The sequence below is a fragment of the Aegilops tauschii genome, chromosome 7, assembly GCF_002575655.3.
Source record: "Aegilops tauschii subsp. strangulata cultivar AL8/78 chromosome 7, Aet v6.0, whole genome shotgun sequence".
In the NCBI taxonomy this organism is placed as follows: Eukaryota; Viridiplantae; Streptophyta; class Magnoliopsida; order Poales; family Poaceae; genus Aegilops; species Aegilops tauschii.
Window position 1 is genome coordinate 46664151 of NC_053041.3, and position 143221 is coordinate 46807371.

At 46.1% G+C, this 143221-nt stretch overlaps 6 protein-coding genes, 8 non-coding genes and 1 pseudogene across 15 annotated transcripts; 6 read left to right on the plus strand and 9 right to left on the minus strand.

Annotated features, from left to right (window-relative positions):
* Window positions 1-20640: 20640 nt before the first annotated feature.
* Window positions 20641-20713, minus strand: TRNAA-AGC (transfer RNA alanine (anticodon AGC)). Its single transcript has one exon. It is a non-coding gene; the product is annotated as a tRNA-Ala (tRNA).
* A 3425-nt stretch (window positions 20714-24138) lies between these two features.
* Window positions 24139-24211, minus strand: TRNAA-AGC (transfer RNA alanine (anticodon AGC)). Its single transcript has one exon. It is a non-coding gene; the product is annotated as a tRNA-Ala (tRNA).
* Window positions 24212-24469: 258 nt separating this feature from the next.
* On the minus strand, window positions 24470-27061 carry LOC109737289 (phenylcoumaran benzylic ether reductase Pyrc5-like; annotated as a pseudogene).
* LOC109737281 (mediator of RNA polymerase II transcription subunit 17) lies at window positions 26849-30646 on the minus strand. The gene is made up of 8 exons (XM_020296454.4): window positions 30290-30646; window positions 30011-30209; window positions 29802-29915; window positions 29507-29592; window positions 29036-29420; window positions 28417-28878; window positions 27997-28320; window positions 26849-27431 (listed from the first exon to the last, which is right to left on the minus strand). Exons 1-8 carry the CDS (start codon window positions 30385-30387, stop codon window positions 27102-27104), a joined length of 1998 nt encoding a protein of 665 aa, XP_020152043.1. The 5' UTR covers window positions 30388-30646; the 3' UTR covers window positions 26849-27101.
* Window positions 30647-33521: 2875 nt separating this feature from the next.
* On the plus strand, window positions 33522-35991 carry LOC109737280 (F-box protein At5g49610). Of its 2 annotated transcripts, XM_020296452.4 has the most exons (3): window positions 33536-33726; window positions 33818-33861; window positions 34522-35991. In XM_020296452.4, the coding sequence occupies exons 1-3, from the start codon at window positions 33594-33596 to the stop codon at window positions 35731-35733; spliced, it is 1389 nt and encodes a 462-aa protein (XP_020152041.1). In that variant the 5' UTR covers window positions 33536-33593; the 3' UTR covers window positions 35734-35991. The 2 variants fall into 2 exon arrangements, with proteins under 2 accessions (XP_020152042.1, XP_020152041.1); XM_020296453.3 differs by lacking the exon at window positions 33818-33861 and having other exon boundaries at window positions 33522-33766.
* Window positions 35992-36843: 852 nt separating this feature from the next.
* TRNAA-AGC (transfer RNA alanine (anticodon AGC)) lies at window positions 36844-36916 on the minus strand. Its single transcript has one exon. It is a non-coding gene; the product is annotated as a tRNA-Ala (tRNA).
* Window positions 36917-38929: 2013 nt separating this feature from the next.
* On the plus strand, window positions 38930-43710 carry LOC120968918 (F-box protein At5g49610-like). The gene is made up of 3 exons (XM_045231227.2): window positions 38930-39080; window positions 41634-41776; window positions 42319-43710. The coding sequence occupies exons 1-3, from the start codon at window positions 38930-38932 to the stop codon at window positions 43474-43476; spliced, it is 1452 nt and encodes a 483-aa protein (XP_045087162.2). The 3' UTR covers window positions 43477-43710.
* Window positions 43711-52051: 8341 nt separating this feature from the next.
* TRNAG-CCC (transfer RNA glycine (anticodon CCC)) lies at window positions 52052-52122 on the minus strand. Its single transcript has one exon. It is a non-coding gene; the product is annotated as a tRNA-Gly (tRNA).
* A 90-nt stretch (window positions 52123-52212) lies between these two features.
* On the minus strand, window positions 52213-52285 carry TRNAA-AGC (transfer RNA alanine (anticodon AGC)). The gene has a single exon. It is a non-coding gene; the product is annotated as a tRNA-Ala (tRNA).
* A 3442-nt stretch (window positions 52286-55727) lies between these two features.
* TRNAA-AGC (transfer RNA alanine (anticodon AGC)) lies at window positions 55728-55800 on the plus strand. The gene has a single exon. It is a non-coding gene; the product is annotated as a tRNA-Ala (tRNA).
* A 7413-nt stretch (window positions 55801-63213) lies between these two features.
* TRNAA-AGC (transfer RNA alanine (anticodon AGC)) lies at window positions 63214-63286 on the plus strand. Its single transcript has one exon. It is a non-coding gene; the product is annotated as a tRNA-Ala (tRNA).
* Window positions 63287-63373: 87 nt separating this feature from the next.
* On the plus strand, window positions 63374-63444 carry TRNAG-CCC (transfer RNA glycine (anticodon CCC)). Its single transcript has one exon. It is a non-coding gene; the product is annotated as a tRNA-Gly (tRNA).
* A 35194-nt stretch (window positions 63445-98638) lies between these two features.
* On the plus strand, window positions 98639-99265 carry LOC141026759 (uncharacterized). The gene has a single exon (XM_073503607.1). The coding sequence runs from the start codon at window positions 98639-98641 to the stop codon at window positions 99263-99265; it is 627 nt and encodes a 208-aa protein (XP_073359708.1).
* Window positions 99266-116351: 17086 nt separating this feature from the next.
* LOC120968640 (uncharacterized) lies at window positions 116352-118195 on the minus strand. The gene is made up of 3 exons (XM_040395553.3): window positions 117923-118195; window positions 117191-117271; window positions 116352-116633 (listed from the first exon to the last, which is right to left on the minus strand). The coding sequence occupies exons 1-3, from the start codon at window positions 118193-118195 to the stop codon at window positions 116373-116375; spliced, it is 615 nt and encodes a 204-aa protein (XP_040251487.1). The 3' UTR covers window positions 116352-116372.
* Window positions 118196-132948: 14753 nt separating this feature from the next.
* LOC109737287 (F-box protein At5g49610-like) lies at window positions 132949-136391 on the minus strand. The gene is made up of 2 exons (XM_040394249.3): window positions 136056-136391; window positions 132949-135910 (listed from the first exon to the last, which is right to left on the minus strand). Exon 2 carries the CDS (start codon window positions 135890-135892, stop codon window positions 134762-134764), a length of 1131 nt encoding a protein of 376 aa, XP_040250183.3. The 5' UTR covers window positions 135893-135910; window positions 136056-136391; the 3' UTR covers window positions 132949-134761.
* Between the last annotated feature and the right edge of the window lie 6830 nt (window positions 136392-143221).

Consider the following 143221-nt stretch of genomic DNA (forward strand, 5'->3'; position numbering starts at 1 on the left):
TTCGATGGCGATCGGTATTATGAGTTTATGTGTTTTGCTGTACCGGAGGTAGTTCGGAGTCCCGGATGAGATCACGGACATGACGAGGAGTCTCGAAATGGTCGAGAAATAAAGATTGATATATTGGACCATGTTGTTCGGACACCGGAAGTGTTCCTGAGAGTTTCGGATAAAACCGGAGTGCAGGAGGGTTACGGGAACCCCCCCCCCCCCGGAAGTTAATGGGCCACCATGGGCCTTAGAGGAGAGAGGGCCGGCCAGGAGGTGGCGCCCCCCAGTCCGAATTGGACAAGGGGTGGGGGCGGCACCCCCTCCTTCCTTCTCTCCCCTTCCTCCTTCCTTCCCCTCCTTGTTGGACTAGGAAAGGGGGGAACCTACTCCTAGTAGGAGTAGGATCCCCCCTTGGGCGCACCCCTTGAGGCCGTTTGGCCCCCTCCTCCCCTCTTTTATATACGGGTGAGGGGGGCACCCCATAGACACAAGTTGATCTTTAGCCGTGTGCGGTGCCCCCCTCCACAGTTTTCCACCTCGGTCATATCGTCGTAGTGCTTAGGCGAAGCCCTGCGCCGGTAACTTCATCATCACCGTCACCACGCCGTCGTGCTGACGGAACTCTCCCTCAGCCTCAGCTGGATCTAGAGTTCGAGGGACATCACCGAGCTGAACGTGTGCAGATCGCGGAGGTGTCGTGCGTTCTGTACTTGATCGGTTGGATCGCCAAGACGTTCGACTACATCAACCACGTTACTTAACGCTTCCGCTTTCGGTCTACAAGGGTACGTGGACACACTCTCCCCGCTCGTTGCTATGCTTCTCCTAGATAGATCTTGCGTGTTCGTAGGAATTTTTTTGAAATACTACGTTCCCCAACAGTGGCATCCGAGCCAGGTCTATGCGTAGATGTTATATGCACGAGTAGAACACAAAGAGTTGTGGGCGATAATAGTCATACTGCTTACCAGCATGTCATACTTTGATTCGGCTGTATTGTTGGATGAAGCGGCCCAGACCGACATTACATGACCGCGTTCATGAGACTGGTTCTACCGACGTGCTTCGCACACAGGTGGCTAGTGGGTGTCTGTTTCTCCAGCTTTAGTTGAATCGAGTGTGACTACGCCCGGTCCTTGTTGAAGGTTAAAACAGCACACTTGATGAAAAATCGTTGTGGTTTTGATGCGTAGGTAAGAACAGTTCTTGCTAAGCCCGTAGCAGCCACGTAAAACTTGCAACAACAAAGTAGAGGACGTCTAACTTGTTTTTGCAGGGCATGTTGTGATGTGATACGGTCAAGACGTGATGATATATAAATTATTGTATGAGATGATCATGTTTTGTAAAAGTTGTCGGCAACTGGCAGGAGCCTTATGGTTGTCGCTTTATTGTATGAAATGCAATCGCCATGTAATTGCTTTACTTTATCACTAAGCGGTAGCGGTAGCGATAGTCGTAGAAGCAATAGTTGGCGAGACGACAACGATGCTTCGATGGAGATCAAGGTGTCAAGCCGGTGATGATGGTGATCATGACGGTGCTTTGGAGATGGAGATCAAAGGCACAAGATGATGATGGCCATATCATATCACTTATATTGATTGCATGTGATGTTTATCCTTTATGCATCTTATTTTGCTTAGTACGGCGGTAGCATTATAAGATGATCCCTCACTAAATTTCAAGGTATAAGTGTTCTCCCTGAGTATGCTCCGTTGCTATAGTTCTTCGTGCTGAGACACCACGTGATGATCGGGTGTGATAAGTTCTACGTTCACATACAACGGGTGCAAGACAGTTTTGCACACGCAAAATACTCGGGTTAAACTTGACGAGCCTAGCATATGCAGATATGGCCTCGGAACACTGAGACCGAAAGGTCGAACGTGAATCATATAGTAGATATGATCAACATAGTGATGTTCACCATTGAAAGCTACTCCATCTCACGTGATGATCGGACATGGTTTAGTTGATTTGGATCATGTGATCATTTAGATGACTAGAGGGATGTCTATCTAAGTGGGAGTTCTTAAGTAATATGATTAATTGAACCTTAATTTATCATGAACTTAGTCCTGATAGTATTTGCATATCTGTGTTGTAGATCAATAACTCGCGTATAGCTCCCCTGTTTTATTTTTTATATGTTCCTAGAGAAAACTAAGTTGAAAGATGATAGTAGCAATGATGCAGACTAGGTCCGTGATCTGAGGATTATCCTCATTGCTGCATAGAAGAATTATGTCCTTGATGCACCGCTAGGTGACAGACCTATTGCAGGAGTATATGCAAACGTTATGAACGTTTGGCAAGCTCGATATGATGACTACTTGATAGTTTAGTGCACCATGCTTTACGGCTTAAAACCGGGACTTCAAAAAATGTTTTGAATGTCATGGAGCATATAAGAAGTTCCAAGAGTTAAAATTAGTATTCCAGACTCATGCCCGTGTCAAGAGGTATGAGACCTCTGACAGTACTTTGCCTACAAGATGGAGGAGAATAGCTCAACCAGTAAGCATGTGCTCAGATTGTCTGGGTACTACAATCGCTTGAATCAAGTGGGAGTTAATCTTCCAGATAATATAGTGATTGATAGTGTTCTCTAGTCACTGTCACCAAGCTACTAGAACTTCGTGATGAACTATAATATGCAAGGGATGACGAAAACGATTCCCGAGCTCTTTGCGACGCTGAAATCGGCGAAGGTAGAAATCAAGAAAAAGCATCAAGTGTTGATGGTTGACAAGACCACTAGTTTCAAGTAAAAGGGCAAAGGAATAGAAAGGGAACTTCAAGAAGAATGGCAAGCAAGTTTCCACTCCCATGAAGAAGCCCAAAGGTAGACCCAAGCCTGAAACTAAGTGCTTCTACTGCAAAGGAAATGGTCACTGGAAGTGGAACTGCCCTAGATACTTGGCGGATAAGAAGGATGGCATAGTGAACAAAAGGTATATTTGATATACATGTTATTGATGTGTACTTTACTAGTGTTTATAGCAACCCCTTGGTATTTGATATTGGTTCAGTTGCTAAGAGTAGTAACTCGAAACGGGAGTTGCAAAATAAACAAATGACTAGTTAAGGGAGAGGTGATGATGTGAGTTGGAAGTGATTCCAAGGTTGATAAGATCACCATCGCACACTCCCTTTACCTTCGAGATTAGTGTTGAACCTAAAATAAATGTTATTTGGTGTTTGCGTTGAGCATGAATATGATTGGATCATGTTCATTGCAATATGGTTATTCATTTATCAAAGAATAATTGTCGTACTGTTTACATGAATAAAACCTTCTATGGTCATACACTTAATATAAATGATTTATTGAATCTCGATCGTAGTGATACACATATTCATACTATTGAAGCCAAAATATGCAAAGTTAATAATGATAGTGCAACTTATTTGTGGCACTGCCGTTTAGGTCATATTAGTGTAAAGCGCATGAAGAAACTCCATGCTGATGGGCTTTTGGAATCACTTGATTATGAATCACTTGATGCTTGCGAACCATGCCTCATGGGCAAGATGACTAAGACTCCGTTCTCTGGAACAATGGAGCGAGCAACTGACTTATTGGAAATAATACATACTGATGTATGCGGTCCGATGAGTGTTGAGGCTCGCGGCGGGTATCGTTATTTTGTGACCTTCACAGATGATTTGAGCAGATATGGGTATATCTAATTAATGAAACATAAGTCTGAAACATTTGAAAAGTTCAAAGAATTTCAGAGTGAAGTGGAAAATCATCGTAACAAGAAAATAAAGTTTCTACGATCTGATCGTGGAGGAGAATATTTGAGTTATGAGTTTGGTCTTCATTTGAAACAATGTGGAATAGTTTCGCAACTCACGCCACCTGTAACACCACAGCGTGATGGTGTGTCCGAACATCGTAACCGTACTTTATTAGATATGGTGCGATCTATGATGTCTCTTATTGATTTACCGCTATCGTTTTTGGGGTTATGCATTAGAGACAGATGCATTCATGTTAAATAGGGCACCATCTAAATTCGTTGAGACGACACCTTATGAACTTTGGTTTGGCAAGAAACCCAAGTTGTCGTTTCTTAAAGTTTGGGGTGCGATGCTTATGTGAAAAAGCTTCAACCTGATAAGCTCGAACCCAAATCGGAGAAATGTGTCTTCATAGGATACACAAAGGAGACTGTTGGGTACACCTTCTATTACAGATCCGAAGGCAAGATATTCGCTGCTAAGAATGGATCCTTTCTAGAGAAGGAGTTTCTCTCGAAAGAAGTGAGTGGGAGGAAAGTAGAACTTGATGAGGTAATTGTACCTTCTCCTGAATTGGAAAGTAGTTCATCACAAAAATCAGTTCCAGTGATTCCTACACCAATTAGTGAGGAAGCTAATGATGATGATCCCGACACTTCAGATCAAGTTACTACCAAACCTCGAAGGTCAACCAGAGTACGATCCGCACCAGAGTGGTACGGTAATCCTATTCTGGAAGTCATGTTACTAGACCATGACGAACCTACGAACTATGAGGAAGCGATGATGAGCCCAGATTCCACAAAATGGCTTGAGGCCATGAAATCTGAGATGAGATCCATGTATGAGAACAAAGTGTGGACTTTGATTGACTTGCCCGATGATCGGCGAGCCATTGAGAATAAATGGATCTTCAAGAGGAAGACGGACGCTGATAGTAGTGTTACTATCTACAAAGCTCGAATTGTCGCAAAAGATTTTCGACAAGTTCAAGGTGTTTACTACGATGAGATTTTCTCACTCGTATCGATGCTTAAGTTTGTCCGAATCATGTTAGCAATTGCCACATTTTATGAAATCTGGCAGATGGATAACAAAACTGCATTACTTAATGGATTTATTAAAGAAGAGTTGTATATGATGCAACCAGAAGGTTTTGTCAATCCTAAAGGTGCTAACAAAATATGCAAGCTCCAGCAATCCATCTATGGACTGGTGCAAGCATCTCGGAGTTGGAATATACGCTTTGATGAGTTGATCAAAGCATATAGTTTTATACAGACTTGCGGTGAAGCCTGTATTTACAAGAAAGTGAGTGGGAGCACTACAGCCTTTCTAATAAGTATATGTGAATGACATATTGATGATCGGAAATGATGTAGAATTTTCTGGAAAGCATAAAGGAGAGTTTGAAAGGAGTTTTTAAAAGAAAGACCTCGGTAAAGTTGCTTACATATTGAGCATCAAGATCTATAGAGATAGATCAAGACGCTTGATAAGACTTTCAACAAAGTATATACCTTGACAAGATTTTGAAGTAGTTCAAAATGGAACAGTCAAAGAAGGAGTTCTTGCCTGTATTGCAAGGTGTGAAATTGAGTAAAGACTCAAAACCCGACCACGGTAGAAAATAGAAAGAGAATGAAAAGTCATTCCCTATGACACAGTCATAGGTTCTATAAAGTATGATATGCTGTGTACCAGACCTATTGTGTACCTCACCATGAGTTTGGCAAGAGGGTACAATAGTGATCCAGGACTGGATCACTGGACAGCGGTCAAAATTATCCTTAGTGGAATAAGGATATGTTTCTCGGTTATGGAAGTGAAAAAAAGGTTCGTCGTAAAGGGTTACGTCGATGCAAGCTTTGACACTGATCCAGATGACTCTAAGTCTCAATCTGGATACATATTGAAAGTGGGAGCAATTAGCTAGAGTAGCTCTGTGCAGAGCATTGTAGACATAGAAATTTGCAAAATACATACGGATCTGAATATGGCAGACCCGTTGACTATAATTCTCTCACAAGCAAAACATGATCACACCTAAGTACTCTTTGGGTGTTAATCACATAGCGATGTGAACTAGATTATTGACTCTAGTAAACCCTATGGGTGTTGGTCACATGGCGATGTGAACTATGGGTGTTAATCACATGGTGATGTGAACTATTGGTGTTAATCACATGATGATGTGATCTAGATTATTGACTCTAGTGCATGTGGCAGACTGAAGGAAATATGCCCTAGAGGCAATAATAAAGTTATTATTTATTTTCTTATTTCATGATAATGTTTATTATTCATGCTAGAATTGTATTAACCGGAAACTTAGTACATGTGTGAATACATAGACAAACCAAAAGTGTCCCTAGTATGCCTCTACTTGACTAGCTCGTTTATCAAAGATGATTACGTTTCCTAACCATAGACATGTGTTGTCATTTGATAAACGGTATCACATCATTAGGAGAATGATGTGATGGACAAGACCCATCTGTTAGCTTAGCACTATGATCGGTTAGTTTATTGCTATTGCTTTCTTCGTAACTTATAGATGTTCCTATGACTATGAGATTATGCAACTCCCGAATACCGGAGGAACACTTAGTGTGCTATCAAACATCACAACGTGACTGGGTGATTATAAAGATGCTCTACACGTGTCTCCGATGGTGTTTGTTGGGTTGGCATAGATCGAGATTAGGATTTGTCACTCCGTGTTTCGGAGAGGTATCTCTGGGCCCTCTCGGTAATGCTCATCACTATAAGCCTTGCAAGCAATGTGACTAATGAGTTAGTCACGGGATGATGCATTACGGAACGAGTAAAGAGACTTGCCGGTAACGAGACTGAACTAGGTATGGTGATATCGACGATCGAATCTCGGGCATGCAAGTAACATACCGATGACAAAGGGAACAACGTATGTTGTTGTGCGGTTTGACCGATAAGGATCTTCGTAGAATATGTAGGAGCCAATATGAGCATCCAGGTTCCGCTATTGGTTATTGACCGGAGAGGTGTCTCGGTCATGTCTACATAGTTCTCGAACCTGTAGGGTCCGCACGCTTAACGTCCGATGACGATCGGTATTATGAGTTTATGTGTTTTGATGTAATGAAGGTAGTTTGGAGTCTCGGATGAGATCACGGACACGACGAGGAGTCTCGAAATGGTCGAGACATAAAGATTGATATATTGGACCATGTTGTTCGGACACCGGAAGTGTTCCGGAGAGTTTCGGATAAAACCGGAGTGCCGGAGGGTTACCGGAACCCCCCCCCCCCCCGGGAAGTTAATGGGCCACCACGGGCCTTAGAGGAGAGAGGGCCGGCCAGGAGGTGGCGCCCCCCCCCCAGTCTGAATTGGACAAGGGGTGGGGGCGGGGCCCCCCTCCTTCCTTCTCTCCCCTTCCTCCTTCCTTCCCCTCCTTGTTGGACTACAAAAGGGGGGAACCTACTCCTAGTAGGAGTAGGATTCCCCCCCCCTTGGGCGCACCCCTTGAGGCCGGCCGGCACCCTCGTCCCCTCCTTTATATACGGGGGAGGGGGGCACCCCATAGACACAAGTTGATCTTTAGCCGTGTGCGGTGCCCCCCTCCACAGTTTCCACCTCGGTCATATCGTCGTAGTGCTTAGGCGAAGCCCTGCGCCAGTAACTTCATCATCACCGTCACCACGCCGTCGTGCTAACAGAACTCTCCCTCGGCCTCAGATGGATCTAGAGTTTGAGGGACGTCACCGAGCTGGATGTGTGCAGATCGCGGAGGTGCCGTGCGTTCGGTACTTGATCGGTTGGATCGCGAAGACGTTCGACTACATCAACCGCGTTACCTAACGCTTCCGCTTTCGGTCTACGAGGGTACATGGACACACTCTCCTCGCTCGTTGTTATGCTTCTCCTAGATAGATCTTGTGTGTTCGTAGGAATTTTTTTGAAATACTACGTCCCCCAACAGGTCGTAGGGCAAGGCAGGAGCCCTAGGGGCCGGCGGCCAGCCCTAGGGCGCGCCTGGCTGCCTCTCATCCCCTCCCACCTATATATATATATGTCGGGAGGGGGCACCACACAAGGACACACAACATTGTCTTAGCCGTGTGCGGCGCCCCCGTCCACCGTTTACTCCCTTAGTCATATTTTCGTAGTGCTTAGGCAAAGCCATGCAGAGATTATTGCACCATCACTGTCACCACGTCGGCGTGCTGCCAGAACTCATCTACTACCTCGCTGTCTTGCTGGATCAAGAAGGTGGAGGACGTTACCGAGCTAAACATGTGTAGAATGCGGAGGTGCCGTGCGTTTGGTACTAGATCGGTTGGAGCACGAAGAAAGTTCGACTACATCAACCGCGTTGTGAAACGCTTTCGCTTAGGGTCTACGAGGGTACATAGACACACTCTCCCCTCGTTGCTATGCATCTTCATCGATAGATCATTGCGTGTACCTAGAATTTTTTTTGTTTTCCATGCAACGATTCCAACACACGGTTCCCCTATTGATCATTGAACGAAAGGAGTATTGTTCATGTATATGTTCTACCAAACCTACAAGGTCACAAGCTTAAGGGAATCACAATTTGTTGAGTTTTATTGGTGTAAGAGTTATGAGAAAATATTTATGAAATAGTTTCATCAATATTAGAAATAGTTTCGAGAGAAACTGGAAGCGTCTCAGAGTTACCGGAAGAGTTTCAGGGTTTATCGGGAATTAATATATAGATTGAAAATGATTCCGGAGATGTTAAATTAATAATAAAAGACTATAATATTGATTATGGGGCTTTTAAATTTATTAAATATCAACGAGCCAAGGAAAATATAAAAAGGCCAAGTGGTGGGAAAATATAAAAACTCCTCCCCCCTTATGTCCCAAGGATGGCTGTGATCAACGAGCATGAGCTGTTGATCGAGCAGTGTCTTGTCTGTCTGTTGCATTGTGAAATTGTTGGTGTGTTTTTAGGAAATGTGGAAAACGAAGAGCGTGAGAGCCACTTGATACTTACCAGGCATCACCTCAAAGAGAACATGATTTAAGTCCCATTGTGTGAGGCACAAGAAGATGTTGTGAACAAGGAGCCTCCATTCCACATATTGGTATAAGATGCCCCTTGTGGTTCCGCCTAGCACCCTTGCTAGTGTCAACAAGATTGAGCGGGCTTTCCTTTGGTCCCGCTCCGACAAGACTACCGGCGCGAAGTGCAAAGTTAACTGGGAGACCGTTTGTCGTCCCCTTGAGTATGGTGGCCTAGGGGTTCTCAACACGGACAAGTTCACGAGGGCTTTGCGGCTCTGGTGGCCTTGGTATGAATGGAAAGAACTGACCAAACTATGGGTGGGGCTAGGAAACCCATGTGACGAGGAGGATCTCGATTTCTTCTATGCCTCCACCACCATCACCATCGGGGATGGCGCGAAAACACCTTTCTGGGGCTCCCAGTGGCTTCTTGGGCGTAAGCCCAGGATATCGCCCCTCCCATCTTTGAGGCCTCCAAGAGAAAAAATTGGGAAGTTCGTGAAGCTATCAAGGACAACACTTGGATCCTAAAGATCAACTCGTCCACCATCGTCACCGTTCATCATATTCGAGAGTTCTTCACCCTTTGGATGCTCTTGCATGATTTTCATCTCGACATGCAAAATGAGGACGACATTGTTTGGAAGCATGCTAATGATGGGATCTATTCAACGACTTCCGCATACAAGGCCTGTAGGATCGAAAGTATGTAGAGGGGGGTGATTAGACTACTTGACCAAATAAAAATCTAGCCTTTTCCCAATTTTAGTTCTTGGCAGATTTTAGCAACTTAACACAAGTCAAGCAATCAACCTACACATGCAATTCTAAGAGTATAGCAACGGAATGTAAAACAATTGCATATGAAGGTAAACATGGGGAGTTTGAGGGAGCAAACACAATGTTGACACGGAGATTTTTTAGCCGTGGTTCCGATAGGTGGTGCTATCGTACATCCATGTTGATGGAGACTTCAACCCACGAAGGGTAACGGTTGCGCGAGTCCACGGAGGGCTCCACCCACAAAGGGTCCACGAAGAAGCAACCTTGTCTATCCCACCATGGCCGTCGCCCACGAAGGACTTGCCTCACTAGGGTAGATCTTCACGAAGTAGGCGATCTCCTTGCCCTTAAAAACTCCTTGGTTCAACTCCACAATCTTGACGGAGGCTCCCAAGTGACACCTAGCCAATCTAGGAGACACCACTCTCCAAGAAGTAACAAATGGTGTGTTGATGATGAACTCCTTGCTCTTGTGCTTCAAATGATAGTCTCCCCAACACTCAACTCTCTCTCACAGGATTTGGATTTGGTGGAAAGAAGATTTGAGTGGAAAGCAACTTGGGGAAGGCTGGAGATCAAGATTATCTTGACCTCAACACAAGTGTAGCTGGTTCTCTCTCAGAAAATATATGTTGGAAGTGTAGGCATGTTCTGATGGCTTTCTCCATGAATGAAGAGTGGGTGGAGGGGTATATATAGCCTCCACACAAAATCTAACCGTTACACACAACTTACCAAACTCTGTGGGACCGAATAGTAAAACTCGGTCGGACCGATTTAGTAAACAATGTGACCGTTAGGATTTTCGGTGGGACTGACATGTCAACTCGGTGGGACCGATATGGTTAGGGTTAGGGCATAACGTAATCTCGGTGAGACCGATTACACAAACTCGGTGAGACCGATTTTGGCAATAGACACACAGAGGGTTGGTCAGGCAAACTCGGTGGGACCGATTCGCTCATCTCGGTTAGACCGAAACGTTACGAAAGGGAAACAGTGAGTTTGCATTGCAATCTCGGTGGGACCGATCGCTCATCTCGGTTTGACCGAAACGTTACGAAGGGAAACAGAGAGATTGCAATCCCATCTCGGTGAGACCGAGATCCCTATCGGTGAGACCGAAAAGACTAGGGTTTGTGGCTGTGGCTATGACATCTGAACTCGGTGGCGCCGGATAGATGGTTTCGGTGGGGCCGACTTTGACTTTTGGTTTGGGTCATATGTGGATGTGAGAAAGTAGTAGAGGGCTTTGGAGCATATCACTAAGCACTTTGAGCAAGAAACTCATTAAGCAACACCTCATCCCTCCTTGATAGTATTGGCTTTTCCTATAGACTCAATGTGATCTTGGATCACTAAAATAGAAAATGTAGAGTCTTGTGCTTTGAGCTTGAGCCAATCCTTTTTTCCTTAGAATTTTGAGGGATCCACTTTTCTCATCCATGCCATGCCAATCATTGAGCTTTCCTAAAATATTTATCTTGAAATAGTATTAGCTCAATGAGCTATATGTTGTTAGGAATTACCAAAACCACGCAGGGATAGTTGCACTTTCAATCTCCCCCTTTTTGGTAATTGATAACAACATATAGATCAAAGCCTCGACAAATGATAATAAGATTGAAAGACATCGTCGCTTTGAGAAGTATGTGATAAGCAAGAGCTCCCCCTAAATTTGTGCACTATTTAAAAATTTGCTTTGGACTGCAAATGCACAATGAGTTAGGATCATGGGTCACTCTTCCATGTCACATACATCTTGGTGGAGCGCCCAAAATGATAATAATTAAACACATGCACTCATCACCAAGCAAAGTGAATGATCATATAAGGATATAAAAGATAATGTCATCCAACAAGCATTAAGGTAGCATATGATCAAACACATGATCATCCAAGTATCTCACAAAAGGCATAATGTATCAAGCAAACACACAATAAAGAAGTTCAACCACCAAAAGCAAGAGAGATAAAAAGCAACACTCTCTCTCGAAGCCCATGATCTATACATTTTTCTCCCCCTTTGGCAACAAGTTACCAAAAAGTTAAAAAATGCATAGTGCTAATCGACTCTCAGGCTTGGTCTTCATGAGGTGGTATAGAGATGACTCCAAGGACGAAAGCATCAGTTGATGTAGCTGGAGCTGGTGGAGTGGGTGCTTGGGCTGGTGACAGCTGGTGCAGAAGATGTAGCTCTGGTGTCTGGAATAGGCACTACAGCAGATCTCTGTCCTCTGGGCACTCTAGCAAATGCATCTGTAGTAGACTTGCCCTTCTTCTCCTCCACATCCTCCTGAAGTTGCTCAACTGCAGTTTGGATTTCTGTGACCTTCACATCAAGTGCATAAAACTTCTGCTCTATGATTCTCTCCAAGCTCTCCTGGTTTTGAGTGAGGGTGGCCAAGCCCTTCTCAATCCTCAAGGTGGAGGCAATCAAGTAGCCAAGCTGGTCTTGCTTGCTCTTCAGAAGCACTTGAGATGCCTCTTCAACAGTTGGCATCTTTGCAGCTTTCTCTTCCCTTGCTTTCTCTCTCTTTTCATGTGCTTGCACAGATGATGGTTCCTCCTCATTCATCTCAACAGTGTTATCTTCAAATTCAGGGTATAAGGGTAGATGCTCCTTATCCAACAGATATGTGCCTGTGCCCATCTTTGAGTTGATGAGCTCCTGAATGTGTGGAGCATACCCACAACTCCTCTTCTGATCAGCTGCTGTTCTCTTGATTGTTTCCACAATCAGGCTCATGACTTTGAATTTCTGAGGTATATAAAACAAGTGCAGCAAGTTGATAGCATGACCTCTGATCATCTTGTGATCTCCTGACTTGGGAAGCAATGTGTGCCTAAGTATCCAGTTGATTGTAGGCAGACCAGATAGCAGGAAGTGTACAAATCCAAGCTTGTGAGTTTCCAAAGCTTTATCTGGGATCTCTCTATACATGTGTGACATAGAGTTGTGGTCTTTCTTCTTCTCTGCGTATACATCCAAGTCATCTTCAGATTCCTTAGGGGCATTGATCAACTCAGCCCATTCTTCAATTGTGTATTGGTACCTAGTACCTTCAGACATCCAGACAATCTTCCCATCTGGGTAGAAGTGAGTTGTGGAGTAAAACTGCATGATGAGCTCATCATTCCACTTGGTGAGCTTCTGGGCAACAAAGTCATCTACTCCACAAGACTTGAAGTTGTCATATACTCCTGGATAGTGAGCCTCATTCTTCTTGATGTACTCCCAGTTGATCCATCTCATGTCATACACAATGGGCTTCTTGTCAAGCAAAATTGTTTCATAAAAGTCCTGTTGCTCCTTTGTGTGGAATCTGTAGTCAACTGCTGTCCTTCTCCTCACAGCATAAGGATCTGACTGTCTCCACAATCTTAGTCCAGCATCTTTTCTGATATGCATGTCTTCAGCAACTGGATGAGCATCATTGTGTTCAGGAATCTTGGGCTTCAACTTTCTCAGAACAAGAGAATCATCTTCTTCTTCAGCAGCTTCAGGCACTGGGGCCTTGTTCTTCTCTGATGCAGGTATACTTCTTGTGTTCCTCTTGGGTTTAGGCTTTGGTGCTGGAGCAGTAGCCTTGGGAGCAGCTTTGGGCTTAGATGGAGCAGCCCCTGACTTGATTGCAGCTCCCATTAGCTTCTGAGCTTTAGGAGCTGGTGCAGCATCCTCTTCCTCTTCTTCTTCTTCACAGAGTCTCTCCTCATGTAGGGCTTGCCAAGGACTTTGGCAGTAGTAGTTCTGACTCTCTTCTTCTTCTTATCTTGGCCAGCAGCTTCTTCATCGGACTCAATGGTGAACTTCATGGTTTCACCAGTGGCAACCTTCCTAGGTTTGGATGTGGGCACTCTCTTGGCAGGTGCCTTTCTGTTCATGCCTGGCTTTGTGGTAGCAGCTGTGCCATACTCCTTTTTCAGCACCTTCTTCTTTGAAGTGGCCTCATCTTCAACAGCAATATAGTCCTCATCTTCAGAGTCTGAGGTTTTCTTCTTCCTTGTCCTGGTGGCTGCTTTTGACAAATTGCTGGGTGTGCTCCTGCTACCCTCATCGTAGATGCTTGAGGGACTAGTGCCCTCACTCATCTGAGCTTGCTCCTCTGACTTGTTCTAGCTGTCACTTGATCAGACATTTTCAGGCAAACTTACTGACAGCAGACCCTGTGAATAGATATAGATGAGGTAGAGTGGATGAGCATCACAAAGCACAGAGGTTTTTGCAAAATAATTGAATCAAAAACATAGTTTTAGTTTTCCACAGAAAGCATTTTGGAGCTACCGATTTGTAAACTCGGTGATACCGAAGCAGCTTTTGGAACCTAAACTAGTGAACTCGGTCAGACCGAGTCACAGTTCGGTGGCACCGAGACTGCTAGGGTTTCACAAAGAATCGACCTCGGTCACACAGATTTGCAATTCTCGGTCAGACCGAGAATCACATGTGCAATGGCCTAAGCCAAATCGGCGAGACCGATTTCTACAACTCGGTCGGTCCGAGATGAATTCGGCGGAAACCTAACCCTAAATTTTCAAATCAAATCTAATCTACGGAGTGCTTTCGCTGGATAGAGTGATTTCAAACGTGGCAAGATTCATGGCAAAGCAATGTGCTAGGAATCAGAGTTAAGGATAGCACAAATTTTCAAGTCCATACCCTAGTTCGGTGATGAACTTGCTACGGCGGCAACGGCGGGGCAGAATGCCGTTGACGGCGGCGGAGACCAGCGGCGGGAGGTCGCTAGCGACGAGGAGGACGATCCGGAGACCCTTGAAGGCAGATCAGGCTATGCGCGGGCGAAGGGGTTTCCAAAAAATTTCCAAAATTTGACCCGGGGGTATATATAGCCTGACCCTGTCGGTGTGACCGAGTGGAACAACTCGGTGGCACCGAGATGCAAAACTGCAAGCAGTTACTGCAACTCGGTGTGATCGAAAAGTTCTAATCGGTTGCACCGAGGTTGAAAACCTAGATCAACTTAGTGATCTCGTTGTGACCGAAAATGGTGAATCGGTCAGACCGAAATGCACAAAGAGGTTTTGGAAGTTTAACTCTATGACGAATCGGGGACTCTGAGTGCTCCTCACACAGAGTGGTTCGAACCTGACTTGATCAAACTTTGTGATGTAGCATGAATAGAGTTTGAGACAAGAAAAGCATAGATAGCTAGAGAAGGTTCTTAGGCATTCTTGTCCATCCACTTGGCAAAAGAAAAGAAACCAAACAATCAAAACAACAAGTGGATGTCCTTGAATGAGTAAAATATGCAACCAACATGCTCACACAATAAAATGGCAAATGAAATATGTGGCAAAGCATGCACGACCAACTCTAACATCTATCAAACAATTGGCGATGACTATGTCATCTATATATGAGTATATTGACTTAGGAGTCAAATGAGAACATTTGATCATAGGTCATACTCATCGTTTAAGCACAAGTGGGGTTACCACTTTTACATAAAGTATTGTTGTTTTCACACCATTAGAGTTGCTTTAGCTCAATACTTAGAGTAAATCTCCCCCTAGATGTGAGATCCCCCCTAAGAGGGATGAACTAACCTTGGGTTTTGTCGATGATGACTTCATGTAGGTGTTGAAGATGTGGATGCTCAATGTTGATGTAGATCATTTGGAGCAATCCATTGGAGTGAGTTGCACTTTCAATACCTACACGGGTTAGTCCCACAAGGAACAAACAAGGATATCCATAGACATAGAGTGATGCATACACATGATGATGTCCATGAAAGCATTAGGTTACCTTGTCCCTTGTCTTACCAACAAGAGGGTTTGTGACTCCTTGAACTAGTGCAAGATGTGGAAGTTGATTGCACTTGTCCTTGCCAAAATGATATGAGTGAAGTATGTTGGCGGAGTCACCCTCAAGAACTCTCTAGTTCTTCTTCTTTGGGATCCACATCATCTTGATGGGAATCCTTGTAGTTGTAGTTGTACTCGATGAAGTAGAACTTGATGTAGTCTTGGGAACCCACTTGACCAAGGCCTTAGGAGCTTCTTCAAATGCATCAATCTCCTCTTGAAGCTTGTCCTTGCCTTTTTGCTTATGGTCTTGTGGTGGAAGATCATCTTGAGCTTGTGTCCCTTTGAAAGAAGTAGGATCATACTTCTCTTGTTGAGGAACAAACTTCGTCTTGGGGTATTGATCTTCTTCCCACTCAAATCCATTGGCATTGAACTTTCGTTCAAAACCAACACCTTGATTCTTCCGGTGCCTTCCTTGCTTGCGTACAATTTCCTCAAATTGCTTACTTCCGGCAAGACTCTTGTAAACACCTTTCTCTATAATTCGCTTCAATAAGCTATTTTCTTGCTCAAGTGTAACTTGGCTAAGAGAATCATTAGTGGAATCAAGAGAACTACTAGAAGCAACATTTTGGATTTAGCATGATTATTGTTACTACTAGAAGAGGAATCTTTCTTGTTCTTGTTACTAGACTTGACTTGTGGCATGTAAGTAGATAACAGTAAACGCTTGGCAATGTAAGAAGAACTTTTCTTGTGAAGATCATCATTGATTGCCTTTAAAACTCATGCTCTTACTCAAGGTTGAGCTTTTCAAAGCGTAACTTCTCATGAGTCTTTAGAAGTTCTCGATGATCTTCCAAGATAGTTTCATGAGCTAACTTAAGAGTGTTTAGTTCTTTAGTTAGGCGCTCAATCTTCTCCTTATTATTGTCATTCGTTTTATCTTGATTAGCATGATTATTTGGCGTTTCATCATATTCATCACTAGAGTTGTCAACAAGTAAATCATCATCACCTAGCAAGTCATCTTCATCACTATTGAAATCAACATACTCGGGATGTGATACATTTGGGCCTTTAGCCATGAAGCATCTTCCAAGTCCTTCATTTGGTGAGTCAAATATGTCGTAGGAGTTGGTTGACACAAGTGCTAGACCGGCAACACCTTCGTCTTGAGTATATTCGGAGTCGGAGTGATAGCTTCTCTCGGAGTGATTGTCGGAGTCGAAGCCGGATACCCATTCACCAACATGAGCTTGATGTCTTCGTTTTGTGTAGCTCCTTGATGACTTGTCCTTCCTTTCTTAATCCTTGCTTCTCCGGGATGTTCTTTGTTCATAACGATCATCTCTACTCCTTCTTTCTCTTGATGGTGATTCTTCTCTTCTACTCCTTCTTTTTGGAGAATCTTTTGTTCTTTTGTAGGGAGTGTACACTCATTGGAATAGTGTCCGGGTCTTCCACAATTGTAGCAATTACGCTCACGACTAGAAGATCTTTTGTCTTGTAGGACCTTGACTTGAAACTTCTTTCCTTGCTTCTATTCTTGTAGAACTTGTTGAAGTTCTTCACCATTAGGCTCAATTCTTCATTGAAGGTTTGTTTCTCACTTGATGATATGGGAGCTTCACATGAGGCTTTGTAAGCACCACTTGACTTGTTGTGGAGCTCCTCCTTATCCTTGAGTGACATCTCATGAGCAACAATTCTTCCAATGACTTCCGTTGGCTTGAGATCTTTGTAATTGGGCATCATTTGGATCAAAGTGCACACGGTATCATATTTTCCATCCAAGGCTCTTGGGATCTTCTTGATGATGAATTTGCCGGTCATCTCTTCACTTCCTAAGCCGGCAATCTCATTTGTGATGAGAGCAAGCCTAGAGTACATTTCAGCGACACCTTCACCATCCTTCATTTTGAACTTGTCAAGTTGACTTTGAAGCACATCCAATTTGGATTCCTTGACAGAGTCGGTACCTTCGTGCATGTCAATTAAAGTATCCCAAATTTCCTTTGCATTCTCAAGATGGCTGATTTTGTTGAATTCTTCGGGGCACAATCCGTTGAAGAGGATATCACAAGCTTGAGCATTGTATTGCAGCATCTTCAATTCTTCCGCGGTAGCTTCACGGCGGTTCTCTCCCATCAAAGAATTCACCTTGCAAGCCAATACACACAATAGCCCAAACGGCGGGGTTATGTCCAAGAATATGCATTTTCATCTTATGCTTCCAACTAGCAAAATTAGTACCATCAAAGTAAGGACCTCTACGGTGGTAATTTCCCTCGCTAGAAGCCATACTCTCCTAGGTTGTGAAACCAAGGCTATGACTACCAAAAGCTATGGAAATCAAAGCAAATGGAGACCAAAGCTCTAATACCACTTGTAGGATCGAAAGTATGTCTATAGGGGGGTGATATATTAGACTACTTGACCAAATAAAAATCTAGCCTTTTCCCAATTTTAGTTCTTGGCAGATTTTAGCAACTTAACACAAGTCAAGCAATCAACCTACACATGCAATTCTAAGAGTATAGCAGCGGAATGTAAAACAATTGCATATGAAGGTAAACAGGGGGGAGTTTGAGGGAGCAAACGCAATGTTGACACGGAGATTTTTTAGCCGTGGTTCCGATAGGTGGTGCTATCGTACATCCACGTTGATGGATACTTCAACCCACGAAGGGTAACGGTTGCGCGAGTCCACGGAGGGCTCCACCCACGAAGGGTCCATGAAGAAGCAACCTTGTCTATCCCACCATGGCTGTCGCCCACGAAGGACTTACCTCACTAGGGTAGATCTTCACGAAGTAGGCGATCTCCTTGCCCTTACAAACTCCTTGGTTCAACTCCACAATCTTGACGGAGGCTCCCAAGTGACACCTAGCCAATCTAGGAGACACCACTCTCCAAGAAGTAACAAATGGTGTGTTGATGATGAACTCCTTGCTCTTGTGCTTCAAATGATAGTCTCCCCAACACTCAACTCTCACTCACAGGATTTGGATTTGGTGGAAAGAAGATTTGAGTGGAAAGTAACTTGAGGAAGGCTAGAGATCAAGATTTATGTGGTAGGAATGGATTATCTTGACCTCAATACAAGTGTAGGTGGTTCTCTCTCAGAAAATGTATGTTGGGAGTGTAGGCATGTTCTGATGGCTTTCTCCACGAATGAAGAGTGGGTGGAGGGGTATATATAGCCTCCACACAAAATCTAACCGTTACACACAACTTACCAAACTCGGTGGGACCGAATAGTAAAACTCGGTCGGACCGATTTAGTAAACAATGTGACCGTTAGGATTTTCGGTGGGACTGACATGCCAACTCGGTGGGACCGATATGGTTAGGGTTAGGGCATAACGTAATCTCGGTGAGACCGATTACACAAATTCGGTGAGACCGATTTTGGCAATAGACACACAGAGGGTTGGTCAGGCAAACTCGGTGGGACCCATTCGCTCATCTCGGTTAGACCGAAATGTTACGAAAGGAAAACAGTGAGTTTGCATTGCAATCTCGGTGGGACCGATCGCTCATCTCGGTTTGACCGAAACGTTATGAAGGGAAACAGAGAGATTGCAATCCCATCTCGGTGAGACCGAGATCCCTATTGGTGAGACCGAAAAGACTAGGGTTTGTGGCTGTGGCTATGACATCTGAACTCGGTAGCGCTGGATAGATGGTTTCGGTGGGGCCGACTTTGACTTTTGGTTTGGGTCATATGTGGATGTGAGAAAGTAGTAGAGGGATTTGGAGCATTTCACTAAGCACTTTGAGCAAGAAACTCATTAAGCAACACCTCATCCCTCCTTGATAGTATTGGCTTTTCCTATAGACTCAATGTGATCTTGGATCACTAAAATAGAAAATGTAGAGTCTTGTGCTTTGAGCTTGAGCCAATTCTTTTGTCCTTAGCATTTTGAGGGATCCACTTTTCTCATCCATGCCATGCCAACCATTGAGCTTTCCTGAAATATTTATCTTGAAATAGTATTAGCTCAATGAGCTATATGTTGTTAGGAATTACCAAAACCACCCAGGGATAGTTGCACTTTCAAGGCCCAATTCTTGGGCATGGTTCTTTCACCTTTGGATCACATGGTTTGGAAGGCTTGGGCGCCGCCAAAGGTCAAGTTCTTTGCTTGGTTGGCCTTACAGGACAGGATTTGGACCTCCAATAGACTGGCCAAGCGAGGTTGGGCGAACTGCGGGCTTTGCCCTCTCTGCAAGAGGGAGCAGGAAACCGGGGCACAGCTCTTCTTCAGGTGTCGCTACACCATTAGGCTCTGGAAACTAATCAATGACAAGCTTGGCCTTGTGCACTTGGACCCTTACACATGGCATCTTCAGGACTCCATCACTGCATGGTGGGATTGCGAACCGACGCAAGCAACCCGGACAGGAAAACATTGGCCTCCCTGACCATGCTAGTCTCTTGGGCTGTCTGGAATGAGGAACTCGCGCGTTTCCGTTACAAGAGTGTCCCTCCGCCAATCTTGCCCCGCACCATTTTAGAGGAGGGTAAGCTTTGGGTCACTACAGGAGCAAAAGAAACCAGGAAACATTGTTGTACGCGAGTAATTGTCATGTCGTGTATTCGGGATAACTGTAAAACTCTCTTCACTCCTTAATTAATATATGAGGCAGATCTTTTGCCTCAGTTTCAAAAAATAAAATAGAATAAATAAGATGCCATGCTCCATCTTAATGATTTGGAGTAGTTGTTTGCTGCACCCATGGAGCAACTATCCTGTATGAACCTCGCCTTCTGTTCTATGTTCTTACTTTTAGTACTGGTAGAACTGAACACTTGGCAGCTTCCTGCTACTATCATTTGCTGCTTATTATGCTATCTTGATTGACTTTCACTAGTTATAATCTTGTAAGTGTTGCTAGCTGGGGTCTTTCTTTACTGCTGCTTCTATGACCAGGATTTGTGTTGGCCGGCGTTATTTTTCATGTCTTTGTGTTTTTGTTCATCATAGTGGAACCTGGTTTGTTCCTTTTACCCCCCAAAAAGGACCAGAAAAATGTGCTAATTCCCAGTACATCTTTATCTAAAATTTGGTGATAATTTGGCCGATTCAAATGGCGGCAGGTCCCAGAGCAACACCTCTAATCTAGTACTCCCTCCGTTTCAAAATAGATGACCCAACTTTGTACGAACTTAAACTTACAAAAAATTAAAAGTTCAGAAAATGCGAGGGTACTATGATACCACTACACCAGATGCGCTTTGGTGGTGTTTTCCTTTGGTAGGTTAATTTGGATTCTAGAGCACTCAGATCTGCAAAGAAATAAAAAAACCAAAAAGAATGGAGAAGTGGGGTATCGATCCCCATACCTCTCGCATGCTAAGCGAGCGCTCTACCATCTGAGCTACATCCCCATTACGTTGTTGGTTATGGTGATTAAAAGCTGTATCCATTAGTAAGGCACGTGTCTTGTTGGCGCAATTGCTACACGCGACCACCTGTTCAAAGGCATGGTGGTTGCGGTTTGAAATGCTAATTCCTTGGCGAGAAGTTATTCAAAGTTCTGTTGTTGAAATGGTTAGTTACATGCTCCCCCTCTGTAGCTTAATATTTTAATCTTTTATACTCAGTGCACACTTTGGTCCAATTGCTTTTTTCACCTCGTCGCTCCCGCTCTTTGTATGGAGATGCTTTTCATCAAGCATATATCTGGGAATCTGATTGTTACTGGTGGCAAGTAATTTGGTCTTTCTTTCGTCCTAATTTTGTGACCAGGATTTGTGGTGCCATCTTGATCAGCATGTTATGGTCTGCTGAAAGGTTAGTGTTGGCCAGTGTTATTTTTGTGTAAGTCTGTTGTTCCCTCTATCAACCGATTTTCTTCGGGCACTCGACGCTGCTGTTAGGATGCTATGGTCTGACCTGATCAGAGCTGAAACTGTTGTTAGGATGCTCGGGTGAAGCATAAGATGATCTAAAAAAATACCCTTTTTTTTAGAAAAGGAGGACGACCCTCGGCCTCTGCATCTGGACGATGCATACGGCCATTTTATTAACTATTGACACAAGATCTTACAGAGTCATACAACAATAAGCCTAAAGCCACCAAACTAAGCAACACCTGTCGCTATCCCTATCCAGTTGATGTAGGGGCGCTGAAAGTCTTGGCCTAATACCAAACAGACCTCGCAGCCAAACCTAACATCTAAGACTTGAAGTCCCAACCAGGACGCCTGCCGGGTATGGGCACCTATCAGTCTGACGTGCTTCTCAACCAGGACGCCTGCCGGGTATGAGGCCGCCGCAGCCACCTGCCACCAATCCATCTTCAGAGCTGTACTGCTGCATCAACCTTGCCCGGTCTAACTGACGCCGACGCCACCACGACGCCAGGCAGCGTCACCCTCCTGCGCGAGTCCTTCTCCGCTCATCAGGCGCCGAGTCTCCACTGCGCCACGCCGCCGAGATCCGCCGTCATCAATGGAGCAGAGGAAACACCGCTCCTCCTCTTGTCCCCTCCAACCAGCACTTGCTCCAAAACGATGCCCCATGAGGGAGAACGATACCGAAGGCACCGTCATCGTCCGATCCGGTATACCCAGATCTAGGGTTCCCCCCGGAACTTCCCGATCGGGTTGATGTGAACTGCAACGACGATGCCTCCAAAAGGGAACGACGTCTGAGACGCCGCCATCGTCCGCCAAGACCGCAGTCAGGCGCGATTTTCACCGGAAGCCACGTCTTCCCGACCTCGTGGCTGGCTGGAACCGAGCGGAACCTCGCCACGAAGGCGTATGTCGCCGTCGGTACTCCGGCGGAGATCTGGCATCTCCTCACCGGTCCCTCCACGCGCCGCCGGTCGGCGGAAGGCCTCCCCGCGACGGATCCAAACGGGGCGTTGGATCCGCAGTGACCGCCATCACCATCACGACCAGGACAGCCCACCCCGCCGGATGGGGCGCTGCCACCGCCGCCGTCCATGCAGGGCCACCGCTCCGCTGGCGATGGTGCTCCGGCCCCCGCCGCACAGCCCGGATTCGCCGTCCTAGCTGCTGCCGTTGGATCGCACGAGAGGAGCCGCCCCCACCGCCTCAGATGGGATCCGCCGCATCCACCCGCCCAGAAACCTTCGGCACCGGGCCCGCCGCCACCGCGGCCCATGCCGGCGGCAGCGGCGGCAAGAAGGGGCGGCAAGAAGGTGCTGGCGGCGCTAGGGTTTCGGGGCCCCTGGCGCCGCCTGGGAGGAGGCGACATGAGGGGGAGGGGGCGGCCTCATAGGCTCCTGCTATCATGGAGCGGCATGCTATCCGCCTAAAAAAATACCGTGGCTGCAGATCAACATTTCAGGCACTAAATTTTTTGATAGGGCACCGTAATCAGGGGCCTACAGTGTGGATATATAAGAGCTGTTTTTTCTCCTGGAATGTTTTTTCTCCTGGAATGTTGTAGGTGTCTCTTGATGTGGATGTCGAATTGGCGAGATTGATTGACAGAATAAATTTAGTTAGTTGCAGGGCAGAACATATGGACGAGTTTTCTTCTTCTTCTGGAATGCTGAAACTGTGTCTCCAGGTATCATTTTGCTCTTTCTTTTTTCTACAGAAGGATAGTTAACAAAATCATGATGGTGACATTTTGCTCTTGGCATGTAATTATTACTAGAAGGGTTGGGCGCGCTTTGCTGCGCCATTGGTGTCGTTGAGATTCTTAAAAAAAATACTCATTTTGTTTTAAAATATAAGGTGTATTGCTTTTTTTGAAAAGTCCAACCTCTTTAAGTTTGATCAAATTTATGAAGAGATATATCAAAATTCGTAATATCAAATTGGTGTTATTAGATTCATCATGAATTTCCATAATTTTCTGGCTTAATATTATGGATGTCGATATTTTTGGCTCTAAACTTTGTCAAAGTTAAAGAAATTTGACTTTTCAAAGAACTAGTACCCCTTGTATTTTGGACCTGATGGAATATTTAGTTTGGCAGATGGGGGAAACGATGGTGTGTGTTTTATGTTTTATAATGCGGTTATTTGTGGTTTATGCGCTAATCACATACTTTTGTGGGTAAATTTCTGCGTCGGTGGCTACATGTACTATATTGGTGCTATAGTATCATCACATGGTGGCGCTTCTTTTTTCTAGGTGGTAAGAGGGTGCACGGGGTTGACATGTTTTTCTAGCCGGTTGGTGTTGATTGATTTGAAAAATTGTTGGCCCGATCAAAATCGTAAACCAAATTCAAAATCAAATATCTCAATCAAATAAAAGAGCTTCAAAATTAGGGAATATGGTGAATTAAAATAATTAAATGATAGATCTCCTTGAGAAATTATTGACCCAGTCAAAATCAGGTGACCAAGTTCTAAACTGAAGACCTCAATTAATTATGAGAACTTAAAAATTAGGAAGCATAGTTATAGTATATAAAAGAATTGAATGAGAGCTTTGAGAAATTGTTGACTTGGTCAAAATCGGGTGACCAAGTTCTAAACTGAAGACCTCAATTAATTATGAGAACTTAAAAATTAGGAAGCATAGTTATAGTATATAAAAGAATTGAATGAGAGCTTTGAGAAATTGTTGACTTGGTCAAAATCGGGTGACCCAATTTCAGTTGGACACCTCAATATATTGAGGGGCCTTTTACCCCTAGAGAGCTTAGTGATATACTCCCTCCGTTCCTAAATATAAGTCCTTAGAGATTCCACTATGAACTAGTAGTAGATTGCACCGTTACGATTTGCAGCACAGAATGTATGCATGTTTCTTATTTTTCCTTTTGTGTCTAGAGGGATTGTGTGCATGTTTGGGAGATTTGGAGTTTGCAAAAGTGAAATGGAGAAGTGGGGTATCGATCCCCATACCTCTCGCATGCTAAGCGAGCGCTCTACCATCTGAGCTACATCCCCTTGTTGGATAATTATAATTAGGATATTTATTATCTTTAAACACCTTCTCAACGTGCCAAGATTCGATTTTGGGCCAAGCAATGTTGCAACAGCGTCCTGATACCTTTGGTGGGGCGAGCCAGTTCAATCACAATCCCAGTTTTTATTAAATTTTTTGCTGTTTCATTCGGTCTGCCACAGAATTCTTATTGATTAAGAAGAGAGTGAGAGTTGCCTGGTAAATTTGCAGAAAAACAGGCTAAAACCGACACAGAATGCTTTTTAATCAGTCTCCAAATTGCTTTTCACAATTAGTTAGTTGGGTGCCACAAAGATAGCAACACACCACCAGCCATTGTTTCTTGGTGCATCAGAAGCAAGCAAAATGATCAAGTCTGGTGTACTTGGAAGATAAAAGAAAATCAACCAAACGAAATGCCCCACCGCTTATTCAAGCCAAGATCAGTCTCTCCTGAAAAGTAAGCAATCAGGTATAACTGCTGGATTTGCTTTTTAGCAAGGCCAGAGACTTCTTCTTTCTGGTGTGCAACTGCGTTAGGGGCTGCCAGGCATTCCAGCCGGCCAAAGAACTGTCAGAGGAGGCGGCCGAGGTACTTGTCGACGGTGGTGTACTTGTCGACGGCGGCCGAGGTACAGCTCGGTGGCCTCGACGCCAAAGGACGGCTCAATGTCGAGGTTGGCTTGGTACGTCGCCCCTCACCAAGACGGAGAGCGAGAGGGACAGCAGTATGTTCAGAGGGAACGCCGCTTCTGCATGCATGAGTACATGTCAAGAGAGGTCAGAGGTGCAGCTGTGGCTCCATGTACACAAGACCACCATATGTGTGCCCGGGAGGTGCACGATGATGCATGTACCCTCCTACCATTGATCAACTTGAGGAGATCCGCCTCCGGGACACGCTCGATCTGGAAAGTCCTGCCCGTCTTCCTCTCCCACATGGCGATGAGCTCGTTGTGGGACACCATGTTCGCCAGCAGCCTCATGTAGAGGATCTTGTCCAGGGTTCTCGGGTCGTCGACCGCCCTCACCGTGTAGGCGGCTATGTCTTCTTCCACCACAAACACCGCTGCGTGCATCAATACAGATTACAGATCAGCGCAGGATGTAACGCTTTGCGAACTTACTCACAGTGGCAGCAACACGATGTGTGCTTTACCCTTTGCATCTCCATCGACTAGGACAGTGATCTTGTCGGACGGAGGACTGGCGCCAACGGCTGTAACATCGCCGATGCTCGGAAGGCAGGTTTCGGCGAACCCGTTGCAGCAGACATATGTATGATGTATACCCTCCGCCTCGATCAGACGGCGAAGGCCGACTTTACCAGCATACAATGTGGCCGCTGGATCCACGGTGTGAACCCGCTCTATGTTAGAGCCAAACTCGGATGGCAGGAGCCTCTGTGCATCAACTATCGAGTGATCGATCCGCAGCCATCGTTCCATCAACAAAGAAGACAGGTTGATATAATCTGACCTTGATGACATTGCCGGCCTACTTCATTCCCATGACAATTCTCGTCTGCTCGGCGAGCTGACGGGCCCCACAGCCGAGATCACGACATCCGCACCCTTGATGGCATTCACGAGGCTCCTGTGGTCAAATAAATCTCCCTGGTCATCAGACAGAAAAAGAATCAGAATCCACACACAGAAAACTATCAAAAGAAAAAAAAATGAACGGCTGCAAGACTCTTTTTCTTTTTCCAGCTCAGAGCTGGCTCATGATTTAAACGGCAACTTACTGAAGCCATTAGCATTTGTGATGCACTATTTTTCACACAACTGGTTTGCAGAATGACAGCAGTGCTGCATTAGGAACTTGAGTCACATGTATTCTTTCATATAACTATTTCTTTGCATCACCACTTGTATCAATATACAGCAACGGTACAATTTCAAATGCTAATTCGAAGGTAAGAAGCCTTATGTACAGGACCAGCGGTCTCCAATAAATAGATTGATTTCACTACAAAGACCCTATATACCCATAAGCAATTAACAGTAGAGGATGATAAAATTGTAAATTCCATTTAACTTGGGAAACTATTATCATTTGTGATACATGATTTCATACAGCTGGTTCGCAAAATGACACACTTGATTAGAGGGCATGTGTACAGACAGGTAGCAGGACGATAATGAAGCATTAAGCACCTCAGTTAAATATCACTACTTGTATCAATATACATCAATAGTATAATTTCAAATGCTAATTTCAAGATAAGAAGTCTTGCCTATAGTAGGACCAGCAATAGTATATTTCACTTCACCTCTCATAAACACGGATATAAGTTAGTAGCCATTGACAGTAGAGTAAGCATGATATGAAACTGAGGCATCTAGGGACAATAAAAAATATTCATTGCAACAATAACATGGCATAAGTATCGGGTGTCACAAAACAGAACTGTTTTCGTCTACCAGATTGGTCAGAACGCCACAGCCAAAATAAAAACAATAGCAGCTTTCGTCCCGGTGCAGTGGTGCTTCTAGAGAACGGAGCCAGGAGAAAATGCCATGGATCAAGCCCAGCTGGCCGCCGAGGTGGTCCGGCAACTGGTGGCATCACCACTCCATGATTCTGTTTCGGTCCAAACCAAGGATCCGAATTAAAGCCAATAAAAACATGTCAGATACCAGAAATCACGTCGTCTTCCGTAATAGTAATACATGGCTTATCCGAATTAAAACCAAGGATTCTGTTTCGGTCCAAACCAAGGATCCGAATTAATACATGGCTTATGCTTGTAACTACACGCCCAGCATCAGCGCACCTAAGCAAGGCACCGAAGGGCAGCACAAGCAACAGACTGCCACCAGCAGCAAAGGCAGCCAGCGCTTACCCATCGCACGACACACAATCCAGCACTGCAGCACACTTCTATCATCATCTCAGCGGGCGGGCGCCGGTGCCGCAGAGGTTGATGAGGTCCAGGAGGGTGGAGTAGAGCACCTCCAGGGACAGGTACCCCAGGAACCTGCGCTTCTCAGCCCAGGGGTCGTCCGCCGCTGGTGCCTTCCCGTCATCCTCCGCCGGGTGGTCGACAGTCAGGTACCATGAGATGCACCCGTATTCATCGTCCGGGTCCACGTGCGCCACCAGGCCCAGCGTATCACCGTGCTCCAGGTCGAAGTAGAGGCACAGGAAATCCCGAGTCACGCTCATCCCCAGGACCAAAGCCTCCTCGTGGAGCCAGTTTATTATCTGGCTCGCAACCTGCAGATATATGTGCAGACAATGTGCTCAGCACCTTACAGTAAAGTAGGCCGCGAAGAGATGCGCGTAAAGACACCAGTCAGTTGAGTAAATCTCAGCCTCTGGACTTTTCTTATATGCATGTGTACATATATAGTGGGGATGGTATTAACTTTTGAAATATGGAGCCCTGGCAATGATCCTAAGACGTATCATTGTACCTATTCTCTGAACTGAAGTCAGGCTGAACTCAACATTCCGACTAGCCAAACAAACTATTCGCGTACGTCGATGGACACATACATTCAGTGCAAGGCTTTCCCAAGGTACATACAGGAAAGAAGTGCAAAGGATGAAAGGACTGAACAACGACCGTTGCAGTCAATCATAGGACAACAATGGATTTAGTAAGTCTTGATTATAAAATATGGTCAAGTGGTTCATGCGGTATCCTAGCACAATTGATGCTTCAACCTTCTGAATCATAAATACTCCCGACAGACAGTAGTAAAGTTAATAAATGAACCCAGTGCATATCAGCGATAAAGGATAATGACTTAAAAGATTTTATTTATCACAAGTTTACCTGCTGCAGAACCATCGTTGGGAGGTCCTCCAAGTCACAATTGTAACTGTTTATTAGATAACCGTCAGAGGGCTTCCTAGTCAACGACCCAGCGATGCTCGGGGAACCCTCACCCAATAAACTTATCTGGCCGTCCTTCAAGACAATCTTCGTGTTGAACCGTGTCCTGGAAGATTTGTACTTGGGCTCGCCATTGTCTGAAGGCTTCGTGGGCCGATCAGCAGCCAAAATGGGTTGCGGGACTCTTAAGCAGAGAGACCAGGAAGAAGTTCGAGAGTGCCACGTAGGAAGGGACCGCAGCTGGAGATACGGAACCCTGCTAACCTGCATGCATTAGTGAAAAGGAAGTTACAACACCAATCTACTACACCCATGGTATGTATACTGCATTAATGAATGGGGAAATAATAGTAGTTATACCACACTCTCTAGCTCCAGCTGCACTTTTTTTGAATATGTTTTATGGGCCACTGTCATGCAGAAATGACTTAGCAAGCCAGAATCTTCACCTGCAGACTCTGCGGTCTGAGCAGGACTCTGGTAGCGAACAATATTACGATATTTCTCCCTGACTTTTCTGAGAATGTTCTCGTGGAACAGGTGTAGCAAGTAAATCTCCAGACTTTTCGGGTTAAGAAACCCTGAGGTATCCCTTTTTAAAGGCTCCTGCTTCCCATTGGTGGTGGCTAGCACAAGATTCGCCTCTGAATTATTATGCTCATGGCCTGCCATTTCTGAGTCACTATCCTGTCCAGAATCCACAAGCGAAAGGCACAACAAACTCTCCTCGCCAATTGCTAGTTGGAGAAAATCCTCACGCATTCCAGTTACGTTGACACCTTGAGTTTGGACAAACGTCTCACGGATCACCATATCCAATACCTACAAAGGCATACACTAAGCTAAGCATGAGGTGGTATGATAGACAAAAAATGACAAAAGGAGACAGCATATTTTGTCACATGAATAATTTTTCATGGATCTCTAGCTGGTCAAAAGGACAGGTTTGCAATAATTCATAAGCATTTAGACAACCTACCTGCTCCTCAAATATTGACTTGTGGATATTGCGAAGAATGGAATGTGCCTGTTTGACAGACTTATTGACATCATCCTCCTCCAACGCATCATCTTCCGCTGCAGAAGAAGTGGTGCTTGAGACACCTTTTGTTCTGCAAGCATAGCTTTCCGGGCCGTTGGCACTGTCCCGGCGGAACTGAAGGCTCAAGAAACGGCACGCCTTTTGGGGGACTTGCACAGACAAAGTGCCCGACGAGTCCTGGTCAATCTGAACCAGTGACAACGACGACATCCGTGGCATCGCTGCCGTGTCCAACTGAGAAGTGTCAACCACATCAAACATGAAGCTGTTGATTCCTGGAGCATTCCCACGCTGCCTCTTGACTTTCCAGTTCTGCTGCAACCTGCCAGATCCAACAACACTGGTCATGGCACAAGCATCACTACTTAGATGATACCTGGAATCCGCAACCCCTGCGACAAGACGAACCTGATCAACGAGCCGTAGAACCTAGCCTCCTTCTGGAACTGCTGCTGCATCGTCTTTGCCGATTGTTTGAAGTACCGTCCCAGATGCTGAGATTGCGGAATGGAGCATAATAATTAGGGCCTGTGGTGTAGGTTCAAGCATGAACTACTCACAACATTTTGTTCTGCAGTTTATTTCACTCCCCTCCTCTTACTGGTAAGTTACACAAATCCCATGGGTCTCATTCCATGCCTCTTCAACTAATTGGCTGCAGATGCTCTTACTAGTTTCTACTATACAGGGGACAGGGGCATACCCGAAGCCGCTGGAGCTTGGTGGCGGCGGAGACGGCCATGTCGACGAGGACTTCGTCCGGCAGCGGCCTGGGCTTGGAAATGGTGGCGACGGCCACGGTGTCATTCGCCTCGACCTGCATTGTTTGTTAATTGTTATCCACCCATCATAACCAGGAAATCATCACACACACGAGGGCGTCGGGCTCGAGATGTGGAGGGAGGGACGGACCGTGGAGATGAGGTCGAGGACGACGGTGAGCTCCTGCTGCGCGAGCTGCAGGCTCTCGTGGAGGCCCTGCCAGGGCCAGGCCTTCTGGGCGGCGTCCTCGGCCGCCGCCTTCTTGGCCTTCTTGGCGTCCCGCTCGACGACCCAGGAGAAGTCGACCCGGCGGATGGCCGCCAGCCGCTGCTCCTCGCTGCTGGTGTCCCTGTTGCGCCGGGCGGGTCTGGATCAGGAGCGAGGCCAAGGGAAGGGGGGAAGGGGAGGGGGGAAAAGCTGCCGGCTTACGGCGGGTAGTGCTCGTTGCCGGCCTCGTCGATGGCCTCGAGGCGCTTGATGGGGAGCTTGTCCAGGTCCAGCCGGAGGTCGTCGCCCATGGCCGCCATCTGCTGCCCCTGCTCCTTGATTGATGGGGAAGGGGCGAGGGGCGAGATCGATTGGCCTGGATGCTGGCGACGCGAGGCGGGCGCGGGGGCAAAGAGCGGCGGGTGGGTAGGTGGTTGCCGCCGGTGAGCGGCGGCCGGCGGGATCGGGCGGCGAGCGGACCGGAGGCAGGGGAGATAGGGCAAGGGCTTGGACCTTGGGAGTTGCAGTGGTGGTGGTGCGGACTAAACCGGGCCGGGCCGGGCCGAATCGTCGAAGAAAGCAAGCCTGGTGGACGAACCATTTTTATACTACATTATTAAAAAAAACCTAAAAAACATGATTAGAAACAAACATTGTGGAGTCTTTTTTCCAGCAGAATATTGTGCAGTCTCATGAAATTATATCGTCTTCTAAAAAAGATTATATCGAACATATACTGTGTACTACTATACTTGAATTCTTTTCATTAAATGTTTGCTTGGTTTTGAACCATCTCATACCGTCAGACATAACAGTTTCAAACTAATTATTAAAGATAACTCAAAATATAAATTTCTAAGAAAAAAACCTATGTGAATTTATAGCAACAATTTTTTTTTGCGAAAATAGTTCTTGTATTACTCAACGATTAAGGAATACAATCTCATCTAACAATGTTCAGGACTTCTTCTAGGCCAGAGCCTAACCAGATCGCAGACGGTCATTCAACCTATCAAAGTTAGCCATGAAATGACCGGCATTATTACAGCTCCGACGAATATGAGTAATACAAGAATCGTGTTCCCTCGTACTAGTTTTGATCTCTCTGGTCATAAATGCATACTTGGACCTATGAATTTATTGCAACAGGCAAGCCACAAGTTTCTTTTAGTTGGGACAAGACACAAGTTAATGTGTAACGACACATGACTTCAAGCTACAACATTTTAGCTTTCACAATTCTAATACTCTAAAAAGAACAAATGTGAACTTAATTAGTTCTATTACTTCAAAAAATAACTAAAATACTGATCGATACCTTTCAAAAAATAAATATGAAACAAGATAATTCTCCCATGAGAATAGAAATTTGTTCTGGACGTTTACATTAGAATTTTGAGCAAAATAATCAACATCAAATACTTCTATATTAAATTTCAATGTAATTGGAATTTACATTTGGAAATTAACCATTAATAGTATGATCACAATTCCATAGATTAAGAGAAATAAATATTTGTACAGAACCAATATTGTATTATTGATAATTATTTGAAAATTTATGTAATGTTTATATTGCATATGCATGTGACTTTTTCATATCGTTAATGTTTGTAAATAATAAATATGTGCATAGTTGTACTTTTAGTGCTTTCATGTGTTTTTAGTTCTTCTATTTTATAGGAGGCAAGCCATATCACAAAAAAACTATTTTAGATTTTCATACCATATAAAAGTTGTATTGCAAGCTAAGCCGTGCGAATGAACGGGTTGGCGACTAGTTATGCTAATTCAAGGAATTTTCATGATCCCCTCTGCTGCAAAATTATGTCTCTTTTAAGAAATTTAGATTTCACTACTGATTATATGAGTCAGTTGAAGCGTAGCTGAAGATGTTCGCTTAGTTTGGTTGTCTAGGTATGCACTGTAAGTTAGCTGATGCTTGTGCTGTTTACTCAGCTTACTGACCATTACTCATGTTTTTATTTTCTTCTTATTTTAGCTATGTCATTACCAAGTTCCATGTATGCTACACATTGGCAACCAAATTATGAATATTAATGGAGTAAACTAGGATATATCCATCAATGTTCTACACGTTCAATGTCTGTCTTCAAAAAGAAAGTGTCCTTCTGCTCCCAAGCTCAAATGAGCTCGGGTGAATAGTAAAATCAAACAAAATTCTAAAAATTCTAGGTTTTTTTGGTGTCAAGCATTGACAAAACTTTCAAATGCCTGCAAAAATTCATCATGTAATCACATCGCTCTAAGGCGTGGAAAGAAAACAAATCAGTGCTCCAAAATGCTTTTGAAAGTAGCATTTTCAGAGTATCGTTTTTTTTTGTCACGCCTTTTAGAAATGTGATTCCATGACGAAATGTTTGCAAGCATGTGAAATTTTTATCTTATTTTACTGTTCACCCGAGTTCATTTGAGTTTGGGCTGAGAAACTCTGCATCCTCCTCAAAGCCCACCTCTACCTACATGCATTTATCTGCACTTTGGCTTCGTCCACACACATCTTCTAGTATTTTTCTTCTACAACTCCTACACCCCATTCACCAATCTCTGCTCCACTTTTTTCATGTTGTGTCAAACGTGGATGTGGGAAGAAAGCCAGGTGGAAGACTATGTCGTCGATGGCAAAATAAATCAAGGTAACCATCTTCCAACCTTGTTGCGTTGCCTCCGTGACCAGTGGCATCGTGTCCACCCTAGCCACCTACAACACATCATGCTTATCACGGCTAGTGACAAACGTGTGGTAGAAATCCATGAGAAATAATATGTCGTTGATGGTGAGAAAATCGAGGTAGCCGCCATCTCATCTGAGCCTGCCTTATCCTCCACGGACATGCATAGCAACACCAGTCCGCCCCTAGCCCCCAACACCATGTCATGCATTCCGGCGGCCAGGGACCACCATTGCCAACGACACCATGTCAGGAACAACGTTAGCCGACTACTTCCTCCATGTCCGTGTATGGCATCCTGATCATGGTCGTCCCCCGCCAACCTGGGCTCGACATGGATGTGCTCCGCCTCAGCAGCCACGGCATGCACTTCGTGTTGATTGGCGCAGGTTCCCATATTGAGGTTATGGATGAAATACCCAATTGTCCAAATAGAACCAATTCTATTATTATTGCAATGCTTTGGTTTAGTTTGTGGTCATGTTTTTGTTTTCCCCTTTATGTCTAATATATATAGTCCCTCCGTCCGAAACGGAGGGAGTAAAAAGGATTACGCCCGTGCTTGTAAGATTTGGAGTTTGCAAAAGTAAAATCAAGATAGTATCTCTTCACGCTCAGAACTGAATTAGTTTGAACCTAAAAAAAGAACTGAATTACTTTGGATTTTTACTGTATTCATTGTGAAAAATAAAGAGGAAAAAATGGAGAAGTGGGGTATCGATCCCCATACCTCTCGCATGCTAAGCGCTCCATCTGAGCTACTTCCCCTTGTTGAAAGATGTTAATTAACAAGCCTAATTAACATCGTGGTACCTACATCGCCAGCAGACATCATGGGCAAGGCTGTATCGCACCGCCCATCCTCCTCCGCCGCCGCCGAGAAGACTCCACCCTCCCCCTCGTTTCCGCTCATTTGCCTTCTTCCCCGGGAAGCTTTCTTTCAACCAAGATTTCAGCCGTGGCGTGGTGAGCCTCTCCGTTCTCCGGTGCCTGGTTGGGTTGTTGGGTGAGTTCTAATTCCTTATTTTCCTCAGTCCACCCTTTGCTCTGCCCTCAGATCGTCCAGTCCAGAGACGCCGCCGCCGGAAATCCGCCACCAGAGTAAGATCCCCTCGGCTCGCCGAAGCGGTTACTGTTTCTTGCCCCAAATCCGCCGTCCGATCTGCCTTTCTCCTTCCCTTTTCCATGCGTCGAGTGATTTCTTGTTTCCTTCCGCTTTAGCTCTAGGCCGAGATCTACATTTTCTCCTTCTTCTGGTCGCCGAGCACGGACGAGAACGGATTTGGCGCTCGGTCCTACTGCTGGGCTTTGAGCTCATTATATCATAATGTTCCTTTCTAGACTATTAAGTGATATTAAAATTATGTAAATTTTGCAACAAAAATTATTGATAGTAAATTGTGCATTTTAGAAATATATTTAGATATATCTGTAGATGTCACAGTAAAAATTGTAGATAGTTGAATTTACATTTGATTGTGTAACCATGCTGCAATAAACAAATGTAAAAAAGGGTGCCCCATTGCTCGCATATCATATCCCGATTATGACCATGCCTACAGATTAATAGCTCCATGGCAGCAAATGCAAATGAATTATACTTCTAATACTTTCGAAAGAAATTGAAAATTTTGTTTCCTCAGAAATAACAGGTAATTTGTTCACAGAATCTCACACCGAGTGTTTTTATTAGCAAATCCCTTTTCTTCTATTTCACGCGGCATCGTAATGTTTCCTTCTTGTTCTTTTTCTTCTTATCAGGGAGCAATCAGCATGGCAGACAGCAGCGGCACAACCGTCTTTGACAACCTGCCGGAGTGGCTCGTCGTCGATGAGATCCTTGTCCGGTTGCCGCCCAAAGACATACTCCGCTGCCGCGCCGTCCGCAAGTCGTGGCTCAGCGGTACTTCCACCAACACATTCATCCTTGACCATCACCGCCGTCAGCCCTCGCTCCCCATCATCAAACACCATAAGGGCATCTGCCGCCTCACCGGAGCCTCCAATGAACGAAAGATACGGCCCGTCCTCCAGTATGCACGCCATTTTTCAAGCAACAACGTTACACTCCACGCCGCCTGTGATGGCTTCCTCATCATGTCGCAGCAGCGATCCGATTTCCGCATCTGCAACCCGGCCACCCGCAAGTGTGCTTCCCTGCCACATCCTCCGTCACGACCAGGCTCCAGGTTTGTCGACGTAGTCGGCTTCTACCAGCACACCACATCTGGAGAACACCGGGTGCTCTGGGTGTCAGTCCCAATACCCGTCATTAGAGCAATTAGAGCGACTGGTCCTCAGGGGGCAGACATGGCAATTGAGTTGCCTGATTACTTCGTCCTCACCGTGGGATCGGACCAGCCAAGATGCATCCAGTGGCCGACTATTTCAAAACAAGAGTTTCCTGATATCCGGTCCTCCAGAAATCCACCAGTCCACCATCGTGGTAGCCTGCACTGGGAAATGGGTATCAATATAACTGTATTTGACACCATAGCTGAGACGTTTCGACGGATGAGCTGCCCGGCACGGTTGGAGAACACCCATATGTGGTCGCCTGACTCATTGTCGGATATGGGCGGGGCCCTTGCTTTGTGCCGCTCCGCCCCTGACTGCCTCACTTTTGATATTTGGGTGTTGCAGGACTATGATGCCGAGACCTGGGGCTTTCAATATCAGATTAACTTGTTAGCAATGGAGGTATCGCCACCGATTGATTTGGGCATCATGCTCATCCCTATGACCACCCTGATCAATGAGCATGAGCTGTTGATCCAGCAGTGTCCTAGCCGTTTGTTGCATTGTGAAATTGACGGTGTGTCTTTAAGAGATGTGGAAAGCGGAGAGCATGAATACCACCTGCTGCCACTTACTACCCATCGCCTCCAAGAGAGCATGATTTCACTTCCATTGTTTGAGGCGCAGGAAGAAGATGCTGTGAACAAGGAGGCTCCATTCGTCATAGTGCTATAAAGATACCTTGCTCCATCTCAATGCTTTGGACTTGTTGTCTGCTGTGCCCTTGGGGTATCTATCCCTTACGAGCCATGTGTTTTTTTTCTTACCTTTTAGTACTACTAATAGAACTGAACACTTTGTACGTCTGAAGTAGCACTTCTACTATCATCAATTCGTGATTGTTATGCTGTCCTGAGCACCATGTTGATGTTCTAACTTCTAAACAATTGAGTATCTATGCTATGGAAGTGTTCTGCTGTTCCCCCCTGTTTACTTTAAGTTTGCACTGTTAACTATCACGAAAGGCATGATTGCTAATTCCTTCATGGGAAGTTATGATATTTTAGTTGTTGAAATGGTTAGTTCAGATGCCCCCTTCTGTAGCTTAATATTTCGACCTCTCATGTTCTCTGGCATATTTAGGAAGCTGGTTGTGTGTCTGATTGTTGCTTAACTGTTGTTAAAATATTGGCAAGTGCTTGTTTCATTGACTTTCACCATTTGACAGAAAAGAGCTTGACTGTTGGTTATTGTATCCAAATTTTTTTTTGGTAGTAACAAGTTACGAAACGGTCGGAGAAAATAGATTGGTACTTTCTGTCCTGCTTGCTGCTTTTGTGGTGCTATGTTGATCAGCATGTTACGGTCTGCTGGGGGCCTGGCGTGTTATTTTTCTGCGAGGCTGCTCTTGCATTTCTCTTGCGTTTTTGTTTGTGTAACCAGTTTCAGCCTCTTGCATTTCTCTTGCGTTTTTGTTTGTATAACCAGTTTGCTGCCGGCGCCCGGCGCTACTGTTAGCTTGTTATGGTTTGACCTGCTGAGAGCTGAAAGTGGTGTATCCACCTTCAGGAATCGATGAAAACAATCTACATTTACATGATTTCAAGATGGTAAAAGATATAAAGTGAAAGTGCTAAGGAACCCATGGTGAACAACCAGCAGGAGCACAGGAACTCAGGCAGAAGTACTGCCTCCTTGATTGATATTGTTCAACACTGATCATTTGTTCGGGAATGTCAGTCAAGTCAATACTTCAGGAACTGAATTTGTTGATAGATGCTGTAATCTTGGATTTTTTACAGTATTCAGATATATCCATAAAATTAATAAAAAAAAAAAGCAGAATGGAGAAGTGGGGTATCGATCCCCATACCTCTCGCATGCTAAGCGAGCGCTCTACCATCTGAGCTACATCCCCTTGTTGACCACAAATTAGATTTAACCTACTTAGTGGATGGTGCACTGCAGAGTGTACACTACATCTAGAGGCCAGTTTATGCAGTGCTCAAAACCTAAGGGATGATTACCTGATTTTAAAGCCTTTAGATTTATGTGTGTTGTGATTAATATTAGAGAGAAATGACAAATAAGATCAAGTGTGATCTTTATCGATGATGATAATTACTTGTCTGTATCAAAATATAAGACGTTTTTGCGGTTCAATTTTAATACCTAGGTAGTACTGTTTATACCATGGCAACAAGAGTATGTGGAGAGATGCGAGTGAATGTCGCTTCCTAGTTCCTTTGTAAAGTTCTAACAGCTTGACATTTCCGCCCATGTCGCTTCCATTATAATATTATATCGACCTTTTTCTTATTTTTTGAGTATGACATATTCGATTTGACTGTAGTTAAATTAATAATAATAATAATAATAATCTGTGAAAAAACACTAAAATATGTTAACCAAACAAATAGTGCAAACACCACTAGAAAATAGAGAAATGACATTGAAGCCCTTGGGGACCATCGTCTTCATCCCCTTGAATAGGCCAATCGCACAACACCGCCCACCGCTCCAATGCAGAAGTCAACCAGCCCGTCGTCGTTGAGTGCAGACAGAAGTCATAAAATCCACAATCCTATAGGAGCGGCACCCTCGAGAAGAAGTTGTCATTGCGGAAGAGCCACATATCCATGAATCAAACCTTCAGTATTTCTTACACGCCTCATGCTAGCTCCGGAGGCCACACTGACGCTTGCGGGCGTCGTTATCTTCTTGAAGACGTCGTCATGGTGTTCCTCTTCGTGTCCGGGTTCCGAGTGAAAACCTATGACTAATGTGGACTTGGCAACGACGACGCATAGCGCCGTTTCCCCTCGTGAGGGCGTTGTCGTGGAGTTTAGGCGCTATAGGGCTCCTTGTGGTGTTGTACTCAGTTCCCCAGTAATCTTTTTCGGTAGCGTAGTCGCATGCTATGTGTTCCGATTATCCTGGGATCGAGATTGTATGAGGGCCACCCCATCTCTTTGCATCGTTTGGCCTTGTACTCTATTTGGTTGTTGCTTTATATATAAAGTGGAGCGAAAGCCTGTTTTGAGATTAGGTCGTAGAACCAAACTACAAAGAGAAACCGCCACAACCTCCCTCGTGCCAACAAATCCTGCAAACTATAACCTCACCATTGGTAATGTTCGGTGAGAAAATACGCTATTGCCGCCGCAGGCAACACCGTCGCCTAGACCGGAGACTCAAGGATACCTCGTTCACCATAGCCGAAAATCTTATTATTGGTCATGTTCCAATTAGTTGCAATGGAACAACTTCCATGGGAACTCCATGCCGTATGAATCATGTTTTTTCCTGTATATTTTTAATTCTGAAATCATACCCCTAAAAAAAATCATAATTTCTTTTTTTTTGGTGAATGTTCATGAGGTATGTATCTACAACCCCTACAAAAATCAGATCCAAATTCAGAAGTACACATTGAGAAACAAAAAAAGATAAATCTAGCACGAATAGAGTCACAAAAAGACAAAAACAAAATTGATGCTATTCACATTTGTATTTGTCTTTTTTTTCTTCTCAGTGTGCATTTCGAATTTGAACAAGAAAATTTTAGAAAAAGATATATTCCTTGTGAACATTCAATCTTTTTCAAAAAAAAGTTAAAACATTTAAAATTGTTTTTTTAAATGAGAGCATGCATGTACGTGGAAGTTGGTATGACACTCTATGTTTCCCACCACCACCGCCACCGTCTATGTTGCACGGATACTTCAGAAAGCGTGTGTATCCAGCCGAATACTGCCTTGATACAGCCCGATATGTATCTCGTATGTATCCTTTGATTTTTTAAATTTTAAAAAGTAAATAATGTTTGATACTCCTGGGATACTGTTGCAATGCGGTTTGGATACGTGAAACCCTTCGTGCGAGTGAAATCCCCTCGAGAGTAAAGGCACACCTTTTGAAGATTCCCAACATGGGCATGAGTTCATGTCAAAAGATAACTATCGATGTTTTCATTCAGTTGAAAGATGAGCAAGAGAGAGCTGATGCACTGATTGACGGCAGCAAACCTATAAAAATCTCACTGCCAACTGATGGAAGTGGACCAAATGCAAGAAAAAAGGGTAATCCTATTGAGGCATGCTTTGCCATGGAAGCTTCTTTTTTTTCTTTTTTTTAATAATTATAATATATATAACAGTTTTGCTAAGTCTTAGTCGACTAAGACTTTGTTATGTCCCAGTCGATGCTATGCTCCTTTGATCTTGCATGGAAATCGGTATATTTTTTAGTTGTTTTCTTTTTTCTTCTTATACTATATGTCACAGTCTCAGTCGACTGAGACCTAACCACACCTTATATATAAGGACGTGGCTAGGGAGCGGTCGGGCGCTCGTTCGTTTGGTCGAGCACATCTCCCTTTTTAGGAAGGAAATTCCCTGATCTCCTGCGTGACCACGTGACCCTGTAACAAACAGAGATCTAAAAGGAAAATCATCCAAGATCTTTGTCATGTGCATTTATTTGGGGTTCAATTTTTTTAAAAGCCATAACTTTTGATTCGGTTATCAGAATTCAAATCTATTTTCACCGTTGGGTTTCTCATGACGAGTTCTTCAAAAGTAGATCCCATATGGATAGGTTTCATCGAATTTTTTTGTGAGCAACTTTGGATGCAATGGAGCATCTTTAGTGCCATAGGGAAGCAACTTCTTCTTATTGGCCTAATAGGACTGCCAATTAGCTTGGTTTGCGTAAAAATGAGAAACATCACACAAAACATGAGGCACCTTTAGTGCCATATAGAAGCAACTTCATTGCACTATGTGTATCTGTGAATTTTGCTACCATTATTTGCTCAGTTCCCTATTGTTGATGGTTAGTTGCCTACGGTTGATGCTTAGTTGCCTATAAATCTATAAATTGATTACCATTGATGCCCAGTTGTCTGCTATTTGGTAATTAGCTGCTTATGGTTGCTTCTTAGTTGGCTAAATTTGCAAAACAAAAAAATAGTTGCCTACAATATTGTGAAGTTGCTTATCAATGTATTTCTAAGTTGCTTAGAATCACTCTGAAGTTACCCAGATTCACCATCAAGTTTCCTACCATAACACTGCTTTCAGAAAAATTGCATGTCATAATTAGTAGTAGCAGACAACATGGCATCAATGATAGATGACCTTATAGTATTATAGGCAATTTAGAAATAACGACATATGAGTATGAACAATAGACAACTTAGAAGTATCGGTGAGGAAGTTAGGAGAATGTTAGAAAAAATTAACTAGGACACAAAATATAGTGAAGTTGCCTAGTTTTGAAATTGTTTATGATGGTGATATGATGTTATCTCTATTTTGAAATTGTCACTATTACTGGTTAGTTGTTTATTGTTGCTTAATTAGTTACTTTTAATAGTGTGAAGTTGCTTTTGTTTAGTGCTAAAGTTGCCTCATCTAGTATTAAAGTTGCTTTAAAAAATCATCGAAACCTATCCATGTGCGGTTTAGTTATGAAGAGTTCGTTGCGACCTGGCTAGCCAACACCCGCACGCTTAGTGGCGTTGGCGGGCATACTCCCCCCGAAAGGAGAAGCACAAGGGTCTCATACCATCCATCCCCACATGGTTTTGAAATTTGAAATTCATGATAGATAACTTAGATCCCACAAAAACTTTGCGATATTGTTGGCAACTTAGGTCCTTTGATGGACAACTTCATAGTATTGTATACAATTGAGGATCACTACTTCGTAGTGATGTTGGCAACTTGGTTTATAAGGTAGACAACTTAAAATCCATGTTAGACAACTTTTCACTCTATGATAAAAAAACTTTCATAGTATGGTAGACAACTAAACTATCGACGACTTAGTTTTCTATGTATGCAACTTAGAAATCATGATAACTACCTATTTCACTATAATACCCAACTAATTATGATGCTAATATGCGAATTCACTGATACACACAGTGCAATTCATCTAGTATCAAAGTTGCTTTTGTTTATCACTAAAGTTGTCTCTTCTAGCATAAAAGTTGCTTTTGTTTATCACTAAAGTTGCCTCATCTAGCATAAAAGTTGCTTTTAAAAAAAAATCATCAAAACATATCCATATGAGATCTAGTTTTGAAAATCTCATTGCAAGGAACCCAACGGTAAAAACGGTTCTTCATTCTGACACCCGGTTAAAAAGTTGTAGCTTTTTGAAACAAATTGAAATGGAATAAATGTGTTACTTTAGCACATGCATGCACACAAGTGATGTCTATCCACATGCACACGGCGAATTCCCTGCACACTGCCACCATCTGGTTTGTTAATAGTCACTTGCATCATACCCACGCTGACTCTTTTCATATGAAGGTGGACGACGTGTATGTTAATTTATCTGTAGCGCGTGCGCTCGCCATGACAAGAAAGCGCAGCTGCACTTTCTAGCATTTAGGTATATATAAACATAACCCGTATCCTAGTTTTTAGAAAATTGGCATATCGGATGTATCCCCCATATCACGTACGTACATGGACTACGCTAGCGTCGTCAAGAAGACTCCACTCTCGCCGCCATTTTTCCTCGGGATTTCCACTCCCAAAACCGCCCGCTCGATCAGTGCCTTCTTCCCCGGGAAGCTTTTGGCCGTGACTGTGTGGTGACTCTATCCTCCCGTGCAGAGGAAGGGTTTCTATTAATTGCTGGTCTAATTTCTCCGCCCTACCCAGATCGTCCGTGTCTTCCCGTCAAGAGCCGCCGCCGCCGCCGTGAACAGAGCACCGTCGCGACGCCGCCGGAAATCGCCGCCAGAGCCCGCTCCAGAGTAAATCCCATCTGCTCTTTCCGCCCATTCTCTCCTTTGGTTTAAGCCGATACATCAGTAGATCACCGGAGCAGTTGTTTCTTCTTGCGCCAAATCCGTCGCCCCATCTGCGTTTTTCTCCGGAATCACTGGAGCGTTTTTTTTTTGGTTCCCCACCGCACCTTCTACTGCTGAGCTTTGAGCTCATCAGGATGGTGCTTTTTCATATTTTTAGCGAATTTTCCATATTAGGTTTGTGTAGATTGTACAATGAAAATGGTTATACTACTATCTTTTACGTACGTACATTTTAAATACGTGTAAATGTTAGGAGTAGAGGCGTGTACAACATGAATGCAAATAGTACAGTTCACATTTTTCATAGCGTCAAGGGCGCAACAATTTGTTAGTGCAAAGATAGGGGGGAACAGCACCGACGATCTTTGTCACAGAGGAACATAACACAAAATACCACCCGGAGTGATTTCTTAGCAGATCCCTTTTCTTCTTTTTCGAGCGCTAGCTGTACTAATGTTTGATTCTTCTTGTTTTTTTCCTGTCAGCGAGCAATCAGCATGCCGGGCAGCAGCGGCGTGACCGCCTTCGACGACCTGCCCGAGTGGCTCGTCGTCGACGAGATCCTTGTCCGCTTGCCGCCCAAGGACGTACTCCGCTGCCGTGCCGTTCGCAAGTCGTGGCGCAGCGGCACATCCACCGACGCGTTCATCCTCGGACACCACCGTCGCCAGCCCTCGCTCCCCATCATCCAACACAAATTAGGCATCTGCCGCGTCGTCGGAGGCTCCAATGATCTAAAGATACGGCCTGTCATCCGGTATGATGGCTCCTTTACAAAATTCCAACTCCAAGCCGCCTGTGATGGCCTCCTCATCGTGTCGCAGCAAGCCAATTTCTTCATCTGCAATCCAGCCACCCTCAAGTGTGCTTCCCTGCCACGTCCTCCACTACGGCCACGCTTCAGTTTCATCGACGTAGTCGGCTTCTACCGGCACCCCACATCTGGAGAACACCGGATACTCTGGGTGTCATACACGAAACCCATTAGGATTTACGAGACATTTCAGTTGCCTGATTACTTTATCCTTGCGGTGGGATCGAGCCAGCCAAGATGCATCCAATGGCCGACTGTTTCAAAACAAAAGTATTTTCCTGCTACCCGGTCTACCGATTGTCCGCCAGTCCACCATCGTGGTAGCCTGCACTGGCTAATGGGCCTCAACATAGTAGTATTTGACACCGTAGCCGAGACATTCCGGCAGATGAGCCGCCCAACACAGTTGGGCGATATGGTGTCATTGTTGGATATGGGCGAGGCCCTTGCTTTGTGCCACGTCGCCCCTGACTGCGCTACATTAGATGTTTGGGTGTTGCAGGACTATGATGCCGGGACCTGGGGCTTTCACTACCGGATTGACCTGTTAGGGATGGAGGCATCACCACCGATTAATTGGATGTTCCAATCTATCCCTAGGATGGCTCTGATCAATGAGCGTGAGCTGTTGATCCAGAGGCATATTCACCATCTATTGCATTGTGACATTGATGGTGTGTTTTTAGGTAATGTGGAAAGCGAAGAGCGTTTATCGTGCTGGACACTTACTCGGCATTGCCTCCAAGAGAGCATGATTTCACTTCCATTGTTTGAGACGCAAGAAGAAGAAGCTGTGAACCAGGAGCCTCCATTCTCCATTGTGTTATAAAGATGCCATGCTCCATGTTAATGCTTTGGACTAGTTGTTTGCGGTGCCCTTAGAGTATCTGTCCCATATGGGCCATGCTTGTATTCTTACCATTCAGTACTTTGATGTTGTAACTTGTAACTTCTAAACAATGGAGTATCTACAGAATCGTTTACTGTTCTCCCCTCCCATGTTTACTTTCAGCTTGCAATGTTAAAAACAACGAATGGCGTGGTTGCAGTTTGGAATGGCCGATTCCTCCATGAGATGTTATGGCATTTTTGTTGTTGAATTGGAAACTATAGTTATTCCTTTCTGTAGCTTAATTTTTTGATGTTTCATGTTCAGTCCACACATATCTGGTCGCGTGACACTTTGTGTAGAGATGTCCTTTTTCAGGTATATTTGAGAAGCTGGCTGTGATTTTGTGCTCACCATGGTTTTGTCTCTGATTGTTACTACAGCAATAAGTAATTTGTTCACCACTACTGTTTTGTGTCTGATTGCTGCTTCAATACAGCTATTGTTAAAAAGAAACCGACAAGTACTTTCTTTCATTGACTAACCATTCGGAGAAAGGAGCTTTGCTGTTGCTTTTGTGTCCAGGGTTTCCTTTCTTTTGAAAGGCATAAGTTACAAGATATGTCTTCGTAATCATCATCTTGTAGTCTGCTGGAAGGCTATTGATAGTGGTGCCTTGAGGATCCGTGGTGCAGGTAAAACTGTCCATTCAGGCCACCAAACGCATCAAAGCTGCATCCGCGCTCATGCTGTGCAGACCCATCCATGGTTTTGTGTTTGATTGTTAATCCAGTACATGCATTGTCATTTTCTTTTTGTTATGAACCATTATTAGTTGACTTTCACCTGTTGGGGGAAAATGCTTTTGGTGATATCCTGGAAGCTTTGCCGGGGTCTTTTCTTTCCTGCTTGCTGCTTTTGGGTCTAGGATTTCGTGCTATCTTGATCAGCATGTTATGGTTTGCTGGAAGGCACTGCCGTTAGATTGTTTTGGTTTGAAGCCTGTGTATTGGTTCCATTTTCATAACCAACATCAATTTCAGTGATTCCCTCAACAGAAAAAACATCAATTTCAGTGATTTTCAGTGATATTTAATTTGGTGAAGCACATATAAAGATGAACATCGATCAATCGTTCAGAAATGTATGATGGTGCATGGTGGTGTATCTGCAGTTCTTTTTCCAGATTGAACAATTAGCACCGGAGAATTACTAAGTGTCCAAGTTGATGGTAAGTTTTATCTCTGATATTTTTTTATCCTCTCACGTCCTTTAGCGAGACGTGAATATGTTAACGTCCGCTGTACATTACTAATGTTTGCCTTTTCTTTTCTAATTATCAGCATGCCGAACAGCAGCGGCGCGGCTGTGCTCAACGGCCTACCCAAGTGGCTCGTCGTTGGCGAGATCCACATCCGGCTACCGTCTAGAAACGTACTTCGCTGCAGCGTCGTCTGCAAGTCGTGGCGCAGCTGTACTTCCACTGACGTGTTCATCCTCGACCACCATTTGCCGTCAGGCCTTGCTTCCCATCGTCAAACATGGAGAGGGCATCTACCTCTTTCTTTGCCACCGCGGACAGTGGCTGATTTGAACAAGATACTTCGTGGCTTCTTGTGGTGCGGTAAGACCGAGGCCCACGGAGGCAACTGTGAGCACCGTTTGCATGCCCAAATGGGCAGGTGGCCTAGGTATCCCAGACATACGGTGGCTCAATATCGCTATGCAAGATCGTTGGCCATGGTTGCACAGCTCAGATATGTCGAGACCGTGGACGGAATTCTCTATTATGGTGCCAAAGGAATCGATGGCGCTATTCCAAGCAGCCACGAGGAGTGTTATTGGCAACGGAGAGGGCACTTTGTTTTCGGAAGATCGGTGACTAGGTGGGCTATGCGTGAAGGAGCTGGCGGCGACCCTACAACCTAGGATTCCGCCACGGGAACAGGCATAAAGGATTGTTCAAGAGGCTCCGTCGAGCAATGTGTGGGCCAATGACATTGGCTTAGACATGGATGCCGGTGCACTGGATGAGTATCTTAGGTTGTGGCCACGGATCTCTGATGCTCAACTTCACGAGGATGCTATGGATGCGGTGAGAAGGTCCTGGGAGGGGATGGCCATTTCTCGGTTAGATCGACTTACGCGGCCAAGTTTGCGGGACGAGAGATCACCCCTATGGTTGACTTCACCTAGAAGTCTAAAGCACCCCTTCAATGCAGATTTTACACGTGGCTGGCGATTAAGAATCGCTGTTGGACGTCCGACCTTCGAGCGCGGAGGGGTTTACCACACCAGGATACATGCCCACCATGCACGCAACATGATTAATCAATGAACCCTCTAATGCCCGGGTGTGTCTTCTTGCGGACGTTTTGGTCGATGATTGCGTGGCATTGGGAGTGCCTCATCGGACTCCAGATGTGGATGCCACGATGACGGATTGGAGTCTTGACAAATCAATCACGGTTGGAACCCGAAAGATCTCAGAGGGTTGCTGGTTTTGGGATTTTGGCTACTTTGGAAACACAGGAACACCATTGTGTTTGATGGCGAGACACCGGTGGTTGGGTCTCTACTAGAGCAGTATGACAAGGAGTGCATGGCGTGGAAGCAGGCCGGTCTCCTCAAAGGAGACATTCAACCTCTTTTGGTAGCTATAGGTAGGTGGGTTAGCCGCGAGTAATCTGTTGTCGTGGTAAACGGTGGTGTGTGGGTGTCAAAGTTTGTTGTAACACCCACGGTGGACTTGGCTCTATCCCATTTTCTATCTATAATATATGATACACATGGTGTGCATATTCGAGAAAAAAAACATATGCAACCCAACCACATGCAAATGTGTGTCCCTGCCACATCCTGTACGATGGCCAGGCATGAGCGGCGTCAACATAGTCGGGTTCTACCGGCACCACACATCTGGAGAACATCGGGTGCTCTAGGTATCATACTCGATAACCACCAGGAGTGACATCACAGTTGATTTGCCTGATTACTTCGCGCTCACGGTTGTATCGGACCAGCCAAGATGCATTAAATGACGGATAGTTTCAGAAGAAGACTTCACCACTACCTGGTCGTCTCACTATCTACCAGTCCACCATATGGGAGCGTGCATTGGGCAACGAACCTCAACATATTGGTATTTGACACCGTAGTCGAGACATCCCGAAAGACGAGCTGTCCAGGACAGTTGGGCGATCTGGGGTCATTGTTGGATGTGGGCACTGCCCTTCCTTCCCGCCACGCCATCCTTAACTACATCACTTTAGATGTTTTGGTATTGCAGGACTATGATGTCGAGACATGAGGCTTTCAATACCAGATTACCTTGTTAGAGACGGAGGCATCACCACCGATTAATTCGGGGATGGGGTATTACCTTAGTCTGGCTGTGATCAATGAGCATGAGCTGTTAATTGAGAAGGATCATCACTTGTTGCATTGTGCATTGATGGTGTGTGTAGAATTGTATTGAATAATTGTTGATGCAATATTGTGCCGATACAAGAAGTATATATAAGAGCCAAGCCGCACCTAACCTAGCCCTGTTACAAACCGAGTAGGAGTCCTAATCCTATTACAAGTTGTATTCTAACATCCCCCCGCAGTGTCAACGGTAGGCTCGACGACGTTGAGACTGAAGCGAATGTCTTGAAACGGAGTAGTCGCCAGACCTTTAGTAAAGATATCAGCGAACTGAGCAGAAGTAGGCACATGGAGAACACGAACTTGACAAAGAGCCACCTTCTCTCGAACAAAATGAATGTCGATCTCAATATGCTTGGTTCGACGGTGTTGAACCGGATTCCCTGACATGTAGACAACTGAAATATTATCACAGTAAACACTGGTAGCTTGCTCAATAGAACGGTGTAGCTCCGACAGCAATTGGCGCAACCAAACCGTATCAGCAACCGCATGAGCCACAACGCGGTACTCAGCTTCAGCATATGAGCGGGAGACCGTAACCTGCCTTTTTGAAGACCAAGAAACCAAATTTTTACCAAGATAAACACAAAATCCGGATGTGGACCTACGAGTATCTGGACAACCAGCCCATTCTGTATCAGAGTAAGCTATCAAGGAGGTGGGAGAGGATTTGTTGATATGAAGACCTAAGTCTAGTGTGCCTTTGAGATATCGAAGAATACGTTTGACATGATTGTAGTGTGGAATACGAGGATCATGCATGTATAAACAAGCTTGTTGAACAGCAAAGAAATTTCAGGACGAGTGAGAGTGAGATACTGAAGTGCACCGGTAAGACTACGATAAAGAGAAGGATCACCGTCGGCAGAGAGTTTGGAATCTGTATCAACAGGGGTACGGGAAGTTTGACAATCAAGCATACCAGCACGAGAAAGAAGATCCAGAGTGTACTGCCATTGAGACAAGAAAAGACCGGAGGAGTCACGGATAACAACAATACCTAAGAAGTGGTGAAGAAGACCTAAATCTGTCATAGAAAATTCGTGGCGAAGAAGAGAAATAATATGATCTAAAAATTGTTGTGAGGAAGCTGTGAGGATAATATCATCAACATATAAAAGAAGGTACGCAGTGTTGGTGTTGTGATGAAAGGTGAAGAGAGAAGTGTCAGAACGGGAAGGGGTAAAACCGATGGTTTGAGCATAAGTAGAAAAGCGTTGAAACCAGGCACGTGGTGCTTGTTTAAGACCATAAAGAGATTTTTGAAGAAGACAAACATGATTAGGATAGGACGAATGTTCGAAGCCAAAAGGTTGTTGACAATAGACTGTTTCTTGAAGACAGCCATGAAGAAAAGCATTTTTGACATCTAGTTGATGAATTGGCCAGGAAGATAAGACGGCGATGCTAAGGACAGTGCGAATAGTGCTGGGCTTGACAACTGGAGAGAAAGTCTCATCATAATCGATGCCGTGTTGCTGAGAGTAATCACGGAATACCCATCGAGCCTTATAACGTGCAAGACTCCCATCCGAATTAAATTTATGGCGAAAAACCCATTTGCCCGAAATGACATTTGTATTGGAAGGACGAGGAACTAACTGCCACGTGTTATTCTGCAGAAGGGCATCATATTCATCTTTCATAGCGGCGGCCCAATTAGGATCTAGGAGAGCGGATTTGTAAGATTTGGATAGAGAGGAAGGAGATAAAGATGCATGAAGATTGAGACGATCTTTTGCAGGTAAACGAAACCCGGACATGGCACGTGTGCGCATGGTATGATCGTTAGTAGGAGCTGGAACAGGAATAGCATGAGCAGGAGGGGTGGGGAAAGATGTGGTGGACGCGTCCGGCGCAGCGGAGGAAGCGGACGCGGGAGATGGCGGTGAAGACTTTGGCGGCAGGAGGTCTGCCGCGTCAGAGTGTAATGTGTTTTCCTCTGCCGGGACAGAGGTGATGACAGAAGTGGTGGTGGCAGGATCCGCTACTGCGGCTGGTTTCGCTGGACTGGTCGGCGGGTGAAAGAAGGGAAGATGATTGCGACGAGAGGGACTAGTGGGCGGCGTGGGTGAGTTGGGATCTAATTGTTGACGCTCGAAAAAGGGAAAAATATTTTCAGCGAATGTTACATGACGAGACACATGAACCCGACCACTAACAAGGTCTAGACAACGATAACCCTTGTGCTTGTCGGAAAAACCTAGATGGACACACGGGATAGAGCACGAGAAAAGTTTGTTAGGAGAAGTGGAGTAGGAGTTTGGGAAACAAAGACAACCGAAGACGCGAACGTCAGAGTTATTTGGATGAGAGAGAAATAAAGAGAAGTAAGGAGTAGTTTGTGGGTTAACTTTAGATGGACGAATATTGAGTAAATATGTGACCATGTGGAGGGCCTCAGCCCAGAATGTCGGAGGCAGAGAAGAGTGAACAAGCAGAGTGCGAATGATGTCATTAAGAGTACGAAGAGAACGCTCGGCTTTGCCGTTTTGAGGGGAGGTATAAGGACATGAAAAACGCAAGAGAATTCCATATTGTAGAAAGAAATTTTGATTTTTAAAGTTGTCAAATTCACGACCATTATCACATTGGATGAATCTTATAGGGAAGAAAAAGTGGACCGAGACATAGCGCTGAAATTTAATGAATATATTATGAACGTCGGATTTGTTGCGTAAAGGAAAAGTTCAAACATAATGAGTAAAATCATCAAGAATCACGAGATAATACTTAAAACCAGATACACTTTCTATTGGTGATGTCCAGAGATCACAATGAAGTAATTCAAAAGGAAAAGTACTAGAGGATTGAGAGGAACTAAAGGGAAGGCGAACATGTTTGCCCAATTGACATGACTGACACATAGAAGAATTATGAGAGTTTCTATTATGAGGTATTGAAAATTCACTAAGAAGTGTGGATAACATATTTTTATTGGGATGGCCGAAACATTGGTGCCACAGATCAACAGAGGCCGCCATAGATGTTGGAGGAGCAGCGGCCGGAACACCATGGAGAGAATATAAATCACCGGAGCTATTAAATCGAGCGATCTCGGCCTTGGTCCGGTAGTCTTTCACAGACAAACCAAAGGGGTCAAACTCAATAAAACAAGATTATCAGTGGTGATTTGGCGAACAGAAATCAGATTTTTAATAAGGGCAGGAGCTACAAGAACATCATGAAGAAGCAAGGGCTTAGTTGGGGATTGGATTTGAGTCTGACCGACATAGTAAATAGGAATAGAAAATCCATCACCGAAAGTAATAGAGGGAAAAGATGAAGTCGTGCAAGAAGAAAGCAAATTACTCGATGCAGACATATGACGAGAAGCACCAGAATCGAAAATCCAATCCGTACCTGAGTTCCCTTGTGCAGCAAAGTTGTTCATGGCTTGTAGAAAAGCAGCTTGGTCCCAGCTCGGAGTCGAAGTAGAGTCCGGTGTAGTCATGGGAGCTTGCGGGTGTGGTGGCGTCGGCACTAGGGCCGGCATCAGCGTAAAGAGAGAGACACCATCATTGTACTGCTGCATGTAGGGGGACGATGGAGCACCATAGGATGCATAAGGACTGGTGTTGTAGATCGGTGGCGCGGAGGAGGGAGCAGCGTGGTATGCGGCCGTAGGCTGTCGGGGCGCGAGGATGGACGCGCCGGTGTGAGGGCGAGCACCGGGCTACCAGCCACCGGTATAGGCAGGCGGGGCACCACATGGCATAGGGGCGGACCAGGGCATGGGCCACGCCTGGACTAGCCTTGTCCATGGATCAGGAGATGGGCGCCATCCGGATGGCGGTGGTGGTGCAGTTGATGAAGCCGGGGGCGAAGCAGGAGCATCGTAGTACAATGCGATCGGAGGAGCCGGCTGGTAGCCGTCGTAGATTGCCGGTGTGCTGTATGGCGCCGCAGGTGTGTTGCAGAGAGCCGCGGACGATGTACTGGACGAAGTCACAGGCGCGGCTGCGTAGTGCCCCATAGATGACGCAGAGTAGTGCCCGGCTGCGGCTCCTGCAGGCGACGCGCCGTGTTGCATGGCGCCGTAGACGTGTGGCCCGTAGCCATGCGCGGGAGGCGGGGTAAAGGAGATGGATTCAGGGACGATCGGTCCGGCGGCGGCGGTGCCAGATGCAATCATCCCGATCGGAACAGAGGCGGAAGTCATCGATCGAAGACCGAGTAGGAGTCCTAATCCTATTACAAGTTGTATTCTAACAGTGTGTTTACAGAAATTGTGGGATTCAAAGAGTATGGGTACAACTTGACTCTTGCTGGGCATCGCCTCCAAGAGAGCATGATTTGACATCCATTGTTTGAGATGCGAGAAGATGTTGTACCTCCATACCTCATGGTGCTATAAGAAGTCGTGCTCCATCTTAATGTTTTGGACTACTTGCTCACTTGCTGCGCCTTTGGAGCATCTATCTCACATGAACTTAACAATTTGTATGGCGGAGCAGCACTTCTTCTGCTATCACCATTTGGTGCTTGTTATGCTATCTTTAGCATGATGCTAATATAATGTTCTAAACAATGGATTATCTATGCCATAGAACTGTTGTACTGTTCTCCCCTGATCATTTTCAGCTTGCATTGTTAAAAAGCACGAATGACACGGTTGCAGTATGAAATGCTGGTTCCTTGGCGAGAAGTTATGTCACTGTAGCTGTTGAAATGGAGAGTTTAGATACTTCCGTCTGTAGCTTAATACTCCGTATCTGGATCTTGTATGTTCAGTGCACACTTCGGTCCTGCTGATTTTGGAAGCTGCACGTGATTTGGTGCTCAGCAGCATAGTTTTGTTTTTGATCCTTACTATGGCAGCAAGTGATTTGATCACTACTTCAATAAGATTATTGTTTTTGTTTTCTGGCAAGTACGGACTTTGTTGCAAGTGGGGTCTTTCTTTGCTGCTGCTTCTGTGACCAGGATTAGTATTGGATTAGTATTGGCTAGCGCTTTTGTTCATCATAGTGGAACCTGGTCTTGTTCCTTTTATTTCACCTGAAACAATGGACCAGGTGAATGTACTAGTTCTTTATCTGGATGAAGATTCAGACGGTGACAGTTTCCACAACACCACCTCTAGATTTATTACTGTATAAAAGAACTTAAACTTACAAAAAATTAAAATTGAGAAAAGAAATGCGCATCCAGGGAATCGAACCCTGGTCAGTACCGTGGGAGGGTACTATGATACCACTACACCAGATGCGCTCCGACGAGTGTTTTTCTTTGGTAGATTAATTTGTATTCTAGAGCACTCAGATCTGCAAAGAAATAAAAAAAAAACAAGAAAAAGCAGAATGGAGAAGTGGGGTATCGATCCCCATACCTCTCGCATGCTAAGCGAGCGCTCTACCATCTGAGCTACATCCCCTTTTCTTTCTTTTTACAAATCCTTCCATAAATGTACTTGCACAGTTGCAATGCAAGGTCCGTACAGCTACATCCCCTGATTTGGCAATGGTAATTAACAAAGACACTTAATACCTGTTCAAGATTCTCTGCGTGTGTATGAAATTCTAGCGGTGTAACTCGAACGGCATAGTTCACGGAGGCGAAGGGGGTCAATTTTGTTCATGTGTTTCAAAAATTGTTCATGTTTTCCAAATTTCATTCACATTTTGAAAATTTGTTCACAACTAAAACACATTGTTCGGAACCAAGGTTTTCCTATTTTGTTTACAATTATAAAAAAGGAATTCGAAACCTGTTCACAATGCAAAAAAGTATTTAGAATTTGAAATTTGTTTGCAATTTTGAAAAATGTTCACGCTTTTTTTCAATTTTTGTTTGCTTTTAAAATAAACTTTTCAGAATTCAAAAACCAATAACAATTTTATAAAATGTTGACATTTTTTGAAAAACGTTGTTCATGTTTCAGCTTCTCAAACCGGTGTTTTGGGGGTGAAAACCCCGACTAAAACCTAAGGAAGAAAAATAGAAATTTGGTCGGCGGAGCGCCAACAAACCAAGAACCCATCCTCCCCCTCACCTCCCTCTCCCCATCCTCCCCACGACCGATGGAGCAGTTCGTCGGCGGCCACCACGTGCGTCTGCGGAGCACCGTGCTCGGCAGGTACCTCCACGCCGACGACGACGGGGATAGCGTATCCCTCCAGGACCGCCGGGCATAAGTGAAATCGGCTTGGGCGGTCGAGTTGCACAACCGGGATGATTATGGCCCGCACGTGCTCCTCTACAGCGCCGCCTACGGACGCGCGGGCGCCGGTCGGCCGCGGGCTCCGCGTCGAGCAGCGCGACCACGACCATCCGGAGATGGATTCCATTCTCTGGCGCGTATTCCGGATGCGCGGCAGGGAGGGAGTTCACCTCCGCAACGTCAACGGCGGCTGTCTGCTTGCCACTCGCGTGCTCGGCCACTACCGTGGCAACGGGGTGAGCGCGGAGGACACGCAGTTCATCCCTATGATGATGAACTGGGTCGTGGAGCCCATCCCCGCCATGCATATTCCGCCTGCACTTCCGGCAGAGGTGACTCCCCCATGCCCGCTTCTTGATTCTTCCCGAATTTGCTCTTGCGCGAATTGGGTTCTTGGATGTTGTTAACATGCATCGGAATTTGACCGCAAAGATTGCAAATCGTGTAAATTTCATTCGATCGCTTGGGTGCGAGCGATTCTTTGATCTGATGATTCTTCTTTGCGACCCAACTGCAGGTTCCCCTCCCCGACGCCATGTTGACGTGGCGGGCGATCGAGTACGTGTGGCTGAACGCCGACGGGGACATCATCACCAAAGGCTGGTACCCATTCGCTGGGAGGTCCTTGCTCCGCCTCAGCACCAAGCTGGCCGTGTGTCTGTCCATGGAGTGGGGCATGGAGGGCGTCCCCGACATCGTCATATGCCTCCCTGCCCGCGGTGGCCGCCTTCTCCCACTCGTCGTCGACCTGCCCAGCAGCGAGCACAACCTCCTCCGCGTCATCGTCGTCTACGCCGGCTCGCCTGGTGAGAAGCCATAAACTTCTCCTGTGGCTTCAGTTGTTCGGATATTTTGAGTCTCAATTCAGTTGACTGCCAATCTGCCTCTGCTCTGCTGGAGTACTCTGCTAGTCTGAAAATTATGAGAATCTACTGAAACTTTTGCTAATCTGTTTCAGTTCATTAGGAGTTCAGACTTGGTAATGGTCTCAAGACACTGAAACTTGATATGGAGAGTATTGGTTTCCATTCTGCTCTGCTTTGATTCAGATGATCCAATTCATCAGTTTAATACCATATATGTGCCGGTCTGGTAGCTACCTAGTGGAATACTTTGGAACTTGAAAACCCAAACCAGTTCAGTCTGCCTAGTTCAGCTCCTTCACAGAGAAGATAAATATTTCTGTTTTTTAGCCTACTGTAATTGTTTCGAGTAACGCGTGGACAAAATTCAGGTTCTGTTCCACAGCACATCCTCTACATTGTTTTGAAGTTTAGTACGTCATCTTTCTTTTTGATCTTGTTATTATCTGAACTTGTTGCAGTACCTGTGAGGCTGTGACCCATGATGCCTAACTGCTCATCTAATTTTCTACTAATTCAGCCCACGCAGTGCTGCGGTACCCGGATGTCGATGCAGAGTAGAGAGAAACCAGAGCCAGGACCCCTTCAGGTCGCCTTCCTGTCCACCTCTTCAGAAGCATCGCCGCCTCTGACACACGATGACATTAGAACCCAGTTCCTTTCGTTGAGATGTGTGTTCATGAAAACCCAGCAGTTCTTGTGTTTCTGCTAGCTAAACTTGCTTTCCTCAACTGACAGTAGGGCACCTATTTGCTCTGGCATCGCGGTTCTAAAATCCTGAAACTGTTCGAAAAATGGTGCAGTGACATATATTTGTCTGTAATGAGTTGACAATGGCCAGTACTTCAACGTTGCTAGCAGCATTTTTTTTCTTAGATGAAGCATCTGGTGTCAGCACAGATGTGGTGCTCCTTGCAGCGAGTTGAGCACTTGAGTTTTGTTGTTCTGCTTAGAGTTTTAGTTCATCAGCAGAGACTGAATTTTCTGTTTTGACAGAGATCGAATTCTGAACATTTTGTGTTTTAACCTTGAGTTTTGTGTTTTTCTTTTTTGTATTCTTATCTAAACTCGTTGCAGCACCTGTTACCCATGAAAACCCAAACCAGTCCAAGATTTTCTGCTAATTCAGCCCACAGGGCGCTGCGGTATGCGGATGTCGATGCAGAGTAGAGAGACGCCGCCCTAGCAGTCGCCTTCCTGTCCACCTCTTCAGAAGTGTCGCCGCCTCAGGCACGATGGCATTCTGTTGTTCTGCTTAAAGTTTCAGTCTATCAGCAGGGAATAAATATATATTTTTAGAACAGCAGAAACTGAATTTTTTGACAGATATCGAATTCTGAACATGGCGATGCTAATGTGCCCGGACACGACTTGCTGCATTTTGCTGGGATATTTCTTGAAAAAAAATTCAGGTTTTATCCCACAATGCTGTAAGAATACTAGTTTCTGCACATTCACACGACGACATTTTGCTTCTCTTGTTACATTGACGGACACTGAAAATGTTGCAGGGTCAGTAAAATGTATGTTTTCGGATTACTATGTTTCTTATTGTGAAAGGGAGGCAAACCCCGGTGTTTGAAATGTATATCTCGCGTACAAGACGAATTCAACTAATTGGACACGAAAATGAGAGAAGAAGAGAAAGTTGGAATTACTCATTGTCACGATTTCATCCAAATTGAACAGTCTTCACTGAAAATGGATGTCCATTTGCAGTTCTGCACCTGCTTTGGGTAACATTGTCTTTTTGTGAACCTTGCTTCTGGGAGGATTTGTACAGTGAACCAAAAGGGGATGTAGCTCAGATGGTAGAGCGCTCGCTTAGCATGCGAGAGGTATGGGGATCGATACCCCACTTCTCCATTCTGCTTTTGTTTACATCTCGATTTTTCTTTCTTTGTTTTTTTTCTGCAATTCTCTGTAGAGAAAAACTATCTTGATTCTTGACTTCACTTTTGCAAACTCCAAATCTCCCAAACACGCGAAAAATCACATAAAAGGGAAAACAAATAAATGCGCACAAATAGATTTTTTCTGCAAGCCAAAGCAGTGCAACAATAATCACATGCCAAGAGCAAAATGTCACCATCATAACTCCATAAACAGCTCTTATCAGGATCTGAATATATACTTTGAAAAAGCACTCTTTGTTTTACTTTCGCAGACTCATAAACAGCTCTTATCAGTAGTGAACTTCTCCATTTGTTGTTATTTTGCATACTCATAAACAGCTCTTTCGCAGACTCATAAACGTTGACAATGGCCACTACTTGAACGTTGCTAGCTGCATCTCTGTGGTGGTTCTTGCAGTGAGCTGGGAACTTCTTGAGTTTTGTTCTTCTGCTTGAAGTTTCAGTCTATCAGCAGGGGATGAATTTGTGTTTTCAGTTCATCATGTTCGACTGCGCGTACTCTCCAGTCATCAGGTGGCTGAACCACCTGAACGGGTCTGCTGCTGGGCTAAACGGCCAGCCCCTCTCTCTCGCTCAACGTGCGCCTGCACGTCCTGCATGCTAGGCATGCCGATGTAACCTCTCACCCCACCTCTCTGTACTCTACTGATGTACCCTATATAAGCCCATCGAGGCCATGTAGTACGATGTGTGAGAGCAATACAATTCAACTCATCACTGAGATCGAGTTCTGAACATGGCTGCGTGCTTTGTATGCTCGATTTAGCATATCCCGTGCCTGGTGTGCCTTTCCTTGAGCAATAATCAGGTTGTGTCCCCATAATACCGTAAGAATCATAGTTTCTGTGCTTCTCCAATTTTTGTTTTCTGTTTTGTTTTGTTTTTGCACATGTGTACAAATCCAAATTCTTCTGCATTTGGTTTATTCAGTCGCCAAATCTCGGCAATGCAGTATCAACATCAGGACACAATTACAGCATTCCAGTAAAAAGACCGGCTGTTATCTACACCAGCGGGCTTCTGCTACCGTATCCATCAGTAAATTCAGTTCCTCAGATGCTGGGCTCAAGGGATCAAACGTGAGATATAGCCATGAGGAATCGAGAAAGAGGAGGTGCTCCTCTGTTTCTCACATTTTTCTGTTACCTAGTGCCCGCCAGCAGTAGCTCATGCCGCTCGGGTTCTGGTCACTTGACCAAAACTTCGTAATCTCCTTCTGCTAAATCAATGAAAAGCCAGTGAACGCTGGATCTTTCAAAAGAAAAAAAGAGAGCGAGTGGCAGCGCCCAAATCTTAACACGGCCCGCTTTGCAATGTGTGAGCCCTCCAAACAACCATTAGGACTGCAACTTAACTGTCCACGACTTGATGAGTTTTATTAACAAAATTGTACGCAAGTGTTGCGAGTTACTTCAAGAAATAGGAAGGGGGTATTCACAAACAACGATGGCACGCACATCCAGCTGGGCCGACAGGTCTGACGTGGCCGCCAGATGGCGTGATTTGATTGGTTAGGGACTTTTTTGCCACCACGTGCGGACGTGCCAAGTTTGTATACCCGACTACCACACTTTGGAAGTTTGTGGATGTATAGTGCACATGCGAGTCAAGCTTGTGGACCGAGAGACGTAGAGGGGAAGCCTTCGACGTGGTACTTGAGAAGGAAGCAACACTTGTTGGTGCGGTGTCGAGACCTTGGTCGTGAAGGGAGCATCCTCCTTGGGATGGCCCAGTTGTGCTGTCATGTGCTCCGCCTCAGTTTTTTTTAGGGGTGTGCCCTGCCTCAGTTGTCAGACGCCTTCTGGTTACGAGGCCTCCGCCGCCTGGAAGCAGTGTTCCGTGGGCTCATTGTTGGTTGTTGGGCAAGCATTCGGGCCTCCGCGTGGCAGGGTTCGGCTTTGCAGGCACATAGCTCGCCATGGCTGTCGACTCTAAAGCTGAGGCACCCAAACTAGAAGGTCTGGCCGATGACGAAGGGGACAACGAGGATTCGGCTCACCGCTTCAGAGGAGACAAAGTGGCGGGGACCGAGGGAGGGGGGGGTGGGGCTCGACACGACGAGAAGCCACCGTTTGAGGGCAGGCTAAAGGGACCATCTCGACTCGTTCAACAGATCCGCGTGTGCCGCCCCTACCTGGTGCACCAACAGTTGGTCTTTCATAACATGTAGTCCCGCCGATCGGCGGCGTATTTATTCAGAGGGGCGTGTGAGCGGCGGATCGAGATGGCAAGGAACGAGACATGGATTTAACTTAGGTTTGGGCCCTCCGAGAGAAGGTCAGAACATGCTCCTGCCTTTGGTGGTTGTATTGCTCGAGTGCTCGTCAACGACCGGGTGGATCACCGGAGAGATTTATTTCTTGGGTTACAAGCTCTCTGCCTGGTGGCGGAGAGGAGGAAGATGATGGTAGGGGAAAACCCTAGCTCTAGGATGATCTAGAATGTCTTGGATCCCCGTTGTATGCTCCCTTGCCTGCCTTATATACTCGACACGGCTAGGGTTATATAACTCGGGTGCAGACGCGGTGGGCTTGCTCCACTGGTCCATCTCGGTACCGGTTCCTTGCTTGCTAGCTCTTCTCTCCAATCACCATATAGCGCCATCGAGGTCCTCCAACTCTTGGGTCTAGCCCGATAGTGATGGCTCCTATGGATCTCGGGGGCCCAAAACCGTTCCCTCATCCAAGAGCATCTGCCACTACATTCTTCTTTCATTTTTATATTCAATATATTGTTATTTCTTTTTTTTTAATTCAATATATAGCATAGTCAAACTGGCAGTAGTTCTAATAGATGCTTGTGCTGTATTCTTTCTGTAAGGCTTTGACTGATCATGTTTTTCGACTTTGCTGATCTATTTAATGACCAGGAGGTTTAACGTTTAGTAATGTTTTCATTTCTTTATAGCATTAAGTCGGTACTCGAGCATGAACACAAACTTTAGGTTGAGTCTGCAAAGGTGCTGTAAACAGGATAAGCACGCACGAGTCAACGAGCAAGGTGGTTGCATACAACGATTACACCAACAAGACACGTAAATTACCGTTCGGTTAACTATGCTTATTAATTGATTAATTTCCAACGCTGATGTTTTGATGTCTTTGTTTCTTCATGCTAAATTGATTATTTGACGATCGAATTTTCTCTAATATGTGTGCATATGACATTGTATTTGATGTTGCAATCATGCTAGAACTTAGTTTTGTGTTAGAACTTAAAATATAATTTATTTTGTAAGTGATCTACTTTAGTCATAATAATTATTGAAGTTACACTGTATGTTTGTTATTACATATTGCCAAATAGTGCAAGTACTACTAAATCTGCTGTAAAATTTGTCATCAATTCCTTGAGTTTTTTCGTCATTTTCTTTCTTATTTTAACGTAATACCAATGCCCTAATTCATTCCGCCTTCAATTTTTTATAATGTCTTTGCTATTATGGCTTAGTCCGCTTTTTGGCCATTGGATTATCCCAATTTTTGTCCATGGGACCATGTATTTGGTGTTGCAATCGTCTGCCACTACTTAGTTTCCTGTTAGGAACTTATGAAATTCATTTTGTAAGTGACCTACTTGAATCATAATAATTATTAAAGTTGTACTACTATATGCTTATTATTGCATATTGTGGAACAATGCAAGTTCTACGAAATCTGTTACAAATTTTGGTCATCATTTGCTTTGGATTTTTCTTCATTTTCTTTCTTCTTTTATAGTAAAACCATTCTCTTAATTCATTCTACCTCCAGATAATACTTCTTTTTCTTTAAAAAAATTTATTATGTCTTTGTTATTCATGCTTAGTCAATTTTTCTTCTTCTTATATGCATCTAACATCGTATTTAATGATGCAATCGTGTGCCACAACTTAATTTTGCGTGACGAACTTTCCATTGCAATTTTTATTATTTTATACAATGGCATTTTCAATTTATGTAGTACATAAATTTTATTCTTTAGACCATGTCAAATTTTTTTCATTAGACCATGGCAAAAAATAAAAATAAAAAATTAAACTATGGCAATTTTATTATTTGTATGGGTCCTAAGACCTAACACATATTGAACTTGTCTCATGTGTCCAATGGAAAATTCCTAAAATTGGCCATCCTTTCAAATCATAAATCCATATTCCTGCAAAAACTTTCCATTGTAGTTTATTTATTTTATACCATGGCATTTTCAATTTATGTAGTACATCAATTTTATTCTTTAGACTATGGAAAAAAAATCTAATTAGACCAATTAAAATTTACTAATTAGATTATGGCAATTTTATTATTTTCATGTGTCCCAACACATTTTACACTTGTCTCATTGTCCAATGGCAAATTCCTAAAATTTGCCATCCTTTTAAAGCATAAATCCACGTTCCTACAAAAACTTTCTTACAAATTAACGTGTAATTATATGTCCATCATTTTTTACCGTATAAAATTGATGGTAATTTTTCATTATGGTGCATAGGTTTTGAAATTGATTTTTCGCCATGGTAAAAAATAAAATTGCAATGGTGCCAAAAATAAGTTTGCCGTGTTAGAGAACAAAATCAGAAAATACAGAAAGGATTCTTCAATAATTTTGCAATGGCCCAAGAATTAAATTTTCTATGTTACAAAAATAAATAAATTTCATTGCTCTATGCATAAAATTTGCATCACACACAAAAAGAAAATACCATGGTCCATGAAGTAAATTTGTCATGGTCAAAAATTAATAATTACGGTGTTTCGTGAAGTAAATTTGCCAAGGTCTAAAAAAATCAATGTCCCACTAGGTAAATTTGCCATGGTACAAACGAAGGAAATTTTCCACTTTCCAAAAGAAAGATATTTCCCATGGTACATAAAAGGAAAATTTCTGTGCTACAAAATATAGTTTGCCATGATGGAATTGTTGGGGAGTTTTGTAAATATTTGCATGGCAAATAGACACAAATGTTTCCATAAATGGTTTTGGGAGAGTTTGTAAATATTCGCATGGCAAATTTTAAATAACTTTGGTTCAAACGTATATCTTTCATTTTTCTTGTATGTTTTTAAGTTATGGAAAAATTAGTTTCTAACGCATGTCAATTTATAAAAAAAATGTGTGGCATTTTTGGCTACAAAATCGTGTCTATTTTTATCTGTGGCGATAATTTTTGGTTTTTCCCCATGGCAATTGTCCACACACCTTTGATGTGCCATGGGGGTGGGGGGTGGGGGGGGGGGGGGGGGGGGTAAAGCATGATTCTTTTCTCGATCATGTAGGATGGCAATTTTTCCTTTTGCATGACGACACTTTTAGTTGTAACCAACTTTATGGCAAATTACATAGAAATTGTGGGACCTACTTCAGAAGACAATTTTTTTGAAAAAAAAATTCTCAACATTCATGGAAAATTAAAAAGAATTGCATGTTGTTTTTAGAGTATTGTACATTGTGGCAATTTTCTGAATGCCTGATACTTGTTTTGGTGCTCAAACCTGGGCTTCTTTGGTCTATTTTTACCCGCATGTTATGTTTATCAGCGTGAAGTTTTAACATATATCCGTGTGTTGCGCGATGGGACGAGACGTACCGTGCACCCCAGCGCGCCATTTTGGGCCGGCCCATGTTCATGATTTTGGAAAAATGTTCATGTATTCTAAAAAGTTAGTACAATTGAACAAATGTTCACAAACTCAAAAAATGTTCATGGCTTTTTAAGAAAAATCCATGAATTGCAAAAAAGTTCACCAATTCAAAACAGATGTTTGCTAATTCAAAAAATGTTCATAAAAATGTTTTTTGATTCAAAAAATGTTTACGGGTTCTAAAAAATTGTTCACAATTTCAAAGAATGCTTGCAAATAAAAAAAATGTTCCTAATTTTAAAAAAACTTCACAAATTAATTAAATGTTCATGATTTCAAATGTTCACGAGTTCAGAAAATGTTCGCGTGCTTCTTTTGCCATCTCGCCTGACATTTCTGTTCAAGCTATGCTCACTTCCACATCGCTCGAACACCTGTTCCACTTGCCACTGTCGATCCAGGCCAGAGAAACAGTTACAGATGCTAACCAGTTCGGTTGGTCTGAACCCCCATCAGATAGATGCCTGGTCCTGTGTCTGGGGAGATTTCTCTGCCAAGAAATATTACAACTTCTGCTTCTGAGATGTTCAGGTTGACCCAGAGTTTAAACTGATTTGGAAATCCAAGTGCACCATGAAAATTAAAGTCTTCCCCTGGCTCCTAATGGCTGATAGATTGAACCCCAGAGACATGCTTCGTGGGAGACACTACAACATAGGCACTGATCTTAAGTGTCTGCTGTGTGGAGCTGCCAGAGAAATAGCAGAGCGTCTTTTCTTTGACTGCCAGTTCAGTGCCTGTTGTTGGGACAAACTCCAAGTTAGCTGGCCTAGTGGGGGAGACAGGCTTCAGAAGTTGCATGCTGGACGAGTTGCTTGGTCAGGGACTCTGTTCACTGAATGCTTCGCCACTACTGCTTGGAATATCTGGAAAGAGAGGAACAACAAAAATTTCAGAGGCATCCATCCCACCCTGAGTGGCAGCTGGTTCTAATACCTTTGGCTATCCTCTTAGGCTCTACTCAACCTCCCCCTCATCTCTCATAGCTTTGTATATTCCTGCCCGCCATCCTCTCCCTGTACATGCTAAAAGCAATAGGACCAAAGCGTGCACTCAACATAAAAGATCAAAATATTACAGAGGGGAGCATGTAAACTAACCATTTCAGCAACAGAAATGCAATAACTTCTCGTGAAGGAATTAGCATTTCAAACTGCAACCACCCTGCCTTTCATGCTTTTAACGGTGCAAACTGAAAGTTAACAGGGTAGAACAGTAGAACTGTTCTATGTATAGCATAGATAATCCATTGTTCAGAACATACATTAACATGATGTTCAAAGGCAGCATGACAAGCACGAAATGATGATAGTAGAAGTACTACTTCAACCATGAGCCGTACAAAGTGTTCAGCTCTACTACTAGTACTAACTAGAAGTAATAAGAACAGAGTACAAAAGACATGGCTCATATGGGATGTCCAAATCATTAAGATGGAGCATGTCATCTTGCAGCACTGTGTTGAATGGAGGCTCCTGGTTCACAGCATCTTCTTCTTGCGCCTCAAACAATGGAAGTGAAATCATGCTCTCTTGGAGGCGATGCCCCGTAAGTATCAAGCGGCTATCATGCTCTTCGATTTCCACATTTCTTAAAAACACACCATCAGGGTCGCAATGCAACAGACGGCCAAGACTCGGCCAGATCAACAGCTCACGCTCGTTGATCAGAGCTATCTCGGGTGCGGAATATCAAACCGTTTTGATGTGATTACAGCCGCCAAGTACTCCTCGTAACGCTTCGGGGATGTAGCTCAGATGGTAGAGCGCTCGCTTAGCATGCGAGAGGTATGGGGATCGATACCCCACTTCTCCATTCTGCTTTTTTTGTTTTTTTTATTTCTTTGCAGATCTTAGTGCTCTAGAATACAAATTAATCTACCAAAGAAAAACTCTCTTCAGAGCGCATCTGGTGTAGTGGTATCATAGTACCCTCCCACGGTACTGACCAGGGTTCGATTCCCTGGATGCGCATTTCTTAATTTTTGTAAGTTTTAAGTTTTTGTACATTTTGTTTTGTTGCTGTGGAAACTGTCGTCATTGGAATCGGCCGAAATATCTGCAATTTTTTATCAGATAAATAATGGAAACATCATGGTGAAAATATAAAGATGAACTGGGAATTAGCACATTGTTGAACCAAAAATAGACCCGGTTCAACTGCCAGGTCCTTTTTTGGGGGTAAAAAGAACAAGACTATGATGAACAAAAACATCAAAATAATGCCAGCCAACACAAATCCGGTCACAGAAGCAGCAGCAAAGAAAGACCCCAGCTAGCAACACCTACAAGATTTATATCACCAACCTTTCTTCTCCCAACAAGGTGGTTGCAAATGCTTGGTGAATCGACTCAGACCAATATTGGATGAAATTATTTCGCCAGCCCAGAGTGCTTTTGGGCCAGGCCGGATGATCACTGACAATGCTCTTTTGGCTTTTGAATGCATCCACCATATTCAACAGGAAAAGGATCCGGAGAGAAGTTTTTGTGCATATAAACTTGATCTCTCAAAAGCGTACGACCGGGTTGACTGGACATACTTGAAGCAAATGATGCAAAAGATGGGTTTTGCTTGCCGATGGGTGGACTGGATTATGACGTGTGTCACCACGGTGAGATATTCAGTTAAATTCAATGGAACCCTCTTGGATTCATTTGCACCGACGCGCGGGCTTCGGCAAGGTGATCCCCTCTCCCCATTTTTGTTCCTGTTTGTAGCTGACGGCCTATCTGCTTTGTTGAAGGATGGTGAGGAAAAGGGCAGGTTTCCCCCCTAAAAATACTAGTAAGGTACACGTGCATTGCACGCATGAGATTTGGCAACCAAATTATGAATAAATACCACACTATAGCATGTAAGCTTTGAGTCGTATATGCATGATGTACATATTCGTTTAATTCTTATAGTTCATCTCATTCAAAATCAATTAGTTTTATAAAAAAATCTATTTTAAGATTCATGGAATTGTGCATAGTAAAGCATAAAGTAAAAACAAATAGTGACAATTCATTTAGACAAAAAAAGTTTGGGCAATTAAGATATGGAAGATTCTAGAACAAAGGAGAAGTGCTTGTGTTTTGAGGTTTGTGCATTATGCTTAAGTTCAACCATGGAGTCTTCTAGATTGTACATGTGGCACTGGTGGAATGTAGATGATATCCAACGGCCAGTAGTGCTCGGATTTGCCTTCTCTGTACCATCAGATTGGCTTCATCCAACGACCAACTTTCAAAGTTATTCGCACACTATATAGGGGTATAGATGTAGGCGTGCGCCGGGTATCTCGCACTTGTTGTTTGCGGATGACACACTCTTGTTCTTCAAAGCGGATAACAACCAAGCTATGGAGGTCCGAAAAGTTTTAGAGACCTATGAGGCTGCAACTGGCCAGCTTATAAACCCTACCAAATGTAGCATTATGTTTGGGGAATCATGTACAGTGGCGCATCAGACTGAGGTGCGGTCAGTATTGCAAGTGCAGCGGGACACATACGAGGAAAAGTACCTGGGCCTCCCTGTTCTTGAGGGACGAATGTCAAAGGAGCAATGCCATAGCCTTCTTGCCAGTTTGACAAAGAGAATTGTGCAATGGGGCGACACATTGTCCCAAGCAAGGAAAGAGGTAATGATCAAGGCAGTCGGCCAAGCCATTCCAACGTACATGATGGGAGTTTTTAAGCTATCTATGTCTGTGTGTGATGACTTAAACCGGTTGGTTCGGAACTTTTGGTGGGGCTCCTCTCAAGGTCGGCGGAAAACACACCGGAAGTCTTGGCCAAGCATATTAGCTCCTAAGATGAGAGGGGGCATTGGATTCCGTGACTTCAGAGTTTTCAATCAAGCTCTGCTTGCATGATAGGCTTGGCGTCTTCTTACTAAACCCGACAGCTTGTGTGCGCAGGTCCTCAAAGCTCGCTACTAACCTGACGGACGCCTCGAGGATACAGTCTTCTCCGGCAATGCGTCATCCACATGGCAAGCCATCCAGTATGGTTTGGAGCTCTTGAAGAAAGGTCTTATATGGCGCGTGGGTAATGGCGAACATATCCGTATATGGCGAGATAGGTGGATCCCGCGGGAACACTCCGGGAAACTCATTACTCCGCAAGGTACATGCAGACTACGCCGGGTCTCCGAATTCACTGACGAGAGAGGAGGTTGGCGAATGGAACTCCTTCGACAGTACTTCCTGCCGGTCGACATCGCACGCGCATCAAGCTCTCTCCACAGGCCCCCGATGATGTTCTTGCATGGGCACCGGAGAAAACCGGAATCTTCATAGTCCGGTCGGCATACCGCTTTGCCATGGACGAGCGCGAGCGTCCATTGGCCAGCGCTTCGAACAGGGCACCGGATGGTCGTCGCGCCATCTGGAAGAACATATGGGGGTGCCCTGCTCCCCCGAAGGTACGCGTCTTCGCTTGGAGACTTGCAACAAATTCACTGGCTACATGGGCGAATAAATTCTCTCGTGGCCTGGAGGTATCTGACATATGCCCTTTGTGCGGGACGGAACGAGAGGACTGTTTCCACGCATTTTGTAGGTGCCCCCGGGCGGTTTCATTGTGGCGCGCTATGGCCATTGACTGGCCTATGCCGGACGTGGCAACATTGGAAAATACGGGGCCGGAATGGCTTCTTGGTGTTTTGGAGGCCCTGACTGAAACCTCCAGAATGGCGCTGCTCATGACCCTCTGGCGATCATGGCATGTGCGGAATGAGATCACCCACCAGAAGGAACCATCTCCCACGGAGGCGTCGTGCCGATTTTTGCAGGGATACATGTGATAGATCCTCTGGATCGGATTTGGCTAGTTATTCCGGTAAACCTACCTTCTCCTTGTGCTGACGAGCTTGATCCAGCGCCGGCCATGGTGATGTGGTGACGGCGGCGAAGTGGACAGAGAGATGGCGAGGAGGTGGTGCTTCCCGTGAGCACCGCGCTAACCCTAGATCGGTAGGGCGTGTAGGTGGGGTTTGTGGCGGCGATGAACTTCGTCAGTCGTGCCCCGGCCCCCACCTCTGTTAATATAGCGCGGGTCACAGGGGCCCACCAACCATAATGGGTTGGGCGCCCCCGATCAGGGCGCATTGACCAAGGGCCTGGCAGGCCGTTGGGCCTGCACAGAGGAGATCAACCTAACATTCTCCCCCTTGATCTCAACACTTTTAACCTTATACTTTCTAGTTTATTTGTTTCATCACATATTGGTACATAGAGCATGTTTCATCGTCACAGCTCAATTGCCGATAGAATCATTTAGCTACAACATATGTTTTGTTCAGAAACAAATTCTGTTCCTTTTGGGCCTATCCAGGAATCATAAGGCTTTCCCTTAAACCCATGCCGGCTAAGTGTTCCTTGAACACATTGGGTGGTAAGCCTTTCGTTAGCGGATCCGCAAGCATATCTTTTTTCCTTATATGCTCGAGACTTATAGTTTGATCCTGGATTTTATCTTTCACAACATAATACCTTATCTCTATTGTTTTGGCAGCATTACTCGACTTGTTGTTGTGAGCGTAAAATACTGCGGGCTGGTTGTCACAGTACATCTTTAGTGGTTTGTGAATACAATCTACCACTTTCAAGTCGGGTATAAATTTCTTTAGCCATATCGCCTGCCCCGTGGCTTCGAAGCATGCTACGAATTCTGCATACATCGTGGATGATGCAACTATCGACTGTTTGGAGCTTTTCCACGAAATAGCTCCACCGGCAAGGGTGAATACGTATCCTGACGTGGATTTTCTATCATCTTTGTCCCCCACAAAATCTGCATCTGAATACCCTTTTATCTCTAGGGAATCACTTCTCCTGTATATTAGCATGTAGTCCTTCGTGCCTTGTGAGGGACTCCTGGATTAGGGGGTCTTCGGACAGCCGGACTATATACTTTGGCCGGACTGTTGGACTATGAAGATACAAGATTGAAGACTTCGTCCCGTGTCCGGGTGGGACTCTCCTTGGCGTGGAAGGCAAGCTTGGCAATTTGGATATGTAGATCTCCTCCCTTGTACGACTCTGTGTAACCCTAGCCCCCTCCGGTGTCTATATAAGCCGGAGGGTTTAGTCCGTAGGACAACGACAATCATAATCATAGGCTAGCTTCTAGGGTTTAGCCTCTATGATCTCGTGGTAGATCAACTCTTGTAATACTCATATCATCAAGATCAATCAAGCAGGAAGTAGGGTATTACCTCCATCGAGAGGGCCCGAACCTGGGTAAACATTATGTCCCCCGCCTCCTGTTACCATCCGCCTTAGACGCACAGTTCGGGACCCCCTACCCGAGATCCGCCGGTTTTGACACCGACATTGGTGCTTTCATTGAGAGTTCCATTGTGCCGTCACGATAAAGGCTTGATGGCCCCTTTGATCATCGGCAATGATGCGATCCAGGGTGAGGTTTTTCTCCCCGGACAGCTCTTCGTATTCGGCGGCTTCGTACTGCGGGCCAACTCGCTTGTCCATCTGGAGCAGATCGAGGGCTATGCCCCTGGCCATCAGGTCAGGTTTGGAAGCTTGAACTATACTGCCGACATCCGCGGAGACTTGATCTTCGACGGATTCGAACCCATGTCAGGTGCGCCCCACAGTCACGATGAGCATGACTTAGCTCTGTCGTCGGATGGTGTTCGGGAGATCACACCTGTAGCTACTCCGGTCCTCAAGCCGGAGCAGATCGCGCCGTCTGAGGACGGGTGGATGGACCCCGCCACGGAGGCCGCACACTCAGCGGCGATAGAGCCGAATACTGACTTCACGTCCTATGAAACCTGTGTTGCCGGACACTTGGATTCGTCCCCGGCCACGGGCTCCGAACCGCCCGCGTCCGTGCCTATCGAATCTGATTGGGCACCGATCATGGAGTTTTCCCCCGCGGATATCTTTCAGCACTTGCCCCTGGGTGACGTGCTAAATTCATTAAGGTCTCTCTCCTTGTCAGGAGACCCTTGGCCGAACTATGTCCGGCTTGAGTGGGAAGCGGACGACGAAGAAATTCGTTCCCCACCCACCACCCACTTAATAGCCACTATCGACGACTTAACCGACATGCTCGATTACGGCTCCGAAGACATCGATGGTATGGACGACGATCCAGGAGACGAACAGGAACCACCGCCCACAGCGCGCTGGACTGCCACCTCATCATATGATATATACATGGCGGACACCCCCAAAGAAAGCGGTGGCAATAAGGCAACGGAGGATAATCCCCCGAGAAGCAATCTAAGCACCGGCGTCATCGGCGCCGCTCTAAGCCCCGCCATAGCAAAAGCAGCGATACCGGCACAAGAGACAATAACGCTGCAGATAGTGCCGAAGACGAAGACAATCCCCTCCAGCCAGGCTTCGAGCGGGAAGGATGGGCAAGCAAGCCCTAAGGAACAGGCAGCAGACGGAGAATCAGGGGATGACAATTACATGCCTCTCTCTCCGAAAACGAGGTGAGCCTCGGCGACGAACAATTTATCGTGCCTGAGGATCCCGTCGAGCAGGAGCGCTTCAAGCGCCGGCTTATAGCCACAGCAAAAAGCCTGAAGAAAAAGCAACAACAGCTTCAAGCTGACTAAGATCTGCTAGCGGATAGATGGATTGAGGTCCTGGCGGCCGAGGAATACGAACTCGAGCGCCCAACCAAAAGTTACCCAAAGCACAGGTTGCTACCCCAACTCGAGGAGGAAGCATTAAAGCCTACGCTTCCAGCGTATGATGCGGCTGACCGGCCACCTCGTGGCCGAGATAAAGCGGCATATCAGGCCGAAGTCCAGCCCGCACCCCGGTGCCAGTTAAACAAAAATACCAAGGCCCGAGGTAACACGCAGGACCTGTGAGACATATTGGAAAACAAAGCAGGACATGCAAGATCGATCTACGGATCACGGGGGCGCGCCCCAACGCGTGACGACGATCGTCACGCCGGATATACTAAAAGCAAATCCGGCCGGGCCGAATACAACAGACAAGACTCGTATGAACTACGTCGTGACATAGCCCGGCACAGAGGCGCCGCACACCCCCTATGCTTCACTGATGAAGTGATGGATCACGAATTCCCAGAAGGATTTAAACCCGTGAACATTGAATCATATGATGGTACAACAGACCCCGCGGTATGGATTGAAGATTTCCTCCTCCACATCCACATGGCCCGCGGTGACGATCTACATGCCATCAAGTACCTCCCACTAAAACTCAAAGGACCGGCTCGGCATTGGCTGAATAGCCTGCTGGCAAACTCCATTGGCAGTTGGGAGAATTTGGAAGACGCATTCCTTGACAACTTCCAGGGCACTTATGTGCGACCACTGGATGCTGATGACTTGAGTCACATAACCCAACAGCCAGGGGAATCAGCCAGAAATTCTGGACCCGGTTCCTAACTAAAAAGAACCCAATTTTCGACTGTACGGATGCCAAGGCCTTAGCTGTTGGGGAACGTAGCAGAAATTCAAAATTTTCTATGCATCACCAAGATCAATCTATGGAGTAATCTAGCAACAAGGGGAAGGGGAGTGCATCTACATACCCTTGTAGATCGTGATGCGGAAGCGTTGCAAGAACGCGGATGAGGGAGTCGTACTCGTAGCGATTCAGATCGCGGTTGATTCCGATCTAAGCACCGAAGAACGGTGCCTCCGCGTTCAACACACATGCAGCCCGGTGACGTCTCCCATGCCTTGATCCATCAAGGAGAGAGGGAGAGGTTGGGGAAGACTCCATCCAGCAGCAGCACGACAGCGTGGTGGTGGTGGAGGAGCATGGCAATCCCGCAGGGCTTCGCCAAGCACCGCGGGAGAGGAGGAGGAGGGAGAGGGGTAGGGCTGCACCGAAAGAGAGACGTTCTCGTGTGTCTTGGGCAGCCCAAACCTCAACTATATATAGGGGGGGGAGGGGGCTGCGCCCCCTTTAGGGTTTCCACCCCCAAGAGGAGGCGGCCAGCCCTAGATCCCATCAAGGGGGGCGGCCAAGGGGAGGAGAGGGGGGGCGCCCCACTAGATGGGCCCTAAGGCCCATCTGGACCTAGGGTTTGCCCCCTCCCACTCTCCCATGCGCCTTGGGCCTTGGTGGGGGGGGCGCACCAGCCCACCTGGGGCTGGTCCCCTCCCACACTTGGCCCACACAGCCTTCTGGGGCTGGTGGTCCCACTTGGTGGACCCCCGGGACCCTCCCGGTGGTCCCGGTACATTACCGATTTCACCCGAAACTTTTCCGGTGACCAAAACAGGACTTCCCATATATAAATCTTTACCTCCGGACCATTCCGGAACTCCTCGTGACGTCCGGGATCTCATCCGGGACTCCGAACAACATTTGGTAACCACGTACATACTTTCCCTATAACCCTAGCGTCATCGAACCTTAAGCGTGTAGACCCTACGGGTTCGGGAACCATGCAGACATGACCGAGACGTTCTCCGGTCAATAACCAACAGCGGGATCTGGATACCCATGTTGGCTCCCACATGTTCCACGATGATCTCATCGGATGAACCACGATGTCGGGGATTAAATCAACCCCGTATGCAATTCCCTTTGTCTAACGGTATGTTACTTGCCCGAGATTCGATCGTCGGTATCCCTATACCTTGTTCAATCTCGTTACCGGCAAGTCTCTTTACTCGTTCCGTAACTCACATCATCCCGTGATCAACTCCTTTGTCACACTGTGCACATTATGATGATGTCCTACCGAGTGGGCCCAGAGATACCTCTCCGTTTATACGGAGTGACAAATCCCAGTCTCGATTCGTGCCAACCCAACAGACACTTTCGGAGATACCTGTAGTGCACCTTTATAGCCACCCAGTTACGCTGTGGCGTTTGGCACACCCAAAGCATTCCTACGGTATCCGGGAGTTGCACAATCTCATGGTCTAAGGAAATGATACTTGACATTAGAAAAGCTCTGAGCAAACGAACTACACGATCTTGTGCTAGGCTTAGGATTGGGTCTTGTCCATCACATCATTCTCCTAATGATGTGATCCCGTTATCAACGACATCCAATGTCCATGGTCAGGAAACCGTAACCATCTATTGATCAACGAGCTAGTCAACTAGAGGCTTACTAGGGACATGGTGTTGTCTATGTATCCACACATGTATCTGAGTTTCCTATCAATACAATTCTAGCATGGATAATAAACGATTATCGTGAACAAGGAAATATAATAATAACCTATTTATTATTGCCTCTAGGGCATATTTCCAACAGTCTCCCACTTGCACTAGAGTCAATAATCTAGTTCACATCACCATGTGATTAACACTGACAGGTCACATCACCATGTGACCAACATCCAAAGAGTTTACTAGAGTCAACAATCTAGTTCACATCACTATGTGATTAACACTCAATGAGTTCTTGTTTGATCATGTTATGCTTGTGAGAGAGGTTATTAGTCAACGGGTTTGAACCTTTCAGATCCGTGTGTGCTTTACGAATATCTACGTCATCTTGTGGATGCTACCACGCGCTATTTGGAGCCATTTCAAATCATTGCTCTACTATACGAATCCGGTTTACTACTCAGAGTCATCCGGATTAGTGTCAAAGTTCGCATCGACGTAACCCTTTACGACGAACTCCTTTTCACCTCCATAATCGAGAAAATTCCTTAGTCCACTAGATACTAAGGATAAGTTCGACCGCTGTCATGTGATCCATTCCCGGATCACTATTGTACCCCTTGACCAACTCATGGCAAGGCACACTTCATGTGCGGTACACAGCATAGCATACTGTAGAGCCTACGTCTAAAGCATAGGGGACGACCTTCGTCCTTTCTCTCTCTTCTGCTGTGGTCAGGTCTTGAGTCTTACTCAATACTCACACCTTGTAACACAGCCAAGAACTCCTTCTTTGCTGATCTATTTTGAACTCTTTCAAAATCATGTCAAGGTGTGCGTTCTTTGAAAGTATCATCGGGCGTCTTGATCTATCTCTATGGATCTTGATGCCCAATATGTAAGCAGCTTTATCCAGGTCTTCCTTTGAAAAACTCTTTTCAAACAACCCTTTATGCTTTCCAGAAATTTTACATCATTTCGGATCAACAATATGTCATTCACATATACTTATCAGAAATGTTGTAGCGCTCCCACTCACTTTATTGTAAATACAAGTTTCTAACAAACTTTGTATAAACCCAAAAACTTTGATCACTCCATCAAAGCGTATATTCTGACTCCGAGATGCTTGCTCTAATCCTTGGAAGGATCGCTGGAGCTAGCATACCTTTTAGCATCCTTCGGATCGACAAAACCTTTCTGATTGTATCACATACAACCTTTCCTTACGAAAACTGGTAAGGAAACTTGTTTTGACATCCATCTGCTAGATTTCATAAATGCAGCTAATGCTAACATGATTCCGATGGACTTAAGCATCGCTACGGATGAGAAAATCTCATCGTAGTCAACTCCTTGAACTTGTGGAAATACTCTTTGCCACAAGTCGAGCTTCATAGACGGTAACATTACCGTCCACGTCCGTTTTCTTCTCAAAGATCCATTTATCTCGGATTTCATGGCTTCTAACCATTTGTCGGAATATGGGCCCACCATCGCTTCTCCATAGCTCATAGATTCATCGTTGTCCAACAACATGACTTCCAAGACAGGATCACGTACTACTCTGAAGTATTACGCATCCTCGTCGTCCTACGAGGTTTGGTAGTGACTTGATCCGAAGTTTCATGATCACTATCATAAGCTTCCAGTTCAATTGGTGTAGGTGCCACAGGAACAACTTCCTGTGCCCTGCTACACACTAGTTGAAGTGATGGTTCAATAACCTTATCAAGTCTCCACCATCCTCCCACTTCAATTCTTTCGAGAGAAACTTTTCCTCGAGAAAGGACTCGTTTCTAGAAGCAATTACTTTTGCTTCCAGATCTGAAATAGGAGGTATACCCAACTGTTTTGGGTTTTCTATGAAGATGCATTTATCCGCTTTAGGTTCGAGCTTATCAGCCTGAAACTTTTTCACATAAGCATCGCAACCCCAAACTTTTAAGAAACGACAACTTAGGTTTCTCTAAACGGTGTCGTCTCAACGGAATTGCGTGGTGCCCCTTTTAAAGTGAATGCGGTTGTCTCTAATGCCTAACCCATAAACGATAGTGGTAATTCGATAAGAGACATCATGGTATGCACCATATCCAATAGGGTGCAGTTATGATGTCCGGACACACCATCACACTGTGGTGTTCCAGGCGGTATTAATTGTGAAACACTTTCCACAATGTCTCAATTGTGTGCCAAACTCGTAACTCAGATACTCATCTCTATGATCATATCACAGACATTTTATCCTCTTGTCACGACGATCTTCAACTTCACTCTGAAATTAGTTGAACCTTTCAATAATTCAGACTTGTGTTTCATCAAGTAAATACACTCAGCATCTACTCAAATCATCTGTGAAGTAAGAACATAACGATATCCACTGCATGCCTCAGCACTCATTGGACTGCATACATCAAAATGTATTACTTCCAATAAGTTGCTCTCTTGTTCCATCTTACTGAAAACGAGGACTTTCAGTCATCTTGCCCATGTGGTATGATTTGCATGTCTCAAGTGATTCGAAATCAAGTGAGTCCAAACGATCCATCTGCATGGAGTTTCTTCATGCATATATACCAATAGACATGGTTCGCATGTCTCAATCTTTTCAAAACAACTAAGTCCAAAGATCCATCTACATGGAGCTTCTTCATGCGTTCTATACCAATATGACTCAAGTGGCAGTGCCACAAGTATGTGGTACTATCATTACTATTTTATATCTTTTGGCACGAACATGTGTATCACTGCGATCGAGATTCATTTTAGGTGCAAGACCATTGAAGGTATTATTCAAATAAACAGAGTAACCATTATTCTCCTTAAATGAATAACCGTATTGCGATAAACATAATCCAATCATGCTCAACGCAAACACCAAATCTCGATGGTAGAGGGAGCATGCGATGCTTGATCACATCAACCTTGGAAACACTTCCAACATACATCGTCATCTCACCTTTAGCTAGTCTCCGTTTATTCCGCAGCTTTTATTTCGAGTTACTAACACTTAGCAACTGAACCGGTATCTAATACCCTGGTGCTGCTAGGAGTACTAGTAAAGTACACATTCATATAATGTATATCTAATATACTTCTGTCGACCTTGCCTGCCTTCTTATCTACCAAATATCTAGAGTAGTACTGCTTCAGTGACCGTTCCTCTCATTACAGAAGCACTTAGTCTCGGGTTTTGGTTCAACCTTGGGATTCTTCACTAGAGCCGCAAACGACTTGCTGTTTCATGAAGTATCCCTTTTGCCCTTGCCCTTCTTAAACTAGTGGTTTTACTAACCATCAACAATTGATGCTCCTTCTTGATTTCTACTCTCGCGGTGTCAAACATCGCGAATAGCTCAAGGATCATCATAACCATCCCTGATATGTTATAGTTCATCACGAAGCTCTACTAGCTTGGTGGCAGTGACTATGGAGAACTATCACTATCTCATCTGGGAGATTAACTCCCACTCGATTCAAGCGATTGTGGTACTCAGACAATCTGAGCACATGCTCAACGATTGAGCTTTTCTCCCTTAGTCTGCAGGCTTAAGAAACTTGTCAAAGGTCTCATACCTCTTGACGTGGGCACTAGTCCGAAATCCCAATTTCAGTCTTCAGAACATCTCATATGTTCTGCGACGTTTCAAAAACCATCTTTGGTGCCACAATTCTAAACCGTTAGCATTACGCACTGAACTATCACGTAGTTATCAAAACGTGTATGTCAGATGTTCCGCAACATCTACAGACGACGCTGAGGTTCAGCACACCGAGCGGTGCATTAAGGACATAAGCCTTCTGTGCAGCAATGAGGACAATCCTCAGTTTACGGACCCTGTCCGCATAATTGCTACTACCAACTTTCAACTAAATTTTTTCTCTAGGAACATATCTTAAACAGTAGAACTAAAGCGTATGACATAATTTGCAAAGACCTTTTGACTATGTTCATGATAATGAAGTTCATCTGATTATTGAACTTCCACTCAGATAGACATCCCTCTAGTCATCTAAGTGATACATGATCCGAGTCAAACTAGGCCATGTCCGATCATCACGTGAGACGGACTAGTCATCATCGGTGAACATCTCCATGTTGATCGTATCTACTATACGACTCATGTTCGACCTTTCGGTCTCTTGTGTTCCGAGGCCATGTCTGTACATGCTAGGCTCGTCAAGTCAACCTAAGTGTTTCGCATGTGTTCCGAGGCCATGTCTGTACATGCTAGGCTCGTCAACACCCATTGTATTCGAACGTTAGAATCTATCACACCCGATCATCACGTGGTGCTTCGAAACAACGAACCTTTGCAACGGTGCACAGTTAGGGGGAACACGTCTCTTGAAATTTTAGTGAGGGATCATCTTACTTACTACCGTCGTTCTAAGCAAATAAGATGCATAACATGATAAACATCACATGCAATCAAATAGTGACATGATATGGCCAATATCATTTTGCTCCTTTGATCTCCATCTTTGGGGCACCATGATCATCTTTGTCACCGGCATGACACCATGATCTCCATCATCATGATCTCCATCATTGTGTCTTCATGAAGTTGTCACGCAACGATTACTTCTACTTCTATGGCTAACGCGCTTAGCAATAAAGTAAAGTAATTTACATGGCGTTATTCAATGACACGCAGGTCATACAAAAAATAAAGACAACTCCTATGGCTCCTGCCGGTTGTCATACTCATCGACATGCAAGTCGTGATTCCTATTACAAGAATATGATCAATCTCATACATCACATATATCATTCATCACATCTTCTGGCCATATCACATCACATAGCACATGCTGCAAAAACAAGTTAGACGTCCTCTAATTGTTGTTGCAAGTTTTTTACGTGGCTTGTATAGGTTTCTAGCAAGAACGTTTCTTACCTACGTAAAACCACAACGTGATATGCCAATTTCTATTTACCCTTCATAAGGACCCTTTTCATCGAATCCGTTCCGACTAAAGTGGGAGAGACAGACACCCGCTAGCCACCTTATGCAACTAGTGCATGTCAGTCGGTGGAACCTGTCTCACGTAAGCGTACGTGTAAGGTCGGTCCGGGCCGCTTCATCCCACAATGCCGCCGAAACAAGATAAGACTAGTAGCGGCAAGAAGAATTGGCAACATCTAAGCCCACAACTTCTTTGTGTTCTACTCGTGCATAGAAACTACGCATAGACCTAGCTCATGATGCCACTGTTTGGGGAACGTAGCAGAAATTCAAAATTTTCTACGCATCACCAAGATCAATCTATGGAGTAATCTAGCAACGAGGGGAAGGGGAGTGCATCTACATACCCTTGTAGATCGTGATGCGGAAGCGTTGCAAGAACGCGGATGAGGGAGTCATACTCATAGCGATTCAGATCGCGGTTGATTCCGATCTAAGCACCGAAGAACGGTGCCTCCGTGTTCAACACACGTGCAGCCCGGTGACGTCTCCCATGCCTTGATCCAGCAAGGAGAGAGGGAGAGGTTGGGGAAGACTCCATCCAGCAGCAGCACGACGGCGTGGTGGTGGTGGAGGAGCGTGGCAATCCCGCAGGGCTTCGCCAAGCACCACGGGAGAGGAGGAGGAGGGAGAGGGGTAGGGCTGCACCGAAAGAGAGACGTTCTCGTGTGTCTTGGGCAGCCCAAACCTCAACTATATATAGGGGGGGAGGGGGCTGCGCCCCCTTTAGGGTTTCCACCCCCAAGAGGAGGCGGCCAGCCCTAGATCCCATCAAGGGGGGCGGCCAAGGGGAGGAGAGGGGGGGCGCCCCACTAGATGGGCCCTAAGGCCCATCTGGACCTAGGGTTTGCCCCCTCCCACTCTCCCATGCGCCTTGGGCCTTGGTGGGGGGGGGCGCACCAGCCCACCTGGGGCTGGTCCCCTCCCACACTTGGCCCACACAGCCTTCTGGGGCTGGTGGTCCCACTTGGTGGACCCCCGGGACCCTCCCGGTGGTCTCGGTACATTACCGATTTCACCCGAAACTTTTCCGGTGACCAAAACAGGACTTCCCATATATAAATCTTTACCTCCGGACCATTCCGGAACTCCTCGTGACGTCCGGGATCTCATCCGGGACTCCGAACAACATTTGGTAACCACGTACATACTTTCCCTATAACCCTAGCGTCATCGAACCTTAAGCGTGTAGACCCTACGGGTTCGGGAACCATGCAGACATGACCGAGATGTTCTCCGGTCAATAACCAACAACGGGATCTGGATACCCATGTTGGCTCCCACATGTTCCACGATGATCTCATCGGATGAACCATGATGTCGGGGATTAAATCAATCCCGTATGCAATTCCCTTTGTCTAACGGTATGTTACTTGCCCGAGATTCGATCGTCGGTATCCCTATACCTTGTTCAATCTCGTTACCGGCAAGTCTCTTTACTCGTTCCGTAACTCACATCATCCCGTGATCAACTCCTTGGTCACACTGTGCACATTATGATGATGTCCTACCGAGTGGGCCCGGAGATACCTCTCCGTTTATACGGAGTGACAAATCCCAGTCTCGATTCGTGCCAACCCAACAGACACTTTCGGAGATACCTGTAGTGCACCTTTATAGCCACCCAGTTACGCTGTGGCGTTTGGCACACCCAAAGCATTCCTACGGTATCCGGGAGTTGCACAATCTCATGGTCTAAGGAAATGATACTTGACATTAGAAAAGCTCTGAGCAAACGAACTACACGATCTTGTGCTAGGCTTAGGATTGGGTCTTGTCCATCACATCATTCTCCTAATGATGTGATCCCGTTATCAACGACATCCAATGTCCATGGTCAGGAAACCGTAACCATCTATTGATCAACGAGCTAGTCAACTAGAGGCTTACTAGGGACATGGTGTTGTCTATGTATCCACACATGTATCTGAGTTTCCTATCAATACAATTCTAGCATGGATAATAAACGATTATCGTGAACAAGGAAATATAATAATAACCTATTTATTATTGCCTCTAGGGCATATTTCCAACATTAGCGGCATTTAAGCATAACATCCGTGACGAGTGGCTCGCCCGACACCTCGGCCAAGAGAAGCCGAAGTCCATGGTAGCCCTCACGACACTCATGACCCGCTTTTGCGCGGGCGAGGACAGTTGGCTGGCTCGCAACAATAGCACATCAAGAAATCCTGGCAATTCAGATGCCAAAGATAGCAACGGCAGACCACGTCGTAATAGACACAAGTGCCGCAACAACGGCGACAAGGCCGAAGACACGGCAGTCAATGCCGGATTCAGTGGCTCTAAATCCGGTCAGCGGAAAAAGCCGTTCAAAAAAAGCAATCCGGGCCCGTCCAGTTTGGACCGCATACTCGATCGCTCGTGTCAAATTCACGGCACCCCCGATAAGCCAGCCAACCACACCAACAGAGAATGCTGGGTGTTCAAACAGGCCGGCAAGTTGAATGCCGAAAACAAGGAAAAGGGGCTGCATAGCGACGACGAGGAGGAGCCCCGGCCGCCGAACACAGGAGGACAGAAGAAATTTCCTCCCCAAGTGAAAACGGTGAACATGATATACGCAACCCATATTCCCAAGCGGGAATGGAAGCGTGCACTAAGGGACGTCTATGCGATGGAGCCAGTCGCCCCAAAGTTCAACCCATGGTCTTCTTGTCCGATCACTTTCGATTGCAGGGACCACCCCACTAGTATCCGTCATGGCGGTTCTGCCGCATTGGTCCTTGACCCCATCATTGACGGATTTCACCTCACTCGAGTCCTTATGGATGGTGGCAGCAGCCTGAACCTGCTCTATCAGGATACAGTGCGCAAAATGGGTATAGACCCCTCGAGGATCAAACCCACAAAAACCACCTTTAAAGGTGTCATACCAGGTGTAGAGGCCTGTTGCACGGGCTCAATCACACTGGAAGTGGTCTTCGGATCTCCGGACAACTTCCGAAGCGAGGAGTTAATCTTCGATATCGTCCCCTTCTGCAGTGGCTATCACGCACTGCTCGGACGAACCGCATTCGCCAGATTCAACGCGGTACCGCATTATGCATACCTCAAGCTCAAAATGCCAGGACCTCGCGGGGTTATAACAGTTAATGGAAACACAGAGCGCTCGCTCCGTACGGAGGAGCACACCGTTGCCCTTGCAGCAGAAGTGCAAAGCAGCCTTTTGAGGCAAACCGCCAATTCGGCGAAAAAACCCCCGGACACCTTCAAGCGAGTCCGGAGTACCCTGCAGCAGGATCGCCAGGCACGTTCAGAGCTCGCCTAGCAATTCGGCCTCCATCCTAGTCCCAGTCAAGCGGCGAAATTTGCGCCGCCCGTACATAATTACACACTCAATATACCACGGGCATAGGCGGAGGCACGGCTATGGCACAACCCACAATGCGGCTCGACCGCTTCAGGACCCGTATACCTTTAACATTTTCTTCCTTTCAGGCCCCTATTCTCTGAAGGCCCTCTCCGATTGTCTGATTATCGGACCCGTCACGGGAAGGAAACACCAAGGAAGCAAGAAGCTTTGACTTACAAGGGAATCCCCAGGTGGTCTCTGATAACGATCGCTATACCTGTTTTGCATACCCACACGCAGCTTGCCCTTGGATAGGACATGTCAAATAGTCCTATTTTTACTTATTGCACTACCTGTATGCATACGCTTTGATGTATCATTTAAACAACAATGTACAACATTAGCTCATTATTGCATTCCTTCATCTTTTTTCCCTGTCTGCTTATTTACGACAAATTGCACCCGTACATTCTGATACGTCCAGTGCGCCAGGGGCTTCAGTGTACCCCATAACACAGCATGAAAAGTCCGAACACTTTCGACAGTGCGGCACCCCGAACTTATAGCATTATATGCATCAGCTCCGAATCATGTCTTGGGTCAATAGTTAGGTTTGCCCGGCTCCCATGTTTTGGTACCTTACGTTCCGCTATATCGGCTAAGGTAGCACTGGGAGAACTACTGCAATTGTGTCCCGGTTCTTCCGGATGAGCACCTCAGTAGAGAAAGCCGAAAACTGACTGTCATGATGTGGCGAGAGCTGGTCGCTGTTCGAGAGGTCTCAAATCCTTAAAGATTTTTTCCGCTTAGGGCGAGGAGTCGGCCTTGACCGATTTAGGCGTACGTAGCACCCCAAGTTCGGCCTTCCGAATACTAGGGGCTTCGCCAAAATTTAAAATTATAGACCTCTATGGCTAAGTGAGAGTGATAAAGCTTTATAGTCTGATTGCTTGGTTCGTTGTGCTGAACACCTCCTTCGAAGGACCCAAAACTGGGATAAAGAGTGATCAGGTTTATTCCGAACACCTCAGTACTAGTTACATGGGGGCAGAAGCCGACGACTCGCCAACTCAGATTTTATAAACGGCCGCACAGAAGGTAATATTTTAAATCAACAAGCGTTATATAGCGCACATGAACTCGTCTTCATATTACAGGATCACATGAGTACATTCATTCAAATATTACATCCTTAGCACATTCCTCCGCCGCAAGGCGAGCACCCTTCAGAACACTGTCATAATACTTTTCGGGGTGGCGATGCTCCTTGCCCTCCAGCGGCCCCTCCTTCACCAGCTTTTCAGCGTCCATCTTCGCCCAGTGCACTTTCGCCCTGGCAAAAGCCCTGCGCGCACCCTCAATGCAGACGGACCGCTTTATGACTTCAAACTGTGGGTAGGCATTCACAAGCCACCTTACTAGGCCGAAATAGCTGCCAGGCAGGGGCTCGCCAGGCCACATCCGGACTATGAGACCCTTCATGGCCAGTTCGGCCGCCTTGTGAAGCTCGACCAGTTGCTTCAACTGGTCGCTCAAGGGCATCGGATGTTCGGTTCCAGTATACTGAGATCAGAACAACTTCTCCGTCGAGCTCCCTTCCTCGGCCCGGTAGAACTCCGTGGCATCCGACACACTGCTGGGTAGATCTGCGAACGCTCCTGGAGAGCTCTGAATTCGGGTAAGTAAAAGGAAAGTTTCCTTCACATGCTTGCTTTGCATAATGAATGCCTTACCCGCCGCTATCTTCTTGACCGCCTGAATTTCCTGGAGGGCCTTTTGGGCTTCGGCCTTGGCATTTTGTGCGTTCTCGAGGGCCTTCGCAAGCTCGGACCCTTGCGTCTTAGAGTCACGCTCCAAGGACTCGTATTTCTTGACAAACTCCTGGAGCTCTTGCTGAACCTCGCCGACTCGGGCCTCTTGCTTCTCGCGGTCGGCGCGCTCCTTGGCCGCTTTGCCCTTGGCCTCGGACAGCGCCTTCTTCAGGGCCGCCACTTCGGTCGTGGCCGTAGCAAAATTCATGACGATCCTATGATCTAACAACCACCTTCTTTTTTCTTTATCAATAAACAGATGGGGTATCACTTACCTTTGTTCTCTTCGAGCTGCCTCTTGGTAAGGCCGAGCTCTTCCTCGGACCGCTCAAGGTCCCGCTTCAGTGTGGAGACCTCCGCCGTGCGAGTGGAGCGGCCAGTAGTGAAGCCTTCTTATTCACATAGACATATTCTGATTAGACTCCTGCGATTATTATTTGATCCTCTGTTCGGCCTTTCTTTGCGAACACCAAACAGAGCATCAGGGGCTACTGTCTATGCTGTAACATTTTCTCATAATTTGATTACTTACCTCAAAGCCTGTTAGGAGGCTGGCACAGGCTTCAGTCAGTCCGCTTTTGGCGGACCGAATCTTCTTGACCACCGCACTCATGATAGTGCGGTGCTCTTCGTCAATGGAAGCGCCGCGAAGCGCTTCCAGCAAATTGTCCGATGCCTCTGGATGGACAAAGGCCATCGGCACAGACGGCTTGCCCCCCTTTGCGAGGGGTCGCCTGACAGAATCCGGAACCACTGGAGGTTCCGGCGCAGTATTCGGCTGGGGGCTAAACTTGCTGCCCCCGGCATTAGAGCCCATGGGAGTCTTGCCCCCCATGCACCCAGCGTCTGGAATGTCGCCTTGGGGCGCCTCCGGAACTATCTCCCCTTGGTTCAGTGCCCTTTGAGACAACACCTCGACGTCGTCCGTAGGGCGGGGGGAGGAGGCGGTCGGGAGTGAATCACTGTTCATCTCCGACTGGCCCAAAGACTCATCCGAAGAGGATACGTCGATATGGGCTTTGGATGGACTGCATGATCATGTTTGGCATGATAAGAAGCAATAAAACAAAACAAACCAGAACTATTATGGTGTCCGGTTACTTACGACTTCGCCAGGGGCTTGTCCCTGGGTAACCACTCCTCGTCGCTAAAAGCGGCTGCTGTAGAGCAGTCCGGAAGGAGGGTCCTTCCCTTCTTGGACCCTTCGGCCTCCCCAGATGGGGCGGCCTTCCTTTTCTTGTCTCCCCCGGCTGGGGGGGGGGGAGAACTTTCCTCTTCCTCCTCCTCGTTTTCGTGGGAGGGGGGCGCCTCGGAGTTATCTGACGATGAGTCCGATACAACCTTGCGCCGGAGACCTTTCCCGGTCCCCGCGGCCTTCTTCTTGGCCTTCTTCTCCGGTGCCTCATAGGGCGCCGGAACCAGCATCTCCGTCAGGAGAGCCCTTGCTGGATGCAGTGGGGCCGGACAATCGATCCACTCCGCTGTCGCGACCCAGTCCTGTTAAATGGCGTGGAGGCTCAGATCCCTCACATGATTATACTGGGGAAAGGAACATATTATAAGATATAAGGAGCTTACCGGATTGGCAGGGCGCTTGGTGCTGAGTCCGCGATCCTCGGTAAGGGGAGGAGGCACCTCGGCGGACTTGAACAGCACCTTCCAGATGTCTTGGTGCGTCGTGTCGAAAAGCTCTCGCAGTGTCTGGTGCTTGGCCGGGTCGAACTCCCACATATTGAATGCCCGTCTTTGACACGGGAGGATCCGGCGGAAGAGCATGACCTGGACCACGTTGACAAGCTTGATTTTCTTGCTTATCATGTTTTTAACACAGTTCTGGAGTCCGGTCAGCTCCACCGATGAGCCCCAGGATAGGTCCTTCTCTTTCCAGGAGGTGAGCCGCATGGGGATGCCGGATCGAAATTCGGGGGCCGCCACCCAGTTGGTGTCGCGCGGCTCGGTGATGTAGAACCACCCCGATTGCCACCCCTTCACAGTCTCCATGTAGGAGCCTTCAAGCCAGGTGACGTTGGGCATTTTGCCCACCATGGCGCCTCTGCACTCCGCTTGCTGGCCGACCACCACCTTCGGTTTCACGTTGAAGGTCTTCAGCCACAGGCCAAAGTGGGGCTTGATGCGGAGGAAGGCCTCGCACACGATGATAAATGCCGAGATGTTGAGAATGAAATTGGGGGCCAGATCATGGAAGTCCAGCCCATAGTAGAACATGAGCCCGCGGACAAATGGGTGGAGGGGAAATCCCAGCCCGCGGACAAAGTGGGTAAGGAATACAACCCTTTCGTGGGGTTCTGGGGTAGGGACGATCTGCCCCGCATCTGGGAGCCGGTGCGCGATGTCTGCGGCCAGGTATCCGGCTTCCCGGAGCTTCGTAATGTTCTCCACCATAACGGAGGAGACCATCCACTTGCCTCCCGCTCCGGACATGTTTGGAGTGGTTTTGCGGAGAAAATGCGAACTTGGGCGCTGGAGGTCGAGTGCGCGAGAATGGATGGGCAGGGAAGAAGAAGGCGTGGGTGAAAAAGAGGAGTCCTTGTCCCTTTATAAGGGCAGTAGAAACTGTGCGCCTCCCCACTTGCCTGGTAAACTCGCTTATTCCCCAAGCGCCGTGATTGATGGCGCGGTTGGGTTACCCACAGCCGTATTGATGAGAATCCCGTGATAAGGGGACACGATCTCTGCTTCGACAAGATGTGCCAAGAAAACTGCCTCGCAATATGTGCAGTAGCTGGTTAAGAAAAATGGTTCGAATAATGACCGGGCCGTGGCGTGATGTCACGCTATGAAATTTGTCAGCAGATTAGATTTGTGGAATATTATACTCTCTACGGTGGTATGTGGAATTTGTTTTGCAGAGCCGGACACGATCCTTGTGTTCAAAATCTTCTACGGAGTATTCGGAGGAGGAACCCGCCTTGCAATGCCGAAGACAATCTGCGCGCTGGACTCATCGTCATTGAAGCCTGGTTCAGGGGCTACTGAGGGAGTCCTAGATTAGGGGGTCCTCGGATAGCCGGACTATATACTTTGGCCGGACTGTTGGACTATGAAGATACAAGATTGAAGACTTCGTCCCGTGTCCGGGTGGGACTCTCCTTGGTGTGGAAGGCAAGCTTGGCAATTCGGATATGTAGATCTCCTCCCTTGTAACCGACTCTGTGTAACCCTAGCCCCCTCCGGTGTCTATATAAACCAGAGGGTTTAGTCCGTAGGACAACGACAATCATAATCATAGGCTAGCTTCTAGGGTTTAGCCTCTACGATCTCGTGGTAGATCAACTCTTGTAATACTCATATCATCAAGATCAATCAAGCAGGAAGTAGGGTATTACCTCCATCGAGAGGGCCCGAACCTGGGTAAACATTGTGTCCCCCGCCTCCTGTTACCATCCGCCTTAGACGCACAGTTCGGGACCCCCTACCCGAGATCCGCCGGTTTTGACACCGACACCTTGCGCATAACGCAATGCTTTCTTTACCATCTTCCAGTTCTCTATGCCTGGATTCTCTTGATATCTACCGAGTACCCCGGTGATAAAGGCTAAGTCAGGGAGAGTGCATACTTGTGCATACTGTAAGCTGCCAACTGCCGAAGCATATGGTACTAATTTCATTTGATTGATCTTGTACTGGTTCTTGGGACATTGGAATTTCCCAAAACTATCGCCCTTGACTATAGGAGAAGGTGTGGCTTTACTCGCGTGCATATTATACTTTTTAAGAACCTTTGCTAAATAGCGGTAGTCCTAAGACTCCATTGTTCCTATCTCGGTGAATTTCTATGCCCAAAACATATGATGGTTCACCAAGATCTGTTATGTTAAAATTTGATGATAAGAACTTCTTTGTTTCCTGTTGTAGACTAACATCACTGCTAGCAAGCAGGATATCATCCACATACAAGATTAGGAAAATATATTTCCCATTTTTAAACTTTGCATAAATGCAATTATCCTCAATATTTTCTTTAAATCCAAAACTTTTAATCGTTTGATTAAACTTTAGATACCACTGTCTAGAGGCTTGTCTTAATCCATAAATGGATTTCTTCAGGCGGCATCCCATATTTTCCTTGCCTTCCATGATAAAACCCTTGGGTTGTTTCATGTAGACCTTTTATTTTAAATCACCATTCAGAAATGCCGTCTTAACATCCATTTGATTTAACTCTAAATCAAAATGAGCAACTAATGCCATTATGATTCTGAAGGAATCCTTACATGAGACTGGAGAAAATGTCTCATTGTAATCTATCCCTTCTCTTTGTGTAAATCCTTTTGCCACGAGTCGTGCTTTATAGTTTCCTACATTCCCTTTAGAGTCATACTTAATTTTGTAGACCCATTTACAGCCTACTTTTTTGGCCCCTTTAGGAATTTCCTCTAAGTCCCAAACATCTTTGGAACTCATCGATTCCATCTCGTCTTCCATTGCCCTCATCCACTTCGATGAATGAGGGCTTCTCATGGCTTCTTCATATGAGGTGGGATCTTTTTCCATATGAACCATTTCTGTGTTATAAACTTTAAAGTCAGTAGAAATAGCTGACTTTATTGGTCTTGTAGACCTTCTAAGGGCCTCAGTTTCTGGCACATTCTGTGCCTCAACTTCTGGCACTTCTTCTAAAATTTGCTACTGCACCTCCCTATCATGCTCAACAACGGGTTCAGTCGGCTCCTGACGGACAGGTTCCGGGTCTACTCCCATAGTTGTCATGGGTGGAATTGCAACTAGTAGTGAGAAAAATGGCTCCTGAATCATCGGATTAGGTGCATGCACTCTCTTCTCCTCAAGATCAATTTTCCGAGCTACCAAGCTCCCCCTCATCATTTCGTCCTCTAAGAAGAATGCATGTCTCGTTTCTACAAACTTTGTCTATCTGTCTGGGAAGTAGAAACGAAAACCCTTTGATCTGTCTGGATAGCCTATGCAGTGGCAACTCACTGTTTTGGGATCTAACTTTGCAATGTTTGGATTAAACATTTTGGCCTCAGCAGGGCACCCCCACACCCTGAAGTGTTGTAGGGAGGGCACCCTTCCTGTCCATAGCTCGTACGGTGTTTTGGGCACCGACTTGCTTGGTACTCTATTGAGAATGTGAATGGCGGTTTTAAGCGCCTTGATACGTCTCCAACGTATCTATAATTTTTGATTGTTCCATGATATTATATTATCTGTTTTGGATGTTTAATGGGCTTTATTATACACTTCTATATTATTTTTGGGACTAACCTACTAACCAAAGGCCCAGTGCAAATTGCAGTTTTTTTGCCTATTTCAGTGTTTCGCAGAAAAGGAATATCAAACGGAATGAAACCTTCAGGAGAGTTATTTTTGGAACAAACGTGATCCAAGGGACTTGGAGTGGACGTCAAGAAAGAAGCAAGGAGGCCACGAGGCAGGGAGGCGCGCCTGCCCCCTGGGCACGCCCCCACCCTTGTGGGCCCCTCGCAGCTCCACCGACCTACTTCTTCCTCCTATATATATATATATATATATATATATATATATATATATCCAGGAACATCCAGGAGCACCACGAAACCCTATTTCCACCGCCGCAACCTTCTGTACCCGTGAGATCCCATCTTAGGGCCTTTTCCGGCGCTCCGCCGGAGGGGGAATCGATCACGGAGGGCATCTACATCAACACCATAGCCTCTCCGATGATGTGTGAGTAGTTTATCACAGACCTTCGGGTCCATAGTTATTAGCTAGATGGCTTCTTCTCTCTCTTTGGATCTCAATACAAAGTTCTCCTCGATTTTCTTGGAGATCTATTCGATGTAATTCTTTTTGCGGTGTGTTTGTCGAGATCCGATGAATTGTGGGTTTATGATCAAGATTATCTATGAACAATATTTGAATCTCCTATGAATTCTTTTATGTATGATTTTTTATCTTTGCAAGTCTCTTCGAATTATCAGTTTGGTTTGGCCTACTAGATTGATCTTTCTTGCAATGGGAGAAGTGCTTAGCTTTGGGTTCAATCTTGCGGTGTCCTTTCCCAGTGACAGCAGGGGCAGCAAGGCACGTATTGTATTGTTGCCATCGAGGATAAAAAGATGGGGTTTATATCATATTGCTTGAGTTTATCCCTCTACATCATGTCATCTTGCCTAATGCGTTACTCTGTTCTTATGAACTTAATACTCTAGATGCATGCTGGATAGCGGTCGATGTGTGGAGTAATAGTAGTAGATGCAGAATCGTTTCGGTCTACTTGTCGCGGACATGATGCCTATATACATGATCATGCCTAGATATTCTCATAACTATGCACTTTTCTATCAATTGCTCGACAGTAATTTGTTCACCCACCGTAATACTTATGCTATCTCGAGAGAAGCCACTAGTGAAACCTATGGCCCCGGGTCTATTTTCCATCATATAAGTTTCCAATCTATTTTACTTTGCAATCTTTACTTTCAATCTATATCATAAAAATACCAAAAATATTTATCTTATTATCTCTATCAGATCTCACTTTTGCAAGTGGCTGTGAAGGGATTGACAACCCCTTTATCGCGTTGGTTGCAAGGTTCTTATTTGTTTGTGTAGGTATGAGGGGACTTGCATGTAGTCTCCTACTGGATTGATACATTGGTTCTCAAAAACTGAGGGAAATACTTACGCTACTTTGCTGCATCACCCTTTCCTCTTCAAAGGAAAACCAACGCAGTGCTTAAGAGGTAGCAAGAAGGATTTCTGGTGCCGTTGCCAGGGAAATCTACGCCAAGTCAAGTCAAGTCAAGACATACCAAGTACTCATCACAAACTCTTATCCCTCGCATTACATTATTTGCCATTTGCCTCTCGTTTCCTCTCCCCACTTCACCTTTGCCGTTTTATTCGCCCTCTTTTTCCGTTCGTCTCTTTTCGCTTGCTTCTTGTGTGCTTGTGTGTTGGATTGTTTGTCACGATGGCTCAAGACAATACTAAATTGTGTGACTTTTCCAATACCAACAACAATGATTTTCTTAGCACTCCGATTGCTCCTATTACCGATGCTGAATCTTGTGAAATTAATGCTGCTTTGTTGAATCTTGTCATGAAAGATCAATTCACTGGCCTTCCTAGTGAAGATGCCGCTACACATCTAAACAACTTTTTTGATTTGTGTGATATGCAAAAGAAGAAATATGTGGATAATGATATTGTTAAATGAAGCTATTTCCGTTTTCGCTTAGAGATCGTGCTAAAACTTGGTTTTCGTCTTTGCCTAAAAATAGTATTGATTCTTGGAATAAGTGCAAAGATGCTTTTATCTTTAAGTACTTTCCTCACGCTAAGATCATCTCTCTTAGAAACGATATTATGAATTTTAAGCAACTAGATCATGAGCATGTTGCACAAGCTTGGGAGAGGATGAAATTAATGATACGTAATTGCCCTACACATGGTTTGAATTTATGGATGATTATACAAAAAATTTATGCCAGATTGAATTTTGCTTCTAGAAATCTTTTAGATTCGGCCGCAGGAGGCACTTTTATGGAAATCACTTTAGGAGAAGCTACTAAACTCCTAGATAATATTATGGTTAATTATTCTCAATGGCACACTGAAAGATCTACTAGTAAAAAGGTTCATGCGATAGAAGAGATTAATGTTTTGAGTGGAAAGATGGATGAACTTATGAAATTGTTTGCTAATAAGAGTGCTTCTTCTGATCCTAATGATATGCCTTTGTCTGCTTTGATTGAGAATAATAATGAATCTATGATGTGAATTTTGTTGGTAGGAACAATTTTGGTAACAACGCTTATAGAGGAAACTTTAATTCTAGGCTGTTTTCTAGTAATTCCTCTAATAATTATGGTAATTCCTACAACAACTCTTATGGAAATTTTAATAAGATGCCCTCTGATTTTGAGAGTAGTGTTAAAGAATTTATGATTTCTCAAAAGAATTTCAATGCTTTGCTTGAAGAAAAATTGCCTAAGATTGATGAGTTGGCTAGGAATGTTGATAGAATTTCTCTTGATGTTGATTCTTTGAAACTCAGATCTATTCCACCTAAGCATGATATCAATGAGTCTCTCAAATCTATGAGAATTTCCATTAATGAGTGCAAGGAAAGAACCGCTAGAATGCATGCTAAGAAAGATTGCTTTGTAAAAGCGTGTTCTTCTAGTTTTCATGATAATATGGATGAAGATCTAAAAGTGATTGATGTGTATCCTATTAAATGTTTGTTTTGCAATATGAATCTTGATAATGATGGGACTGGAGATGAGTCAACTTTAGTTAAAAGGCGTCCCAATGATTCGGAGTTTTTAGATCTTGATGCAAAAATTGGTAAAAGTGGGATTGAAGAGGTCAAAACTTTACTTAGAAATGAACCCACTATTTTGGATTTCAAGGAATTTAATTATGATAATTGTTCTTTAATATATTGTATTTCCTTGTTGCAATCCGTGTTAAATTCTCCTCATGCTTATAGTCAAAATAAACCTTTTACCAAACATATCGTTGATGCTTTAATGCAATCCTATGAAGAAAAGCTTGAATTAGAAGTTTCTATCCCTAGAAAACTTTATGATGAGTGGGAACCTACTATTAAAATTAAGATTAAAGATCATGAATGCTTTGCTTTGTGTGATTTGGGTGCTAGTGTTTCCACGATTCCAAAAAATTTGTGTGATGTGCTAGGTTTCCGTGAATTTGATGATTGTTCTTTAAACTTGCATCTTGCGGATTCCACCATTAAGAAACCTATGGGAAGGATTAATGATTTTCTTATTGTTGCAAATAGGAATTATGTGCCCATAGATTTCATTGTTCTTGACATAGATTGCAATCCTACATGTCCTATTATTCTTGGTAGACCTTTCCTTAGAACGATTGGTGCAATTATTGATATGAAAGAAGGAAATATTAGATTCCAATTTCCGTTAAGGAAAGGAATGGAACACTTTCCTAGGAAGAAAATGAAATTACCTTATGAATCTATTATGAGAGCCACTTATGGATTGCATACCAAAGATGATAATACCTAGATCTATTCTTGCCTTTATGCCTAGCTAGGGGCGTTAAACGATAACGCTTGTTGGGAGGCAACCCAATTTTATTTTTGTTTCTTGCTTTTAGGTTCTGTTTAGTAATAAACAATTCATCTAGCTTCTGTTTAGATGTGTTTTTATGTTTTAATTAGTGTTTGTGCCAAGTAGAACCAATAGGATCTTCTTGGGTGATGGTTGTTTGATCTTGATGAAAAAGGCAGAAACTTTGCGCTCACGAACATAATTGTTAAAATTCACCAGAACGTGATACAATACCAATTATTTTTGCAGTAGATCAATATACCAATTTTCCAGGTTTTCCTAGTTTTTCAGAATTTTTGTAGTTCCAGAAGTATTCGAACAAATCTGATTACTACAGATTGTTCTGTCTTTGACAGATTCTGTTTTTCGTGTGTTGTTTGCTTATTTTGATGAATCTATGGCTAGTATCGGAGGGTATAAACCATAGAGAAGTTGGAATACAGTAGGTTTAACACCAATATAAATAAAGAATGAGTTCATTACAGCACCTTATGGTGGTGATTTGTTTCTTATACTAACGGAGCTCATGAGATTTTCTGTTGAGTTTTGTGTTGTGAAGTCAAGTTTTGAGTAAAGATTTGATGGATTATGGAATAAGGAGTGGCAAGAGCCTAAGCTTGGGGATGCCCAAGGCACCCCCAGGTAAAATTCAAGGACAACCAAAAGCCTAAGCTTGGGATGCCCCGGAAGGCATCCCCTTTTCGTCTTTGTCCATCGGTAACTTTACTTGAGGCTATATTTTTATTCACCACATGATATGTGTTTTGCTTGGAGCGTCTTGTATGATTTGAGTCTTTGCTTTTTAGTTTACCACAATCATCCTTGCTGTACACACCTTTTTGGGAGAGACACGCATGAATCGGAATTTATTAGAATACTCTATGTGCTTCACTTCTATCTTTTGAGCTAGATAATTTTGCTCTAGTGCTTCACTTATATCTTTTAGAGCACGGTGGTGGTTTTATAGAAATTATTGATCTCTCATGCTTCACTTATATTATTTTGAGAGTCCTTTAGAACAGCATGGTAATTTTCTTTGGCTACAAAATTAGTCCTAATATGATAGGCATCCAAGATGGGTATAATAAAAACTTTCATAAAAAGTGCATTGAATACTATGAGAAGTTTGATACTTGATGATTGTTTTGAGATATGAAGATGGTAATATTAGAGTCGTGCTAGTTGAGTAGTTGTGAATTTGGGAAATACTTGTGTTGACGTTTGCAAGTCCCATAGCATGCACGTATGTTAAACATTGTGTAACAAATTTGAAGCATGAGGTGTTCTTTGATTGTCATCCTTATGAGTGGCGGTCGGGGACGAGCGATGGTCTTTTCCTACCAATCTATCCCCCTAGGAGCATGCACGTAATGCTTGGTTTTTTATGACTTGTAGATTTTTGCAATAAGTATGTGAGTTCTTTATGACTAATGTTGAGTCCATGGATTATACGCACTCTCACCTTTCCATCATTGCTAGCCTCTTCGGTACCGTGCATTGCCCTTTCTCACCTTGAGAGTTGGTGCAAACTTCGCCGGTGCGTCCAAACCCCGTGATATGATATGCTCTATCACACATAAACCTCCTTATATCTTCCTCAAAACAGCCACCATACCTACCTATTATGGCATTTCCATAGCCATTCCGAGATATATTGCCATGCAACTTTCCACCGTTTCATTTATTATGACACGCTTCATCATTGTCATATTGCCTTGCATGATCATGTAGTTGACATCGTATTTGTGGCAAAGCCACCATGCATAATTTATCATACATGTCACTCTTGATTCATTGCCCATCCCGGTACACCGCCGGAGGCATTCATATAGAGTCATATTTTATTCTAGTATCGAGTTGTAATCATTGAGTTGTAAATAAATAGAAGTGTGATGATCATCATTAATAGAGCATTGTCCCAAAAAAAGGCCAAAAAAGGGAAGGCCCAAAAAAAGAAGAAGAGAAAAGAAATAAAAAGGGACAATGCTACTATCCTTTTTTTCCACACTTGTGCTTCAAAGTAGCACCATGATCTTTATGATAGAGAGTCTCTTGTTTTATCACTTTCATATACTAGTGGGAATTTTTCATTATAGAACTTGGCTTGTATATTCCAACAATGGGCTTCCTCAAATGCCCTAGGTCTTCGTGAGGAAGCAAGTTGGATGCACACCCACTTAGTTTCTTTTGTTGAGCTTTCATACATTTATAGCTCTAGTGCATCCGTTGCATGGCAATCCCTACTCCTTGCATTGACATCAACTGATGGGCATCTCCCTAGCCCGTTGATTAGCCGCGTCAATGTGAGACTTTCTACTTTTTTGTCTTCTCCACATAACCCCCATCATCATACTCTATTCCACCCATAGTGCTATATCCATGGCTCACGCTCATGTATTGCGTGAAAGTTGAAAAAAGTTTGAGATTACTGAAGTATGAAACAATTGCTTGGCTTGTCATCGGAGTTGTGCATGATGAGAGCATTCTTGTGTGACGAAAATGGAGCATGACCAAACTATATGATTTTGTAGGGATGAACTTTCTTTGGCCATGTTATTTTGAGAAGACATAATTGCTTAGTTAGTATGCTTGAAGTATTATTACTTTTATGTCAATATTAATCTTTTATCTTGAATCTTTCGGATCTGAACATTCATGCCACAATAAAGAGAATTACATAGAAAATATGCTAGGTAGCATTCCACATCAAAAATTCTGTTTTTATCATTTACCTACTCGACGACGAGCAGGAATTAAGCTTGGGGATGCTTGATACGTCTCCAACGTATCTATAATTTTTGATTGTTCCATGCTATTATATTATCTGTTTTGGATGTTTAATGGGATTTATTATACACTTTTATATTATTTTTGGGACTAACCTACTAACCAAAGGCCCAGTGCAAATTGCAGTTTTTTTTGCCTATTTCAGTGTTTCACAGAAAAGGAATATCAAACGGAATCCAAACGGAATGAAACCTTCGGGAGAGTTATTTTTGGAACAAACATGATCCAGGGGACTTGGAGTGGATGTCAAGAAAGAAGCGAGGAGGCCACGAGGAAGGGAGGCGCGCCTGCCCCCTAGGCGCGCCCCCACCCTCGTGGGCCCCTCGCAGCTCCACCGACCTACTTCTTCCTCCTATATATATATCCATATACCCCGAAAACATCCAGGAGCACCACGAAACCCTATTTCCACCGCCGCAACCTTCTGTACCCGTGAGATCCCATCTTTGGGCCTTTTCCGGCGCTCCGCCGGAGGGGGAATCGATCATGGAGGGCTTCTACATCAACACCATAGCCTCTCCGATGATGTGTGAGTAGTTTATCACAGACCTTCGGGTCCATAGTTATTAGCTAGATGACTTCTTCTCTCTCTTTGGATCTCAATACAAAGTTCTCCTCAATTTTCTTGGAGATCTATTCAATGTAATTCTTTTTGCGGTGTGTTTGTCGAGATCCAATGAATTGTGGGTTTATGATCAAGATTATCTATGAACAATATTTGAATCTCCTATGAATTCTTTTATGTATGATTTGTTATCTTTGCAAGTCTCTTCGAATTATCAGTTTGGTTTGGCCTACTAGATTGATCTTTCTTGCAATGGGAGAAGTGCATAGCTTTGGGTTCAATCTTGCGGTGTCCTTTCCCAGTGACAGCAGGGGCAGCAAGGCATGTATTGTATTGTTGCCATCGAGGATAAAAAGATGGGGTTTATATCATATTGCTTGAGTTTATCCCTCTACATCATGTCATCTTGCCTAATGCGTTACTATGTTCTTATGAACTTAATACTCCAGATGCATGCTGGATAGCGGTCGATGTGTGGAGTAATAGTAGTAGATGTGGAATCGTTCCGGTCTACTTGTCGCGGACGTGATGCCTATATACATGATCATGCCTAGATATTCTCATAACTATGCACTTTTCTATCAATTGCTCGACAGTAATTTGTTCACCCACCGTAATACTTATGTTGTCTTGAGAGAAGCCACTAGTGAAACCTATGGCCCCCGGGTCTATTTTCCATCATATAAGTTTCCAATCTATTTTACTTTGCAATCTTTACTTTCAATCTATATCATAAAAATACCAAAAATATTTATCTTATTATCTCTATCAGATCTCACTTTTCCAAGTGCCCGTGAAGGGATTGACACCTCTTTATCGCGTTGGTTGCAACGTTCTTATTTGTTTGTGTAGGTACGAGGCGACTTGCGTGTAGTCTCCTACTGGATTGATACCTTGGTTCTCAAAAACTGAGGGAAATACTTACGCTACTTTGCTGCATCACCCTTTCCTCTTCAAGGGAAAACCAACGCAGTCCTCAAGAGGTAGCACGCCTCCATCCATAATCCCAATGGCAAGTTGGAATAACTCATCATGCTGCGCATCATATCCATAAGTGTACGGTTGCGCCTTTCAGCTACTCCATTTTGCTGAGGCTCGCCCGGCATTGAATACTTGGCTACTATGCGAGTCTCCTGCAAGAACTTCGCAAAAGGTCCAGGGACTTGGCCATATGGAGTGTGCCGACCGTAGTACTCTCCCCCACGGTCGGACCCTACTATCTTTATTCTTTTATCATGCTGATTTTCAACTTCAGCTTTGAATATTTTAAATTTATCCAACGCTTCAGATCTTTCTTTGATTGGATAAATATATCCATAGCGAGAGTAGTCATCTGTGAATGTTATGAACGAGTCATATCCATCCACACTTTTCACCGGAAATGGTCCACAAATATCAGTGTGAATGATTTTTAGTGTGCCTGTGCTATGGATTGCACCTTTTCTTATTTGTTTTACGTACTTTCCTTAATGCAATCTGTGCATTGTTCTAAGTCTGAGAATTCTAATGGAGGAAGAATTTCACTTTTGACTAATCTTTCTATTCTCCCCTTCGAAATATGGCCCAAGCGACAATGCCATAATTTTGATGAGTCGAATGTTCTCTTTCTTTTCTTTTGTTCTTTATTTGACACGGAAACATGTTCTTTCACATTGGATACAGAATATACTTTTTCACGAAGTGATAACAAATAAAGCTCATCATGTAGTAAAGCATCACCCACATAAGCATTATTAGACCATATGGCACACTTGCCATGTCCAAAATAACATTCATAATTATCTTTGTCCAAACATGAAACGCTAATTAAGTTTCTATTACATGAAGGAACATAAAGAACATCTCTAAGTAGAAGCTTGAATCCATCAGCTAACTCCAAGGAGATGTCGCCGACAGCTTCAACTTTCGCTTGAATTCCATTTGCTACTTCAATGCCTCTTTCTCTTCTTAGCGTAGTCCGTGTTGAATGGAATCCCTGTAAACAATTTGCAACATGAAAAGTTGCTCCTGAGTCAATCCACCAAGTAGATTTCGAAAACTGTGTGTACAAGGATTCATTAACTAAGGAAACAATGTTGTTACCTTGCTTTGCCATTAAGGACTTCAGCCAGACAGGCAGTCTTTCTTGTAATGCCCGGTCTTCTTACAGTGGAGACAAGTGTCTTTGTCCACTTGGAAAGGCTGTTGCTGACGCTGATGCTGATAGGGAGCTTTTCCTTGTGGCTTTGAAGGAGAACTTTTGTTGTTTTGATTGTAATTCTTTTTCTTGTGATCCTTCACATAGTTGAGTGAACCACCATGTGAGGCTTTGAGTCCGTCCTCTTCTTGGACACACATTGCTATTGTCTTTTCAATGTCCCATGTTCCAGGTGACATATTGTAGTTCACAACAAAAGTTTCAAACTCCTTTGGCAGTGAAGCCATGACCAGGTGGACCAGGAGCTTTGGTTTGATCTCCAGATCCTCATCCATGGGCTTTAGCTTTGCTACCATATTGCTCATCCTAAGAATGTGCTCTCTTATTCCATGACTACCACCTGTGTAGCGTTCTGTCACCAGTTGCTCTAACACCTGGGTGGCATATATCTTTGAAGAGCCAGTGAACTGGCTCTTTATCTTTGTAAGCAACTCCCCTGCGGAAGTGCACTCTGCAATGGAGCCCACAATGGTGCTCTCAATTGTATTCTTTATAAATGACATGCACTTTTTGTTTGCATTGACCCACTTTTGGTTTTCTATGATGTATGACATCTCCAAAGGAGCATAATCCCCCCTCTTTTTAGCCCACTTAGCATCATCATCAGTGGCCTCTCTTACTAGCTCTGTAGGTCTGACCGGCTGTGGTTCATCCACAACCTAGTCCAGGCCAGCAAGGACAAATGCCAGGTCAACTTTCTTCCTCCACTCAGTGTGATTCGCACCTCTGAGTGTCGGAACATCTTTTAGGCAACTCATCAAGTGGAAGCCTCCTGAAATCAAAATTTAAGTGACATCAGTATAACAATCATATGCGTTAATCTAACGTTGGTCAAATTAAACATACAATTGTCTATGCAATTAAATCTATATTACCGTTGGGCAAAATAGTAGAAATAAATGCACCTTTAAATTTCAATAATAAAACATGATCATGTTATTAACAACGTTGGTCGTAAAACATAACATAATCATATTCATTTTAATAATCACTTTAACATGCTCTTAAAAACTTAATACTATATAAACTTTTATTTTCTTTGTAAAAGAGCATTAATTATTTACGCAGCGGAAAATCATGAATAAAAATTCATGAACTTTTACTCTTTACAGAAACTTTTCTTTGACCAAATAAAAAATCATGAACTTTTTAATTTTCTTTATAAAATTCATGAACATTTCTTTTTCTGGACAAAATATCTTTGGATTAATTTGAACAGAAAGACTATAAAGAATTAGCCAGCTCCAGCCGGCATCGGCCTAGCGCGGGAGGCCCGCAGCGGCCCACGGCCTGCTCCCCCGCGCACTCGCGCGAGCCGACCTAGCCTCGGCCTGGCGCAGCCCAGCCGCCGAGCCTGCACTTTCAGCCCAGTAAAACCCGTGGCGGGGCTAGGGTTTGCATCCAGGGCGTTGATTTTGATCAGACGGTGACCCGTTCTTTTCTCTCGAACAAAACAGGAGACCGTGCGAGACCTCGATCCAGTTCCTCTCCTCGCCCGGCGCTCTCGCCCGTTCGCTCCTCTCTCGCCCGCTCGCCCGGTTCCAGCTCCGTGAGCAACGCCGGCGCGGCGAGCCAGGGCGGCACCGGCGAGGCAGCCCCTTCCCCTCCCCTCTCCGTTTCCGCGAGAGAGAGAGACAGAGAGGCGCTCTTCGTTTCCCCATTTCTTTTCCAGCGAGAGAAAACGGAAGAGGAGCGCGACCACTTTGCGTCGTGGCCATCCTCCTCGTCGGTCGCGCGTCCTCCCTTTCGGTGAGCGCGCCGCCGTCGAGGGATTTGGCCGCGGTGCTTACCCCCTCCCTTTTTTTGTTGTCTTTTTCCTTTCTTTTCCGGCGAGCAGTTGCTAGCTCCGGTGGTTCTTCTTCCGGACGCCTCGGCTTGCCGATGCGCGTCCGAATCAAGAGGAACGGCGCGGCCTCGCGGCGGCGCGATTACTTTGCCCTTTTGCCCCTCTTGTTCTTTTAGGGTTAGGGTTCATGTGGGGGCAACTCTTTCTTTCTCTGGTTTCTTTTTCTTTCCGAAAAAACTCAGCCAAGATGGCTCTGAAACCATTGATAGATCCTCTGGATCGGATTTGGCTAGTTATTCCGGTAAACCTACCTTCTCCTTGTGCTGACGAGCTCGATCCAGCGCCGGCCATGGTGATGTGGTGATGGCGGCGATGTGGATAGAGAGATGGCGAGGAGGTGGTGCTTCCCGTGAACGTGGGGTTTGTGGCGGCGATGAAACTTCGTCAGTCGTGCCCCGGCCCCATCTCTGTTAATATAGCGCGGGTCACAGGGGCCCATCAACCATAATGGGTTGGGCGCCCCCGATCAGGGCGCATTGACCAAGGGCCTGGCAGGCCGTTGGGCCTGCACAGAGGAGATCAACCTAACAACATGAACTCGTTGCTTTGCATGCAGCACTATCCTCACAATGATATCGCCAAAGGGAAGATGCCAATGCATATTTCTGGTGTGCCTCGATCTGCAGACTTTGAAAAGCAACCGGCGAAAGGGAACAAGGAAGAGCAGAGTTGGGCTAGGCCTCCCGCAGGCTGGGCGAAGCTCAACAAGGATGGCGCGTTCGTGGCGGCGGACGGATCAACAGGGTCCGGTATGGTGCTGCGAGATGATACATGCGGCATTATCTTCACTGCATGTCGTGGCTCCTTCCCATGTGATAATGCATTACAAGCAGAACTTGCGGCCTGCCGCGAGGGGGTTGCACTGGCCCTTGAGCGTACAAGCTGTCCTATCATCATTGAAATGGATCGTGCAGAGGCCGTCTCCATGCTCCAGTCGGTGTCTCAGGATCGCTCTAGCAGCATGGCATGTATCAGGGATATTAAGGCGCTCATGGAGAATGGCAGAGAGATGGAGATCAAGCTTATTAGCCGCTCCCAGAATATAGTGAGTCATGCCTTAGCAGCTTATGGGGGTAGTTTGCCTCGAACCGCGGTGTGGTTAGGCTCAGGTACGGAGGAGATTGTCACTCTTTGTATGAACGATATTATGCGTCCCTAGATTCACTACTGGAATCGCCCTATACGCCGAGTGCCACGGACACTCGGCAAAGGCCCAAAACCCGCCGGCAACGCCTTTGCCGAGTGTCACCTTCGGCAAAAGCCACCCGGCATACACCTCTTCGGCAAACAGAAATTTGCCGAGAGCCATAACAAGGGCACTCGGCAAAGCCTTTGCCGAGAGCTAAAAAGCACGTCTCGGCAAAATAAAGCAGCTAACGGATACGTCCGTTAGCTCCAGACATGTGGGACCACGCAAACTTTGCCGAGAGCCACTCTCGGCAACGAGAAACAGTAGGAGGCTGACACGTGTCCCCTCCTTACATGTGGGACCAAGAGAGCAGGCCGAGGGCCAACTCTGCCGAGAGCCCCTCTCGGCAAAGAGAACCAGTAGGAGGCTGACACGTGTCCCCTCCTGACATGTGGGTCCACGAGAACAGGCCGAGGGCCAACTTTGCCGAGAGCCCCTCTAGGCAAAGATAACCAGTAGGAGGCTGACACGTGTCCCTCCTGACATGTGGGACCACGAGAACAGGCCGAGGGCCAACTTTGCCGAGTGCGCCTCTCGGCAAAGAGAACCAGTAGGAGGCTGACACGTGTCACCTCCTGACATGTGGGGCCACAAGAACGGGCCGAGGGCCAACTTTGCCGAGAGCCCCTCTCGGCAAAGAGAACCATTAGGAGGCTGACACGTGTCACCTCCTGACATGTGGGGCCACGAGAACAGGCCGAGGGCCAACTTTGCCGAGAGCCCCTCTCGGCAAAGAGAACCAGTAGGAGGCTGACATGTGTCACCTCCTGACATGTGGGACCACGAGATCAGGCTGAGGGCCAACCTTGCCGAGAGCCCCTCTCGGCAAAGAGAACCAGTAGGAGGCTGTCACGTGTCACCTCCTGACATGTGGGACCACGAGAACAGGCCGAGGGCCAAGTTTGCCGAGAGCGCCTCTCGGCAAAGAGAACCAGTAGGAGGCTAACACGTGTCACCTCCTGACATGTGGGACCACGAGAACAGGCTGAGGGCCAAGTTTGCCGAGAGCACCTCTCGGCAAAGAGAACCAATAGGAGGCTGACACGTGTCACCTCCTGACATGTGGGACCACGAGAACAGGCCGAGGGCCAACTTTGCCGAGAGCACCTCTCGGCAAAGAGAACCAATAGGAGGTTGACACGTGTCACCTCCTGACATGTGGGACCACGAGAACAGGCCGAGGGCCAACTTTGCCGAGAGCCAACCTCGGCAATCCTTTTCCCTTTACCGAGAGTCCCTCTCGGTAAAGTTGTCAGGGGCACCACAGGTTATTATCGTTTACCGAGAGGCCTCTCGGTAAAGGGTGCATTCTGGTCCAGTTTCACAGTCATTGCCGAGAGCAACCCTCGGTAATGGTGTGCCCAGGAGCCTTTTTTCTGTTTCTGTTTCTTTTCTGCAGCGAAACATATATAGCAGCAACATATAGTTCGTCACACATAGAACATGTCACATATAGGCATCATTGAACAAAAGAAGCAATGATTGATTTTGAAAAACATTCCACATAAAAGCAATAGTGCATAAAAGGTGAAATAGTAGTGAAGACACTCGACTACCACAAGTTTACAAGTCTCAAGATGCAAGAGTTTTCAACATACAAGGAACAGTTTCAAACATAAAATAACATGAAGTTCATGTGATTTTGGAGATCGGAGTGATAACATCAACATTAGAAGCCATCATTCCGTTTGCTGCCCCAACTCCATCAACCGGAGTGATAACATCAACATTAGAAGGCATCATTCCGTTTGCTGCCCCAACTCCACCAACTTGAGATGGAACTACCGGAACATTGTTCGACCCTTGTGATAGGTTGAGCTGTGATGGATTGACCCAATAGTGAGATGAATGCATATGGTAATGCCGAAAAAGGTGATAGAAATAGTTTGAACGAAACTCACAATGTTCCACTCTCGCGTCGGTGGCATCTCTGGTACTAGTTGGCCTTGCATGGAATAAAGATTGGCCACCATATGTTGTAAAGACTTCACTAGATCATCTTGTTCCTTCAGCTTGGCCCGGTTTTCATCTCGTTCTTTCTCGGTGTCAATCAGTCGAGTCTATAATATGGCAATGCAAATGTCATTCATGTTGAAATGCAAATATGCAGGACCATGAAGGATCAATGAAGAAGCACTGACCTGAATATCCTCAATAATGCTCACGGAATGTGGTACGTGACGCTCTACGGTAGGAGTAGAGCCAGTACTCACAGCACAGAGCATGTTGACTCTAGGAAGGGAGGAGGTTATGACAGAATCGAGGTGAACCACCATCCGGCCATTCGGTCTACCGCCTGCCGCGGCAATGGCCACAAGAGGGTCAAACGGTAGCACGTGAGGATCAGCGTCAGGCCCGTACGTCTCCTTCAATTTTTTGGTGTAGTTCTCTCCATCTGACCGGGCTTTAGAGCTGATCCAGTCCCTCTCCGGGTGGAGAGGGTCCTTGTCCTTGTCGTCTTTGGTACGTTTGATGGTCCATGCCTCGAAGTAAGTGATATCCTTGCCAGTGTCTTCTTTCTGCAAAAGAAAGCGATCCAAACAATCAAGGGAATGCTCACAAATGTAAGAGAACATGATGAAAAGAAAAGGATGTGGTTGCCTACATGTTTTGAGACGACACCTGGGATGGTGAGGTTGCCTTGACGGTGTCCTCGACCCCCCATCAACTTACGCCGTTCAGATATTGCTTTGTGTTCATCCTGCCACCCTGGATCTGTCCACCGTTTGACGATCTTCTCCCAGCACGGACGTTTGTCAGCGCACCACCGAGGAATCACCTGTAAGTTAAACAAATACATCTTAGTAAGGCTTCTAATTTTACGGTAATGTAGGGAATAGCAAGCATCCATCGTCACTTGCCTTGAAGTAATTGTCCTGTGAAAGATGCGTCCCTCGAGCATCCTGTTTGGAAATCTTATTGTTGAGATAGTCCGCGTGATACTTGACCACTAACCGGACGCGCTCCTCATAGTGCATGTCGTGGACTAGTTTCTTGGCAATATTCTCAACCACCACATTTGCACGATCCTTCTGACCCTCAACGCATGTATAGAAATCCTACAAACATGCATACAAGTGAGAAGGGTTAAATCATGACTATGGCAAATTTAAACCTTTTGGCACTACTAGAAAAAGGGCTATAGCTAATATGGACATTAATGGCGCACCTCATATGTGGTGCGCCACTGCTATATAGCAGTGGTGCACCATGTGAAGGTACGCCATTAGTGTCCATATCACTAATGGCGCACCACACCCACGGTGCGCCACTACTAACTATTTTTTTTGAAAACTAGTAATGGCGCACCAGGGCATAGTGCGCCATTACTAGTTTTAACTAGTAATGGCGCACCACACACTCTGTGCGCCACTACTAACAATTTTTTTTACTTTTTTTTTCAAAACTAGTAATGGTGCACCAGGGTATAGTGCGCCATTACTAGTTCAAACTAGTAATGGCGCACCACAACCACGGTGCGCCACTACTAACAATTTTTATTTTATTTTATTTTTGCAAAACTAGTAATGGCGCACCATGTAACAGGTGCGCCATTAGTAACCAGAGTTACTAATGGCGCATTGTTAGGTGGTGCGCCATTGGTAACCAGAGAGCAGCTAGATATTTTGGACAGCCACCTACCACACTCACTTTCCCCACTTCATTCTCTCCACCTCCTCCTCCAAGCTTGTCTCGGCTGCCTCCTCCTCCTCACCTCATTTGCACCATAGATTCACCCAAATTAAGTGGTTAAATTTCCTTTTTTTGATAGGTAAGTAAGGGGAAAGCTTTCTTTATGTTGTAGATCTACTTTTTTCTCCCTCCAACAACGTGCACATGTACTTTTTATGGCCTAGATCTACGTATGTTTGTGGTGTTGCATATGTTTGTGTTTGCAGCTGGTACCGGTATTTGAAATGTGATAGTTGCCAATATTTTGCCGGAATGTTGATTCATTTCCGTTTCGGTGAGAATTTCTCACTATGCATTCTTTTTGGTCATATTTTTAGGCAAAGTTATGCCAATTTTTTTTTGGTTCTAAAATATCGTTTTGCTCTACCCCACAGGCGACCATGGTCCGCACGATGACCGAAGGCATCGTGAATAGGTTTTTGAGCTCCGCGAAGGCCTTGATTCTTCAAAAGAACGAGACGGAGATAAGATGTCCGTGTTGCAGATCCAAGCTGAAGAGCCTTATGGACCCGGATTCCGTACAGGTGCGGGACCACCTGCTCTTGCGTGGTTTCATGGATGTCTATCGGTGGCAAGGTGATGAAGATGACTATGAAGTCGTCCATGGGGGCCGGGCAAGAAATGAGGAAGGGCAGCAAGACAACCGCGGCGAGGGCGGGCGAGAAGACAAAGAAACTCTAGGACATGATCCCGAAGTAGATGCAGTACACGGTCATCATGTAGAAGATGCCGGACATGATGATGAGGAAGGTCAAGACGAAGGGCATGATCATGAAGATGAAGATGCCGGAGCAGACGACGATGGACCATCGATGGGCTGGGTGCAGGACCCTCATATTCAAGAGCTGCTTCTCAAGCAGACGGTTAACGCAAGAGCTGCCGCCCGAGAGAAAGCCAAGCTGGATCAACTGGAGATAGACGTGGTTACTCCATTGTATGAAGGATGCAGACCCGAGGATACCCGCCTGAAAGTAACGCTCATGGCTCTGGAGATGAAGGTAAAACACAAAATGACCAACGCATGCTTCGACGAGAACATGTCATTCTAGCACGAACGTCTTCCCAAGGGGAACAAGTGCCCGACCAGTTTCGAGGAGGCGAAGAAAATCGTGTGTCCTCTGGATTTACCGCACGTGAAATACCATGTGTGCATGAACAATTGCATCATTTATCGGGACGAGCACGCGGAGTCTACCATATGTCCGGTGTGCGGCGTCACTCGATACAAGAAGAGGAAGAAAGCTCCTCGAAAAGTGGTGTGGTACTTTCCGATCACTCCTCGTCTGCAGCGGTATTTCGCAGACCCTAAGGTAGCAAAGCTCCTGTGTTGGCACGCGGATAGGGAGGAGAAGAAGCGAGAAGATGACGGAAATGATCCGGAGATAAATAAAAAAGACAAGATGCTGAGTCACCCTAAGGATGTGAGCCAGTGGCAAGCGTTGAACTTCGAACACCCAGAATTTGGGGACGATCCAAGGAACATCGTGCTGGGCACGAGCACCGATGGAGTCAATCCGTTTGGCAGCCAGAGAAGCACACATAGCACCTGGCCTGTGTTTGTGTGGATGTACAACCTCCCCCTGGTTGTGCATGAAGAGGAAGTACGTTCACATGAGTATGCTAATTGAAGGGCCGAAACAACCAGGGAACGACATCAATCTGTATCTGGGGCTGCTGAAAGAGGAGCTAGACACGCTGTGGAAAACGACAGCCAATACGTGGGACGCCGCAGAGAAAGAATATTTCCCTATGAGAGCCGCACTGCTCACGACGGTGCACGACTATCTCGGTTACGGATATGTCGCGGGGCAGGTGGTCCACGGATTTTCTGGATGCGTCAGGTGCATGGATGACACAACGTATCGTCAACTAGATAGAGATCCCGGGTCTTCGAAAACCGTGTTCATGGGACATTGAAGGTGGCTTCGCGACGATGACTCATGGAGAAAACGCAAGGATCTGTTTGATGGTGAAACCGAACCCCGAAGACGCCCGCGTACGAGGAGAGGCGAGGAAATAGACGAGCTGTTGAAAAATTGGAAAGATTGCCCACTGCCGGGAAAGAAGCAAAAGGCGCCAGAGCCAGGAAAGAAGCGAAAGGCGCCAGAGCCGCTGCTGAAGGTATGGAAAACAAGGTCTGTGATAGTCGACCCCTTCTACATGTGTGCCAAGATCTTGGGTAGCGCTGGGGACCGGCAAGTCGCGAGTTCATACCTCGAAGGCGTCATTCTGGCAAACCCAGATAAGGATAACTTCCTCGTGCCTTACTTTCCCGAGTAAGTCATCCCCTCACCGCCCCGTAACATACGATTTCTTAGATTTCGATCGTTCTTTTTTTCTAACATTCCGTGTTTTGTGCAGTGACACACATTGCACACTCATCCTCTTAAGCCCGAACTATTCCATGGCCACGTATTTTGACTCGGACCGTCAGTCGAAAAAAGACTACACAAATATCAAGAAAGTTCTTGATGATGTTCTCCCCGGCTACGCCAAATCTGGAGGCACCTTCAAGAGGCCAATTTTTAGGTACGGCAAGCACGTGTTCACCCACCTAACGACGTTCCCCTGCGTCAAGCAGCCGCCTGGCGGTCAGAAGGATGCCTACTACGCACTCCATCACATGCGGGCGATCGTACGGGACCATAATCACCTTCTGCTACCAAATAGTCTCAAAGATTGGGCCCCACGCTTGTCGGCAATCCAGGACGCGGACCTCAGACAAGAATTCTTTCGCATCCAGTCGAAGTTTGCGGAAATCATCCATCAAGATGTCCTTCGTACCTCAGGGCAGTTCTACCTCAAATATCAACTGTCCAACAGTGAAATAGAAACAACGCTACAAATGCAGGCTGACAACGAACGCACATTCATGACCATCACGAAAGACGGCGGCTTCATCCACGCTCCGATCCCTGAGTCGAGTCGAAAGTAGTGATGCTATGTAGTTCTGAAATATCGATTAGCTCATGTTGTAATTAAACTTTAATGAACTTGTATGTCTCTTTGGTTAGGACAGTCGTTCAACTTATATGTAATCGATGCTATTTATTAGTAGGACCATGAATCATGTTATTAATGTGTTGCTTTTCTCTTCCGATCCTTTTGTTGCATACTTATATATTGCTTATGTATTGTCTGTGAATTGCTCCAAACGTTTTGTTTGCCTAGTGCATAGAGATGCCGTCGTATGTCGTGTACAAGGGTAAGGTTCCCGGAGTCTACGACGATTGGGAGGAGTGTCGGAGACAGGTTCACCGTTTCAGCGGTAATAGTTACAAAGGGTACACCACTAGGGTGGAGGCGGAAGCTAGATACGCGCGCTATCTAGTGGGAGAGAGGAGGGAGAGTTGGAGGTTCCGGATAAAGACCAGTTTCATCACGATGATGCTCATCGTGATGACCGCAGCTCTCTTCTATGTGATGGTGGTTTAGATGATCGATATCGACTTGTAATGTGAAGACAAACTCGCTACTCGCGGTCTCGAGACTTGTAATGTTCTAACTTTGTTCGGTATTTTGAATTCGGAGACTAATCTTCTATTGTATTCGATAAATATGCTGTTTATATGTTGTGCTGTCTATATTCTGTGCAGTAATGTATTTTGTAACCTGTGCAAATATCAGAAAAGAAAAAAAATCCTAATATTCATACTAGTGGCGCACCATACTGCACTTTAGTGGCTCACTGCAATAAACACACTAGTGGCGCATTATCTAGAAGTGCGCCATTAGTAACCCAGAGCACAAGGTAAATATGGCCCCCTGGGAGGCATAGTAATGGCGCACCAGGGGACATACTAATGGCGCACTGCCTGGTGCGCCATTAGTACTTGTTACTAGTGGCGTGATGATAGTGGCGCACCTATAGTGCGCCATTAATGGCCAAAACAGGTGCGCCACTAATTAGCCTTTTCCTAGTAGTGTGGTATTGACATTTAGGTGTTTGAAAAGACTTATCCAGAAATCGTGGACCACTCGCATGGCTCTGTTATCATAAACCCTTTGACGCATATCCGGGAAATCCGGTGCAAGTTTGTAGTGATCCCATGACCAAGCTGGCTCAATGATACCGTTCGGCAAAGTGACCAGTCCAGGATAATTTAACCTACAAAGACCCCCAATGATGCCACTCGGTGACCGTGGCAGACGCCTCTCACCACCTTTTACTAAGCTTCTGCATTTCGAAGAGCGAAGTCATATTAGATGTGAGGAAATGAAAAAAGGTACAATTTATATGGGATGAGTCGAGATAACCACTTACTTCTCTCCCATTGGTTTAATCAACACGCCTCTGTGCACATATGGACGTCTTGGAAGCTTTGAAGGACCACGCAGCCACACTTTCCCTCTGGAAGTAGTGCTGATAGTCGAACCGCTCGGTTGTGAACCGGCCACCTCGTGGTGCTCTGTCACCCGTGAGGGTCCATCCCCACCCTCAGAAACCTGACGAACAACCAGCCTCCTCTCGGCGGCGGCGTCCTCCTCCACCTCCTTCTCCTCATCCTCCACCACCTCCTCCGCAAAATCCTCCTCCTCCTCCTCCTCACACGCCTCATCCCCATCCTCTGTTTCCTCCTCCTGAGCACGTTGAAGCACTGCATCAGAGGGTCGAGGAGAAGAAAGAGGTGCTCTACTCCGGGCTGCTTTACATACTCCTCGTCCGCCTCCTCCTCCTGCCTCACCTACTCCCCCTCCTCGTCCCCCTACTCCCCCTCCTCGTCCCCCTCGTCCCCCTCCTCGTCCGCCTCCTCCTCCTGCCTCACCTACTCCCCCTCCTCGTCCACCTCCTTGTCCGCCTCCTCCTACTGCCTCACCTACTTCCCCTCCTCGTCCGCCTCCTCGTCTGCCTCCTCCTCCTACCTCACCTACTCCCCCTCCTCGTCCGCCTCCTCGTCCGCCTCCTCCTCCTGCCTCACCTACTCCCCCTCCTTGTTCGCCTCCTCGTCCGCCTCCTCCTCCTGCCTCACCTACTCCCCCTCCTTGTCCGCCTCCTCCTCCTGCCTCACCTACTCCCCCTCCTCATCCGCCTCCTACTCCTCCCCCGCGTGGTACTCGACCTTGTTTTGCACGTTTTGTCGGACGGGTGTCTAGACCCGCCAATCCTTTGGCCTTCTTGGCGGTTGTGGCAACCGATCAAGGAGCGGCCACCGCTTTCACCGGTCGAGCAGGTTGATCATTGTACAGATCATTCACTTTTTTCAGACTTTCCTTCGGAATCTTGTTGCTACCTGTCATGTTTCAATCACCTGATACGAAGAAGAACAAACCAGTTAGTACAGATGATACAAGTTGATGTAAATACAATAAATATATCACATATGAAGAATAAATGGAATTGTCACAATAATACATATAGTTGTTACACACACAAATACATAGAGTTGTTGCACACACGAATACATAGAGTTGTTGCACACACGAATACATAGAGTTGTTACACACACGAATACATAGAGTTGTGACACACATACATAGAGTTTTCACACGATTACATGGAGTTGTTAGAAATAAGGGTCAATATTAGGTGCAACATTTGGATCAGGGCTTTCATCATCGCTATCACGCCCGTTCATACATTCATCCTCGAAGTCTTCAGGGGGGCCCTCATCCTTGTCTAGCCCCATGTCCCGTCGCATAAGTAATGCCAAATCTCGAGGGTCGGAAACATCCTCGTATTCGTCCTTTGCATTATCTACTTCCATGTCATCCGTGGCCTCATGTTCCATAACATCATGTTCGTGATGCACGCCATCATCTTCCTCTGCATCATCTTCGTCTTCGTCAGTGTCTGCTTCTTGAAAAAACTCTCCCTCGTATGTGTTAGGGTTTATATGGTAATCGTCCTTGTTTGGGGTAGGTACCTTGATACGCGGGGGTACCTTGTACACGACATCCCACTTCAACAGATCGATATATTCCGTAGATGTGCACGCGTATGGGAGAAAAAACACTTGTGTAGCCTGTTGAGCCATAATATAGACATCTTTTCCTGCATATTTCGATGCTCATTCAACTTCGACAAAGCCAATACTAGGGGTTCGTCTCACTTTCTCAGGATTGAGCCAGTTGCATCTGAATACGATGGGCTTCACCCCTGGTAAACCACAATACTGTAGCTCATAAATTTCTTTGATGGTTCCATAGTAGTGACGTCCATCTGTCCCTAGACAGTAGACCACACTATTTATTGACCTTCGGTTGGGCCTCTCACGCATGTGTTTATCAGTGTGGAAGCGATACCCATTCATGTCGTAAGCCTTAAATGATCGTATTCAAAACCTTTGGCTACTTGTCTCACTTTGGCGTCCATATCAACCTCCTGATATGCCTACAAGATTAATAGGAGATTGTCTGGTTCATTAGTGGAAGCATTACCGGCAAGTAAGATCAACTTGAAGTAACATAAAGTTATAAAAGTTACTTTTCTTGAGAACCAAGAAATGAAACCACCATCAGCATTGGTATCTTCAAGAAGGTCTGCTGATTCTTCATCGCTAGGAGGCCGTGGTAGCTTCTAGAATTCGTTCTGGAATTCCCTAGCAATGGGAAGAATTCGAGTTAGAACTCAAGACTAGTGAGTAGTTGTCAATAAAGGTGTTCTACACTTACTTTATGTATGGTTGCACTTCTTCCATGTTGGTCAAGACATAGATCATAATAGTCGACCACTCAGTAGGTGGAAAGTTCTTGGGCTTCGGTCCACTTGCTTTTCCACCTTGGCCTTCGAAGAGGCTAAGGTCGGAAACATTACTGGTGGGTTCTTCATTGTAACGAGGAGCTGGATTTAACCTAGTCTGAATACTGTCATGATAGTACTTTGTCGTCGTCGTGGTCACCTCCTCGTTCAGGTATGCCTCGGCTATGGAGGCTTCAATGCGGGCTTTATTCTTACATTTCCCACGAAGATGCTTGAAATCCCGTTCAGGTGCATACTGCCATCGGAACTGCACAGGTCCTCCCATTCTAGCCTCATACGCGAGATGTAAGATCATATGTTTCATCGGATTAAAGAAACCTGGCGGAAATATCATCTCTAACTTGCATAGCAACTCAGGTGCTTGTTCCTCCAACTTTGCAACCACTTCATAATCTAGTTCTTTGGCACAAAGCTGACAGAAGAAGTAGCTCAACTCCGCCAGAACTCGCCAAATATCCTCTCTGACATACCCTCGAATCATCATAGGCATTATCCGCTCAAGCCATACATGGTAGTCATGACTCTTGAGGCCTCCTATTCGCTTTGTAGCCATATTCACTCCCCTCATGATATTAGGTGTATATCCATCAGGGAAGTACAAGTTGTTCACAATCCATTGGAGAATTTCCTTCCTTTGGGGCATTGAAGGGGTGAAAGGGGCTGGTGGCTTCTTCCAAGAATTACCTTTTGCACGAGGCACCAAATTTAATTTGGCCTGTTGCATAGTTTGGCTTGATCGATCCTAGTCTGAATGTTATCTTTTGACTTCTCGGTGTCGAGGAGCGTGCCGAGTAAGGCCTCCGCAATATTATTTTCAGTGTGCATTACATCAATGTTGTGTGGAAGTAGAAGATCTTTAAAGTAAGGGAGCCTCCATAAGCTTGGAATGTGAGTCCACTGGTGTGTGTCTCCATATCCCACAAAACCTTTCCCATCGTGCTTTTCCTCGAGAGCATCTAACTCATCCTTAAGCTGGGCACTGGTCATAATAGGTGGTGGCGGGTCATCAACAATAACACCTTTTTGGAAGTGCATAGCGTCTTGTCTGTATGGGTGATCAAGACGAAGGAACTGCCGATGTTGGTCAAAGCATACATACTTGTGACCCTTAGCCAGCCAAATGAAAGTCACACGCTGTCGACACACTAGGCAAGGCCACTTCCCCTTTACACACCAACCACAAAATATCGCACATGCCGGTAGGTCATGTAGCGATGTGTGGTACCAGATATGCATATTGAAGTGCTTCTTTGAAATTGCATCGTATGTCCGGACCCTGTTGTTCCAAGCAACAAGTAAGTCGTCCACCAATGGCTCCATATACACACTCATATGCTTCCCAGGATAGTTAGGACCTGGAATTATCAACGTCAGGAACATGTGATGTCGTTGCATGCAAATGCCAGGGGGAAGATTCAGGGGGATAACATATACTGGCCAACAACTGTATATGGCAGCCATCAAACCATATGGATTGAACCCGTCGGTTGTTATCCCAACAACTACACTCTTCTAGTCATCTGTTTTCTTATGAACTTCAACAAATTTCTTCCATGCTTCACCATCCCGTGGATTTTGCATCTTTTTTGTATTGTACATCTTCCCTTCGGCGGCCCATCTCATATATTGGGCAGTTTCCTCGGTCATATAAAGCCTCTGGATCCTTTCTGTGAATGAAAGATATCGAAGGATATTGACGGCAATTGTGAGCTGCCTCTTGCTACCATCATCATCTATTACCTCAATATACCTAGAGGATTTGCACTTGACACATAATTCGTATCTTTATGTTCATTTCTAAATAACATGCATCCGTTTGGACAAGCATGTATTTGCTCATACAACATCTTAAGTGAACCGAGGATTTTGTTTGACTCGTACATGTTCTTTGGCAATATATTTTCTTTAGGCAACAGGCTAGCAATAACTGACAATAACTCATTGAAGCAAATTATGCTCATGTTATGGTTTGCCTTCAGGGCCATTAGGCGTGCAATGCCATCTAGTTGAGTAACCTCTGTATGGGCGTGAAGGGGTTTTTGTGCCGCAAACAAAGCTACATGATACTCTTCAGGGCTTTTCGATGGCTCCTCGGAGTTCGGGTCCTCCCGCGGATCTGCACGGCGGATGTCATCTAACAGGTTTTCAATCCGAGTATCATATTCGCCGGTGCGTTGTCGCACCACCTCTGCCCTGGACTGTTCTGTCTCACCGTGAAAGATCCACCGATAATAGCCTGGCGTAAACCCATATTTGCCTAAGTGTTTACTCATAGTAATCTTATCTCTTTCAGTCTGGTTATCACACTCCGTGCATGGGCACCAAATTCCACGAACTGGCGTTTCTCCTGCAAATACTAATTCCAGGAAATCATTGGTTTCGACCTCCACTCAGGGGTCATACCCTCCATGCTGGGATGTCCGGTGTACATCCACTCACGTTCTTCCATCCTCTGATATAAAGTGAAACACACACATAATTTTTTTATGTAACAAGTGGTTCCATCAAGTTTTACGACATGCACTGAGCTATGTAATATCTAAAGATAGGTCCTAATCCCACCCGAGAATGTGTAGGCTGGGTCCGCTTTCATGACGTACTCCGACCCGAGACAAAATTTCGGCAGCACCTCCCCGCTATTCTCCAAATACACGTCTCAGCAATAAGCCAAGAGGATGTGTATCTAGAGAACAACAAGGAGACACTATCGAAATTCTCTCTCGGATCTAAGTACATCATGAAAACGACCCGCCTACACATCCTCGGGTTGTCCATGGAAAACGTGGACAATTCGAAAGAGTTGAGGTTATAAATATGCACAGACTTGCATATTTATAGATACAACCCTTCCGAACGGGAGACACCTAGGTTACGCGACTATTTAGGTGATCAACAAATAATGAAAACCTACACATGAACGGGAAGAGATTACCCTTGAAGCGTGCAACAGAATTCACTCTCTCTATTGTCAAAATAGATGCATGTCCTGCATGAAAGAATGAAGTTGTGTCAATCATATGTAAAACACACAAACATCAATAACACTCACTCGCACACCCCCCACACACAAACACACTCACATATCCATACACACACATCACACACTCACTCACACATGCACACACACACACACATCAATAGCACCCCTCTCCCACACCCACACTCACATACACCATTCATTATATATGCACATATATACACACATAAATATAAAAAACCATTCATTATATATGCACACATACACCAACATCACTCACTGACACACACACATACAAAGCACACACTCACACACATTATTCACTATGCATATATATACACCTTTTGTTGTAATGGAGAGGGGGGAAACCCCTTTTATTTCAAAAAAAAACGATATTGAGTAGGGGCTCACCAACGGGGCAGGGGGGCGGCAGGGGAGGTGGATGCCGGACGTGGTAGAGCTTAGTGGAGGGGATGCCGCGGCGGTGGTGCTCGGTGAAGCTTGGCCGAGATGGTGGCGGTGGATGAGCTCGGTGGATGTGGCGGTGGGGGGCTCGGTGGAGGTGGAGGGGTCGGGGGAGGCACTCCCGGTGGCGGCGGCGGCGGTGCCGGCAGAGCTCGCCGGATGGGGCGGTGGCACTGAGGGGCGGTGACGGACAGAGGGGGCGGGGGCGAGAGAAACAGAGAGAGAAGAGAGGAGTGAGCGCGCGCGAGGGGGAAATTTTGCATAAGTCCCCGCAGGAAACATTTCCGAGAGCCAACTTTCAGCGACACTCGGTAAAAGTCTTAACCTAGATCTCGGGGGGCTTTTCCGAGAGCCGCACCGACAATGGTTACCGAGGGCAGTCCAGCAACACTCGGCAATGGCCGCATTTTCCGAGAGGGACTCTCGGTAAAGGATCCTTCTTGTGCATTCTCCATAATATGTATTATACTTTTTTTTGTTGTACTTTTGTTGTTGTTTTCTTCCATGCTTGGCAAACAACCTTAGCACATCATAATTACCGTCTTGTGTTTTCTTTTTCAAATGATGGGCCTCGCCCGGTTCTAGAGACCGACACCCCTTCGGTGGCCCCGGCGGTCTAGGGCGTTGATCGACACCAAGAGGGTGTAGTCCACGGTGAATAACTGCTTCTCCGTGTTAGTGCATGTCATCGCGAGATGACAGACCAAGTCTAGGCCAAAGCCACAGCAAGATCCCATCAGGCCCCCCCAGGTGCGATGCTACGGTGGCATTGCTACCCCCCAGGGCCCCCGTCCCGCCTAACCCTGTAGCGTTTGACCACGGGATCTAGCCCTTTCACTTTGCACGGACAGGCTTTGACCAGTGGAACTCTCCACCCGGTTGTGTTAGGTCATCCCATAGGAACACTTTGGAGTTCCGGGCCAAAGCCACAGCAAGATACCATCCGTGTAGACCCGACGCGTCCATTTCCCCCCTCCAGGTGCCGGCGGCGGTGCCGTCTGTGAGGGAGGGGCACACCCCGGAGACGCGTGCTGGGCGTTTGCAACCGCCACAACACTTCCAGACTTGTGAGAGGCCACCTACGCAATATTTGGCGGCATGTGCTAGCCCCTGGAGGCCGCCGGCCATAGTCGTAGACACGTGAAGAGCAATCCGCGGAGAGGGAAGTGTTCAGATACTTCTCCATCACAAAAAATTATGAAAAATTACCATCAGTCCTATAGCACATGTGCCCACGTCGTGTAAAAAACTCATGATTTTATCGCGCTCCGAGTATTTAATAATATTCATGCCGCATCGTTACCGTAGAACGTCTACTACTGTGTCATCGCCGTCCTTGAGGGGGGCCACACCTCGGAGACGCGTGCCGCCTCTTCGGACATGCCACCACACCGTACGACATGTATGAGGGCCTGGTGCGATGCTCCGGTGGCATTGCTACCCCCCCAGGGCCCCCGTCCCGCCTAACCCTGTAGCGTTTGACCACGGGATCTAGCCCTTTGACATTGCACGAACGGGCTTTGACCAATGGAACTCTCCAACCGGCTGTGTCAGGTCAGCCTATAGGAACACTTTGGAGCAACATCCGGGCCAAAGCCACAGCAAGATCCCATCCGTGTAGACCCGACGCGTCCGTTTCCCCCCTCCAGGTGCCGGCGGCGGCGCCGTCTGTGGGGGGGGGCACACCCCGGAGACGCGTGCCGGGCGTTTGCAACCGCCGCAACACTTCCAGACTTGTGAGAGGCTGCCTACGCAAGATTTGGCGGCATGTGCTAGCCCCCGGAGGCCGCCAGCCACAGTCGTAGACACGCGAAGAGCAATCCGCGGAGAGGGAAGTGTTCAGATACTTCTCCATCACCAAAAATTATGAAAAATTACCATCAGTCCTATAGCACATGTACCCACGTCGTGTAAAAAACTCATGATTTTATCGCGCTCCGAGTATTTAATAATATTCACGCCGCATCGTTACCGCAGAACATCTACTACTGTGTCATCGCCGTCCGTGAGGGGGGCCACACCTCGGAGACACATGCCGCCTCTTCGGACATGCCACCACACCGTACGGCATGTATGAGGGCCCGGTGCGATGCTCCGGTGCATTGCTACCCCCCGGGGCCCCCGTCCCGCCTAACCCTGTAGCGTTTGACCACGTGATCTAGCCCTTTGACTTTGCACGGACGGGCTTTGACCAGTGGAACTCTCCACCCGGTTGTGTTAGGTCAGCCCATAGGAACACTTTGGAGCAACATCCGGGCCAAAGCCACAGCAAGATCCCATCCGTGTAGACCCGACGCGTCCGTTTCCCCGTGTGTGTGGTTTGTGAGGCACGTGCCACGTCAAGGACGTGCGTTGCTTATTCAAATAGTACACCACCCCTGCATGCATATGCATCTACCACACACATGTAGGGGTGCCCTCCCCCCTCGGGCGGTCTCTATATCGAGCACCCATCCGGTGGCCCCGGCGGTCTAGGGCGTTGTTCCGCACCGAGAGGGTGTACTCCATGGTGAATAAATGCTTCTCCGTGTTAGTGCATGTCATCGCGAGATGACAGACCAAGTCTAGGCTCGTTCTGTCATGGGATCACCCATCGAAGACTCTGTCTCGGGGACGGACGCAGCCGGTCCTCGACGTTCCCGCCCGTGTGTGTGGTTTGTGAGGCACGTGCCACGTCAAGGACGTGCGTTGCTTATTCAAATAGCACACCACCCCTGCATGCATATGCATGTGCCACGTCATGGAATTTACAAACTTTGGTCGTAAAAGCATATGAAATATGAGATACAAAGAAGATAGTGCAAAACAAAAACAAAAAGAGAAGGGAAAAAATTCGAGCAGTGGTTTTCGAGGGTCGATTTTAGGCTCTCGGTAATGGCCACCTTTTTTGAGAGTCGCTCTCGGTAAAGCATCTACCCACTGTATGCAGCATGTCTCATCAGTCAAGCAACATTGAAGCACCTACTGTGATCATTGCAGCATCAGAATATAAACACTGCAACAAAGCATAGCTGACCTGCATCTAGACAGTTGATATACTTCAGAGACATACTAGATTAATGAAGTCTCTGCCATACTTAAGAGTCTGCCATACTACTTAAGAGCCTGCCATACTACTTGACAGTTCACAAACACTTCCCACCTTCCAGATTCACAGTTCACAACCATATATACTAGCGCAAAAGTTAAACATCATCAACTATACTGATGATTAGTACCACTACCAGCTTCACAGAGGGTGACTAGATGGGACCCATAGCCTTCAGGAGGGCTGCATGCTCTGCCCTGATCTTCACGTCGCTCCCACTCGTCTTTAAACCGCGTGCATGCGACATAAGGTGCTCATACAGCCCATCCTTGGGAATTGGCTTAGTGGTGCAGTATGGGCACCTGAACTTGCCCCACTTGTAGTACGCCACCTTCCCCTTCTCCCTGATCTTGTTGGCTTCATGCTCAATGAAGGACTTGTGGTTCCACTCTTCCACCTCATCTCCAGAGTTGTACTACACATACAAATGATTTGCATAAATACATACTTCCCATTTAGAGTAATGTAATTAACAAACATCAAATAATTGCCATTTACTGGAATTTAATGAACAAACAAACATACTAGCTCATTTACAGCTAATTAATGCACAAACAACAGAATAGTTCCATTTAGAAGAATTTAATGGACAAACAACAGAATAGTTCCATTTATATGCATTCGTATATGGTTTCATGAAAAACATCACGCATATCCCATTTACAGCTAATTAATGCACAAACAACACAACTTTCAGAGGAATTAATTGAAAGTATAACAAAACTTTCTATTTTAGAATAATTTAATGGACAAACAACACAATATTTCCATTTATATGCATTCAGATATGGTTTCATGATCAAAGACCACAAATAGGCTATTTAGAGCTAATTAATGACCAAACAACACAACTTTATGATATCAATGAATAAACTACATAACATTCCAATTTAGAGGCATTCATATAGGGCATCATCAACGAACAACATCTCACACAGATTAATAAAGAGACAAAAAACAGCTTGGGGTTACCTCCTCGTCGTCGTCAGAATCAGACGGGTCGTTGAACCCAGCGATGTCCAGCTTCCTCTTGTTGCCAGCAGCTTCCTCATTCTGCAATATAAGTAATTAATTCAATTATACTACTAACTACATATATAACACAGTATGCAAAGGTCAAGCAATCTGCAATGTGCTTCTAATAACCTAAAATGCTCAGGTCTACCAATGGAGGTAGTACATTCTTTGATGTACCCTGCAACTATATCAGTGAGCCATTGTGGTTGACAACAAGTAATTGCATTTACTTCATCTTGCTCATGCGGCAATCCAGATTCTAATATAAATAACCTAACTAAACATCTAATTAAAAAACCCTAATCACTACATCCACTGGATGATTCAATCACAGATTCTACACATATAACTGCCTATAAATTAATCCAATACAAAAAAACCCTAACTACTACATCTGGATGATTCAATATCATAGATTCCACATATCAATGGCTATAATTGAATCCCATACAAAAAACCCCCAACTACACATCTAACTAAAAAAACCTAACTAGTAGATCTACTGGATGATTCAATCACAGAATCCAAACTTAACCTTTCACTATAAATCAATCAATCAAACATCTAAAAACCCCTAATTAATTATCAGAAGGGGATCGATGCAGCAACTAGCAAAAAACCCTAACACCTAAATCTACTGCTTAATGGGGGTAACTAAAAACAGAGGGGACTGCTGGCAAGGATTACCTGCAGGTCCACGTGCTCCCCGCCGGCCTCCGCAGGTCCATGAGATGGGCCGCTCGACGCCGTCACGCCAAGCTCCGGCACGGCGGAGTCCTCCACGGCCACCTTCTTCTCCTCCACATCCGCCGCCGCAGCGACCGATCCAACGCATGGGGATGCAGCACCTCCTCCACCCGCACCGCCGACGAGGGCCTGCACGGCATCCGCCACGGTCTCCGCGCCCGTCCTCTCCAGATCTCCTTCCGCGACGGCAGCTTCGCCTCGGCCTTGCTCCATCCGAGCCAGAAGCAAGCAGGAGGACAGAGGGAGGCGGTGGTGGTGAGCGAGTAGGTGGGGTGGCCGGTGAGGGAGACGATGAGGGGCAGAGGAGAGAGAAGGGAGAGGGGGAGGCGATTTGGGGGAAATGGGGTGGGCGATGCGGCCGGTGCCCATTCCCCTCCTCTTATACTAGGGGCCTTTTTTTGGAAAATATCCACGCACACGTGCATGCGCACGACCGCGGGGAAACGGAACCGCCAGCGTATAATACACGTCTAATACTCTCGGTAATGGCCACCTTTTCTGAGAGGAGCTCTCGGTAAAGCATCTAACCTAGATCTCTTTTTCCTTCTTGTGCATTCTTGATAATATGTATTATACTTTTTGTTGTCGTTTTCTTCCATGCTTGGCAAACAACCTTAGCACATCATAATTACCGTCTTGTGTTTTCTTCTATGGATGGGCTTCGTCCGGTTCTAGAGACCGGCACTCCTCCGGTGGCCCTGGCGGTCTAGGACGGTGTTCGGCACCTAGAGGGGGTAGGCCACGGGGAATAACTGCTTCTTCGTGTTAGTGCATGTCATCGCGAGATGACAGACCAAGTCGGTCCGTTCTGTCATGGGATCACCCACCGAAGACTGTGTCTCGCGGACGAACGCAGCCGGTCCTCGATGTTCCCGCCCGTGTGTGTGGTTTGTGAGGCACGTGCCACGTCAAGGATGTGCGTTGCTTATTCAAATAACACACCACCCCTACATGCATATGCATGGGCCACACGCATGTAGGGGTGCCCTCCCCCCTCGGGCGGTCTCCATATCGAGCACCCATCCGGTTGCCCCGGCGGTCTAGGGCGTTATTCGGCACCGAGAGGGTGTAGTCCACGGTGAATAACTGCTTCTCCGTGTTAGTGCATGTCATAGCGAGATGACATACCAAGTCTAGGCCCGTTCTTCGAGATAGTCTATGGGTATCGAGAGGAAATGTGTCCGGTTTGTGCCGGAAGTGCGGGTCCTGTTGCTCCGTTGGCCTCGAAACTTCTTGTGCTCTCAGAGGAGGCCATCACATGTATATGCATGGGCTATCAGGTGGCCCCGACGGTCTAGGAAGTTGACCGGCACCGAGAGAGGGGGCAGGCCATGGTCAACAACTGCTTCTTCTCATGTTTATTACTTTACACTCTTTAAAGTTCTCTCTCGGTGCCGGTCTAGAAAGTTGACCGGCACCGAGAGAGGGGGTAGGCCATGGTCAACAACTGCGTCTTCTCATGTTTTTTTACTTTACACTCTTCAAAGTTCTCTCTCGGTGATGTTCTAGGAAGTTGGCCGGCACCGAGAGAGGGGTTAGGCCACGGTCAACAACTACCTCTTCTCATGTTTTTTACTTTACACTCATTAAAGTTCTCTCTCGGTGCCGGTCTAGAAAGTTGACCGGCACCGAGAGAGGGGGTAGGCCACGGTCAACAACTGCTTCTTCTCATGTTTTTTACTTTACACTCTCTAAAGTTCTCTCTCGGTGACGTTCTAGGAAGTTGGCCGGCACCGAGAGAGGGGGTAGGCCACGGTCAACAACGGCCTCTTCTCATGTTTTTTACTTTACACTCTTTAAAGTTCTCTCTCGGTGCCGGTCTAGAAAGTTGACCGGCACCGAGAGAGGTGGTAGGCCACAGTCAAAAACTGCTTCTTCTCATCTTTTTTACTTTACACTCTTTAAAGTTGAGTTTCGACCAAATCTAACGCAAAACGCATATATATATATATATATATATATATGAGTGCATCAAAAGTCTTTTATCAAAAAAATTCATCAAAAGTCATGGAATTTAAAAACTTTGGTCGTAAAAGCATATGAAATATGAGATACAAAAAAGATAGTGCAAAACAAAAACAAAAAGAGAAGGGAAAAAAATTAGAGCAGTGGTTTCCGAGGGTCGATTTTCGGTTCTCGGTAATGGCCACCTTTTCCGAGAGGGTCTCTCGGTAAAGAATCTAACCTAGATCTCTTTCCTTCTTGTGCATTATCGATAATATGTATTATACTTTTTTGTTGTTTTCTTCCATGCTTGGCAAACAACCTTAGCACATCATAATTACCGTCTTGTGTTTTCTTCTTCGGATGGGCCTCGTTCGGTTCTAGAGACCGGCACCCCTCCGGTGGCCCCCGCGGTCTAGGGCATCGTTCGGCACCTAGAGGGGGTAGGCCACGAGGAAAAACTGCTTCTTCGTGTTAGTGCATGTCATCGCGAGATGACAGACCAAGTATAGGCCCGTTCTGTCACGGGATCACCCACCGAAGACTCTGTCTTGGGGACGAACGCAGCCGGTCTTCGACGTTCCCGCCCATGTGTGTGGTTTGTGAGGCACGTGCCACGTCAAGGACGTGCGTTGCTTATTCAAATAGCACACCACCCCTACATGCATATTCATGGTCCACACGCATGTAGGGGTGCCCTCCCCCCTCGGGCGGTCTCCATATCGAGCACCCATCCGGTGGCCCCGGTGGTCTAGGGCGTTATTCGCACCGAGAGGGTGTAGTCCACGGTATAACTGCTTCTCTGTGTTAGTGCATGTCATCGCGAGATGACAGACCAAGTCTAGGCCCATTGTTCGAGATAGTCTATGGGTATCGAGAGGAAATGTGTCCGGTTTGTGCAGGAAGTGCGGGTCCTGTTGCTCCGTTGGCCTCGAAACTTCTTGCGCTCTTAGAGGAGGCCATCGCATGTATATGCATGGGCTATCCAGTGGCCCCGACGGTCTAGGAAGTTGACCGGCACCGAGAGAGGGGGTAGGCCACGGTCAACAACTGCTTCTTCTCATGTTCATTACTTTACACTCTTTAAAGTTCTCTCTCGGTGCTGGTCTAGAATGTTGACCGGCACCGACAGAGGGGGTAGGCCACGGTCAACAACTACGTCTTCTCATGTTTTTTACGTTGCACTCTTTAAAGTTCTCTCTCGGTGACGTTCTAGGAAGTTGGCCGGCACCGAGAGAGGGGGTAGGCCACGGTCAACAACTGCCTCTTCTCATGTTTTTTTACTTTACACTCTTTAAAGTTCTCTCTCGGTGCCGGTCTAGAAAGTTGACCGGCACCGAGAGAGGGGGTAGGCCACGGTCAACAACTGCGTCTTCTCATGTTTTTACTTTACACTCTTTAAAGTTCTCTCTCGGTGACGTTCTAGGAAGTTGGCCGGCACTGAGAGAGGGGGTAGGCCACGGTCAACAACTGCCTCTTCTCATTTTTTTTACTTTACACTCTTTAAAGTTCTCTCTCGGTGCCGGTCTAGAAAGTTGAACGGCACTGAGAGAGGGGGTAGGCCACTGGCAACAACTACTTCTTCTCATGTTTTCTACTTTACACTCTTTAAAGTTTAGTGTTGAACAAATCTAACCCAAAAAGCATATATATATATATATATCTATGAGTGCATCAAAAGTCTTTTATCAAAAAAATTCAACAAAATTCATGGAATTTACAAACTTTGGTCGTAAAAGCGTATGAAATATGAGATACAAAAAAGATAGTTCAAAACAAAAACAAAAACAAAAAGAGAAGGGGAAAAAATTAGAGCAGTGGTTTCCGAGGGTCGATTTTCGGTTCTCGGTAATGGCCACCTTTTCCGAGAGGGGCTCTCGGTAAAGCATCTAACCTAGATCTTTTTCCTTCTTGTGCATTCTCCATAATATGTATTATACTTTTTTTGTTGTTTTCTTCCATGCTTGGCAAACAACCTTAGCACATCATAATTACCGTCTTGTGTTTTCTTCTTCGGATGGGCCTCGTTCGGTTCTAGAGACCGGCACCCCTCCGGTGGCCCCCGTGGTCTAGGGCGTTGTTCGGCACCTAGAGGGGGTAGGCCACGGGGAATAACTGCTTCTTCGTGTTAGTGCATCTCATCGCGAGATGACAGACCAAGTCTAGGCCCATTCTGTCATGGGATCACCCATCGAAGACTCTGTCTCGGGGACGAACGCAGCCGGTCCTTGACGTTCCCGCCCGTGTGTGTGGTTTGTGAGGCACGTGCCACGTCAAGGACGTGCGTTGCTTATTCAAATAGCACACCACCCCTACATGCATATGCATGGGCCACACGCATGTAGGGGTGCCCTCCCCCCCCTCGGGCGGTCTCCATATGGAGCACCCATCCGGTGGCCCCGGCGGTCTAGGGCGTTATTCGGCATCGAGAGGGTGTAGTCCACGATGAATAACTGCTTCTCCGTGTTAGTGCATGTCATCGCGAGATGACAGACCAAGTCTAGGCCCGTTGTTCGAGATAGTCTATGGGTATCGAGAGGAAATGTGTCCGGTTTGTGTAGGAAGTGCGGGTCCTGTTGCTCCGTTGGCCTTGAAACTTCTTGTGCTCTCAGAAGAGGCCATCGCATGTATATGCATGGGCTATCCGGTGGCCCCGGCGATCTAGGAAGTTGACCGGCACCGAGAGAGGGGGTAGGCCACGGTCAAGAACTGCGTCTTCTCATGCTTTTTACTTTACACTCTTTAAAGTTCTCCCTCGGTGATGTTCTAGGAAGTTGGCCGGCACTGAGACAGGGGGTAGGCCACGGTCAACAACTGCCTCTTCTCATGTTTTTTACTTTACACTCTTTGAAGTTCTCTCTCGGTGCCGGTCTAGAAAGTTGACCGGCACCGAGAGAGGGGGTAGGCCACGGTCAAAAACTGCTTCTTCTCATGTTTTTTACTTTACACTCTTTAAAGTTGAGTTTCGAACAAATCTAACGCAAAAAGAATATATATATATATATATATATATATATATATATATATATATATATATATATATATATATATATGAGTGCATCAAAAGTCTTTTATCGAAAAAATTCATCAAAAGTCATGGAATTTACAAACTTTGGTCGTAAAAGCATATGAAATATGAGACACAAAAAAGATAGTGCAACACAAAAACAAAAAGAGAACGGGGAAAAATTAGAGCAGTGGTTTCCGAGGGTCGATTTTTGGGTCTCGGTAATGGCCACCTTTTCCGAGAGGGGCTCTCGGTAAAGCATCTAACCTAGATCTCTTTCCTTCTTGTGCATTCTCGATAATATGTATTATACTTTTTGTTGTTGTTTTCCTTCCATGCTTGGCAAACAACCTTAGCACATCATAATTACCGTCTTGTGTTGTCTTCTTCGGATGGGCCTCATTCGGTTCTAGAGACCAGCACCCCTACGGTGGCCCCCGCGGTCTAGGGCGTTGTTCGGCACCTAGAGGGGGTAGGCCACGGGGAATAACTTCTTCTTCGTGTTAGTGCATGTCATCGCAAGATGACAGACCAAGTCTAGGCCCGTTCCGTCACGCGATCACCCACCGAAGACTCTGTCTCGGGGACGAACACAACCGGTCCTCAACGTTCCCGCCCGTGTGTGTGGTATGTGAGGCACGTGCCACGTCAAGGACGTGCGTTGCTTATTCAAATAGCACACCACCCCTACATGCATATGCATGGGCCACACGCATGTAGGGGTGCTCACCCCCCCTTCGGGCGGTCTCCATATCGAGCACCCATCCGGTGGCCCCGGTGGTCTAGGGCGTTATTCGGCACAGAGAGGGTGTAGTCCACGGTGAATAACCACTTCTCCGTGTTAGTGCATGTCATCGCGAGATGACAGACCAAGTCTAGGCCCGTTCTTCGAGATAGTCTATGGGTATCGAGAGGAAATGTTTCCGGTTTGTGTAGGAAGTGCGGGTCCTGTTGCTCCATTGGCCTCGAAACTTCTTGTGCTCTCAGAAGAGGCCATCGCATGTATATGCATGGGCTATCCGGTGGCCCCGACGGTCTAGGAAGTTGACCGGCACCGAGAGAGGGGGTAGGCCATGGTCAACAACTGCTTCTTCTCATGTTTATTACTTTACACTCTTTAAAGTTCTCTCTCGGTGCCATTCTAGAAAGTTGACCGGCACCGAGAGAGGGTGTAGGCCACGGTCAAGAACTGCGTCTTCTCATGCTTTTTACTTTACACTCTTTAAAGTTCTCCCTCGGTGACGTTCTAGGAAGTTGGCCGGCACCGAGAGAGGGGGTAGGCCACGGTCAACAACTGCCTCTTCTCATGTTTTTTACTTTACAGCCTTTAAAGTTCTCTCTCGGTGCCGGTCTAGAAAGTTGACCGGCACCGAGAGAGGGGGTAGGCCACGGTCAAAAACTGCTTCTTCTCATGTTTTTTACTTTACACTCTTTAAAGTTGAGTTTCAAACAAATCTAACGCAAAAAGAATATATATATATATATATATATATATATATATATATATATATATATGAGTGCATCAAAAGTCTTTTATCAAAAAAATTCATCAAAAGTCATGGAATTTACAAACTTTGGTCGTAAAAGCATATGAAATATGAGACACGAAAAAGATAGTGCAAAACAAAAACAAAAAGAGAAGGGGAAAAATTAGAGCAGTGGTTTCCGAGGGTCGATTTTCGGTTCTCGGTAATGGCCACCTTTTTCGAGAGGGGCTCTCGGTAAAGCATCTAACCTAGATCTCTTTCCTTCTTGTGCATTCTCCATAATATGTATTATACTTTTTTTGTTGTTTTCCTTCCATGCTTGGCAAACAACCTTAGCACATCATAATTACCGTCTTGTGTTTTCTTCTTCGGATGGGCCTCGTTCGGTTCTAGAGACCGGCACCCCTCCGGTGGCCCCCGCGGTCTAGGGCGTTGTTCGGCACCTAGAGGGGGTAGGCCATGGGGAATAATTGCTTCTTCGTGTTAGTGCATGTCGTCGCGAGATGACAAACCAAGTCTAGGCCCGTTCTGTCACGGGATCACCCATAGAAGACTCTGTCTCGGGGACAAACGCAGCCGGTCCTCGACGTTCCCGCCCGTGTGTGTAGTTTGTGAGGCACGTGCCACGTCAAGGACGTGCATTGCTTACTCAAATAGCACACCACCCCTACATGCATATGCATGGGCCACATGCATGTAGGGGTGCCCTCCCCCCCTCGGGCGGTCTCCATATCGAGCACCCATCCGGTGGCCCCGGTGGTCTAGGGCGTTATTCGGAACCGAGAGGGTGTAGTCCACGGTGAATAAGTGCATCTCCGTGTTACTGCATGTCATCGCGAGATGACAGACCAAGTCTAGGCCCGTTCTTCGAGATAGTCTATGGGTATCGAGAGGAAATGTGTCCGGTTGGTGTAGGAAGTGCGGGTCCTGTTGCTCCGTTGGCCTCGAAACTTCTTGCGCTCTCAGAGGAGGCCATCGCATGTATATGCATGGGCTATCCGGTGGCCCTGACGGTCTAGAAAGTTGACCGGCACCGAGAGAGGGGGGAGGCCACGGTCAAGAACTGCGTCTTCTCATGTTTTTTACTTTACACTCTTAAAAGTTCTCTCTCGGTGACGTTCTAGGAAGTTGGCCGACACTGAGAGAGGGGGTAGGCCACGGTCAACAACTGCCTCTTCTCATGTTTTTTACTTTACAATCTTTAAAGTTCTCTCTCGGTGTCGGTCTAGAAAGTTGACCGGCACCGAGAGAGGGGGTAGGCCACGGTCAACAACTGCTTCTTCTCATGTTTTTTACTTTACACTCTTTAAAGTTGAGTTTTGAACAAATCTAACCCAAAAAGCAAATATATATATATATATATGAGTGCCTCAAAAGTCTTTTATCGAAAAAAATCATCAAAAGTCATGGAATTTACAAACTTTGGTCATAAAAGCATATGAAATATGAGATACAAAAAAGATAGTGCAAAACAAAAACAAAAAGAGAAGGGAAAAAAATTGGAGCAGTGGTTTCCGAGGGTCAATTTTCGGCTCTCGGTAATGGCCACCTTTTCTGAGAGGGTCTCTCAGTAAAGCATCTAACCTAGATCTCTTTCCTTCTTGTGCATTCTCGATAATATGTATTATACTTTTTTTTGTTGTTTTCTTCCATGCTTGGCAAACAACATTAGCACATCATAATTACCGTCTTGTGTTTTCTTCTTCGGATGGGCCTCGTTCGGTTCTAGAGACCGGCACCCCTCCGGTGGCCCCCGCGGTCTAGGGCGTTGTTCGGCACCTAGAGGGGGTAGGCCACGGGGAATAACTGCTTCTTCGTGTTAGTGCATGTCATCGCGAGATGACAGACCAAGTATAGGCCCGTTCTGTCACGGGATCACCCGCCGAAGACTCTGTCTCGGGGACGAACGCAGCCGGTCCTCGACGTTCCCGCCCATGTGTGTGGTTTGTGAGGCACGTGCCACGTCAAGGACGTGCGTTGCTTATTCAAATAGCACACCACCCCTACATGCATATGCATGGGCCACACGCATGTACGGGTGCCCTCCCCCCCTCGGGCGGTCTCCATATCGAGCACCCATCCGATGGCCCCGGCGGTCTAGGGCGTTATTCGGCACCGAGAGGGTGTAGTCCACGGTATAACTGCTTCTCCGTGTTAGTGCATGTCATCGCGAGATGACAGACCAAGTCTAGGCCCGTTGTTCGAGATAGTCTATGGGTATCGAGAGGAAATGTGTCCGGTTTGTGCAGGAAGTGCGGGTCCTGTTGCTTCGTTGGCCTCGAAACTTCTTGCGCTCTCAGAGGAGGCCATCGCATGTATATGCATGTGCTATCCGGTGGCCCTGACGGTCTAGGAAGTTGACCGGCACCGAGAGAGGGGGTAGGCCACGGTCAACAACTACTTCTTCTCATGTTCATTACTTTACACTCTTTAAAGTTCTCTCTCGGTGCCGGTCTAGAAAGTTGACCGGCACCGAGAGAGGGGGTAGGTCACGGTCAACAACTGCGTCTTCTCATGTTTTTTTACTTTACACTCTTTAAAGTTCTCTCTCGGTGACGTTCTAGGAAGTTGGCCGGCACCGAGAGAGGGGGTAGGCCACGGTCAACAACTGCCTCTTCTCATGTTTTTTACTTTACACTCTTTAAAGTTCTCTCTCGGTGCCGGTCTAGAAAGTTGATCGGCACCGAGAGAGGGTGTAGGCCACGGTCAACAACTGCTTCTTCTCATGTTTTTTACTTTACACTCTTTAAAGTTTAGTTTTGAGCAAATATAACCCAAAAAGCATATATATATATATCTATGAGTGCATCAAAAGTCTTTTATCAAAAAAATTCAACAAAAGTCATGGAATTTACAAACTTTGGTCGTAAAAGCATATGAAATATGAGATACAAAAAAGATAGTGCAAAACAAAAACAAAAAGAGAAGGGGAAAAAATTAGAGCAGTGGTTTCCGAGGGTCGATTTTCGGTTCTCGGTAATGGCCAACTTTTCCGAGAGGGGCTCTCAGTAAAGCATCTAACCTAGATCTCTTTCCTTCTTGTGCATTCTCCATAATATGTATTATACTTTTTTTTGTTGTTTTCTTCCATGCTTGGCAAACAACCTTAGCACATCATAATTACCGTCTTGTGTTTTCTTCTTCGGATGGGCCTCGTTCGGTTCTAGAGACCGGCACCCCTCCGGTGGCCCCCGCGGTCTAGGGCGTTGTTCGGCACCTAGAGGGGGTAGGCCACGGGGAAAAACTGCTTCTTCGTGTTAGTGCATGTCATCGCGAGATGACAGACCAAGTATAGGCCCGTTCTGTCACGGGATCACCCACCGAAGACTCTGTCTCGGGGACGAACGCAGCCGGTCCTCGACGTTCCCGCCCATGTGTGTGGTTTGTGAGGCACGTGCCACGTCAAGGACGTGAGTTGCTTATTCAAATAGCACACCACCCCTACATGCATATGCATGGGCCACACGCATGTAGGGGTGCCCTCTGTTGAAATATATTGCCCGCCTCTCTCCATCAGTTCGGACTTTTGGATGAGTTGGCTGGAGCATGAATTCAATATGGTATCCGAGCCAAGATGTCTTGAGTTCAAGACTCTGCCAACGCAGTATTAACTAAAACGATTATGCGACCTACATCGATCCCACGTCTAAGGACTAAAATATCCTAGATGTGAGGGGGAGTTTTGAAATATATTGCCCGCCTCTCTCCATCAGTTCGGACTTTTGGATGGGTTGGCTGGAGCATGAATTCAATACCCTCCCCCCCTCGGGTGGTCTCCATATCGAGCACCCATCCGGTGGCCCCGGCAGTCTAGGGCGTTATTCGGCACCGAGAGGGTGTAGTCCATGGTGAATAACTGCTTCTCCGTGTTAGTGCATGTCATCGCGAGATGACAGACCAAGTCTAGGCCCGTTCTTCGAGATAGTCTATGGGTATCGAGAGGAAATGTGTCCGGTTTGTGCAGGAAGTGCGGGTCCTGTTGCTCCGTTGGTCTCAAAACTTCTTGTTCTCTCAAAGGAGGCCATCGCGTGTACATGCATGGGCTATCCGGTGGCCCCGACGGTCTAGGAAGTTGACCGGCACCGAGAGAGGGGGGTAGGCCACGGTCAGCAACTGCTTCTTCTCATGTTTATTACTTTACTCTCTTTAAAGTTCTCTCTCGGTGCCAGTCTAGAAAGTTGACCGGCACCAAGAGAGGGGGTAGGCCACGGTCAACAACTGCATCTTCTCATGTTTTTTACTTTACACTCTTTAAAGTTCTCTCTCGGTGACGTTCTAGGAAGTTGGCCGGCACCGAGAGAGGGGGTAGGCCATGGTCAACAACTGCCTCTTCTCATGTTTTTTACTTTACACTCTTTAAAGTTCTCTCTCGGTGCACGTCTAGAAAGTTGACCGGCACCGAGAGAGGGGGTAGGCCATGGTCAACAATTGCTTCTTCTCATGTTTTTTACTTTACACTCTTTAAAGTTGAGTTTTGAACAAATCTAACTGAAAAAGCATATATATATATATATATGAGTGCATCAAAAGTCTTTTATCGAAAAAATTCATCAAAAGTCATGGAATTTACAAACTTTGGTCGTAAAAGCATATGAAATATGAGATACAAAAAAGATAGTGCAAAACAAAAACAAAAAGAGAAGGGGGAAAATTAGAGCAGTGGTTTCCGAGCGTCGATTTCCGGCTCTCGGTAATGGCCACCTGTTCCGAGAGGCACTCTCGGTAAAGCATCTAACCTAGATCTTAAACTTTCCCCTTTCTTTTGTATCTTCATTCCCCTCCTCTCTGTTCCCTGCGCCACCACCGCCGCCGACGCCGAAATCGCCACCGCCGCCGCCACCGCCAGCCCTCAACCGCCACCAACTGCCGCCGCCACCCCTCCTCCACCGCCCCCAACTGCGTCCACCGCCCTATACTGTCGCCGCCACGGTGCTTCATGGCCGGCGGCCGGCGCGGCGGCTCTTCGATGCGACCCAACGACAGCCGCCGCAGCGGAGTTCCTCCGGTAGCGCGGCAGCTGGAGATGCCCTCAGGTGTGTACACCCATCCCACTGAACATATGCAAATTTTGTTGAAGAAGATGAGAATTGGGAAAATTCAGTTCATAGGTGCTCCACTAGGGGCTAGTAATTCAGTTCATAGGGTATTTTTAGGTGCTCCACTAGGTCCATGCTGATCTAGTTCTAGGTATTTTTAGGTGCTCCACTAGGATGTTTGAGTTGCACAACATGTTTATGCTGTTGTATACTACTGTAATGTACAGTTTATGGTGCTGAGGAATTTAATACCATGGCAAAACTGGCTACAAAACAACCAAACCTGAAATTGTGGGTCAAGTTCATCATAATATGCTGCTGTATACTACTGTAATGTACAGTTTTCAGCCTATTTTTCATGTTTTTGAGGAGTTGATATTGTCCAGTGCATGATAATATGCTCATGTTGCTTATGTATATTTTTCAGCTATTGTAATGTATAGTTTTCCGCCTATTTTTTCATATATTTGAACAGTTCATATTGTCCAGTGCATGATAATATGCTCCTGTTGCCTATGTACTCTTTTCAGTCAATTTTTCATGTATTTTGGACAAGTGGTATGGTTAATATTCACCATATATATTTTGTTTTTCAGATTCTGATGGGAGAACTGGTAGTAAGTACCAGAGAGTCCCGACTGGTAGGACCGAGTCATCCGCCTCCCATCAGGCCACAACCGAGACATCGTCATCATCGGATGGCGATGCCGGAGTGGACCTAGATGCACCAGATCCACACGCTACCGAGTCGGGTGACATGGAGGCCTCGGACGGCTCGGGGTCTACCTCGAGCAACACTTCCAAGAGGAAGAAATCCGGGCAGGTCCGGGGAAGGTCCCGGAACCAACTGCTGCCAGCAACCGTCTTGTCATTTGCCCGACAGGAGAGGGGTAAGCAAGCATTTCATCTGCATCATATTTTGGATGCCACAGCTTTGACACTCACATATGCTTGTCTTTTATATCATGCAGTCAGTGGGAATTTATCCCGACACAACCTAAGGGGACACGCCCGCCGAACCACGTCATCGGCTCCCTCTTGAGGAACCACTTCCCTGGATTGTCCAAGCCGGGTGATGACGATCCGCTGTCGCCAGGTTTAACCTGGGAGCATTACCTACACAACAAGGATGAGCACGATGTCACCATGGCCACTCGGGTCATCAATGCTTTTTTGTAAGTATCTTCGCTCCGACCACTGCATTTTTCCATATCCAAATCCTTGCTTGCGTGGATGGTGAGAAGATGCCATATGCTTTCTTGTAGCAAACATTTGCTTGCGTGGATGGTGAGCAACAGAAGGCGATCAAAGGCATCGTGAAATCTTCCCGAAAGATACTCTCTGACACCAAGCACACGCTGCGGTACAATGTTGTGATGCAGTGTCAGCCGCTCGATGAGAAAGGAGAGAAGATGACAAGGAAGACTGCTTGCCAGACCAACTTGTCGCGAGAAGAATACCTGTCAGTGGTAAGTGACTACATCGGTTGCTAGTACTTTGATTCATCCCTCTTGTTCCTCAATTATTTGATTTTGTCTGACTAGGTGAAGGAACCCTGGATGAAGGACGATTGTTGGGAGGCCCTGGTTGACATGTGGTCTGACCCAGCATGGCAGGCGCAGCATGTGGAGAAGGGAAACGAACGAGCCAAAATGCCAGGCCCGGCTCATGTCCAGGGGAGCCGGAACCTAACCGCTCTCAAGCAACACATGGTATGTGGATTAAGATGTTAACTTTTTCGCACGGTGCATCTTGGTTCATTCAACTTGATGGTTAATTTTGCAGGAGGCGAAGGTTGGTCGCCCGGTCCACATCCTGGAAGCCTGGAGAGAAGGCCACAAGGGGAAGGATGGCGCCGAGTTTTGCAGCGAGTCGGCGGAGGAGAAGTGGGGGACCTTCAAAGAGGTCTTCCAGGAGGTGCATGGGCAGGAAGCCGAACCTACGTCCAAGCCCCTTGATCCTGAGCTTCTCATCATTGCTAGCGAGGGGAAGGGCCATGGCCGCCACCTCCTTTGCAACGGGGCGATCGCCACCTCCTCGCATCGCAAGGTGCACGAGATACGCGCGTCGAGCACCAGCTCAACTCCGTCCATACGGAGTCGCCCAACCGCCGCATCACGTGAGATAGCGCGTCTCAAGTTTAGCATCCTAACCTTTCATTTATGTCCATGCCTCGAAATAGCACCGTTCCAACCTATATGAGCCTAATGCCATGTTACAGGATTTAATGGCGCAGCAGGTTGTTGAAGAGGAGCAAAGGCGGCAGGCTGAGCAGGAGTCCAGAGAAAAGGAACGGGAAGACACGAACAAGAGGTTGAAGCTGCTTGAGGATCAACTACAGGTAGAACATTATCTAAACTAGAGTAGAAGATTCATTACATAGGGACGAACCACCCACACGTGACTCTACTCTTATAGGTTCTTATGCAATCTCGAAGCAGTGCAAGTGATGCCCCTCCTCCTCCTCCGGAATGTTAACCCGATGGCCTCTCCTCCTCAAGATGATCTATATATGAACAAGTGTACTTCTATTGTGACGTGCACGTGTTTTGCAAGTAGTGAGAATATGTATGAATTTGCGACTTGTGTGTGACGTCTACTAGGATAATACATTCGACTTGTGTGTGATAATATGTGGACTATCCCTAATTATGCCTATATATGTGTGGACTAGATCAAATTATGCCTATATATGTGTGGACTAGATCAAATTATGCCTATATATGATCCTTCTGCCAAGTAGTTGTTTTTATCTGCAGGGATCAGAAAAGAAATAGCTTAAACAGCAGAATGGATGGGAAAGATTTCCGAGAGCAGCACTCGGAAAACAACATATTACCGAGAGCACCTCTCGAAAACATGGTCGTCTGGGAGACCTATTGTTGTGCCACACCTTTTCCGAGAGCCGCTCTCGGAAAGGAAGGCGACATTGCCGAGACCAGCTCTCGGCAAAGCGATGTAAACTGTCAGCTCCCATGTGGGCCACGCTGTCCTACTGGTCAGGAGGATTGCCGAGAGCAGCTCTCGGCAAAGATATCGTAATTTTTTTTCAAGAATATTTAGGAAATTATTTAAAACTTTTACTGATAAATGTGACCAGTGGGACCACATGTCAGTTAGAAAGAAAACACACACACAAAAATAAAATAGGATGTTGCATATGCTTTTGCCGAGTGTCGTGCTGCGGCTCTCGGTAAAGTACGCAGTAACTGACGGAGCCGTCTGTTGCGGACGGGCATGCCGCGTGGCTCCTCTTTGCCGTGAGCGGCTCTCGGCGTCTGCAGGGTTTGCCGTGCGGTGCCTCTTTGCCGTGAGGCAGTGACGGCAAAGATGGCAGTTTGCCGTGAAGCTGGGTTTGCCGAGAGTGACACTCGGCAAAGTTTGCTTTGCCGAGTGTCCGTGTTTTAGCACTCGGCGAAGAGCATTACACCCGGCGTACGTGAAAATTCCAGTAGTGATTAATACAATCTCCTTTTACCCTGCAAAAAAAAAACTAATTCATTCATACTACCCCCCCCAAAAAGAACCTGCAAACAAAACCAAAAGCCAAGCTGTTTTCTCCCAAATGGTTGGAAGTCAATGGAACAAAGTCTGTACTTGCCAGAAAACAGATACAATAGTCGTGTTGAAGTAGGAATCAGAAACATAACAGTGATAGTAGTGATCAAATAACTTGCCACCGTAGCTTCCAAAATGACATGCAGCTTCCGAAATATGGCTAATGTAAAAGACATCTCCACACAACGAACAGGAGCGGCCAGTTGCCGAAATCAGCAGGACCAAAGTGTGTACTGAACATGTAAGATCAAACTATTAGGCCACAGAAGGGAGTAACTGAACTACTAACCATTTCAAGAACTAAAATACCACAAATTCTCACGAAGGAATCAGCATTTCAAACTGCAACCATGCCTTAATAATAACAACGCAAACTGAAAGTCAACAGGGGTGAACATGAACATTATAGCAGTTCTACATAGCAATAGCATAGATACACCATTGTTTACAACGTCAACATGATGCTCAAGATAGCATAACAAGCACCAAGTGATGAGGCACTACTTCAGACATACAAAGTGTTCGGTTCTACTAGTATTAAAAAGTAAGAAGACAGAACAGAAAGCAAGGTTCATACAGGATAGATACTCCCAAGGGCACAACAAACAGCTAGTCGAAATCATTAAGATGGAGTCTGTCATCTTATAGCACCATGACGAATGGAGGCTCCTTGTTCACAGCATCTTCTTCCTGCGCCTCAAACAATGGGACTGAAATCATGCTCTCTTGGAGGCGCTGCATAGTTAGCATAAAGTGCTTCCCAGGCTCTTTGGTTCCCACATATTCTTCTCAATTTTAAATTAAAATTTTGTAAGTTCAAGTCCTACATCTGAATCGGCTTAATTATCACTAATTTTTTAGATAAATATAATGGAAACATCATGGTGAAACTGTCACCATGTAAGCTACAAAATCTTCATCCAGATAAAGATGAACTGGAAATTAGCACATTCACCTGGTCCTTTTCTTTGGCTAAAATAGAAGCAACCGAACCAGGGTCCACTATGACTAACAAAAACACAAAGATATGGAAGAACAGCCTTGCACAAAAATCCTGGTCATAGAAACTACAACCTTTTTGCTCCCAATTAGTGAAAGTCAATCACTAGAGCTCATAACTTGTTCCTACCCCGCAAAAAAACCCTGCAAACAAACCAACAGCCAATCTCTTTTCTCCGAAAACGAAGTTCATCCTTGCCAAAAAAAAAATAGTCGTATTGAAGTAGCAATCAGACACATAACAGCGGTAGCAGTGATCGAATTACTTGCCACCATAGTAACAATCAGAAATAAAACTATGCTGCTGAGCACCAAATCACATGCAGTTTCTGAAATGTGCCTAAGAAAAGACATCTCCACACAAAGAACTGCAGAGGCCGGGGGTTATCCTCCTTTTCAAAACCAAAAAAAATCTCCGCACAGAGAACAAGAGCGTCCAGGTGCCAAAATCAAGTGTGCACTGAACATGAAAGATCAAAATATTGAGCTACATAAGTGAGTGCCTGAACCAACAATTTCAGCAACAAAACTGCCATAACTACTCGTGAAGGAATTAGCATTTCAAACTGCAATCATGCCTTCCGTGATTTTTCCAACGGTGCAAAATGAAAGTAGACAGGGGGGAACATCAGAACACTTCCAGAGCATAGATACTCGATGGCACTGAGCATGAAAGATCAAAATATTAAGCTGCATGAGGGAGTACTTGAAGTAACCATTTCAGCAACTAAAATGCCATAACTTCTCGCTAAGGAATTAGCATTTCAAGCTGCAACATTGCCATTCGTTTAACAATGCAAATTGAAAGTGAACTCAGGAGAACAATACAACAGTTCTTTATAGCAGTAGACACACCATTGTTCAAAACATACATTAACACGATGTTCAAGATAACATGACACACATGAAACGATAATACTAGAGTACTACGCTCGTTGATCACAGCCAGCCTAGGGATAGATTTCCACAACTTAAGCGGTGGAGATGCATCCATCGCTACCAAGTTAATCCGGTATCGAAACCCCCAGGTCTCTGCATCATAGTCCTGCAAGACCCAAACATCCAAAGTGACGCGGTCATGGTCGGTGCTGACATACAAAGCAAGGTTGTCGCCCGTATCCAATAATAACACGAAACTGCCCAATTGTGCCGGGCGGCTCATCTGCCTGAATGTTTCGGCTATGGTGTCAAATACCGTTATGCTGCAACCCATTGCCCAGTGCAGGCTACCACGATGGTGGATCGGTGGATGGTTGGACCGGGCAGCAGGACACCCATCTTCTGAAACTGTCGGCCATTGGATGCGTCTTGGCTGGTCCGAACCCACGGTGAAGACAAGGTAATGAGGCTGCTCAACCTTAACAGCGGCGAATGTCCCCATGGGCGCGGCGTACGACACCCAGAGCACCCTGTATTCTCCAGATGGCTGGTGCCGGTAGAAGCCGAGCACGTCGACTACGGTCATGGGGCTGATGAACTGTTGTCGTGGAGGATGCGGCAGCGGGGCGCACTTGCGGGTGGCCGGGTTGCAGATGTAGAAATCTGAACCCCGCCAGAGGATGAGGAGCCCATCACAGGTTATGAGGCGAATGCATATATCGAGGCTTGCGTACCGGAGCAGGGGCCGTATCTTCTCACCACTGGAGGCGGAGGCTCCGGCGACGCGGCTGATGCCATGGTCGTGCAAGATGATGGGCAGCGAGGGCTGGCGGCGGTGGTGGCCGAGGATGAAGGCGTAGGTGGATGTGCCGCTGCGCCACGACCTCCGGACGGCGCGGCAGCGGAACACGTCCTTGACAGGCAGCCGGGCGAGGATCTCGTCGACGACGAGCCACTCCGGCAGGTCGTCCAACACGGTCGCGGCACGGCTGCCCGGCATGCTGGTTCCTCGCTGATACTAGCAAGCAAGAGAAAAATCTCTAAAATAAAAGCAAAGATAAAAGTAAGCCACGGATTTGGCGCAAGAAAGAAGTGCTCCGCCGATCTACCGGCTTAGAGGAGCGGAGAGGAGAGAATTGACAGAGAGATCCGAGAGGGTTTACTCTGCTTCTGAGCCGGCACGGTTGAGCGAGAGCGACGGCGTTCCTCCCGGCGTCCTCGGAGGGCAGGCGTCCGGGGGAAGAAGGCACTTTGGCGAGCAACCTCGGATGCGAAACTGGTGGTGAGCGTGCAAGGAAGAGAATGGGCGGTGTGAAACTGAATCGCGGTGCGCACCACTCTCTGCCAGTGCCACTGCCAGGTGCAACTGCAAGCTGTGGAAGATGGGACTGGACGAGCAGAAAGTAGCTCCTGTGCTGCTGCTGCGTAGGGTGGAATTGATGAGGGGAGAGCCGGAGAGAAGGGAGCGCTCGGATGCGTTCAGACCCAGCTCCTGCACCAGTGGCCTGCACAAATCATTAACTTTCCATCATCTAGAACTGTTAACCCCGTTCAACACCAGATAAATTAAGATCGAGGCCATCATAGTAAACTTTATTATTATTTTTTGAGAATCTCCAGTGCATCTCTCCATATTTGTAATCCACATTGCTTGATGTACCCATATCACTTTATTTTCAGTGTCTTTTTCATCCTAGCAGGGCGATGAGGGCAAGAACTGGTCGTGGTGAAAGTTAGTTTAGAGCCACTCCAACGGGCCGACCCAAACAGACATCGCTTTTGTCTGTTTTTTGTCCGTTTGGGTCGGGCCGGCGGACACAAACGTCCGGCGCTGTGTTTGGGTCGGCGCGACGCCCAACGCTGGTCCGACCCATTTTGTCGGCGCGCCAAAATAAAAGTTTAATATGCATTTAATTAAACATAAAAGCCGGCCACGAAGGCCGGCGAAAGTCCACATTACATTAATTAGCATTAAAAACTAAAAACTAGACGACGCGCAGCCCTAGGCGTCCTCGTCGGCGTCTGTGTCGGGGCCGGTGAGGTCGATCAGCGTCGACGCAGGGCCGGCCCAGGGGAACGCCGTGTTCCAGAGGGCGGCAATGTCGGGCTGCGCCGCCGCTGCCTGGGCCTGGCGCGCCTCCTCTCCGACCTCGCGCTCGAGCATCTGCAGGCGCTCGCCCTCCCGGCGCTCCTCGGCCAGCCGAACGCGGCGCCAGTGGTCGAGGTAGCCCGCCACCTGCTCCTTCGTCGGCCCGAGCTAGATCGGCGGAGCGCTGACCCACTCGCGCACTACTCTGGTCCAGGAGTAGCGCTCGAGGGGGGCCGGCTCCTCCGGCTCGGCTTTGGGTGGGGACGGCGGGGTCACCCGCCACGGAGAGGGCCATGGCCTCCGCCATGGCAGACTGGAAAGCGTCTCCTCCGCCTCCCTCCACCTCCTCCTCCTCGCTCTCCTTAATGGCCGCCTGGTAGGCGGCCTCGGCCTTCTGGTCCTCGTCGCGGACGACGAGCGCGGGTGGCGGCAGGCTGCGGTCGACGTCGCGGACGCCGCGTCGCCTCGCCTCCTCGTGCTCGAAGCCGAACCATCGAGCCCCGTTGGACGAGTCGACGACGTAGTGCGATTCGGCGCGCTGCTCCAACGTCAGCAACGCCCGCCGGCGCCGCACCTCCTCCGCATGGGCCCTCGCCGTCCGCGGCGCTGCCGGCACTGGGATCCTCTCCGGATCCAAATGCTAGTCATGCGGCAGCGTTGCGTCGGGGTACGGCAGAGGCACGCGGTGCTGCCAGTGCCACTCGGCCTGGTGCACCGGCACATTGATGCGCTGCCTCTGCCAGGGAGCGCGCGGCGGCGCGGGGAGGGCGGGAAGGGTGGGGGAATGGCGGGCGGGGGCCTTGCCCTTGCCGCTACTGCCGATGCCGGAGAAGAAGCCCATGCTGGCGGTGGCTAGGGTTGTCGCCGGCGTGGGGGCAGGGGTGGCCAGATTGGGACGGGGCGAGTGGCAGTGGATGAGGATGGCCCCGCCGCACGCCCGGTTTAAAAAAGGACGACCGCCGTCGCTGACGCGTGGGCCCAAGGTGGGCGGTCGTCATAAATAATGTTGACCGTCGAAGGTAGACGGCTGCCAGGTGGGGACGCGGCGGACAACGAGAAGGCGCGCGAGGCGTCCGTTCGGCGTCCGCGCCGACGCATTTGGGGTGCAAATTTGGGCCGCAAATGCGTCAGCGCGGACGCAGAGCGGACGCGATTTGGGTATGGGTCCGCGCGTTGGGCCGCTTCTTTTGTACGCGCCGACCCAAACGGACGGCGGCGGACAAAATGGGTCGCCCTATTGGAGTTGCTCTTAGTGCATCAAGGATTGGAGTTCCTTATATTTGTGAGAGCTGATGGAGGACGGTTAGTTATTATGGCTCATCATATAAGTAGTGGAATATGAATACACGCAAAAGCTGATCCGAAATCTGCAGTTTCTCACTGCATGCCACATATATTTGGTAATCCTTTCCATTTCTTCTAAAATGATCAAATATGTATTTTTTTTTTCAATGTTTCGAAAGATAATTTTGGCATTGCTATAGTATAACATACATATACAGTTCGTTTGTGAAGCTACATGAATTTTTTTATACTTGGTTCAAGACTTCTTGAGTAAAGATTAGTGTGTCAACTTTGCATCTTTAGCTCTCTAAATAAAACCATAGATGATTAGCATGATTTATGGAGACCGACTTTATCAAGAAGAGTTCGGAAACACCCAGTGGAGGAGAGACAAGGCAGAGGGTTGACGGGTCTGAGTAAGGGGTGCGTGGGGTCATTGACGTTGGAGATGGTGATGGAGTTTAGAGGGATGGCTACGGGTGACGGCGGCTTGGGCGGGGTTGACGGGGTGGAGAAAGAAGATGGTGTTGGGAGGAAAAAGAACATTAGTATCGGCAAGCGAGTTTGACTAAAACAGTATTTCTGTTTTAGACTTTTGCTTAATCGATGCATAGGCGTTTCCTTCAAATTTTCATGCATTGTCACCAAATAGCAATACATTTTATTTTTATTATGCCTCGTAGAACCGCCCATGAGCATTTAACTAGTAAGAGAAAAAAAAAAGCAAAGTTTAGAACACGCGTGAAAAAAGAAAGAGAGAAAAGCAACGAATTTGGCGCAAGAAGAAACTGCTTCGGCGATCTATCGGCTTAAGAGCATCTTCACTCGGGCCCCCAAGACGCCCTCCCAAGCACCTTTTTTTAGCACCGGGCCCACCCACGTGCATGCCTCTCACCCACTTCATCTCTTTTCCCTCTCATCTCTCTTGTCTTCTAGTGTTTGGTGGGGGCTTGGCTGGAAAACTCCCCCCCCCATGCCAAAATTTTCGTCAGCATGACCCCAACCGGCTGAAAAAGTGGCTCCTGGGGGGGGGGGGGGGGAGGGGGGGGGCAACGAGTGGAGATGCTCTAAGGTCATCTCCAAAGGAGACCCTCTCAAACCGCCCACAACTGTTTGGACACAGCGGTCCGGACATGTTGGGGTTGTTTGGTTCTAGGCCTAGGAGTGCCACACATTGTCATACAATGTTGCCAAACTTGCCTAAGGTTAGTTTTTTAAAATGAGAGTGACAAGTTGGCAAGCCTAAAGGAATCTTACCACATTTTTTGAGTGTATGTGATATAGGACCCTAGTGTGGTTTGCCTAAAATGTGGCTTGAACCAAACACACACCTAAGTTGGTCAAACTTACCTAACCTTAGGTGTGGCAACCCTTGGCAAACTTAGTCTCAAACCAAACACCCCCGTTGTGTCATCCAACATGGACCTGCAATGGTCCGCAGGGTGGTCAGGGCGCATTTTCTCCCACAATCCGAAGACAAACTAGGGAGGCTTTGCGGGCGTCCGGACAGCACCCATGTCCGTTTCTAACCACCCTGGCCCACCCAAAACCGCCCCCCTCTCCCCGCGTGTTCCGACCCGCGCCAGCTGCTCGCATTCATGCCAATGTAGAGCCTATTATTGCAACTTCAAAGTTCATAGTTATTTATGAGATCTTTTGGTTCTGGTCATTGATATATCTAATCAATGGTTGGATGTTTTTTTTGAGAATTTTTAGTGCATCTCTCCATTTTTATTCATATTGTGCTTTCAGTATATAAATTGGCACAAGATTAAAATTACTAAAATATTAAGGACACGTTCGGAACCCCTCCACTCCACGCTTCGTGAACCTCGTGCAAAGCGATATTCCTAGACGCACGGAAGATTACGGGCCTCCCATGGGATATTCATTGCTAATTAATCTTCACCCCCTGATACGTCTCCAACGTATCTATAATTTTTGATTGTTTCATGTTGTTTTATTATCAATCTTGGATGTTTTATAATCATTTTATAGTCATTTTATATCATTTTTTTGGTACTAACCTATTGACATAGTGCCCAGTGCCAGTTGCTATTTTCTGCATGTTTTTTACATCGCAGGAAATCAATATCAAACGGAGTCCAAATGCCCCGAAACTTTTTGGAGATTTTTTATGGGCCAGAAGAAGGAAGATGGGTCCTGGTTGCATATGGGGGGAGTCCCGAGGAGGGGACAACCCACCAGGGCGCGCCAGGGGCCTGGCGCGCCCTGGTGGGTTGTGCCCACCCCGGGCACCCCCCAGACCGCCTCTTTGCTCTATAAATACCCCAAAAATACCAGAACCCTAGGGGAGTCGACGAAATATTCATCCAGCCGCCGCAGAGTCCAGAACCACCAGATCCAATCTAGACACCATCACAGAGGGGTTCACCACTTCCATTCGTGCCTCTCCGATGATGCGTGAGTAGTTCTTTGTAGACCTTCGGGTCCGTAGTTAGTAGATAGATGGCTTTATCTCTCTCGATGAATTCTCAATACAATGGTCTCATGGAGATCCATATGATGTAACTCTTTTTGCGCTGTGTTTGTTGGGAACTGATGAACTTCGAGTTTATGATCAGTCATATCTTTTTATATCCATGAAAGTTATTTGATTTTCTTTGATCTCTTATATGCATGATCTCTTATAGCCTCGTATTTCTTCTCTGATATTTGGATTTTGTTTGGTCAACTTGATCTATTTATCTTGCAATGGGAAGAGGTTCCCGGTAGTGGGTTCGATCTCACGGTGCTTGATCCCAGTGATAGAAAGGGAACCGACACGTATGTATCATTGCTACTAAGGATAAAAAGACGAGATCTATATCTACCGCCATATAGATAAACAGATCTTGTCTACATCATGTCATCGTTCTTATTGCATTACTCCGTTTTTCCATGAACTTAATACACTAGATGCATGCTGGATAGCGGTCGATGTGTGGAGTAATAGTAGTCGATGCAGGCAGAAGTCGGTCTACTAATCTTGGACGTGATGCCTATGTATTGATCATTGCCTGGATATCATCATAATTATTTGAAGTTCTATCAATTGCCCAACAGTAATTTGTTTACCCACTGTTTGCTATTTTTCTCGAGAGAAGCCACTAGTGAAACCTACGGCCCCCGGGTCTTCTTTCTCATATATTTGCCTTGTGATCTACTTTTCCTTTGTGTTTTTATTCAGATCTATTAAACCAAAAAATACAAAAATACCTTGCTGCACTTTTATTTATTTGCGATCTATTATTTCAATCTATTACAATTTACCTCACGTCCGTTTGCCTATCTTGAGGCGTCGTACCCCGAAAGGGAGTGACAACCCCTTTAACACGTCGGGTTGCGAGGTGTTGTTATTTGTGTGCAGGCGCTGCTTACGTTGTATTTCTTGGTTCTCCTACTGGTTCAATACCTTGGTTTCATAACTGAGGGAAATACCTACCATTGCTGTGCTACATCATCCTCTCCTCTTGGGGGAAATACCGACGTAGTCCTAGCGACACCATCAAGTAGAATTTCTGGCGCAGTTGCCGGGGAGGATCAAGTCAAGATAGTCTCCCAGCTCCGCGCCAATTTCTGGCGCCGTTGCCGGGGAGGATCAAGTCAAGATAGTCTCCCAGATCCGCGCCAATTTCTGGCGCCGTTGCCGGGGAGGATCTTCAACATAACCAGGTTCCTAATCACAAATCTCATCTCCTCGCAATTTACATTATTTGCCATTTACCTCTCGTTTTCCTCTCCCTCACTTCACAAAAATTTGTCGTTTTATTCGCCTCTCTGTTTCGCCGATCTCTTGTCTCTAGTTTCGATGGCTAGCGTCCCTACTCCTCCTTTGTCACCAGATTTTGAAGTTCTTTACTTCAAGCAAAGACAAGGAGAAAATCTGAAAGATGCCTGGTATAGGCTTATGGAATCGTATCGTGTTTCCAATCTAAAGGGGGATGCTAAAGCTTTGCTTCGTAATTTTTACATAGGACTGGCTTTGCATCATAGACAACTTCTGGATTTTGCCGCTAAAGGAAAATTTATTGAACCTTATGCAAATGCTACCTATGAAATTTTGAAAGGAATTTTGGGAATTCCTCCTCAAAAGAAGGGGTTTTATTTTACCCCTGAGGGAGTTCAAATGTTGGACAAACTTGGTGATTTTCTTTAACATATGGTTGAAATACAGAAATATAATGAACCCCTCATGTGGAGGGACATCCTCAAGCTAACTCCCATTTTTAGAGGAATTTCAAAGGTGGACATGAGAGGTGGTGACAACGTACTAATGTGGAAAGACTTGTGGTTGGAAGAAGTTCTATCTAACACACATCCTAGAGCATTTTCTTATGTGAGAAATGAAGATTGCTCAGTCAAAGGTTTCTTGACCATAAACTCGCTGGATGAAGCATTCTTTCTACCACTTTCTACACAAGCCCTGGAGGAACTGCAAGATATGCAAAACTTGGTGACACACATTACACTGGACAACAGCCAGAATGCAAAAGATATCTGGACTTACCCTTGGAGAGGAAGAGAATTTTCAGCCAGCAAATACTACAAATTCTACTTTAGGGATATGAAGGCCCATAAGACTTACCACTGGCTATGGAAATCAAAGGTCAATGCTAAACTCAAGGTCTTTGGATGGCTCATGCTGTCTGATAGATTGAACACAAGAAACATGTTGAAGAGAAGGCACTATAACATTGGTACTAACCTCAACTGCCTGCTTTGTGGTCAAAAAGAAGAAGACATTGATCACATGATCCTCGCATGCCCATTTAGCCGAAATTGCTGGGCAACCTTTGGATTAGACCCTGGAGATCAGGCCACTCGGCTGTCCTGGCTAGAACAAGTGAAAATCAATTGGGGCAGGCCTTTGTTCATGGAGGTCGTCCTTCAAGCATCCTGGAGCATTTGGAAAGAGAGGAACAACAAACTTTTCAGAGATATAAACCCCTCCTA

What these genes read in the sequence shown, in the direction of transcription:
- LOC109737281 (XM_020296454.4), bottom strand. Translation starts at nt 30,387, where the DNA reads ATGGCGGCCATGGGCGACGACCTCCGGCTGGACCTGGACAAGCTCCCC. An exon ending in GGCAACGAGCACTACCCGCC is followed by an intron (nt 30,210 to 30,289) that starts GTAAGCCGGCAG and finishes CCGGCGCAACAG; the next exon opens with GGACACCAGCAGCGAGGAGC. An exon ending in CCAAGCTCCAGCGGCTTCGG is followed by an intron (nt 29,593 to 29,801) that starts GTATGCCCCTGT and finishes CCGCAATCTCAG; the next exon opens with CATCTGGGACGGTACTTCAA.
- LOC109737280 (XM_020296452.4), top strand. Translation starts at nt 33,594, where the DNA reads ATGGGCAAGGCTGTATCGCACCGCCCATCCTCCTCCGCCGCCGCCGAG. An exon ending in AAGATTTCAGCCGTGGCGTG is followed by an intron (nt 33,727 to 33,817) that starts GTGAGCCTCTCC and finishes CTCTGCCCTCAG; the next exon opens with ATCGTCCAGTCCAGAGACGC. An exon ending in GCCGGAAATCCGCCACCAGA is followed by an intron (nt 33,862 to 34,521) that starts GTAAGATCCCCT and finishes TCTTCTTATCAG; the next exon opens with GGAGCAATCAGCATGGCAGA.
- LOC120968918 (XM_045231227.2), top strand. Translation starts at nt 38,930, where the DNA reads ATGGGCATGAGTTCATGTCAAAAGATAACTATCGATGTTTTCATTCAG. An exon ending in ACCAAATGCAAGAAAAAAGG is followed by an intron (nt 39,081 to 41,633) that starts GTAATCCTATTG and finishes CCTCCCGTGCAG; the next exon opens with AGGAAGGGTTTCTATTAATT. An exon ending in CCGCCAGAGCCCGCTCCAGA is followed by an intron (nt 41,777 to 42,318) that starts GTAAATCCCATC and finishes TTTTCCTGTCAG; the next exon opens with CGAGCAATCAGCATGCCGGG.
- LOC141026759 (XM_073503607.1), top strand. Translation starts at nt 98,639, where the DNA reads ATGAACTCGTTGCTTTGCATGCAGCACTATCCTCACAATGATATCGCC.
- LOC120968640 (XM_040395553.3), bottom strand. Translation starts at nt 118,195, where the DNA reads ATGGAGCAAGGCCGAGGCGAAGCTGCCGTCGCGGAAGGAGATCTGGAG. An exon ending in GGGAGCACGTGGACCTGCAG is followed by an intron (nt 117,272 to 117,922) that starts GTAATCCTTGCC and finishes CTTATATTGCAG; the next exon opens with AATGAGGAAGCTGCTGGCAA. An exon ending in ATTCTGACGACGACGAGGAG is followed by an intron (nt 116,634 to 117,190) that starts GTAACCCCAAGC and finishes TTGTATGTGTAG; the next exon opens with TACAACTCTGGAGATGAGGT.
- LOC109737287 (XM_040394249.3), bottom strand. Translation starts at nt 135,892, where the DNA reads ATGCCGGGCAGCCGTGCCGCGACCGTGTTGGACGACCTGCCGGAGTGG.